Source organism: Rattus norvegicus, chromosome 7, assembly GCF_021556685.1.
Source record: "Rattus norvegicus strain SHRSP/BbbUtx chromosome 7, alternate assembly SHRSP_T2T, whole genome shotgun sequence".
Classification (NCBI taxonomy): Eukaryota; Metazoa; Chordata; class Mammalia; order Rodentia; family Muridae; genus Rattus; species Rattus norvegicus.
In genome coordinates, this window is record NC_141540.1 from 5,190,196 (window position 1) to 5,334,374 (window position 144,179).

The window sequence follows — 144,179 nt, forward strand, 5'->3', positions numbered from 1 at the left end:
ACCATCAGTATTAACTGCTGAGGGTGTCTAGCCAAGAGTATGACTTTCAAACATTTCTTCTTGACTGGCCATGGTAGCTTGCTCCTGTAAATCCTATACACAGGCACACACAGATGAACCAATTTAATGAGCATGATGTTTCTTTGCCACCTAAAACACACTTTTAAAGCCGTCAGAAACTTCTGTCATTTCTAAAAGCCTACACTGAATAGAAAATATCAACTCCATTCCCTGTCCTGACTTGAGCCCTGGTTCCATGCACCATCCCACTGCCGCTCTCTGTGACCCATCACCGTGCAGGTCTTTCTATGGGCACCAGTGCACCATCCCACTGCCGCTCTCCATCTGATCTCTCCCTAGTGATTCTCATGGGTGTCTCTACCTTGTCCTACACTTCCTACTTCATGCATTGCCATCCTAGTGTGAGGGAAAAGGGAAACAGTACTTATCTGAGGAAACGTGACCTTTCACCCTAACTTCCTCCTCCTTCTGTCCCATGACCTCTCTGCTTCACCATCTCACTGAGGAAAAGGTCACATTTCCTACTTAATATGGCCGCCGAAACAGATGGGCTAGTGCAGACTGGAGTCCCAGCAGCCCTCACTGAAACCTAGAGAACTGGGGATGCCAGGACATCCTCACCCATGTAGTCAGTTGGAGCAACACAAGGCCTTGTCTCTAAATGGCTGTTGGGCTAAGTTAAATTGTTGTTGACTCAAATTAATGTGACACGTTAGACATGACAGCTGAAACTGACCTTTGATTTGATGGGTCCTATGTGGAGCTTATGGTTATGGAAGTTCCTAAGATTAAGAAACCTCACAGCACCCGGAACATAACAGGGGATATGGGCAGCTTGACCCTGGGTTGAATCAAGCCAATTTTTTTCAGGGTGAGCAACAATATAAAATGATTGGAAGGCACGGAACAAAATGGCTGCAGCTGGGCTAGGGAAGTGGCCTTCACTGCTCCTCTAGACTCCATCCGACTCTGCACTCATGTGCACAGGCCACACAGATTCACACACATATACACAGTGAAAAGTATTTTTATTATAAAGTTCAAATACACAGAGAATAAAACCAAGGGCACAACATATACCAGTAGTTTTATAAATGTGTGAGTATATGTGTACATCACAGAAACATGCATATCCAGCAATCCAGGCTTCTGGGGGCATCAGGTCCTCTTGATGCTAAACAAGGAAATAAATTACAAAAGACATCTTTAGGCCACTTCAGGCAGTGATGACCCTCAGAAAACTGCAATTATACCATGCTCGACTGGAAAGAGATAACACACATCCAACCCAGCCTCACATACCGGCTTCTCCCTTTGATGGGCACAGCTCCCCTACAGAGAGGGGCTGTCTCTGTGGAATAGATGGCGGGTTGGGAAGATCACACAGCTAGAGAGGATGATCTGAGCCAACCTGAAATTTAAATTCAGCTGCAGTTGACCCTTAATGGGAAAACAGCACTGTAGAGTTGGAAGGGATCACAGATAAGTGAACAGAGCCACACAGATCCAGTTAGGAACATGGCGTTCAGATGAAGCCTCGTGTACCCACATTACAGAAGTGGGTCCCTGCTCCCTGGAAATGACATGAAGGTCAAGGGTCATTCAGACTGAGGAGACTCTGGGTACTGGGCAGAGCCTTTCATGAGCATTGATTCCAAATTGCTTTACATTTTTTTTTTTCTTCTTCTCACCCCTCCCATTCCCCACCCACCCCACACCCTGAGGTGATGAGGGAACCCAGGGCTTCCTGCTCACTAGACAAGTGCTCCAGCACTGAGGCAAATCCACATCCCCTCCTTCCTAACATTGTATCCTCTGGGATATTACTTACTATATATAAGTAAATCTTTTTCTTCATGTAGGTTTTGTAGTGGATCCTGTGCAATTTAATATTTATGCTAATGCTAAGCATTTGGCAAGATTGTCTCTCATAGGAAATTAAACAGACATTATTTTTGCATTAAAATCAAAAAGCATGTTGACAGTGGTACAGGACTTAAACATGCAGAATCTCTAATGGATGTATAAATTAAAACATTGTTTCTAAATGATCTTATCAAAAATAATAATTTCATGTGCATGAATCCTCTATGACTTAAAGACCATAGGAAGAACGGCAATATTGTGGGATTCTTACAGAGGCTGAATAAAGAGTCTGTGGTATATATAGTACCTAAGTATTTGTGTGTGTGTGTCTGTTTGTGTGTATACATATAAATTATATATACATATATATTGGTTTGTATATACATATGCATAAATTTAAGTATAATTTAATTAAAGTGTTGGTTAAAAAGTTTTTCCATACTCTAATATCATTTTGTGCCCAAAACTGCTCTCATATTTACAAATTTATGAAATAAGTGAATGATGTCATCCTTCCATTCATTTGATGACTAAATCTTGGCTCAACTGTAGGACCTTCCTCCTGCAGAGCAATGGATGAAATTTTTAATTTTTCACCATTATCGCATGTCTTCTTGTTGTGGCCAGCTAGGAATTCTTTCATAATAGGTGATTTGCCAGAAGAGTTTATTGAATCTGCACAAGTCTTTAAATCCTCAGATCTTCTGTCAATACGTTTATAAAATATATTATAATTTCCAAATATTTGATGATAGTTGTCGATCATGATTTGTATAATGGACATCTGTAACAACACAAGGCAAAACAAGATTGTCATTTCACATGGTTTACAAAATTGAAATTTAAAATGAAATCCAAAACTATGAGGAAAATAACAGTTGCCACAGACAGGAATGCATGATATGAAGTTTCTGAAATGGAGACTCTAAGTTCTCTGCATTTTACCAAAACTTGTCAAAATTTAAGGCATACTGCAAAGAATAGAAGAACTACTAAACCAAAGCAACTTTTCAAACCTGATGTGCTGCCAAACACTGTGAGTTAATTTAATTAATGACTGTCGTTCATTGACATTTTTAGGGGGTAGGGGGGTTGGGGGTTTCTGTTGGGAAGTTTTGAATGGGATGCCATTCTAGTTCCAGGCATGGCAATACCCTCTTTGTGACGACTTTCTGGTGGCTTAAGTCCCTTGGCCCTCCTGATAGAAGTATACCATTGCCTATAATTTGGAATTACAAAATACAGGTGCCCATTTTCAATGTACTTTCTCTGCTACATTTTTGCTTCCCAAGATAAGAGACATCAGGTTTCAGCTTGCTGTTTGTTTTTTTTCCCTTTCTGCAGACATGCTCCTCTGTCATGACATTGAAGTGCTATACTCTATCAGCATTTCTAAGTCCCAAAGAACCACTTACTTGAATGAGTTTCCCTGGTCATATTGTTTTCTTTTTTATTATTTTATTTATTTATATTTCAAACGTTATCCCCCTTCATAGTTCACCTCCACAAACCCTGTATCTCCCCTCCCTGCCTCTATTACACTGCTCCCTCCCTCACCTATACACTCTGACCTCAACAGCCTAGCATTCCCTAACCCTGGGTCATCAAGCTTCCTTAAGACTAAGCAGCTTCCCTCCTAGTGATGCCAAATAAGGTCATCCTCTGCTACATATTCAGCTGGAGCCACAGGTTCCCCCATGTGCAATCTTTGTTTAGTGTTTTAGATCCTGGTGTTTTATTAAAGCAAAACAAATGTGCCTGAGAAAAGAAGTTGGTGAGAAAAGGGAGTTTAATGGAGAAAATGCCTCCATCAGATTGACCTAATGTACAGAGAAGTCTAAAGGATATTGTCCTGATTAACCTTGGAATTTGTAGGTCCCACATCTCCAGGATGGTGCCACCCTTGAGCTATTAGTCAGAAAATGAAAGGGATGAGGTACAAGGCAAGAGGCAGAACTCCTACTCAGCTTGTACTTCAGTTCTTGAATCCAGGTTCCTGCCCTGCTTCAGTTTAGGCCCTGATATTTCTCAGGAGTTAACTGGTAACTCCAAGTATATCATGGAGTGCAACCTGTCTTCCATAAGTTGCTTTTTATCAGTGTTTTGTCATAGCAATCATAGAAAATTATAACACTTCCTAAATTGAGCAACACTGATAAGTTACTTTTCTTCTGAGATTATGGCTTAGGTTAAGTCAACTCTACTCATCACATATTTCTTACCAGCATGCAGCTAAGTTTATGTTTGAGCAGTCCTGCACAAGATAGTCATATTTTATATGCAGATTGCAGAATAGTTTTGCTTGTTTGTTTTCTTGCTTGACCATACTAAAGAATATATTTGAAAAGAACTGCCCTCCTGAGAGACACAGCCAGAATACAGCAAATACAGAGGCGAATGCCAGCAGCAAACCACTGAACTGAGAACAGGACCCTCGTTGAAGGAATCAGAGAAAGAACTGGAAAGCTTGAAGGGGCTCAAGACCCCATATGAACAACAATGCCAAGCAACCAGAGCTTCCAGGGACTAAGCCACGACCTAAAGACTATACATGGACTGACCCTGGACTCTGAACTCATAGGTAGCATTGAATATCCTAGTAAGATCACCAGTGGAAGGGGAAGCCCTGGGTCCTGCTAAGACTGAACCCCCAGTGAACATGATTGTTGGGGGGAGGGTGGCAATGGGGGGAGGATGGAGAGGGGAACACCCATAAAGAAGGGAAGGGAGAGGGGTTAGGGGGATGTTGGCCCGTAAACCGGGAAAGGGAATAACACTTGAAATGTAAATAAGAAATACTCAAGTTAATAAAAAAAAAAAAAAAGAACTGCCCATAAGAGAAGAATCATTAATAGTTATTAAGAGTGAAAAATGAATTTTGTTGCTTCATTTGGACATGCGCTTTGATTCAGGCTTGAATTTTAGGTTTCCGGGAGCTTGGTAATAAGAAATTACCTATAAAAGGTAAAAGTCCTATAAAAGGCCAAGCCAAGTTGAGTCCTGGGTGAGAATACTATTCATGTGTGTGACATCACTAATTCGTCCTTCCTGTGGACTTAATCCCTGGAAACTACTAGTTAAAATGTACCCTGCTTTCTTTCATTTTTTACTTTTTTGTTGCCTTTTATCCTTTTCAAAATATATGTGTTTTTGAATCTCTTTAAATTTATCATCATGCTCACAAGTAACTCTCATTTTATTTTTCAACCCTTCCAACTATCTCTTGATAACAATCCCCCCTCGCAAAACTTCAAAAATTAAAATTAAATAAAGTTTTAAAGTTAAATTAAAAATCAAACAAAAATTTAAAATCCTTTTAAAAAATGCAGTCTGTGAGATGTGGTGTGCTATACTATGTCACAAATTATACCCTTTTGTCCAAAAAGGTTTACTTGCAAATGTACATTGAAATAAGTCACTGGCCTGATTCAAGCCCTCTGGATTTTGCTACACCATCAATACCGGAGCCTCCCATATCCTTCTATATCCTGGTATCTTGCTGTAGCCTTTAAATCATTGTGATCCTTCACCCTTGAATCTGCAGGACCTCCCCCTTCACATGCTCCAGCAGCAGGATGTAGGCCCCCTACATATATGTAGCAGATGTGCAGCTTGATCTTAGGTATGTACCCTAAGTATTAGTGTGCGGTCTAGCTCTGACTCTGTTGTCTACCACTTGATTGCTTTCTTTTAGCTGGGCTGCTTTGTCTAGCTTCAGTGGGAGGAGATGCACTTATTCCTGTTGTGAATTGATGTATGAGAGTGAGTTGTTTATGGAGATTCTACACTACTAAGATGAAGGAAAATGGAGTGGAGAAGGGGTCGTGAAGATGAGACTTGGAGGAAGGGACTGTAATCAGGATATAGAGTAAATAAATTAGTGAATAAATATTTTTTTCTTTATTAACCTGAGTATTTCTTATTTACGTTTTGATAGTTATTCCCTTTCCCGGTTTCTGGGCCAACATCCCCCTATCCCCTCCCCCTCCCCTTCTATATAGGTGTTCCCCTCCCCACCCTCCCTCCATTACGGTCCTACCCCCAACAGTCACAATCACTGGGAGTTCAGTCTTAGCAGGACCAAGGGCTTCCCCTACCACTGGTGCCCTTACTAGGCTATTCATTGCTACCTATGAGGTTGGAGCCCATGGTCAGTCCATCTATAGTCTTTAGGTAGTGGCTTAGTCCTGGGAAGCTCTGGTTGGTTGGCATTGTTGTTCATAAGGGGTCTCGAGCCCTTTCAAGCTCTTCCAGTCCTTTCTCTGATTCCTTCAATGGGAGTCCCCTTCTCAGTTCAGTGATTTGCTGCTAGCATTCGAATATGTATTTGCTGTATTCTGGCTGTGTCTCTCAGTAGAGAGCTACATCCAGTTCCTGCTTGACTGCACTTCTTTGCTCCATCCATCTTGTGTAATTGGGTGGCTGTATACGTATGGGCCACATGTGGGGCAGGCTCTGAATGGGTGTTCCTTCTGCCTCTTTTAAAATTTGCCTCCCTATGCCCTGCCAAGGATATTCTTGCTCCCCTTTTAAAGAAGGAGTGAAGCATTCACATTTTGATCATCCGTCTTGAGTTTCATGTGTTCTGTGTATCTAGGGTAATTCAAGCATTTGGGCTAATAGCCACTTATCAATGAGTGCATACCATGTGTGTTTTTCTGTGATTGGGTTATCTCACACAGGATGATATTTTCCAGTTCCCTCCATTTGCCTATGAATTTCATAAAGTCATTGTTTTTGATAGGTGAGTAATATTCCATTGTGTAGATGTACCACATTTTCTGTATCCATTCCTCTGTTGAAGGGCATCTGGGTTCTTTCCAGCTTCTGGCTATTATAAATAAGGCTGCTATGAACATAGTGGAGCATGTGTTGGGGCATCTTTTGGGTATATGCCCAAGAGAGATATAGCTGGGTCCTCAGGTAGTTCAATGTCCAATTTTCTGAGCAACCTCCAGACTGATTTCCAGAATAGTTGTACCAGTCTGCAATCCCACCAACAATGGAGGAGTGTTCCTCTTTCTCCACATCCTCACCCACCATTTGCTGTCACCTGAGTTTTTGATCTTAGCCGTTCTCACTGGTGTGAGGTGAAATCTCAGGGTTGTTTTGATTTGCATTTCCCTTAGGAGTAAAAATGTTGAACATTTCTTTAGGTGTTTCTCAGCCATTTGGCATTCCTCAGCTGTGAATTCTTTGTTTAGTTCTGAACCCCATTTTTTAATAGGGTTATTTGTCTCCCTGCGGTCTAACTTCTTGAGTTCTTTGTATATTTTGGATATAAGCCCTCTATCTGTTGTAGGATTGGCAAAGTTCTTTTCCCAATCTGTTGTTGCCATTTTGTCCTAACCACAGTGTCCTTTGCCTTACAGAAGCTTTGCAGTTTTATGAGATCCCATTTGTCGATTCTGGATCTTAGAGCATAAGTCATTGGTGTTTTGTTCAGGAAATTTTCTCCAGTGCCCATGTGTTCGAGATGCTTCCCCACTTTTTCTTCTATTAGTTTGTGTGTATCTGGTTTGATGTGGAGGTCCTTGAGACCTGAGGAACTTAAAACTGCACTTGAATACATCAGTGGTAAAGTAATTGAAAGTATACAAAATAATATACACGAATTTGTCACCTACATACACACACACACACACACACACATATGAAATACATATATATATATGAAATGTACTTTTATATGACCATTAATTCACTTGATGTGAATATTTAATAATATAATAGTCTAATTACTGTGAAATACAACTATTATATACTCCAAAAAGAGGGCTGGAATGAAAAAAAAAAAAACAAGCAAATCCTGGGTAATCAGGATTTTATTAAACTTCACTCTAGTCTTCTTTGACTATCATTATATGTGAAGCATACTTTTGGTCAAAATCAATATCTATTCAGAAAGAACAAGAGAAAGACGAAATGATTCACTTATTTTAAACTACATTAACCATCTTTCTTTCCAAATCTTCCTGAAACAGATCGATATATATTCCACTCCACTCCAGAAGAATGGAATCCTAGGGTTTCCTTTTACAGAAATGATCTTTCCAAAGTGTTCCTACTTCCTGCATTACAATAAGAATTTTGTTCCAAAAGGCAAAAGTCAGATCTCCTTACCTTTCTTGATACATCACTCCCAAACCATGCATCCTTTGTAGTCTGATCCCACAAAACATAAGGAGCTATCCGGATAGATAACCTGTTAGTGTCTAAATTATTCGTGGATGAGTCTCTTATTATTACTAATACCAAATGAGATGCTTTAGAAGGATAAAGTTTGCCTGAGGAATCTTCAGTAGAAGTCTAAACGAAGAAAAGGGATAATTTTATTTTAGACCATCTGAAAACTAATGTTAGTTACAAAACTATGAAGAAAACAGGGCAAATGTTTTGTAGACCAACTCATAGTATAACCAGAATTCAAAAGACGTATAATATACAGGTAGAGTACTACAAAAAATATTTTCTGCATTTTACTGTATAAAATCATGGGAACATTTTAAAAGTATGAATGAATTTCTATGTAATAGATATTTGACTGCTACCTACAGAAGCCAGAGGAAGGTGTCCGGATATTGGTATTAGAATGAATGGGATTGTTGCAGACCATGTGTGTTCTGTGTATGAAAACATCTAGTGTTATTAAACATCAATCCATCTTCCCAAGCACCATGGAGTGGAGACACATTTAATATCTAATGTAGTATAAATCCATGTAACATTCTTGTGACACTCTAGAACGTAAGGAGCAGAAAGCACTCTAGTGACCCTACACAATGCGATTATAAAAGGTTCAGTACAGCAAGACAGAGATGCATGGCGCCTGGGTAGCAAGTGGAGCTCAATGCTCCTGTTACACACAAAATCATTCTCTGGAGTATTGCACAGAAAAAAGATTCAAAGAAGTCAAAGCTATACCTGACCTAGACTGTTCGAGGTAGTTATATTTGAGAAAGAAGTATTCAGTAATAGCTTCATGTTCTAATCAATGACATATATTTAGCATGTGGTATATTCACAGTAACATGGTAATAATACTAGGATGCAAACAATCCACAGGTATTATACACACCTCTTTCTTTTAATTTGTTTCACACAGGAACTAAACCAATACTCTAGGCTGACCTGCACACAAGGTGTTGCATAGGCTGTCTTCTAAACTGTGACAGTTATAAAGGAGAAGACACCCAGGTGGGATTACAGACATGGTTCAACACTCTAGTTTGAGAAATAAACATGTTTAAAAAGTGACAATACATGTCTGTGCTAAGGAAACCTCTTGTTTTTTCCAACCAGAGTTCCTTCATCTGGGACGCTAAGCCAATTCTCATATAAGTCAGAAGTAAGTAACTTCCTTCAATGTTTGCAATGAAGTCCTTTTTTTAAATGAAAATAAAAAAGTAATGGTCAATGTACATTTTAGAAAGAACATGAAAAGCATTTTTGTTTAAAATTAGCAGTTTAGACCAGTGATTTTCAATTTGGGAGTCATAATCCATTAGGGGTTCACATATCATATATCTTCCATGTCAGATATTCTCTCCATTTTTCTTTATAATTCTTACCAATAGCAAAATTTTAATTGTGAGAAAGCAGCAAAATGATGTAATGGTTAGTAATCACCAAACCATAAGGAAATATATTAGTGTTACAGTATTAGGATGGCTGAGAATCATTGGTTGAAAGCATATTACATAAAAGACTCCCAAACTTCTATCTCCCCAGAATCTTGGATCAAATGTGGAACCTATATGCAGGATCTTGTGTTTTCTTCCCTAAGACTAGAATTAATGAAGCAGTGTCCTAGTTGCTATAGCAATGAAATAAACCTATGGTCTGTTCAAATTGCCTCTCCTGACTTCTAGTCCACACCATGACTTGCAATCATAGATCTGCACTCCACTTCCCAGCCCAAAGCTCTCTCTGCCTTGAAAAACGCCAGATGGTATGTGGAATATCCAGACAGGAACCTATCATAACTGCCCTCTGAGAGGCTCCACCCAGCAGCTGAATGAAATAGGCTATGTAGAGTCACAGCCAATCATTGGATCTCATGGATCAATCAAGGACTTGTATGGAAGAAATGGGGGAGAGATTCCATGACCTGGAGGAGATAGGAAATCCACAGGAAGAGCTACAGAATCAACTAAGCAGCACCACTGGGAGCTATCAAAGGCCGAATTAACATCTAAAAATCCTGCAGAAGCTGCAGCATGACCTACAGCACAATTTCTAGCAAATGTAAAGCTTAGTCTCCTTGTGGGTCCCCCAACATGTGGAGCAGGGGCTATCTGTAAGCTGTTGACTGCGAAAACCTGTCCCCACCTGGTCTTAGGGGGAGAAGATGTGCTAAACCTGAAGAGAGTTGATGTGTCTGGGTAGGAGGACAACCCAAGGGTCCCAATTCAGCTCAGGGAAGGAGACAGAGTCTGTGAGGGGAGAATAGGTAGGGGGCAGCATACAAGACATAAAATGAACAAACAAAAAATATAAAATGATGACGATGACGATGACGATGATGATGGTTTAAAAATCCACCAAAACAATCAAACCAAAACCAAAGTCCTCTTCTTGGAATAGGCAACAATCAAAAAATGACAGCACCCAAAATTAACTCATCCTGACTGTATAATTGTTGAATCTGTACTTTAGGCTCACACAGCGTAAAGCTGTTGTATACACGTACACCTTGCTTACAGACCCAGCAGCAATAGTGGTGAAGCTTACTTATTTTCCATGTGAGAAGATCTCATAGTTTCATGTCTTTTTCTTAAAATTTGTAAATATTCAACTATTTAAATTTAGTTGTAAGCATCAGATTGTTTGAAGAACAGAAACTGTCTTTTGCATGAAATACAACAATGAACTTTCATGTTGTACTAAGGATAGCAAGCCATAAAAATGGAAGAATCATAGGTGCCCTTATACCTGTAAATTGCTTTGAATACACACGGCTAACTTCAGTAAGGTTTTAAGTTTCTGGCAATGAGAATCAGACACACTTGGCAAGCTCAAAGGCCAAGGAAGTGTCATTCAGTACCTTTGCCTAATGTTAGTAAGCATAGTTAATCCCAGAGCATTATTTTTACTATTTATGTCTGGGCCATAGCTCCACACACTTCTGAAAGGTGAAATCAGATCATGGCCCAAGTAAAAATAAAACAATGATATTTGCTCTAGAGTCACTGCAGCTCCCTGGCAAGTTAGGAGTGTTAGTGTGTTAGACAAGTTAAAAGTAGGTTAGGCTAATACTTGAATATTTGACATGGAATTAGAATGGCAATATCTGGCAAAAGTGAAAGTGCTGAATTATTTTTTGTTTGAGAAGGTAAACGATTTCTTGTATATACAAGACAGAGGGTAATGTTCAACATCGATAGCCTATTGTAGGTGAGTGTTGGACTTGTCAATTTGAACTGTTATTTGTGAAGGATATTTTTGGTAAGTATTATTTAATACATGCATTTGATAAAGCACATTTTTACCACCATTATAACTTGTTCAGCTATTAATTCACAGGGTATGTTCAGAGGTGAAATCAGTGGGAATGTTTGTAATGCCAAACTAAAGCCCATCTCATATATGAGGATGTTAACTTCCAACAGAATTTGTTCACCTGTGTCTTTATGATGAATCTTTGGGTTTGTCAGACTTTTACCTGCCATGCCTCTTATCAAGAGGTCACGTGTCCATAGTTCTAGGAAACAGTCATCATCATGTAATCTTAAGGACAGAAAGCACATATGCATCTCTAGAGGGATGCTTAATGTTGGTGACGTGAAAACCTTCCTTACCTTCAAGACAGATGCTATTACAAGCGCGCATTCTTCATTCCATTCAATGAGTTGTTCACTGTCAATCCTCTCTCTGAGGCACCAGTGTGAATTTTCAGGTAGAATTTTGAATATGTGATCTGATTCTTGTCCTTTCTCTGCAATTATGGAAAACATATCCTGTGTGGGATAAGGATAAGCTTGTAGTATTAGAGATCCACACCTGAAGCACAAATATGTCTTTTATTGTGATCCTGAGCAAGGACAGTTTTGGCTGCACAGCTATAACTGAGAGGAATAAAGTAGTCATTGAACTTTTTTCTGTTTTAGCTTCCAAATACATTTTCTTCCCTAATCCATTTTTTTTTCCCCAATTTGTCACATCATGGTTTTGTTGGACTTCTGTTCCCCAAAGCATTTTGGTGAATGGTCCTCTATTACTTTGTGTTTCCTTCTATCAATATCTTTCTCAAGCCTGGCATCTTAAGTAAATATTGGCATATTTCCCTTCCAGAGATCAACTCACTATTTTACTTACTGTTCATCCTGGCCTCTATTATGAATCCTAACTTTTGTGTTTTGAAGAAATATTTTTTCACCATATTTCTGAGACTTTTATATCCTTATTCTGTGACTTCTTATTTTCAACTATGTCTACAGATGCTTTCACATTTAAAAGCCCAAGCATATTTCTATCATTCTTCCATAATTTACTCTGTAAACACGACTACCATGCATAGGTTTACTCCATTTTAAATTGATTACACGAATACAAACAAGGTTACCAGAAAATTCTGCTCTAAAATACCTAAGAAATTGGCAGTAATGCTCATGTGTCTAACAGGATAAATTTGTTCACAAACACCATAAATTCCTATCACAGCTATAGTGCTAAAATAGATGTTGGATACTAAAGATATATTTCCAAAGAAGTTTAATAACTCATTTAAAATGGATTAAGCCATATTAGATGGCATTTAAATATAGTCCACTAGGATAAATGATGTTAATATATATATAAAAAAGTGTGTTCATCTAATTCATTGATAATTTAAAGGAAAAGCCTACAGATATTTTTAAGTATTGAGTAATTTCAGAGGAAATGATATTAAGGGAGATTCCAGAGAAATGTGGAGTCATAAAGACGCTGCAAGACTTTACAGTTGGGTAATTAGTGGGGCACTTCCATAGAATTATTTCCTCCAACATGCTGGTGGGTTTGAATCTTTGATGCAGTCAGTGTAAAACATGGCAATGGCATTTCTTCTCTTTTTCTTTCAATTACATTATTCAAATTACAGTGGAAATTATTTCTGTTTTAAAATGATCTTACTCTCATAGATCAGTTATCTAAACATTCTTCAGTTTGATTAAATAGCTTACTGAGAACAAAGGTGCTACAGAAAGCCAGAATGATACTCACAAGTATTAGAGCAGGCAGCTTTCTGTCGACATAAATGCTTGTAAGATTTTTGCCAAATAAGCATTTCTTTCTTGGTGGTGCTGGATCAGAATATACTGGTGGCTTGGTATATAAATATATATAGCCTTTCTGTTTCTCTGCATATAAGAAAGAAGGGAAATCATTTTTGAAACTGAACTCTCTTTAACCTTGTATATCCTTTGCATTTGTCACACCAAATCAAAAAGAGATATGTGTTAAAGTACTAGAAGCGTAGAAAACATCAAGTAGACACATAATAGTCAAAGGCTAACTGAACATAGAAATAAAAATACAAAAAGCTATGAATGAAAAAGACAAAGTCATACATAACATTAACTACATTAGACTAATACCTGAATTTTCAATGGATATTCTAAAACATAGTGGGCCCGCATCAACGTTCTCCATGTTTTCAAAGAATACAGATACTAGCCTAGACTTTATTACTGAGCAAAAGCATCATTCATATCAACAAAAGAGGAGAAACATTACATAGTTTAAGCACCACTAAGTCATTTCTCATCATCAATACTGGTCTACAAAAGGCAAACAGCAGGCTGAAGATAACGTACATATACACAAGAGGACAGAAATGATAAATAACTCTGTAGTCATTCAAAAAAGAGGGGGAAAAGTATGTGTCAACAAAAAAATAACAAGGACCCATAAATACTGCTCATTAATAACTCTAAGCATTAACTGTCTCATACCAATAATATACAGACTATCAGTTTGGGTCAGAAAACAGGTTTCATCTTTCTCCTGCATTCAAAAAATACAGTTGTTTTAGATAAAATCGCATACTCGTGTTTGCCATGCAATTGCCTATATTTCTTTGTCTAGGTTTCAGGTCCCATTTAGTTTTCCATGTTCATTGGTGTTGCCTTCTTCAGTTAATGTTTAGGAAGTGACGTTGGTGGGGCTTTATGGGTGAGGTCAAGGGAACATGGCAGAAGACTGCGAAGAAAGAAATTTAAAAAAATCACTACAGGATGGTCTAGAATTTTTACTGTTTAAATCTCACTGATTCATGAACATGTGGGAATCTTTCCATATATCTGATATCTGTTCAATTTATAAGACATTATGATTTGTTTTGGGTTGAATATTTTTTTTTCATTTTTTTCTTTTGTTTTTGGTTTTGTTTTTTTAATCATAAAAGCCTTTTATTTCTCGGTTAGAATTTTCCCAAGAAACTTAATACTTTTAAAAGTTACTGTTAGGAGAGAGACCTCACCGCCTGATCAGGTGGGCACTCCTGAGGCTACAGAGCGGAGGAGACCACCAACACTGCCCACCCCTGCCCACATCCCTGGCCCAAGAGGCAACTGTATAAGGCCTCTGGGTCCCCGTAGGGGAGGGCCCAGGAGCGGCAGGACCCCTGCGCCTGAGACACCGCAGGAACCTGAAGGAAACAGACTGGATAAACAGTTCTCTGCACCCAAATCCCGTGGGAGGGAGAGCTAAGCCTTCGGAGAGGCGGACACGCCTGGGAAACCAGAGGAGACTGCACTCTGTGCACATCCGGACGCCAGAGGAAAACACCAAGCGCCATCTGGAACCCTGGTGCACGGAGGCTCCCGGAAAGAGCGGCGCAGATCTTCCTGGTTGCTGCCGCCACGGAGAGGACTTAGGCAGTACCCCACGAGCAAACTTGAGCCTTGGAACCACAGGTAGGACCAACTTTTCCCCTGCAAGAAACCTGCCTGGTGAACTCAAGACACAGGCCCACAGGAACAGCTGAAGACCTGTAGAGAGGAAAAACTACACGCCCGAAAGCAGAACACTCTGTCCCCATAACTGGCTGAAAGAAAACAGGAAAACAGGTCTACAGCACTCCTGACACACAGGCTTATAGGACAGTCTAGCCACGGTCAGAAATAGCAGAACAAAGTAACACTAGAGATAATCTGATGGCGAGAGGCAAGCGCAGGAACCCAAGCAACAGAAACCAAGACTACATGGCATCATCGGAGCCCAATTCTCCCACCAAAGCAAACACGGAATATCCAAACACACCAGAAAAGCAAGATCTAGTTTCAAAATCATATTTGATCATGATGCTGGAGGACTTCAAGAAAGACATAAAGAACTCCCTTAGAGAACAAGTAGAAGCCTACAGAGTGGAATCGCAAAAATGCCTGAAAGAATTCCAGGAAAACACAATCAAACAGTTGAAGGAATTAAAAATGGAAATAGAAGCAATCAAGAAAGAACACATGGAAACAACCCTGGATATAGAAAACCAAAAGAAGAGACAAGGAGCTGTAGATACAAGCTTCACCAACAGAATACAAGAGATGGAAGAGAGAATCTCGGGAGCAGAAGATTCCATAGAAATCATTGACTCAACTGTCAAAGATAATGTAAAGCAGAAAAAGCTACTGGTCCAAAACATACAGGAAATTCAGGACTCAATGAGAAGATCAAACCTAAGGATAATAGGTATAGAAGAGAGTGAAGACTCCCAGCTCAAAGGACCAGTAAATATCTTCAACAAAATCATAGAAGAAAACTTCCCTAACCTAAAAAAAGAGATACCCATAGGCATACAAGAAGCCTACAGAACTCCAAATAGATTGGACCAGAAAAGAAACACCTCCCGTCACATAATTGTCAAAACACCAAACGCACAAAATAAAGAAAGAATATTAAAAGCAGTAAGGGAAAAAGGTCAAGTAACACATAAAGGCAGACCTATCAGAATCACACCAGACTTTTCGCCAGAAACTATGAAGGCCAGAAGATCCTGGACAGATGTCATACAGACCCTAAGAGAACACAAATGCCAGCCCAGGTTACTGTATCCTGCAAAACTCTCAATTAACATAGATGGAGAAACCAAGATATTCCATGACAAAACCAAATTTACACAATATCTTTCTACAAATCCAGCACTACAAAGGATAATAAAGGGTAAAGCCCAACATAAGGAGGCAAGCTATACCCTAGAAGAAGCAAGAAACTAATCGTCTTGGCAACAAAACAAAGAGAAGAAAAGCACACAAACATAACCTCACATCCAAATATGAATATAACAGGAAGCAATAATCACTATTCCTTAATATCCCTCAACATCAATGGCCTCAACTCCCCAATAAAAAGACATAGATTAACAAACTGGATACGCAATGAGGACCCTGCATTCTGCTGCCTACAGGAAACACACCTCAGAGACAAAGACAGACACTACCTCAGAGTAAAAGGCTGGAAAACAACTTTCCAAGCAAATGGTCAGAAGAAGCAAGCTGGAGTAGCCATTCTAATATCAAATAAAATCAATTTTCAATTAAAAGTCATCAAAAAAGATAAGGAAGGACACTTCATATTCATCAAAGGAAAAATCCATCAAGATGAACTCTCAATCCTCATCTTCGGTTGGTTTATATACAAGTGTGCAATTTCTAGGCTTGAAAGTAAAATGATGCTATCTGGTGCTGGATAGAGGAGCCTTATTTTTTATTATGGCAGCTCGCTATTTTTGTGACATGGTGATTTGGTTGAACACAATAAAGTACAGTAGTAACTGATCTCCCCTTCTTCCTGGATGAGTGAGGAGATGATTAAATGTTGATGTCAGCATCCTTGAGCATATTCAGATGAGCTTCTGCTTCTGTTGAAAAGGATGCTGTGTTTGATTGTGTTCCAAAGCTTTGAAGCACTACTTGGCATCTCCTTCCTTGGAGGTCTCACTGTTTAAACATAACAGATTTGATAGCTTGTTGGTAAGGTGAGGTCCAGCTTGTCTCCACTAGGTCATCTTCATGTGAATCCGGTGGTTATACGGTTTTGTTCTAGGCATATTTCATTTTTTTAATAACGGTTTTAGCTGACATTCATGGAGGGAATGAATCCTTAGAACTGTGCCACTAGTGAAAGGACATCCTGTCTAGATTATGTTTCTTTACAAAGCTGTGTCACACCATCCTTTGGGCCCTCTGCTGGAAAAGTAGAATCAAGTCTCAAATAATGCCTTTTAAATTGTATCCTCTAGTATTATAGATGTAGGACAGTATTGTATCATACCTCTGTGGATGTAAAATAGCTTGTACCTGCTTTATGATACGTAGTAGGGACCGTGCTTTATCAGAGCTGTTTTTAATGATGTTGCTCAGAATGTTTTCTTTCCAGATGATGATTGAGAAGCTAATTTAAAAAAAAAATGGTGCCAGGTTAAAAAAAAAATGTGATGGCACTCCACTTAAAAATTCATGAAATATAGGATAATCACTCTGAAATTTTGTCTTTTCTGAACAAATGTTTTTTGTTATAGGAAGAATTGTAGATAGAAGCATAAATGTAATATGTGTGATATATGTTTTTGTTATATTTAAACATATATATATATATATATATATGTGTGTGTGTGTGTGTGTGTGTGTGTGTGTATTCCAGTAAAGGTTTGTATGCAAAAAAAAAAGAAGGTATATTGATAGAATTTTGTGATTTAAAAATACATTGGAGTTTGTACTTCATGTGAGCCAAGGATTGTTGTTCCATCCATGTTAATCCATGGTCTTAAATATTGTTTTACAGTAATTTAAAATAAATATTTGGTATTTAAAAAAAAAGTTACTGTTAATGACAGGTTTTCATTGATTTACTTTTCAGTAAGTTTGTGATTTTTACAAAGAAGGAGTACTCACTTTGTGTGTTAATTTTGTATGTTGCTACTTTTGAAAGAATTTACAAGATATCTGATTATTCTTATGGAATATTTAGGCTCACTTATGTTTACTATCATACAATTTTCAAAAAGACATACTTTGAATTCTTCATTTCTAATATATGGCCCCTTGGTCACATGCAGTTTTAATATTATCTTAATTGTTTACATAGGCTGTATGAAACAAGAGTAGATTGAGTATGACCAAAAATCAGCAAAGGAAGCCATTGGTACCATAATATTTCATAAATAACTTGATGAGGGGCAGCACACACTATAAGGATATTCTAGGTGATAGAATCATTATCATCCTTGCAGACATAAGGCGCTCACTGCTAAATATTCTTCAATTAACTCAATATGGTAAGCATTCTTATTGCTAGAAATTTCAACTTTTAATGTTTTAGACTATTGTCAATTAAGGCTAATTGCAGATGTGGAAAGAAGAAAACTAAAGTAACCAAAAAGAAGGAATTGTATATTTATATAACATTTATATCATATTATTTTAGGAAAATGAATTTATCTTGTCAGAGAGGAGTGAAAATGTGTGACTTGGACAAGTCAAAGGACCTGCACGGATGATCCTAAAGAGAAATAACAAGATACTAAATGTTGAACTTTAAAAGCATACTTAGGAATAACATTTTTTTCTGAGAAACCAAATGAAAGACCCAGAACCATGTTCAATTCTATGGTAAAGAAAATACATTTAAGTCTAATCAAAGAACAGTTGTTTTGAACTGAGCTGTTACTTATTGAACCTATTCTGCTATCTTGCCACAGTGGTTATCATCGTACTTTATAGGTATTACAGGTGGGTACAACTATCAATTGCTTCCGTAACGTGTCAACTTGCCTACTGTTTTATCTACCTTAGAACTTTGACTTAAACCTAGGGGCTTCTAAGACATATCCAGGTAGATTGCTGAGATTCCTTGTAAGATTTATTTGGCAACTGGCACTCAAGCCCCCAACCTTGAGAGAAATCCGAGTGCTACCTGATGCATCCATATTTTGGGGGAAAGCCACAGAAAATACTTTAACAACTGGTAGAATTTCTCTCACCAGGATTGAAATCATGGCCTGAACGCCACAGAAAATACTTTAACAATTGGTAGAATTTCTCTCACCAGGATTGAAATCATGGCCAGAACACCGCAGAAAATACTTTAACAATTGGTAGAATTTCTCTCACCAAGATTGAAATCATGGCCAGAGCTAGAAATCTAGTCCGATTTATGTAGCTAGTTTGGTCATAAACTTTAAAGTTGATGACACTAATTTAATAAATTAGTGACGTTCCTTACAGCATTTAAATATTAGTCTTATATGTATCAACAACTGGGGACATCATCCTACGTCAAAGAAGCCTCTTTGTATAGAAAATGGAGACCATTACAGAAAACAAAAACTTGGACACAATGAAGAGATAATTGCATTACAAAAAATCCATCACCAGTGAGTACATGTACATTAGAGCTAAATGCTCTGTAGCTCAGGGACCATTGTAGAAGAAGGGTTACAAATACTGTAAGACCCAGCATACTTGAAAGTCTGTTTTGAAATTGCCTCTCATAAAAATTGGTGCAAAATCACAATAATAGCAATGTCAATGCAGTGTTAAGGCAGTGATCAAAATTTCACTTGTCAAAAGTTATAGGCAGCTAATTATGACTGATAGAATATTAATTTTTCCAGAAATGAACTGCATATGGATTGTCTAATACACACTGTATATCATGGAAACCATATTCACAAACAGAATAAAATGAACTCAAGTAATATTCACATTTTTAAAGATATAAATATATATATGTATATATATATAAACATGTACAAAACAATATTGAAATGAGTATGAAAGTGCAGTGACTGTGATAGACCTAAGGGAGAAAAGTCAGGTTACAGTGCTATAATTCAACTTTTGATAAAAATTTAAAATAATACTAGTAATAAATGAAAACATTGTGAACTTACAGTAATGGGAGTTCAGGAAGGACTAAGAACAGTAAATATGGAAATTATCAATTTCTTTACTGGAGGTTTTCTCTAAGATTTCCATTTCTCAGATTTGTATTACAGACACTTTTGAGATAGACAAACCATGAATAAAGAATATTTCATGTTGAGGCCTCAGGTGATGAAGAGATATATAAAAAAAATGCTGTATGCTTCTGTGCATTTCTCAGTGTATGTAATGCATGCATGCATGCATGCGTGTGTGTGTGTGTGTGTGTGTGTGTGTGTGTGTGTAAAACACGTGCAGATCACATCACTGGTGATATATATTTAGAGCTTAATTAGAACTTTGAGCTTATTAAGATATGAGGAGCCTCCAGTATTGGTCTTTCTGTCTCTTTTAATTTTTGGGGGGGAGTCTCTTTTGATCATTACTGAACAATATGTCAGGAATATCTGTCCAATAAGCTTCTGTTAATTACTGTCTCTGACTGCCACCTCCATTCAGGTAGAAACTTCTCGTTTAGAGATGATTGTGCTCCAATACCTAGTTTTGTTTGTTTTTTTGTTTTTTAAAGATTTATTCATTTATTATATATAAGTACACTGTAGCTGTCTTCAGATACACCAGAAGAGGGCATCAGATCTTTTTACAGATAGTTGTGAGCCACCTGTGCTTGCTGGGAATTGAACTCAGGACCTCTGAAAGAGCAGTCGGGGCTCTTAACCACTGAGCCATCTCTCCAGCCCTTGTTTGTTTTTTAATGTATGTTTTGATGACCCAAATTCATGTTGCAAAGTCTAAATCTCAATTGCTTTAGACACTGGATTATCTTTTCAGGTCATTTTGTATATTCTAAAACCATGATACACCTCTAAGTTCATCATGTGTGATGATTAATTTTGATTGTTAATGGAATTTTATTTATAACTTTCTATGGCACGGGATTCTATGCAGAATTCTCAGGTATTATTCAGTGTCATTAGCTTCTGGCCACACATTGGTAACTGAGATGGGAAAACTAATACTATAACTGGGCTGTAGAGGCAGAGACTGAAAAATTTTCCAAAGACTGTGTAGGACCATGAACAAGGCACATTGGAGTGTAAACAATAACCCAATATAATAACATTTGTTACAATAGCAAACAATATGAAATATGCAGCATAAAGTAAGTACAATGAGTGAAAACTATTTGTAACTAATACGGTGAAATATAAAGCTAACATAGTATCTTGGAATAATTCTTCTGATATGATTAAATGGGAGGTAAAAGGGAACATTAAAATACAATGACCTTAGACTTTCTTAAATCATCCACTACCACTTATATGTGGTAGTTGTCCTGTTTTGTCCTGCTAAACGAAACATAAAATGTCATCATCAGACAAATATTCTCAGATGATAGATTCACATCACTTAAGATAAGGGTAATATTTGGGTATATTTTCTTAATTACTTCAGTTAAAAGTGTATTTGAATTTGTGTGCTACTACCTGATAATCAGGTGTGTTTAACCTCTTTATCATACTTCTCATAGGTTTTGTAGTGAATCCTGTGCAAATTAATATTTTTACCAATGATAAAATTTTGAAAAATATTGTTTCTCATAGGAAATTAAACAAACATTAGTATTTTCGTGCTAGGAAACCAAAGCATGTTTCACAGTGGTGCAGGGCTTAATCTTGCAGAATGTCTAATCAATTTTTAAATCAAATAATTGTTTCTAAATGATCTTATCAAAAATAATAAATTCATATGCAAGAAATTCTCTAACTTAAGGACCATGGGAAGAAAGGGGGGAAAATATAGCAGACAATATTGGTGGATTCCCTAAATAATGTGTCATACATACCTGAATGTATCCAGATGTATTTCAGTATATGAGTATATATATATATATGTGAATGTATGTGTACATATATATGAATATATGTATAGATGCATATATTTAAGTATAATTTAATTAAAGTGATGTTTAAAAACTTTTCCCATACTCTAATAATCATTTTGTGTCCCAAAGCTTCTCTCATATACACAAATTTATGACATCATGGAATGATTTGATCAAATGATTCCATTCATTTGATGAATAAATAAATCTTGTCTTACCTGTAGGACCTTCTTCCTGCAGTGCAGCATATGAAATATTAAATTTTTCATCAATATCATTGGTTTTCCAGTTGTGGCCAAGCTATGGCTTTTGTCACAATAGGAGATTTTCCAGAATAATTTATTGATTCTTTGTATGTCTTTAAGTCTTCAGACCTTTTGTCAATGTGTTTACTAAATATATCATCATTTCCAAATATTCGATGATAGTTGTCAATCATGATTTGTATAAGAGACATCTGTAACACCACAAGGCAAAAACAAGATTGTCATTTCACACAGTTTACAAAATAAATTTAAAAATGAAAAGAAATACTAGGAGGAAAATTACAGATAGGAACCCATGAAATGAAATCTCTGAAATGAAGACTGTAAGTCTTTTGCATCTTTACACAACTTGTTAAAATTTCATGCCTATTGCAAAGAACAGAAGAACTACTTAACCAAAGCAACATTTCAGAACTGATATGCTGCAAAAAACTGTGAGTGAACCAAATTAATGACTGGTGTGTTAATTTTTTTTGTGTGTGTGGGGGTAGCTGTTTATTGTGATGTTTTGAATGGGATGCCTCTCTAGTTCCAGGCATCGTAATACCCTCTCGTTGACAATTTTCTGGTGCCTTGGTCTGCCTGGTGAAGTATGCCACTGCTTAGAATTTGTAGTTACAAAAGGTAGGTGCCCATTTTCAATGCACTTTCTGTGCTACATTTTTGCTTCCCAAGATAAGAACCATCAGGTCTCAGCTTCCTGTGTTTTTTCTTCTTTTCTACAGTTGTGCTCCTCTGTCATCACACTGAAGTGCTATACTCGCTCAGCATTTGTAGGTCCCAAATAACCATCTACTTCAATAAGTTTCCCTGGTCATGTTGTTTGATTTTTTATTGTTTATTTCATTCATTTACATTTCAAACGCTATCCCCCTTCACAGATCCCTTCCACAAATCCTATATCTCCTCCCCTGCCTCTATTGCAGTTTTCTCTCACTTGACCACACACTCCTGCCTCAACAACTTAGCATTCCCCTACCCTAGGCTATCAAGCCCCTCAGAACTAAGCAGCTCCCCTCCTAGTGATGCCAAATAAGACAATCCTCTGCTACATATCCAGCTGGAGCCATGGTTCCCCCATGTGCACTCTTCAGTTGGTCTTTTAAATCCTGATGTTTTATTAAGGCAGTAGAAATGTGACTGAGAGAAGAAGTTGGTGAGAAGAGGGAGTCTTAATTGAGAAAATGCCTCCATCAGATGGACTTATTGTGTAGTGAAGTCTAAGGGATATTGTCCTGATTAACCTTGGAATTTGTAGGGCCCAGATCTCCAAGATGGTGCCACCCTTGAGTTACTAGTCAGAAAAAGAAAGATATGAGAGGCAGGAGGCAGTGCTCCTACTAGGCTTCTGCTTCAATTCTTGCCTCTCTGTTTTATTTTTAGCTCTGACATTTCTCAGTATTTAACTGGTAACTGCAAGTATATTGTGGAGTGTAACCTGTCTTCCTTTAGTTGCTTTTCATCAGTGTTTTGTCACAGCAACTGTAGAAAATTATGACACTTCCTAAATTGAACAACACTGGTAAGTTACTTTTCTTCTGAGATGATGACTTAGGTTAAGCAAACTCTATTCATCACATATGTTTCTTCTCAGCATGCACCTAAGTTTATTTTTGAGCAGTCCTGCACAGGATAGTCTTATTTTATATGCGGATTGTACAGGATAGTTTTGCTTCTTTGTTTTCATACCTGACCATACAAAAGAATATATTTGAAAAGAACTGTCCATAAAGGAAGAATCTTTAATAGTTATTAAGAGTGAAAAATACATTTTATTGTTTCATTTGGACTAAACATGCAGTTTGATATAGTCTTGGATTTTAGGTTTCCAGTACCTTGGTAATTAGAAATTAACTAAAAAAGCTACGTTTCTAGTCCAAGTCAAGTACAGTCCTGAGCAAGAATCTTATTCAAGCTATCCCTTGGGCTATCATCCTCCATTGTGAGTAACATCATGATATCTTCTTTCCTGTGGACCTAATACCTGGGAGCTACTAGTTAACATGTACCTTGCTTTCTGTCATATTTACATTTTCTTTATCTTTTATCCTTTTCAAAATATGTGTCCTTTATTGATTCTCTGAAATTTCTAATCATGCTACCAAGTAACTCTCATTTCATTTTTCAATCCTTCCATATATCCCTTGGAAACAACCCCCCCCACACTAAATTTCAAAAATTAAAATTAAATAAAATTTAATTTAAAAAAAATCAAACTAAAATTTAAAAAATAAATTAAAAATACAGTGTGTGAGATGTGTTGTGCCATAAGTGGTCACACATTATACCCTCTTGTCCAAACAGATTTTCTTGCAAATGTATAATGAAATAAGTCTGGTTTAAGCTCTCTGTATTTTACTATATTCTCAATACTGGAACCTCCTGCAGATGCCTCTCCTTCTATATCCTGGTATCTTGCTGTAGCCATTAGTCATTGTGATCCTTCAGCTTTGAATCTGCAGGACCTCCCCCATCATATGCTCCAGCAGCAGGATCTAGGGCCCCTATATATATGTAGCAGATACGCAGCTTGATCTTCAGGTATGTCCCCTACCAGTTCATATGCAGGCTAGCTCTGACTCTGTTGTCTACAACTGGATTGCTTTCTTTTATCTGGGCTGCTTTGTATGGCTTCAGTGGAAGGTGATTCACTTATTCCTGTTGTGAATTGATGTATGAGAGTGGGTTGGTGTCAATGGAAGGTCTACACTACTGAGGTAAAGAAGAATGGAGGGAAAAACAGGTTGTAAAGATGGGACTTGGAGGAAGGGACTGCAATCAGGATATAAAGTAAATAACTTAGTGAAGAATATTGATGTATATGTGTTTATAATAAAATTAACAGCTACAGTATACCTGAGGATCATAAAACTGTACCTGAAATAGGTTAGTGTTAAAATAATGGAAAGCATACAAAATAATATACACCAATTATTCATCATTACATATGTATATACATATACAAATACATGCACATGTACAAGTACACTTAAACGTATATGTACAAACTCACACTCATACACACACTCACACACACATATATATGTACACAAACACACACGCACGCACACACACACATATATGCAATGTGCTTTAATATGACCAGCAATTCACATGATGTGAATATTTAGTAATATCATGGTCTCACCACTGTGAAACACAACTATTCTATACTCCAAAAATAGGGCTACAATGGAAAAAAACAAACAAAACATAGGTAATCCGGATCTTTTAAAATTTCACTCTCGTCTTCTTGGATTACCATTACATGTACAGATTATTGTTGGCTAAAACATCAATATCTAAATCAATATCTAAGAAGAAAGAAGAATAGTAGAAAGAAATGATTAACTTACTTTAAACTACATTAAAAATTTCCCTTCCCAAATCTTCCTGAAATAGATCAATACATATTCTACTCCACTCCATAAGAATGCAATCCTAAGGTTTCCTGTTAGAGAAATCGTCTTTGTAAAGTATTCCCAATTACTGAATAATAATTAGACTTTTGTTCCCAAAGGCAAATTTCAGATCCCCTTACCTTTCTTAAGACATCACTCCCAAATAATGAATCTCTCGAAGTCTGACCCCACAGTACATGTGGAGCTATGCGCAGAGATAACCTGTAACTGTCTAAATTATTCATGGAAGAATCTTTTATTATTACTAATACACATATGAGATGTTTTAATAGTATAAAGTTTGGTTCTGGGATCTGTTGCAAAAGGCTAAACACAGAAAAAGGAGAATTTTAGGTTAGACCATCTTGAAAATAATGTAAGTTAAAAATCTAACTACAAAGAACAAATAGGGTAAATGTTTTGTAGACCAACTCATAGTATAATCAGAATTCAAAAGAAGTAAGAATATATAGCTAGAGTATTACATAAAATATTTTCTGTAAATCACTTTTCTGTACAGAATCATGGAAAAAACATTTTTCAAATTATTTACGAATTTCAGTGTACTAGATGTATGATTGCTATCTACAGAAGCCAGAGGAACATGTCAGGATCCCTGGTAACAGAATGAATGAATATTGTTGCAAACCATGTATGTTCTGTGTGTGAAAACATCCAGTGTTATCAAACAGCAAACCATCCTTCTTGCCACCATGGGGACACATTTAATATCTAATGTATTATGAATCGACGACACACCCTTATAACAATCTAGAACATAAGGAGCAAAATCAGACTCATGACTCTACTCAATGCCCTGGTATTAGAATGAATGAAGATTTTTGAAGACCATGTGTGTTCTGTGTATGAAAACATTCAGTGTTATTAAACAGCAAACCATCTTTCCAACCATCATGGAGTGGAGACACATTTAATATCTAATGTAGTATGAATCCATGTAACACTTTTGTGACACTCCAGAACATAAGGAGCAGAAAGCACACTAGTGACCCTGCAAAATGCAATTATAAAAGCTTCGCTACAGCAAGACAGAGATGCAGGGCTCCTGGGTTGCAATGGGAGCTCAAAGCTCTGGTTAAGTATGAAATCATTCTATGGAGTATCACACAGAAAAATGATTCAAAAAAGTCAAAGCTATACCTGATCTAGACTTCTCTAGGTAGTTATAGTTGAGAAAGAAGAATTCAGTAAGAGATTCCTGTTCTAATCAATAACATATATTAACCATGTGAAATATTCACAATACCATGGTAACAATTCTAGGATGCAAGTAACCCACAGGTATTATACACACCTACTTCTTTTAATTTGTCTCACACAGGAACTAAACCAATACTCTAAACTGACCTGAACACGAGGTGTTACATAGACTGTCTTCTAAATCATGACATTTTTAAGGAGAAGGCTCCCAGGTAAGATTATAGACATGGTTCAACACGCTAGCTTGAGAAATGGGAATGTTTAAAAAGTGACAATACATGTCTGAGCTAAGGAAACCTCTTGGCATAGAACATCATTCCAGCTTATAATCCTGTAAACACAAGCCTATGTACCTTACAAAAGCATTGCTTATATATTGGTGTAGTCCCCCCAAGTGTTTACTGTATCATTACCTTTGAATGGAATTAATTTTTCCAGCCAGAGTTCCTTCATCTGGGATGCTAAGCCAATTTTCATAAAAATCCAAGGTTAGTAAGCTTCCATCAATGTTAACAATAAAATCATTTTTTTATTGAAAATAAAACAAAAAAAGTAATGGTCAATGTACATTGTAGAAAGTACTTGAAAAACATTTTTGTTTAAAATTAGCAATTTAGACCAGTGATTCTCAACTTGTGGGTCATAATCATTACAGGGTCAAATATATTTTCCATATCAGATATTCTATCCATTTTTCTTTATAATCACATCAGGAGCAAAATTTGAAGTATGAAGAGAAGCAAAATGAAGTAATGGTTAAGATTCACAAAGCCATGAGAAAAATATTAGTGTTACAGGATTAGGGAGGCTGAGAATCATTGGTTGAGAGTGCACTTCCCTAAAAGATTCCCCAACTGCCATGGCTCCAGAATCTTGGCTCAAAAGTGGAACCTATATGCAGGATCTTATTTTTTTCTTCCCTAAGACTAGAATCAATGAAGCAGAGTCCTAGTTGCTATAGCAGTGAAGTAAACCTACCGTCTGTTCAAATTGCCTCTCCTGGCTTCTAGACTACACCACTCCTTGCAATCATAGATCTCCACTCCACTTCCCAGCTCAAAGCTCTCTTTGCCTAAAGGAAACCAGCTCCTACATGGAATATCCAGACAGGAGCCTATCATAAGTGCTCTCTGAGAGGCTCCATCCAGCAGCTGACTGGAATAGGATTGAAGAGCCATAGCCAATCATTGGATTTTATGGATCAATCAGGGACTTGTACGGAAGAAATGGGGGAAGGATTCCACACCCTAAAGGAGATAGGAACTCCATAGGAAGAGCTACAGAATCAACTACACAGGACCACTAGGAGCTACCAAAAGCTGAATTACCATCTAAAAAGCCTACAGAAGCTGTACCATGACCTACTGCACATTTATAGCAAACGTAAAGCTTGGTCTCCATGTGCGTCCCCCAACATGTGGAGCAGAGCTATCTGCAAGCTCTTGACTTGAAACCCCTCCCCAACTGGCCTTAGGGGAGAAGATGGTCTAACCCTGAACAGAGTGAGGTGCCAGGGTAGTAGGATAAACCAGGGGCCCGTAACTGGCTCAGAGAAGGAAAAAGGCTTTGTGAAGAGAGAATGGGGGTGTGTGTCAGCATAGGAGACATAAAATTAACAAATAAATAAATGTAAAATAATAATAATGATTATAATAATGATGATGATGATAGTAACTAATAAAATAAATGAACAAAACAAAGAAACAAAGACCATAGTCCTCTTCTTGGAAATAGGCAACTGTCAAAAAATGGCAGCACCAGAAATTACTTGATCCTAATTGTATAATTTGGTGAATGTGTAGAGTACACACAGAGTAAAGTTGTAATATACATGTAGACCTCTGCTTACAGACCACCTGGAATAGTGATGAAGTTTCTTATATGTTTTCCACATGAGAACGTCTCAGTTTCATACCTTTTTCTTAAAATTGGTAAATATTCAACAATATAAATTAAGTTGTAAGCATCAGTTTGTTTAAAGAACAGAAACTGTCTTTGTTCGTAAAATACCACAAATAACTTTCATGTTGTACTAAAGGTAGCAAGTCATAAAATTGGAAGAATCCCAGGTGCTCTTATACCTGTAAATTGCTTTGAATGCACATGGCTACCTTCAGTCACTGATCTTAACTTTCTCCCCATGATGTGGTCCCAAGTTTCTGGCAATTTGAACCAGACACACTTGGCAAGCTCAAGAGCCAAGGAGGAATCATTGGGTATCTTTGCCCAATGTTACTAAACATAGTTAATCGCAGAACACTATCTTTTCTCTTGATGTCTGGGCCATAGGTCCATAGTCTTCTGAGAGGTGAATTCAGATCAAGGCCCAAACAGAAATAAAACAATGATATTTGCTCTAGACTCACTGCAGCTCCCTGGCAAATTAAGAGTGGTAGACAGGTTAAATGTAGCTTAGGTTAATTTTTGACTACTTGACATGGAATTAGAATGTCAATATCCAGCAAAAGTTAAAGTGCTGGATTGTTTTTTGATTAAGAAGGAAAAACAATTTTGTTTATCTACTGGACAGAGGGCAATATCAAACATTGACAGCCTATTGTGGGTCAGTGGTGGACTAGCCATTTTGAACTGTTATTTGTGAGGGGTAAGTTTTGGTAAGTATTATTTAAGACATGAATTTTGTAAAACACACTTTTATCACTATTACTACTTGTCCTGCTATTGCTTTACAATATACGGCCCGAGGTGAATCAGTGGGAATATATATAACACCAAACTAAAGCCGATCTGTTATATGATTATTTTACCTTCCAACAGAAGCTGCTCACCTGTGTCTTTGGGATGAATCTTGTGACATTCTAATCTTTGTCAGACTTTTACCTGCCATGTGTCTTATCAAGAGATCATGAGTCCATGGTTCCAGAAAACAGGGATGGTATAACAAGCACGCGTTCTTCATTCCAATTAATATATCGTTCGGTGTCTATCTTATCCCTCAGGGACCAGTGTGAATATTCAGAAAAGGGAAATTGCTGGTTAGTGTTTTTGATTGGGAATGAAAACAATTCCATGTATCTACTGTAGGGAGGGCAATATCCAACATGGAACACCAATTTTTTTTTTTTCTCAAAGGCCGCTGAATTTATTTCCTTAATCAATAATGGTCCTGGCAAAAATTAGTTAACCAACATTGAGACATTTGTAATGAAATTTTAAAAACCCATGATACCTTGATAGAAATTAGAGTTTACACAAACAAAAAGAATTCTTCGATATTGCCAGCAAATATAGAATGAGTGTCGCACATCTGACGAGTGCAGCAAGGCATTTGTACATTTTCATTTGACACCTGACCACCTTTCCAGTCTCCATAACATCTTCTCTCCAGATTTAAAAAAAAAATATGCTGATTTCTATAACAAAGCTTTTTTTTCTGTACAAAAATCAAATAATGGCCAACAAGTCACAACAGTGCAATAGGTAGAGGCTAATGAAAAATCGCACAAAACAGGTGCTGAAATAAATACTAACTGGGGAGTAGACAGAGCCCTCCTGTGGTTTTGTTGCTCACTTTAGAGTGTGGCATTTGTCTTCAGAGCCACAGGGGACCTCCCTGGGGGCCACTCATCTGACAGTGAAATCCTGTTGCCTCAGAGTCCGGCCTCCCAGACCGCTGGGAGCAGTTGTCTTGGGTTAGAGGCAAACACCAGGTGCGGTCAATTACAGTTATGCTTTCCTTCCTTCCGCTCAGTTCTGTCAGAGTCCTTAAGCAGCCCCTTGAGATGACATGGACAGGTGAAAGTTGTGCATGAGAGCATCTACATGGCTTATCCTGGCAGAGGTGTGGGTATCCCAGCCCAAGCTAGCAACTGAAGTCACTGTGGAAGGTGACTTTCCTGGAAGGTCAGTGTGGAAAAGGACTCTGGTGTGAGAAGTGTCCTGTGCAACCTCAGGGTCAAGGTGGTCATCTCTGACCACCTCTGAGAAAAGGCCCTTGCTGCTCCCTGGCAGTGAGTGGGTGGCCTGCCCTGCCCAGGCTGGTGGCAGGCTGCATGGTAACCTCCCTCTGCAACCAAACTGGGCCGTCCTGACTCACATTGACAGACTCGGAGCTGGAAAAGAAAAGTGGTACACACAGGGCAGGAACAAGGAACCCCAGCGTGAGCCTTTTTGGCCAGTCAGAGAATATGAGGCAGATCCCCACTGAACAATCTGCACCAAAAGGTGTGGAAGGCACAAGCAAGAGTGGCCAGGGACCCTGCAGGGCTGGTAAGACCACGAGCGTCCACAAGGCAGGCGCAGAAGTGACCTGGTTTGGTTCCCACCCTTTGATAAGAAAGAGATCCTGATTCTACTGTGATTTAAAGAACAACAACAACAACAACAAGTTTTTTGGTTTAAAAATAAGCCACTCAAGGGTTAAAATAGTTATTTTTATCAAAGAAAATTAATTTTCAAATAAGCTGACACTATCTGGAAATGCCTGTGTTCCCTGCAAGCCCCCCACCACCGAGTGTCCACCCCTTCACTCTCCCAGGACCTGAGCCTGACGCGGAGTCAGACGTGTGCAAGAGTGAGCATCTCTGAGAGCCTTTACGGAACGCTGCCAGGCAGGACAGGCAGTGGACTCTTGCTTACAGTATGATGCACAAGGCCGGGGCAGTTCAGATGCGTCTCCTTCGGGTCTTTGCTGGGCGAGGGCTTCACCTGCTCCTTGGCTGCTATCACCTCAAGGACACCTTCACAAGGCAGTGGGCCTGTGTCCCCTTGCCTCTCGGGCTCCTCCTCCTGGAGCTGCTGCTCAGACTTGGCTCGCTGCATCTGGAGCAACCGGAGCTGCACTCGGAGCTCAACGATGGCCTCCCGCTCTTCACCGACCGCTTGGTTCAAGTGATTGTTCTTTATTTCTAACTCTTCATTCTGCCTCTGTAAGTCTTCTTCTAGAATGATCTGCAGCTCCTCCTCATCCTTGCTCTCGCATTCGCTGTCAGAAGAGTGCTCCTCTGTCTCGCTGCGGCCATGCTGGTGACTCTGGATCTCCGCAATCTCAGCTCGGAGGCGGTGGACCTCTTCTTTCTCCGAGGCGATCTGACTACGCAGAAACTGCTCCATGACCAGGAGCTCCTCCTGCTCAGTCAGGATCTCATTCTCCTGGGCAAGGAGGATATTTATGACCTCCTCAATTTCCTTCGTTTCTTCTTTGGAAACATCCTCTTTCAATAGGCTGGCTATCTCCTGGGAAATCTTGGTCTCACACTCTTGTCTTTTAGCTTCCCTCAGCTTTCTCTTGAGGGCAGTCAGAATCCTCTGTACTTCCCATAATCTTTCTTCTTTAGATGAGTCCTATATCCCGCGCTGCAGATCTCGATGTAAACAGTTCAAAAGGAACTCCTGTCTCCTGATCTCTTCCTTGATGCCTGCTTGGGTCTCTGGCAGTGTAGGCATTGTGGCCGTGTTGGACCAACGCAGAGGTCTTGTTACTTGCTTCAGGACCACGGTGCTAAAGAGCTCTTGCACGTGTGTGAAAAGCACATACAGGACCCGGTTGCTGATCTGGACAGTTGGGCTCAGCACTAGAGAGATGTTCTGGATGTTCATCTTGGTTTCTATCTCCTTCGCAATGATGTGGTCCATGTGCACAATGAGCCAGGAAAGCAGAAGATGGTTATACTCCGGCAGTTCCCTGAGCAAGCGCTGGAACTCCTGCACTTTCTCCATCTCTGTGGTCCTCTGCTGACAAGCCTCTTCAAATCGGGGCATAAGCTCTCTGGTAAGCAAATTCTCTGGAAGGTCTCGCAAATACTGCTTCAGCAAGCTGGCTACAGTGTTAGGTTCATATTCTTCCAGGTTTGGAGACTCCTCTCGATCACAGGCTGCTCATCTACCTTTGATTTGACTCCTGACCCTCGGTACATGCCTTCACACTTCATGCCGTGCTGCTCCATGTAGTCCACGCACTCTCGGAAGACAGCTGGCAGCCGGATGCCGTCGTACATCATGGTCCTCTCTACTGCGTCAGCCAAGGGAGCGCCGAAAATGGGTCCGAGACTCGGGGCGTCCGTCTGAGGCACCTCTGACTCCTGAGTTGGCTTCTTCTTTTTCTTCTTCTCCTTCCACTGTTTAACAACATCGGCGGCCGTCAAGTCTTTACATTTCTTTTCTTTATGCTTTTCCTATTTGTGCTTTTCCTCTTTGTGCTTTTCCTCTTTGGGCTTTTCTTTGATTTTAAAATCCTTTTCCTTCTTTTTAGAGAAGCTGGGCTTTTTGAACACATGGATTCCCTTGGACCTCTTCATCTTGGAAGGACTTTCAGCTTCATCTCCAGAGCTGTCTTCCTGGAAGGCAGCGTAGCCTTCAGTCCTTTTCTCCTTTTTCTTAAATTTTCCCTTTTTCTTTCCATGGTCTTTCTCATCATCTGACACGATATCAGGAGGCTCGTGGAGGATGTCATGGGGAGGCAAAGGCTCATCCATTCGGTACAATCCAGGAAATTTTGTAGGGCTGATCTCCTCGGAGCTGGGAGTCCGGGTCAGCCCGCTGCCAGGCTCGGCCCGGCGGTGTTCACTAGGGCTGCTGGTGGGGGGCAGGAAGGACTCGGTTATGCTGAAGCCCTGAGGAGGAAGGGAAGTGGTCTTCTGTTACCTATCCGTTCCACCAGTGCCTGCAGCCCAGCGACAGTCTGCTCTGCTGCAGCCGCTGCCTCCTGCGCTGTCCCCCTGGCCGGCCGCAGGAACCCCATTCCCACCCCGCCCAGCCTTCGCCTGTTTACACCAATTCTTGATCAGTGGTGGACTAGAAAACTAGTTTTCTAGTTAACTAGTGGTTACCAGAAAACTCTGCCATTCTGAGCTGTTATTTCTGAAGGACATTTTTTGGTAAGTGTTATTGAAACATGTGTTTTGTGAAACACACTTTTACCACTATTGTAACTTGTTCCACTATTACTTCACATGGTATGGTCAGAGGTGAAATCAGTAGGAACTTTTGTAACGCCAGACTAAAGCCCATCTGATCTATGAGGATGTTAACTTCCAACAGAGGTTGTTCACCAGTGTCTTTGTGATGGATCTTTGAGGTTGTCAGACTTTTAAATGCTATGCCTCTTATCAAGACGTCATGTGTCCATAGCTCCAGGAAACAGACATCCTCATGTAATCTCAAGGACAGAAAGGACATATGCATCTCTAGAGGGATGTTAATGTTGATGATGTAAAAACCTTCCTCATCTTTAAGAAAGATGCTGTTATAAGCACGTATTCTTCATTCCATTCAATGTGTTGTCACTGTCAAGCCTACACCTCAGGGACCACTGTGATTCTTTAGGTAGAATTTCGAATATGTGATCTGATTCTTGTCCTTTCTCTGCAATTATGGATAACATATCCTGTGTGGGATAAGGATAAGCTTGTAGCATTAGAAATCCACACCTGAAGCACAAATATGTCTTTTATTGTGAACCTGAGCAAGGACAGTTTTGGCTGCACAGCTATAACTGAGAGGAATAAAGTAGTCATTGAACTTTTTTCTGTTTTAGCTTCCAAATACATTTTCTTCCCTAATCCATTTTCCCCCCATTTGTAACATCATGGTTTTGTTTGAACTTCTGTTCCCCAAAGCATTTTGGTGAATGGTCCTTTATTACTTTCTGATTCCTTCTATGAATATCTTTCTCAAGCATGGCACTCTAAGTAAATATTGGGATATTTCCCTTCTAGAGATCAAATCAGTATTTTACTTCCTGTCTGTCCTGGCCTCTATTATGTATCCTGTTTTTATTTTAATAAATATTATTTCACTATACTTCTAAGACTTTAATTTCCTTTTCTGTGACTTCTTTTTTTTTTTTTTTCTTTTTCTTTTTTCTTTTTTTTGGAGCTGGGGACCGAACCCAGGGCCTTGCACTTCCTAGGCAAGTGCTCTACCACTGAGCTAAATCCCCAACCCTTTCTGTAACTTCTTATTTTTAACTATGTCTAAAGATGCTGTCACATTTAAGAACCGAAGTATTTGTCAATTATTCTTCCATAATTTTATTCTGTAAAAATGACTACCATACACAGATTTATTCGATATTTTCTCTATTTTCAATTGATTACATGATTAAAAACATGGTTACCCAGGATAGCTAAAGCTATCCTCAACAATAAAAGGACTTCAGGGGGAATCACTATCCCTGAACTCAAGCAGTATTACAGAGCAATAGTGATAACAACTGCATGGTATTGGTACAGAGACAGACAGATAGACCAATGGAATAGAATTGAAGACCCAGAAATGAACCCACACACCTATGGTCACTTGATTTTTGACAAAGGAGCCAAAACCATCCAATGGAAAAAAGATAGCATTTTCAGCAAATGGTGCTGGTTCAACTGGAGGGCAACATGTAGAAGAATGCAGATCGATCCATCCTTATCACCCTGTACAAAGCTTAAGTCCAAGTGGATCAAGGACCTCCACATCAAACCAGACACACTCAAACTAATAGAAGAAAAACTAGGGAAGCATCTGGAACACATGGGCACTGGAAAAAATTTCCTGAACAAAACACCAATGGCTTATGCTCTAAGATCAAGAATCGACAAATGGGATCTCATAAAACTGCAAAGCTTCTGTAAGGCAAAGGACACTGTGGTTAGGACAAAACGGCAACCAACAGATTGGGAAAAGATCTTTATCAATCCTACAACAGATAGAGGCCTTATATCCAAAATATACAAAGAACTCAAGAAGTTAGACCGCAGGGAGACAAATAACCCTATTAAAAAATGGGGCTCAGAGCTAAACAAACAATTCACAGCTGAGGAATGCTGAATGGCTGAGAAACACCTAAAGAAATGTTCAACATCTTTAGTCATAAGGGAAATGCAAATCAAAACAACCCTGAGATTTCACCTCACACCAGTGAGAATGGCTAAGATCAAAAACTCAGGTGACAGCAGATGCTGGCGAGGATGCAGAGAAAGAGGAACACTCCTCCATTGTTGGTGGGGTTGCAGACTGGTAAAACCATTCTGGAAATCAGTCTGGAGGTTCCTCAGAAAATTGGACATTGAACTGCCTGAGGATCCAGCTATACCTCTCTTGGGCATATACCCAAAAGATTCCTCAACATACAAAAGAGACACGTGCTCCACTATGTTCATCGCAGCCTTATTTATAATAGCCAGAAACTGGAAAGAACCCAGATGCCCTTCAACAGAGGAATGGATACAGAAAATGTGGTACATCTACACAATGGAATATTACTCAGCTATCAAAAACAACGAGTTTATGAAATTCGTAGGCAAATGGTTGGAACTGGAAAATATCATCCTGAGTGAGCTAACCCATTCACAGAAAGACATACATGGTATGCACTCATTGATAAGTGGCTATTAGCCCAAATGCTTGAATTACCCTAGATCCCTAGAACAAACGAAACTCAAGACAGATGATCAAAATGTGAATGCTTCACTCCTTCTTTAAATGAGGAAAAAGAATACCCTTGGCAGGGAAGGGAGAGGCAAAGATTAAAACAGAGACTGAAGGAACACCCATTCAGAGCCTGCCCCACATGTGGCCCATACATATACAGCCACCTAATTAGACAAGAGGGATGAAGCAAAGAAGTGCAGACCGACAGGAGCCGGATGTAGATCACTCCTGAGAGACACAGCCAGAATACAGCAAATACAGAGGCGAATGCCAGCAGCAAATCACTGAACTGAGAATAGGTCTCCCGTTGAAGGAATCAGAGAAAGAACTGGAAGAGCTTGAAGGGGCTCGAGACCCCAAAAGTACAACAATGTCAAGCAACCAGAGCTTCCAGGGACTAAGCCACTACCTAAAGACTATACATTGACTGACCCTGGACTCTGACCCCATAGGTAGCAATGAATATCCTAGTAAGAGCACCAGTGGAAGGGGAAGCCCTGGGTCCTGCTAAGACTGAACCCCCAGTGAACTAGACTATGGGGGGAGGGCGGCAATGGGGGGAGGGTTGGGAGGGGAACACCCATAAGGAAGGGGAGGGGGGAGGGGGATGTTTGCCCAGAAACCGGGAAAGGGAATAACACTTGAAATGTATATAAGAAATACTCAAGTTAATAAAAAAAAAAAACAAAAAAACAAAAAAAAAAAAAAAAAAAAAACATGGTTACCAGAAAACTCTGCTCTAAAATACCTAAGAAATGTGCAGTAATGCTCATGTGTCTGACAAGATAAATTTGATCACACATAGCATAAATTCCTAGCTCAGCTATAGTGCTAAAATAGATGTGGACAGTAAATATATATTTCCAAAGAAGTTTAGAAACTAGTTTAAAATAGATTAAGCCATATTAGGCAGCATTTAAATCTAGTCCACTATGATAAAAGATGTTACTATATAGCAAAAAAATAATGTATACATCTAATTCATTGATAATGTACAGTAAAAGTCTATAGATATCATTAATTATAAAAGATTGAGTAATCTCAGAGGCAATGATATTAAGGGATTGACTCCAGAATAATATGGAGTCATAAAGAAGCTGGAAGACTTTACAGTCAGGTTATCAGCGGTGTACTTCCCTACACCCATTTCCTCCAAGAAGCTGGTGGGTTAGGATCTTTGATGCAATCAAGGTAAAACATGGGAATATTATTTCTTTTTATTCTGTATTTTTGATTTCTTTCAGTTACATGACTCAAACTTCACTGCAAATTATTTCTATTTTAAAATGATCTTACCTTCATGTATAGGTTATCTAAACATTAATCTGTTTGATTAAATAATTCCTTAGAATGAAGGTGCTGTAGAAACCCAAACTGATACTCACAAGTTTTGGATTAAGCAACGTTTTGTCTTCTAAAAGACCCGAAAGAGATTTCCCAAACAAACATTTCTGTTTTGCTTGTGGTGGATTAATAGATATTACCGTTGGGTTAGTATATACAATGCCTTCGTGTTTTTGTGAATCTAAGAAAGAAAGGAAATCATTGCTGTAATTGCTGAACTCATTTAGTCCTCATTTAGCCCTAGCATGCGTATCTTTTTCCCTTTACCACCTGCATGCCTTATGCAATATCACAAACACACAGAAAATAACTAATTAATATTATAACATTTATAATGATCTTGCTTCATAAGGCACTCGATATATAGTTGTATATGGCCCATTCTTCATGTATAAAGAGTAAGTTATTGTGTTTGCCTTGAAATCTATGCTTAAAGGTATTAGAATCAAACAGTCATATAGTACCAATCTTTTCATCCCCTTGTGTGACTTTCTGACTGCCGTGGACAAGAGTAAAGTACCAGCAGTATCTGTACTTCACAACACAATTTGCCTAATTGCACATCTGTTACATTCCTTGGCTTTCTCCACTGATCTTTGAGCTCAAATCTGAGATCGTAGTGTCTATGTCAACCATATGGGTTCATTATGCTATATTTTCAGATTTTCATAAGAGACTAGGATGCTGGCACATGCCTTTATTTCTAGATCTCAGGAAGCAGAGCCAAGGGGATCTATGTAAATTTGATTTCAGTTTGGTTCACTGATCAAGCTCCATGACGGCCAGAGCTGTTACATAGAGAAAATCCAATTTGCTATTGAGTTGCTATTTTCTTTAAGAATCTATGAGATTCGACCTCACACTAGTCAGAATGGCTAAGAACAAAAACTCAGGTGACAGCAAATGCTGGTGAGGATGTGGAGAAAGAAGAACACTCCTCCACTGTTGGTGGGATTGCATACTAGTACAACCATTCTGGAAATCAGTCTGGAGGTTTCTCAGAAAATTGGACATTGAACTACCTGAGGACCCAGCTATACCTCTCTTGGGCATATACCCAAAAGATGCCCCTACATATAACAAAGACATGTGTTCCACTATGTTCATAGCAGCCTTATTTACAATAGGCAGAAGCTGGAAAGAACCCAGATGCCTTTCAGCAGAAGAATGGATACAGAAAATGTGGTACATCTACACAATGGAATATTACTCAGCTATCAAAAACAATGACTTTATGAAATTCATAGGCAAATGGATAGAACTGGAAAATATCATCCTATGTGAGGTAACCCAATCACAGAAAAACACACATGGTATGCACTCCTTGATAAGTGGATATTAGCTCAAATGCTTGAATTACCCTAGATGCACAGAACACATGAAAATCAAGAAGGATGACCAAAATGTAAATGCTTCACTCCTTCTTTAAAAGAGGAACAGGAATACCCTTAGGAGGGAATAGGGAGGCAAAGTGTAGAAGAGAGGCAGAAGGAACATCCATTCAGAGCCTGTCCCACATGTGGCCCATTCATATGCAGCCACCCAATTAGATAAGATGGATGAAGAAAAGAAGTGCAGGCTAAAAGGAACTGGATGTAGATCTCTCCTGAGAGACACAGCCAGAATACGGCAAATACATAGGTGAATGCCAGCAGCAAACCAATGAACTGAGAACGAGACCCCCATCGTTGAAGGATCAGAGGAAGGACTGAAAGAGCTTGAAGGGGGCCCCATAGGAACAACAATGCCAACCAAACAGAGCTTCCAGGGACTAAGCCACTACACAAAGACTATACATGGACTGACCCTGGGCTCCAACTGCACAGGTAGCAATGAATAGCCTAGTAAGAGCACCAGTGGAAGGGGAAGCCCTTGTTCCTGCCAAGAATGAATCCCAGTAAACTTGATTGTTGGGGGGAGGGTGGTAATGGGGGGAGGATGAGGAGGGAGCACCCATAGAGAAGGTAAGGCAGAGGGGTTAGGGGAATGCTGGCCTGGAAACCAGGAAAGGGAATAAAGATCGAAATGTAAATAAGAAATAACCAGGTTAATATAATGGAGAAAAATAAAAGAGTCTATGTTGAGAATGTTAAGAATCAGCACTCGAGCAGCAGGATCCCTGCACTCCAGACACAGCCCGGACCTGAAGAGACCAGATCAACAATTCTCTGCACCAAAATCCCATGGGAGGGAGAGCTAAACCTTCAGAGGGGCAGACATGCCTGGGAAACCAGAAGACACTACACTCTGCCCACATTTTTGACTCCAGAGGAAAACACCTAACACCATCTGGGATCCTGGTGCAAGGGGGGCCAGGAAAAGGCAGCGCAGGCCCTGCTGGTTGCCGCCCTCACAACAGCAGCCCCCAGCCAACAACTTGAGCCGCTGGACCACAGGTAAAACCAACTTCTCTGCTCCAAGCGACCTGCCAGGTGGACTCAGGATACAGACCCACAGGAACAGCTGAACACCAGTAGACAGGAAAGACTATACACCTGAAAGCAGAACACTCTGTTCCTATAACTGGCTGAAAGAAAACAGGAAAACAGGTATACAGCACCCCTGATACACAGTCCTATAGGACAGTATAGCCATTGTCAGAAATAGCAGAACAAGGTAACACCAGAGACAACCTGATAGCGAGAGGCAAGCGCAGGAACCCAAGCCAACAGAAACTAAGATTACATGGCATCATCGGAGACCAATTCTCCCACCAAAGCAAACACTGAATATCCAAACACACCAGAAAAGCAAGATCTAGTTTCAAAATCATATTTGATCATGATGCTGGAGGACTTCAAGAAAGACATGAAGAACTCCCTTAGAGAAACGCAGGAAAACAAATAAACAAGTGGAAGCCTATAGAGAGGAATCACAAAAATCCCTGAAAGAATTCCAGGAAAACACAATCAAACAGGTGAAGGAATTGAAAATGAAAAGAGAAGCAATAAAGAAAGCACAAAGACGGATGATCAAAATGTGAATGCTTCACTCCTTCTTTAAATGAGGAAAAAGAATACCCTTGGCAGGGAAGGGAGAGGCAAAGATTAAAACAGAGACTGAAGGAACACCCATTCAGAGCCTGCCCCACATGTGGCCCATACATATACAGCCACCCAATTAGACAAGATGGATGAAGCAAAGAAGTGCAGACTGACAGGAGCCGGATGTAGATCGCTCCTGAGAGACACAGCCAGAATACAGCAAATACAGAGGCGAATGCCAGCAGCAAACCACTGAACTGAGAATAGGAACCCCGTTGAAGGAATCAGAGAAAGAACTGGAAGAGCTTGAAGGGGCTCGAGGCCCCATATGTACAACAATGCCAAGCAACCAGAGCTTCCAGGGACTAAGCCACGACCTAAAGACTATACATGGACTGACCCTGGACTCTGACCTCATAGGTAGCAATGAATATCCTAGTAAGAGCACCAGTGGAAGGGGAAGCCCTGGGTCCTGCTAAGACTGAACCCCCAGTGAACTAGTCTATGGGGGGAGGGCGGCAATGGGGGGAGGGTTGGGAAGGGAACACCCATAAGGAAGGGGAGGCGGGAGGGGGATGTTTGCCCGGAAACCGGGAAAGGGAATAACACTCGAAATGTATATAAGAAATACTCAAGTTAATTAAAAAAAAAAAAAAAAAAAAAAAAAAAAGAAAGCACAAAGGGAAACAACCCTGGATATAGAAAACCAAAGGAAGAGACAAAGAGCTGCAGATACAAGCATCACCAACAGAATACAAGAGTTAGAAGAGAGAACCTCAGGAGCATAAGATTCCATAGAAATCATCGACACAATGGTCAAAGATAATGTAAAATGGAAAAAGCTACTGGTTCAAACATACAGGAAAACCAGGACTCAATGAGAAGATCAAACCTAAGGATAATAGGTATAGAGGAGAGTGAAGACTCCCAGCTCAAAGGATCAGTAAATATCTTCAAAAAAATCATAGAAAAAAACTTCCCTAACCTAAAGAAAGAGATGCCCATAAACATACAAGAAGACTACAGAACTCCAAATAGATTGGACCAGAAAAGAAACTCCTCCCGTCACATAATAGTAAAACACCAAATGCACAAAACAAAGAAAGAATATTAAAAGCATTAAGGGAAAAAGGCCAAGTAACATATAAAGGCAGACCTATCAGAATCACACCAGACTTCTCACCAGACACTATGAAAGCCAGAAGATCCTGGACTGATGTCATACAGACCTAACAGAACACAAATGCCAGCCCAGGGTACTGTATCCAGCAAAACTCTCAATTAACATAGATGGAGAAACCAAGATATTCCATGACAAAACCAAACTTACCCAATATCTTTCTACAAATCCAGCACTACAAAGGATAATAAATGGTAAAGCCCAACATAAGGAGGCAAGCTAAACCCTAGAAAAAGCAAGAAACTAATCATCTTGGCAACAAAACAAAGAAAAGAAAAGGACACAAAAATAATCTCACATCCAAATATGAAAATAACTGGAAGCAATAATCACTATTCGTTCATATCTCTCGATATCAATGGTCTCAACTCCCAATAAAAAGGCATAGATTAACAAACTGAATACTCAATGAGGACCCTGCATTCTGCTGCCTACAGGAAACACACCTCAGAGACAAAGACAGACACTACCTCAGAGTGAAAGGCTTGAAAACTACTTTCCAAGCAAATGGTCTGAAGAAGCAAGCTGGAGTAGCCATTCTAATATCGAACAAAATCGATTTTCAACTAAATGTCATCAAAAAAGATAAGGAAGGACACTTCATATTCATCAAAGGAAAAATCCACCAAGATGAACTCTCAATCCTAAATATTTATGCTCCAAATACAAGGGTACCTACATACATAAAAGAAACCTTACTAAAGCTCAAAGCACACATTGCACCTCACACAATAATAGTGGGAGATTTCAACACCCAACTCTCACTGGACAGATCATGGAAAGAGAAATTTAACAGAGACATAGACAGACTAAGAGAAGTCACGAACCAAATTGACTTAAAAGATATTTATATTACTTTCTATCCTAAAACAAAAAGATAAACCTTCTTCTCACCACCTCATGGTACTTTTTCCAAAATTGACCACATAATTGGTCATAAAAAAGGCGTCAACAGATACAGAAAGTTAGAAATAATCCTATACGTCCTATCAGACCACCACGGGCTAAAGCTGGTCTTCAATAACAATAAGGGAAGAATGCCCACATATACATGGAAGTTGAACAATGCTCTACGCAATGATGACCTTGTCAAGGAAGAAATAAAGAAAGAAACTAAAGACTTCTTAGAATTCAATGAAAATGAAGGTACAACATACACAAACTTATGGGACACAATGAAAGCTGTGCTAAGAGGAAAACTCATAGCTCTGAATGTCTGCAGAAAGAAACAGGAGAGAGCATATATCAGCAACTTGACAGCACACCTAAAAGCTCTAGAACAAAAAGAAGCAAATACACCCAGGAGGAATAGAAGGCAGGAAATAATCAAACTCAGTGCTGAAATCAACCAAGTAGAAACAAAAAGGACCATAGAAAGAATCAACAGAACCAAAAGTTGGTCCTTTGAGAAAATCAACAAGATAGATAAACCCTTAGAAGAGTAACGAGAGGAAACAGAGAGTGTGTCCAAATTAACAAAATCAGAAATGAAAAGGGAGACATAACTATCGAATCAAAGGAAATTAAAAAAATCATCAGATCCTACTACAAAAGCCTATATTCAATAAAACTTCAAAATCTTCAGGAAATGGATAATTTCCTAGACAAATACCCAGTACCGAAGTTAAATCAGGAACAGACAAACCATTTAAACAACCCCATAACTCCCAAAGAAATAAAAGCAGTCATTAAAGGTCTCCCAACCAAAAAGAGCCCAGGTCCAGGCAGGTTCTGTGTAGAATTCTATCAGACCTCCATAGAAGACCTCAAACCAATACTATCCAAACTATTCCACAAAATTGAAAGAAACAAGATTGCTACCGAATTCCTTCTATGAAGCCACAATTACTCTTATACTTAAACTACACAAAGACCCAACAAAGAAAGAGAACTTCGGACGAATTTCCCTTAAGAGGATCGAAGCAAAAATACTCAATAAAATTCTGACAAACCGAATCCAAGAGCACATCAAAACAATCATCCACCATGATCAAGTAGGCTTCATTCCAGGCATGCAGGGATGGTTTAATATTCGGAAAACCATCAACGTAATCCATTATATAAACAAACTGAAAGAACAAAACCACATGACCATTTCATTAGATGTTAAGAAAGCATTTGACAATATTCAACACCCCTTCATCAAAATAGTCCTGGAAAGATTAGGAATTCAAGGCCCATACCTAAACATACTAAAAGCCATATACAGCAAACCGGTAGCTAACATTAAACTAAATGGACAGAAATTTGAAGCAATCCCACTAAAATCAGGGACTAGACAAGGCTGCCCACTCTCTCCCTACTTATTCAATATAGTTCTCGAAATCCTAGCCAGAGCAATCAGACAACAAAAGAAGATCAAAGGTATACGGATTGGAAAGGAAGAAGTCAAAATATCACGATTTGCAGACAATATGTTTGTATACTTAAGTGATTCCAAAAGTTCCACCAGAGAACTGCTAAAGCTGATAAACAACTAAATGGACAGAAATTTGAAGCAATCCCACTAAAATAGGGACTAGACAAGGCTGTCCACTCTCTCCCTACTTATTCAATATAGTTCTTGAAGTTCTATCCAGAACAATGAGACAAAAAATGGAGACAAAAGGGATATAGGTTGGAAAAGAAGTCAAAATATCACCATTTGCAGATGATAGGCAGTATTTTTCAGTGATCCCAAAAGTTCCACCAGAGAACTACTAAACCTGATAAACAACTTCAGCAAAGTGTCTGGGTATAAAATTAACTCAAATTAATCAGTAGCCTTCCTCTACACAAAAGAGAAACAAGCCGAGAAAGAAATTAGGGAAACGACACCCTTCATAATAGTCCCGAATAATATAATACACCTTGGTGTGACTTTAACCAAGCAAGTAAAAATCTGTATGATAAGAAGTTCAAGCCTCTGAAGAAAGAAATTGAAGAAGACCTCAGAAGATGGAAAGATCTCCCATGCTCATGCATTGGCAGGATTAATATAGTAAAAATGGCAATTTTACCAAAAGTGATCTACAGATTCAATGCAATCCCCATCAAAATACCAATCCAATTCTTCAGAGAGTTAGACAGAACAATTTGCAAATTCATCTGGAATAACAAAAAACCCAGGATAGCTAAAACTATCCTCAAAAATAATAGGACTTCTGGGGGGGATCAATATTCCTGAACTCAAGCAGTATTACAGAACAATGGTGATAAAAACTGTATGGTATTGGTACAGAGTCAGACAGATAGATCAGTGGAATAGAATTGAAGACTCAGAAATGAACCCACACACCGATGGTCACTTGATTTTTGAAAAAGGAGCCAAAACCATCAAATGGAAAAAAGATAGCATTTTCAGCAAATGGTGGTGGTTCAACTTGAGGTCAGGCATGTAGAAGAATGCAGATCGATCCATGCTTATCACCCTGTACAAAGCTTAAGTCCAAGTGGATCAAGGACCTCTACATCAAACCAGATACTCTCAAACTAATAGAAGAAAAAGTGGGGAAGCATCTCAATCACATGGGCACTGGAGAAAATTTCCTGAACAAAACACCAATGGCTTATGCTCTAAGATCCAGAATCGACAAATGGGATCTCATAAAACTGCAAAGCTTCTGTTAGGCAAAGGATACTGTTGTTAGGACAAACCGACAACCAACAGATTGGGAAAAGATCTTTACCAATCCTACAACAGATAGAGGCCTTATATCCAAAATATACAAAGAACTCAAAAAGGTAGACTGCAGGGAGACAAATAACCCTATAAAAAAAGGGATTCAGAGCTAAACAAAGAATTCTGAGCTGAGGAATGCCGAATGGCTGAGAAACACCTAAAGAAATGTTTAACAACTTTAGTCATAAGGGAAATGCAAATCAAAATAACAGTGAGATTTCACCTCACACCAGTGAGAATGGCTAAGATCAAAAACTCAGGTGACAGCACATGCTGTCGAAGATGTGGAGAAAGAGGAACACTCCTCAATTATTGGTGGGATTGCAGACTAGTACAATTGTAGGATGATGTCACAGGTGAGGCAGGTACAGGATAGAAGGAGGCCTGTCATTGGAGGAGAAGGAAGGATGGGCGGGAGAGAAGTTTGAAGGAAGAGGAGGAGACAAGGGGAGAGAGGAGGAGACAGGGTGGAGGAGAGGGGCTGAGAAGCAGTGGCAGGACAAGATGGCAGGTGATGTTAAGATTCTGCTCTGTGTATATACAGGTTGTTATTAATGTTCTCAAGGGATGGATAGTACCGGGCTTTGTATGTTTAAGTGGGCAATTATATCTTACCAACTGGATCTAAGATTATTGTATTGTGTGTTCTTTTATGTGAGGGTTTGAGTGTAGGGAAGTGTGCGGCTGGGCTGTGTTTCCGCCAAGATAATCTAGCAGATATCTTGGGGCACTGTGGTGAGGACCTAGCGGGGTAAAAGACACCGTTAATCTTTTTTATATTCATATTTTTACAACAACAGATGGAGAGCCAAAGTGATGGGCAAGAATCCACTAGTAACCCTGAGAGTTGAGAGAAAGTTTTTATTTTCTAAGTAAGAGGAGGCCAGTGCCATGTTAAGTCATGTGATATCTTAAGGGCAGGAATTCAAACAAAGAAATGGGGAAGCCACCTGGGCAGGCAGACTGTAGGTCTCCTGCTGTGTGATAAGTAATGGCAGCTCAGAGAGTTAGAGATTAAAAGCTGCTTTTTAAAGAAAGTTGTTTAGGATACTCATATTCTTTTTAACGTGGGCTCCATGGGAATTTTGGGTTGAAATCCTAGTTAGACAAGCTACTTCTTAATTACAGGTATTATTAAAAGGTGATTGAGTTTGTTTTTAGAAAGAAGAGAGTAAAGAGATTACCTGAATCAGGTGGGGATTTTCATCCATGGTTCAGAACTTAGATAGGGGAAAATTAGTCACTAACTCCAAGTAGAGAGTTGTGATGAAATGTCTATAACACCAAGGAGAGTGAATGCAGGCATATATTTTAGAAGTTATTAAGGTTAAAGAAAAATCTGTGGCTCTGGGTAGAGAGCTTAACAGATTGAGATATTTTGGGCTAAAGTCCTGGTTTGATGTGTTGCTTATTGATACTGGAATTGATAAAAGGTATTTGGTTTGTTTTATGAATTACACCGCTAAAGGCCATATGGCTCGTTGATGCCGGCTAGCGAGGGTTTGTGGTTACTTTTGATATATACCACAACATGAAGCTCGAATTCTCTTAACGTGGGCTCCACGAGAATTTTGGGATAATTTCCCGATATCAGAGTACAAAAGCCTATCAGGTTCATTGTTTAGCTTACTTCCTTTTTTAAAAAATTGCTTAATATTCATGATGGGTGTGACTTTTGAGTTTTATGATTATATTATTACTCTGGGAGAGAGTGTAAGATACAAGCTTTTCTGGTTTCAGACTAAGGAACACAGTGTTTTGGGAGAAAGATTTTGTCTTTGTGTTTTTAAAACCTGTGATTAGGCTCTGGGAACCTCACAGAGTCATACTGATCAGATTTGATAGAGGTAGACCACCTGAAAAATTTATTCAGGAGAATCAAACAAAAAGATATCTCAATTCTAAACTTTTGTCTTCAGAGTTGTATTTTACAGAGTGTGCCTACTTGGAATCCTGGTCTCAAGGACTTTCAGCTGGGTCCAGTCAGGACACATCCTGTTACAGCATTTGCTTCATTCTTCCTACTCCCTACCCCTAAGGATATCTCAATGCCCATGTACAGCTTGAAGAAGTTATGGAGAAGTCGTCGCCCCAATTCCCTGGACTTTGGGGGGCTGGAAGTGGTTATTCTAAAGTTATTTTTATGAGAAATTTAGAAATGACTGTATTTTAACAGGGAGGAATTGGGTAGTTTGAGTTATAGAGTCGTAATCTTATTTGTTAACTAAGCTAAAATCATATCTTTGTTTTGATATAGAATTTATTTGTTAAAAGAGATTAAAAGTACAAGGTTTAGAGCCAGTCCTTCTATTGATGTCATTACAAACTTATGAGTTGATTAAACATGTGAGTTAAGAGCCAAATAGCAAACATATTACTGACTTTGTGAGAGAACGTTCAAGATATTATTAAGATATAAAGACAACAGTCCAGATTGTCCTATATAGATAGATGGTTTTCAAAAACGTCAGAAATCCGCAAAATTTGAGATTTAAAGTTATTTATCTTTTGTTGAGACATATCTGCTCCTAACAGTTAACCTTTGGTGGATTTAACGAAGAATGTGAACATCTCTACCTCCAGGTAAGGCAATACTTTGTGGCTAGGCAGCCACTGGACAAAACTGCCTGTTTCATCTGCAGACTAATACTGTCCAGAAAAGGACAAATTATGCAGAATAGTTGACTGATAAACCCTGCCAAGACAGGGTGATCAGCCCTTCAAAATCTGCATTTCTAGAGTCTGTCAGTTGATTTTGGGCCAAAAGGCTGAAGATTTGAGCTCACATGTTGCTAACAGGGGACTCTGCTAGCGGAGATTTGTCTCTACAACCTCTCAGTTCTGGAAGCCCTGATAGGCTTCCTATGTGTATAGATATTTGGTCATTCCCAGATTTCTGATGGGGTTGAAGACTGATTATAGTCTCATAGCCTATCAGGCTGTTTAACTCTAAATATACATATTTTATTGGATAGTTATCAGGTACTATGCAAGCTAGCCAAGATATAATACAGATTTTAAGCCTTTCTTAAGCTGGAATGGATAACTAAATGTTCTGTTTAACTGATATAGTGTTGGACTGGGTGTTAGATATATTTTATGCTCTTAATTACAAAATGATAGTAGTTGTGCTCAGCTTATATTTGAGAGAAACTTTTTTTTTAATTAGACAAAAAGGGTGAAATGTAGGATGATGTCACAGGTGAGGCAGGTACAGGATAGAAGGAGGCCTGTCATTGGAGGAGAAGGAAGGATGGGTGGAAGAGAAGTTTGAAGGAAGAGGAGGAGACAAGGGGAGAGAGGAGGAGACAGGGTGGAGGAGAGGGGCTGAGAAGCAGTGGCAGGACAAGATGGCAGGTGATGTTAAGATTCTGCTCTGTGTATATACAGGTTGTTATTAATGTTCTCAAGGGATGGATAGTACCGGGCTTTGTATGTTTAAGTGGGCAATTATATCTTACCAACTGGATCTAAGATTATTGTATTGTGTGTTCTTTTATGTGAGGGTTTGAGTGTAGGGAAGTGTGCGGCTGGGCTGTGTTTCCGCCAAGATAATCTAGCAGATATCTGGGCACCGCGGTGTGGGCCCAGCGGGGTAAAAGACCAACAATACTTTTTATTATTTTTATATTTTTACAACAACAGATGGCGACAACCATTCTGGAAATCAGTCTGGAGGTTCCTCAGGAAATTGGACATTGAACTACCTGAGGACCCAACTATATCTCTCTTGGGCATATACCCAAAAGATGCCCCTACATATAACAAAGACACGTGCCCCACTATGTTCATAACAGCCTTATATATAATAGCCAGAAGCTGGAAAGAACCCAGATGCCTTTCAGCAGAGGAATGGATACAGAAAATGTGGTACATCTACACAATGGAATATTACTCAGCTATCAAAAACAATGACTTTATGAAATTCATAGGCAAATGGATGGAATTGGAAAATATCATCCTGTGTGAGGTAACCCAATTGCAGAAAAACACACATGATGTGCACTCATTGATAAGTGGCTATTAGCCCAAATGCTTGAATTACCCTAGATGCACAGAACACATGAAACTCAAGAAGGATGACCAAAATGTGACCGCTTCACTCCTTCTTTAAAAGGGGAACAAGAATACCCTTGGGAGGGAATCGGGAGGCAAAGTTTAGAACAGAGGCAGAAGGAACACCCATTCAGAGCCTGCCCCACATGTGGCCCATTCATATGCAGCCACCCAATTAGATAAGATGGATGAAGAAAAGGAGTGCAGGCTGACAAGAACTGGAAGTAGGTCTCTCCTGAGAGACACAGCCAGAATACAGCAAATACATAGGCGAATGCCAGCAGCAAACCACTGAACTGAGAATGGGACCCCCGTTGAAGGAATCAGAGAAAGGACTGAAACAGCTTGAAGGGGCTCGAGACCCCATATGTACAACAATGCCAAGCAGCCAGAGCTTCCAGGGAGTAAGCCACTACCCAAAGATTATACATGGACTGACCCTGGGCTCCGACCTCGTAGGTAGCAATGAATAGCCTAGTAAGAGCACCAGTGGAAGGGAAAGCCCTTGGTCCTGCCAAAACTGAATCCCCAGTAAACGTGTTTGTTAGGGGGGAGGGTGGTAATGGGTGGAGGATAGAGAGGGGAACACCCTTACAGAAGGGAAGTGGGAGGGGTGGGGGGGAATAACAATCGAAATGTAAACAAGAAATACTCAAGTTAATAAAGATGGAAAAAATGTTAAGAATCAATATATCACTGTAAGTATCATTTCTTTACATAATCTTAATTTCTTAATCTCATTTCTGTGTTTAACCTCTAGCATAAACTCAGGACCAGTGGAAAGAGGTACTAAAGTTTGGAAGCAAATTCTAACACTAGTATAATATCTATAATGCACAGGTGAAATTTTCCCTCACATGGTAAATCCTTCATTGGTGTTTGTTATAAATCATATTTTCAGTGCTCAATGATTTAACTTTAAGTTCTGGGAGTAGAACAACTATGTACCTAGAAGGCCCTCATAGGGAAGAGCAGCTGGACTTCTCGGCCGTGTGTTATAGCCAGGAGTACATATCCTCCCAATGGGGCAGCTGCTGAGTCCATGTTCGGTTTCCTTAATGTTTCCAATATTTGTTGCATTATTCTGGGAACATGAGGACTTTCCTCCAGGAGGATGATATAGTGATGTTCCAAGCCACACTGCAGCCAAGTCCTCTCCAAAAACTTTTGGAGAATTTTTGATCATAAATTCTACTAGAGAAATCTATGAAAAAACAGGGCAAACACAGAGGGTCTCTGTCATTTTACATGGTTGCAAAATCACATTTTACTTCTTAGTCTTGGAGGCTAAAAATATGCCGTTCAAAGTTCTGAGAAAAATTTAGCTGTTAGAAATAGGGGCAGGCTTTTGTCAGAAATTTAAAAGATCGTGAGATCAGATGTTCAAGTGTGATCATCACAGTGCACTGTTACATAAGAGAATGATTTCCAGTTTTTACATTGTGATGGTCAGTATCTGATACATACTGTACACTGAAATAGCTTTGGTTACATTTTATAATATATGTGTGAGCATGATTATAAGGATGCTTATAGAAAGGCAGAGCTAAGGAGGGAAGATGGCCTCTGAATGTGGGTACCATCCTATTGAAAGTTCCCATGGGCTGTCTAAAAAGTAAGAGATAGGCAAACCCATCTGAGCAGTGAAATTCATGTGTCTCAGTGCAGTGCAATGGTAACAGTTGCATCAATATATCACGGTAGGTGCCATTTCTTCACATATCTTTAGTTAATTACTTAACCTTAATACAGTGATGACTCAGTGCAGATGCAATGCTAACATCTTGATTTTATGATTCATTATATTGGGAGGTATTTGAAATAAGATCTACTGGGAGGAAATGGGATAATTATGTATCTTCAATGGCAGGTACTTTGGAACCCTGTCTTCTCCTGATCTTTGATTCTACACAATATGAGGAATATTATTGTTTCTCAGTTGAGTTGTTTTACAGTATGCTCCTTACAGGTCCAAGGACAATTGGTCAATTAATAATGGATCAGAAACTCAAATACTTAGAGTCAAAATAACCATTTGATCACTGTACTGCGTAAGTTTTGGTAGTTTATTATAGTACTTGAAAGATGGCTAACATAGAAAAGTATACACAATAATTTCTCTAAACCAATCATAACCAGCATCCTGAAGCCAATGGTATTTTACTCACATTAATCAGGAATTCTTAAGGACCATATCTGATAAAAAAAATCCAAATTGCATTGCCTTTTTTTGTTGGGGAAACCACCTTGAAAACAAGTAGAATTTCACACATTCTACACTGAATATGTCAGAATTAAGTCTTGATTGCTGAACCCAGTACCTAGGATTTTTTTTTTTTTTTTTTTTGTATCATTTCACAGCATTTGTTCTCACTGGCTTAGTCTAAGGATATTCTAAATGACAAAGACAAATGACTGAGTCACTGAGCTCAAATACCCATTTATATTTTACTGAAAATGCACCAATGATTCCTTCCCTCCAAAAGAACACCTTTCAAAGCTGTACTTACTTTACAAAATGAAACAAAACAAAAACCAAAACAATCAACAACAACAACAACAACAAAATAACCAAGATTCTCAGGGTAATCCTGTTTTCCTGTCTCATTGTAAAGGCTTATTAATGTTAGGCATAAAGTTCTTATCTAATTACCTTTTTGCCAATATCATGTCACTCCATTATTGCAGGAGCTGGGCATGAATAAGAGACATGGGGCTAACCCAACAGATAGGTGGTAAGAAGACATTTCATTAGAAGGAGAGTTATTTTTAATTTCATATAATATAAAAAAAAGTTGCCTCAGAAGAGCCGCATTTTCAGGTGGCATTTTATCTAAAAGACTGAACACAGAGACAGTTATTTTAAAACAAGTATACTCAATTTGTAAATATGAAGAAAGGGAACAGAGTAATCGTATCGTATGCAGGATGCACTGTAAATAAAATGAAAGAATTTGTACTCAAATTATTGCTTGAAATATTTACCCAATTCAGAAAAGAGACAAATCTAATTGGAATATGAAGTAAGATTATAAGCCTGGGCTACTGTGATTCCCACTGTAACTCATACTCTTTTGAAAGTGTCTTCCATGTTTGTGAACAATTGAATCCTTTTGCTGTCTGTCAGTGTTCTTAGTAAATGTTTCTGTGATATATAATCTCTAATGTGTGTAAGCAAATGTTACTTCTATTTTGTTGCTGTTGTTCACAGTTTGCCAACAATTACCTGTGCACTGCGGCTAATTTCTCTTCATCATTCACCTTGTCGGGTACACCAATCCACTCATCATATAGTTTTGAAGTCATTAGACTTCCCTGGATGTTTTGGAGGAAGTCCTTATAAAGAGAGGAAAATATTTTTGTGGAAAAAAATTAAACATGGACATTATTCAAAGTACATTCGCCTGTAAATTTCAGTTTAGTTCCAACTTTCTTCACAGTTCCCCAAATTTCCCCTAGTTAGAATGTTCCATGATATTTGGGCCCAGTAAGTTTCATCTATTTTCAGATGAAAATTTTCTAAATTTTCAGATTTACTTGGACTATAGAAAAATCTTTCCTTAGCTCAGCATGCCTCTAGTAGACAGCTGAGCAAACTAGCACATATAAGCAATCAATACTCCAGTTCGAATACTATTTTTAAATGATAGAAACATACAATTATGATAACCACAATAAAGACAACCATAGGAAGTTATTATCGGATTTCTCAGGAGCAGAAAGCCACGTCTGGTACTGGAAGCATGGAGGCACACGTGGTCATGGTTCTTAGAGAATGCCCTGCCCCTATTTCACTAAACAAGTGTAACTCCGAACTCTTTTATAAATATTTAACTTAATGTTCACAGATAATATACCCTTACCCATCAAAAAAGGTTCTCTTTGAAATGGATGGAGACTATTACTGAAAACCACAGGTACAAAGAACAAACTATCCTGTGACTCTGAGCCCCAGTTTATATATATACATAATAACTCCTGAACTGTTGGCTCTGAGCATAGGTTGAGACAGTCAGAAAAATTGTACACCAGAGGATAGGGACATTTGGTTTGAGATTTGGTCTCCTAGAAATGAGGGGACGGTTCACTTTTGATAGTTCAACAATCACATTGCTTTAAACAATTTCTGAAACATCATCCACTAACAGAGGAGACTTTGAGCATATAAGATTTCTCTCATACATATCTACTGTCACTCAAGGGAATACAAAATGAAGACAACTATTCCCATAGACTCTGAGGAGTCCTGAGGTGGATGATGGAAGGACATTCCCTTCCTTAAAGATCCACGCCACTACATTAACTGATTGCTTGTTTATACACACCTCCTCTTCCGAATCCAATTTGTCCTTTACTGTTTGGCACAAAGTTATACTCGGAGGTTCTAAAAAGACACCCGTGGTTGTGGGCCCTTTCTTTTTTAGTAGGTACAGCATGTCCTGAGAAGAAGATAGAGAAATACCTGTCAGGCTTCACACACCACAGTCTACTATTTGCTCCTTGAGAACCAGACCAATGGTGTGCACAGGTGCAGTGCACATGCTGGCATGGACACAGATGACCTCAAGCTGGTTTTGTGCCTCAATCTTTTGTTGTACACATCCCACCCTAATATTATCCCTTAAAGATCAGGCAACATTTCTTCATATCAGATTTTCCAAAATAGTTAAGGGATTAAATCCAACTTTTCCAATAGATGGTTTCTGAATAGCCCTCTCTCATCTTCCTACTGGAAAGCCAATGATTTGAGACACAATTCTTGCTCCACATGGTGATAGAAGTGAAGGGGCCAGGTATTTAAGAAGCAGGATTTTGTCTTAGGATAGCCAGAGAAACACCATATGACACATACCAGAATTGCTCCAGGCAGGATGCCATCCTGACAAATGGAACTGAGTTCTCTTCCAAACAGTTTTCTTCCCTTTTTAACTGGTGGGGTGGTGCATACTTGGTCCTAGTGGGGCACAGAGCCCCTGTCCAACTGCGACGTCATAGAAGTTCTCTGTTTCTTAAAAGTTTTTTCCTTCATATCTGAGCAGGAGTTGAGATCATTACATGGGATAGTATAATTTATAAAGATCTTTTACAAAACCAGATTTCAATTATAAAATGCCCCTATTATAATGGGTTATTCATCCTGTTGTGCTTATGTAACCTTCTTCTCATATGCCCTACACTGTTATTAATCTTAGTGATGTCTCTAAGACATGGTCTTGTGTCCTGTAGTGGGAATTCTCACAACATGATGATGTCTAACTCCATACTGTATCATGAAATACTAGATACATTGGTTGAACGAGCTCCCTGAACTATGTATAGGCTGTTGCTTCAATAATTACATCCATTTTAATAGCCACCCTCACTTTTATTCTCATTTAAAAATTTTCTATTTTTTCAAATGTCATAGTGGAGCTCTTTTCATCCTTTTCTTGTTCAGCATTTTGAAGAACCATTGTTAAGTTTATTTCAGCAGCAGCATATCCCCCTCATGAGAAAATATACATGACTATACACTACAGTGTCAGTTCAGAGCTGAAATTAAGTTTCTTTTTCGCTTCTGAGTTTTCTTTTAGAATATTGGACTATAATACAATTTTAAATATGTTACTTAAAACAAATAAATTAAAAGTAAACAAATGAATCATATAACACAATATAAAATAGTCTTCTTCACTGTAAAACATAGTCTGCCTGGCTATCTAATGCAAAATTATGAGGGCTGAAATCACAAGTAATATTAGATAGATGAACAAAGATGTCTGAGTGTGTGTGTGTGTGTGTGTGTGTGTGTGTGTGTGTGTGTTTATATATATGTATACCAAAACACATATCAAAATTTTTGATTTGGAATTGTTTCTATCTAAAGAAAATGCATGGACAAAAATTCAAGCAGAGACTGAAGGAAGGGACATCCAGAGATTGCCTCAACATCTGATCTATCCCATCCATAGACACCAAACCATGACAGTGTTGATGATGAAATGATATGCTTGCAGACAGGAACCTGACAGGGTTGTCCTCTGAGAGGGTCTACCAGCTTCTGACTGAAACCGATGCAGATACTCTCTGCCAACCACATGACTGAGTACTAGGACCCCAATGAAAAAGTTAGGGGAAGGAATGAAGGAGGAGAGAGGGATAGCAATCCCATAGGAAGAACAAGAATATTAATTAACTTGACCCCTCAGAGCTCCCAGGGTCTTAGCCAACAACCCAAGAGTATACATTGCCAGTCTGCAGTCCCTGCTACATATGTAAGAGATGGCTGTCTTGTCTAGCCTCAGTGGGAGGGTATGTTCTTGTTCCTGTGGAGGCTTGATGCCCCCAAAGAAGCAGGATGCTAGAGGGTAAGGTGGGAGTAGGTAGGTTGGTGGAGGAGCACCCTCTTAGAGGCAAAGGGGAAGAGGGATGTGGTGGGGTATTCTTGGTGGGGGGACCAGGAACGGGACATTTCAAATGTAAATAAAATTAATGAATAAAAAAGCAAAATTTAAAAGAAATCAAGGGAATAAGTGGGAGGTTTTCAAGAAAGGAGAATAAGGAGAAATAATAATAGTATTCTATCATTTGAAAAAATAATTAAAAAGCCCCAGTCTATCAATGTTAGAGCCATTAGGAATCTGGATATAGGTCTAAAAGATATTTGTTATATGATTTGAAATGAGATTAGAGACTGGGCTACAAGTCTAAGGTGATTTCTAGTCAAGCCTGCAACAGATTATCTTCAACACCATACATCTTGTTTTTCTATGTAGATTTCATTGCAATAGATTGTCAAAATATAGTTCATAAGTAATTTTGTGCTCTAATCACGAAACCACTTGATGGGAACATATCACGATCCATGTCTCAGACCTGCTTATTCTAATGGGACAAAAATGTGTGTACACAGTGTCTAGGCATACCAGTTTATGGCAAATATCTGCCTGGGAAAAATGAAATGTACTCCCTATAACCAAGATTAGTCTTCACATTGGAATTTAGAGTTTTCTTAATATGGACCTGAAACATACTGCTTTAGTGTGGTTTTGTTTTGTTTTGTTTTGTTTTTTTCTTTTTTCTTTTTTTTTTTTTTTAACAGTGGCCCTTTCCTAAGCAAGAAAATGATAGTATGCTGTGATATTTTATGACAAATTAAAATGGGAACTAAGAAAAGCCACCTGAAGGAAGATGGCAGACTCACTTTTTTGCTGCTGGCTTCTTGCTGAGTTTCTGGGCTTCAAGATGAATTCTTTGAGAAAATCAACAAGACACATAAACCTAAACTAACTAAAAGTCTCAGAAATAGTATGCAAATTAACAAAATCAGAAATGAAAAGAGAGACATAATGGAAATTGAAGAAATTAAAAAAAATCATCAGGTTTTACTACAAAAGACTAACTTGACGAAGCTTGAAAATCTATATGAAATGAATGATTTTCTAGACAGATACCACATACCAAAGTTAAATCAAGATCAGATAAACTAATCAGTCCCATAACCCCTAAGGAACTAGAAGAATTCATTAAAAACAACCAACAACAATAACAGTAACAAAAAGACTAGGGCACGATGCATAATTCAGTGCATAATTCTACCAGACTTTCAAATAAGAGCTAATACCAAAACTTCTTAAACTATTCTCAAAAGAGAAACAGAACTACAGAACTTGCTGGTGAGATTGTAGAGAAACGGGAATGCTCCTCCATTGCTGGTGGGATGGCAAACTACCACCACTCTGGAAATCAATCTAGCTGTTCCTCAGCAAACAGGAAATAGTTGTACCTGAAGACGCTGATATACTGGTCCTGGGCATACAGCCAAAAGATGCTCCACAGTACCGCAAAGACGCAAGCGCCACTATGTTAATAGCAGCCTTATTTGTAATAAGCAACCCTGATGTTCTTCAACCAAAGAATGGATACAGAAAATATGGTTTATTTATACAACGGAATACTATTCAGCTACTAAAACAAAGGACATCGTGAAATTTGCAGGCAATTGCATGGATCTAGAAAATATTCTGAGTGAGCTAACCCAGACTCCAAAGGACATAGTATACATTCATTAATCAGTGACACTACACAAAATATACAGAATATCCATGACACTAAAAGTTAAACCATAAGGAAAGGTTTAAGCCTAAGTAAGGATGCTTCAATCCCACTTAGCAAAGGGAAATAAATAACCATGGAAGGCAGAGGGAAGGAGAGATATGTGTGAGAGTGGAATGGGAAGAGAACAGGTCAGGATCAGGTATGGGAGAGACATGAGAGGACAAGGGACCCAAGAGAATGAATGGAAATATACAGCAATATCCCAGAGACATGGGATAGGTGTGCTCCCAAGAGTCAAGGTAGGAAATTTTGCCAAAACGCAAAATCATGCAGATGTAAAATTTGAAGAGACCACCTTCTTAAATCAGACAGGACACCTGTGGATGGATAGGGACACTAACACACCTACAAAACTTTCAACCTCAAATTGCTCCTGTCTAAAAGAAATGAAGGACAAAAGTGGAATAGAGTCTGAAGCAGTGACCAGTCAGTGACAGGCTCAACTTGGGATCCATCCCATTATTAGGCACCAATCCCAAATATTATTACTGTTGTGCTTGCAGCCAGTAGCCTAGCATGGCTGTCCTCTGAGAGGCCCTGCAAGCAGCTGACTAAAACAGATATATATATATATATATATATATATATATTCCATCTAACCATTGGACTGAGGTCAACAACCCCTATGGAAAAGTTGGGAGAATTGAAAGAACTGAAAGGACTGGAAACATCATAGAAAGACCAGCAATATCAACCTGGACCCCTGGGAACTATCAGAGACTGAGCCACCAACTAAAGAGCATACATGGGCTGTTCAGAGGCCACAGGCACCTATGTACGAGAATGTTTTCTTATCTGGCATCAGTGGGAGAGCGTGCTCTTAAGTCTGCAGAGACTTATGTCACTGGTATGAAGGTCAACTTTATCGATTAGAGCTTCAAATTTTCAGTAGCTCTTAAAAGATCAGCTTTGCAAGAATACTTGGTGATCTCAAATTTTTAATTCTTATTCAAACTTTTCTGATAATTTTATTACTATTATTTATTTATTTATTTGGCAATAATCTAGTGAGAAAGAAAAGAAGGCAACAAACAGAATAGCTGTAATTAAGTCAGGTTGTCTCCAGACATCAGAATATGATTTCATATTCAGTTGCAGAATTATTGGTCATAGGAGATGTGAACTGAATATTTTACATGGATTCAGAGAAAGGGCTATATTTCTAATATTCATTACAAAACAATCTACCTAATTTGGAATAAATAAAAAAGTAAAGATTTTACATTTTAGATTTAAACTTGTTTCTCTGTATAAGTCATTCACTCACATATATACCTGATCTCCATGTTAGACTTGGTGTCTGTGCAGGTCAGATGTGGGAATTAGATCCCCTGAAACTGGAGTTATAGATGGTTGTGAGCTACCATGTGAGTGATGGAAACCCTTGAGATATATAGCTAAGAAGAGTTTCTGTAATGATCACCAAATGACTTTTTTAAATTGTTTTCTCCAGAAACAATATGTCTAGAGTTTTGTTTTGTTTGCCTTATCAGGAAAATTGTTTCTGAAACAGAAAGCACAGAAAAATTCCTGTCATTCTAAGGCTGTTGCTTATGAGTTATTAAATTGTATCTGAATGTTATATTAGTAATTAATTATGATTTAAATGAATGAAATTATATTTAAGTCATTCTGCTTTAGTGTTTATTCAAGTTTAAGACTAAATAATGAAAATAGTGAGGATTCACCAAACTCAGCTAGTCCCTCCTTAGATTTCCCTGTTATTACCTTGGAGTACTCTTGGAGCTTTCCCAGGGCCAGGATAGAACCACAGTTGGTAATCTTCAATGTTCTGGGAGGCAAAAAGAACCAACCATCACAAATAAACTGACATCAGAGTCTTGAAGAGTCTAGCAATTTCCTTTACTTACCATTTCTAGCTCTCTAGCAGGGAAATTATTTAAACCAGTATTAATGATATTTCCTCTGACCACAGGTTTGAGTAAACGGGACTGATTTCAGGAGAAAATCTTTGGCTACTTGCCTTTCCTCTTGGAGGGAGCCTTGATCTACTGATCCACAATAAAATAAGAAGTTGCATTCAGCCATTACCACTAACCAAGACAAATAGTATTATGAAATTTCTTACATCTGTGCAGACTGTGTGTGGTATATTAAATTTCGACTTAACATGAGCACAGAACCTAGTGTCCACAGAGGCATATACTCATGGTGGCTATGATGAGTTTAGCAAAGTTAACATTCAAAAGATATGATAACTTCGACAACAGTGAACACAAGAGTCAAAAACAGAGAGTCTTTGAGAGTGCCTAGAAGTGAAAATAGCCTTTGGCCTTCATTGAGAGATGTCCAGTCTGTGGAGATGAAGGACATGTGTCTATCCTGGAAAATAGGCCTGATGCTGAAAAGAAGTTCTAGAACATAATTACTGCACACAGTGTTATGGATCCATTTGAAATAATCATCTAAATAGAACATTCTGTTGAAATATTGAGCACCCTCTAGGAGTGGCTCTAACTGGAATTATTATTAATTTTATTTTCTTGTAGACTCCTATTTAAAACCAATGACATTGTCCCATAGAGTTTTTAAGTGTTAAACTAGCAGACAAAAAGCACTCAAGCAGACACACCACCAAATACCCATTTACACCCCAACATACATGGAGAGGTGATAATGAAACAGAAAGAGAAAGAGAGTGAGAGAGAGGCAGACAGAGGTAGAGGGGCATAAAGTTAGAGAGGCAGACTGACTTGTGGATTCTCACTGTACAAACTCACAGAAAGCGATAGACAGGGATGCATAAACACAGAGAAACACACACACACACACACACACACACACAGTTACAAAGAGATACACATGCACATTTAAAAATAGAAAGACAATATATACACAGATATGTATGCAGAAAAGACATAGAAATGTAGACTCATTCATTAAAGATTTATTAAAAGTTAAAAATAAATACACTAGAACATGTACACTTACACATCCACACAAGAGAAATAAAAACAAGAAAAAATGGGAAAGACTACAGAATTACATACCAAATAGGCAGTATAGTCTAATTTAAAAAAAAAAAGAAGAAAGAAAAATATTCCCTCTAACATTGGCATCCTTTAAATTAGGTGTGAGCATATGACAAATTAATCACAATTTATTACAGTAGATATGTATTATCTAGTGAAACTACACATACAGCTCAAACCATTGGGCTATGAGTTTCATTTCACATAAAACTAGACACAAATTCAAGAAAAAAATGTCACTCAAAGGACTATTATTATGTCTTCAATAACTTCTGATTAAAAAAGAGGCATTTGTAAAATATGATTTGTAAATGTATCATGATCAAATTTCATCTGTATTTACACATTTCCACATATGTGAATCTCAAAAGCAAAATTCAATTTTAACTCAAAATAGATTGAAAGTAACTTACATGCTTTCTTATCATTGGTAGTAACTTGCTGATTATGTCATTTACCATATTGAAGTTTGTTGCTTTTACATATAGAGGCTATAGAATGCACAGAGAGAAAAATGCTATAAAATAACCTGAAAGCTCATGAATACAAAATTAATATGATCTAATCATTATTTACAATTTATAATCTGTAACCACTCCTCTAATGTATAACTTATTTTCTTCCCATAGACTAAGTCTGGAAGACACTCAGTCTACCATATTTATTTTAGAATTTAGTTCTTGGGTACTGAAAAATCAAACATAACTGTAACAGGTTGTATATGATAAAGGGTGACTGAGAAGCCATGGGTGCTAGAGCTCAGTATCCTGATTTCTCCTTCATTATGGCAGAACGTAGTCAGGGAGAGCACTTAAAGAGAGAGCGGAGACGTTTGCTTCCTCTCCAACTGGACTTCCATCATTACAGCCTTACTTCCATGTGCTTCACATGCACAGTTCTAGAAAAACGAGGTTGGGAAGCAGCGCAATTATTTTTATAAAAATTAAAATTAGTGAGCACTCTTATCATATCAGGGTTTGTAAATACTTAGATGGCATACAGATATAGAGTGTTGAATTCTTTTATGGTCATAGATCTAGGGATCCAAAATGAATATTTTAGAAACAAGACCCCATTTCTTAACACTCCCAGGAAAAAACAAGGTACTTGTACTATTAGCTCTCTACTGCCTCTCACATTTAGAATCTGCTCCAGAGACCAAGGAAGACAGCAGCAAGAATATAGCATGAAATCAAAGCATAGTAATTGGACAAGAAACCACTGATGTACTGGAAATCTAATAAATAACCAGACAGTGAGTACATAAGTATATTTTTATGAAGTTAGTATCTTTATTATCAGTTATCTTTGATGAGGATTGTAAGAATCTAAGAAACAGTCCCTTAAATAAGAAACACAGCACATGTGCTCTCTCCCTATCCATAACAACCTTGAACCCAAACCTAAGAAAACCACTTTACAAGCCATCTCTTTTACAGAGGTTTCATTCATTATTTTTTAATTTTTACTTTTTATTAATCAACTGCTATGCATAATGTATTACTTTGAAAATAATATGAGTGTCTGTGTCTGTGTGTGCATGTGCCTGTGTGTTATGTGTGTGTGCCTGTGTGTATGTGTGTGTGTGTGTGTGTGTGTGTGTGTGTGTGTGTATGTTTGAGTGCTTCTGATGATTCATCCAAGACCCCAATGTTACATGTCAGATTAGTAGAATTTTATGAAAAGGACAACTTACACTAACTGACTTTGTATTTTTTTATGCAGAGGCTAACAATTATGCAAAAGCATCTTAGAATATGAAAAAAACCAGCTCTGATCTTGTGGTTGGAATGTAACAAGAAAGGAACAAATTTAAGGTTTTATTCAGAATGTAAAATTAATCACCTATGGGTGAAAATATAGATCAGGGCTCAGAAATCATACATCCCAGAAGGAAATAATCACCTGCAAGTTTCCTTCTTACATCAATATGGCACATTGAAATATGTACATATATTCATAAACAACATACTCATAGGAACACACACACACACACACACACACACAGAGAGACACACACAGAGACAGACACACACATACATAAGCATAGAACATTTAAAGAAAAGTAAAGCTTCTGATATTTTGATGAATATCTGAAAACATTGCTATAATTTTAAGACAACAAAGTTTTATTATAAAGAGTTCTGCACATGAGATAGAGTAATAATTCACATGGGACTTTATTTCACATTATTGAAAAATATTTTGTTTTCAGAGCATTAGAAACATATTAATGTCTAATTAATGATTGCAAAGATGTATACATCTCTTTCTGATGGTGATTTTCTTTGTAAAACAGATTTCAAGACAAAGAGACTTTTTAAATAAAATATTTCTACAAATAACGTTTTTAAAGCATGAAAGTTAAAATAGAACTGGTAGTTTTATTATATATACTAAAATATTTCTTGACCCATGATGAACCACAGAAATGTAAACAATTCTTAAGAGAGATCAACCTTAGAATAGTTCACATGCTCCTTCTATGAGGAATAAAATGTTTTAATTGTTCAAAGAAATAAAACATTTAATGTAAATATATTTGCCTATATCTTCAGATAGAAATAATAACTGTAAATATTGAAATTACATATTAATAGACTAAATGTGAAACAGTGAGGTGATACTATCACTAGCAAGGTATGAATTTTAAAACAGATTACTAAAATCATGGAGGAATGTAGTAAAATGCTGTCCCCCAGCCATGGCATAAGCATTGACTCATGAGGACAGTGCAGTTGTTTTCTGTACAATGCTAAGACCAAAAGTCGATATTTTATACATTGGTAATTATTAAAGTCAAGAAAGGGAAAGAACATGAATATAGGGAAAGGTTTGGGGATATCTTGTGATTGTGCATTTCTATACTTACATGAAATTATCGAGTAAAGATAATTCTAAAATCATCTGCATCTATCTATTTTAAAATATAAGCAGTGTCTGAGGGATCTACATTCAATCTTAAGAGTAAAGAAAAAACAAAAATTAGGTGGAAAAATCCTAATATAAAAATAGGATTAAAACGTTTTCCTAATTTATCCATAGAAAAACTTTATAGGTTTATCTTAAGTGTAATGAAATACGTTGATGATTCAAAGAATTTTCAAACTATAAAAGAAAAGGCTAAAGTAGAAACAAAAAAAATCAAAGAAAACTAATAAGAAATTGATATATATATAAAATATATATATGAAGAATTATTTCTGAATACTGACTAGAGAATATGGAGAAAGAAAATAAGGGAAGATATTTAAGAAAGGTAGAAGAATGTTTTGATGATCTGATAATATCTCTTCAAAGACAAAAAGGAAATAAACATATAACATGAATAAAAGTTAAAAATTATCTATTACCAATCTTCTGAACTACACGAAAGGTTTTTAATAATTATGGTAGGATAAAATATTAAAGCACTAGAGTCGTGGGAGAGAATTAGTAAAAATGTTCATGTTAAAGCAAAGGGATCTAAGTCACAAAAGTGTACAACGCTGAGCATTTGCCACAGCTGAAGTCAAACAGCAGAGGCAAGAGAACATTTCCCTATGGGACGTTCTGCTCTTCTGCTCTTCTCTGTCCTGAGGACACATATGGTTCAGCCAAGCTAATGAGTTTTCCCTGATTTATGTCACTGACTCAAAATCTATTTTATACTATATTTAAATACTGTTTTGTGTAACGTGGACCTGGTATGAGTAAGAAATTGCGTGGTGATCTAAAATATCTTCATTATAGTCCCTTTTGTAAGTCTAGTGTAGTGTCCACAGTGACATGTTAGAACACTGACTCTAGGTCCATTTTGTACCCATTAGCATTTATGAAAGGCAGAGAGGTGGTGATCCCTGAGTCACAGTCTATTCTGCTTTACAGTAGGAAATGTCTTCAATGCTCTACATGTTACATAGTAGTTAAATTTTTGATCTGCGCTAAACCCAATACTGGAAAGTGGACAATAATATGAGCCTGAGAAAAACAGACAATTATTCAATAGATATTTATGTTTATCTCAATGATAGAACTACTGTATAGTATTGTGAGGTTGTGAGTTTTATCCTAAACACCATACACAAAGATGAACACACACACACACACACACACACACACACACACACACACACCCCACTGTTAAATTTATAAAGGTAATTTCTGAACAGAAGTCACATGCAAAGATACCCTCATGACTAGATTATTCAAATAAACATGAGGATGAAAGCCATGACTTTGTAGCTGGTATTCAGAGGAAGGTATAAGGATGCATAGTAAGAGACTTAGAGAAAGAGCACAGAATGGAGATAAAGAGCTAATATATCACTGAACACTTAGGTATGGAGAGAAAATGTAATGCTTTATGATAATATTATATAATAAAAATTATTTACTAGTCATAAATATTTTAAAATGATTAAGGAATAGTGGAAACAACACACAAGTCTATATATAAGCAATAAGGACTCAGGAGGGGGCAGTTTAATTGTAGTAATAATACTTCACCTGGAAATATATGCTGTTGGAAATATTTGGTTCAATTTTCAGTGATATAACAAACAGTATTTCCTCTTTTTTGGATCTCTAGTACATGGATCAGTCTTGTTTCATGTTGCTCTCTACACATTACATATGAGAGTCCTATGTCTGCATTGACTACAGATATAATTTCCACATAATACTGTCTAAATTCTCTCCCTCGGTTTCTCTGTCCCTCTGTCCCTCCCCCCCTTTGTCCCGCTCTCCCCATCCATGCTCTTCTTATGTCTCCATCTTCCATTACTTTACAAACTGTCTCTCTCCTAGTCATGAACATGGAATATTAGTTTTGGTTTTGTATTCACATACAGTGTCACAGCATGCAATGTCCTCAGTGAATATCTGCATGGGAAGTCCCATTATGTTGTGTTTTTTGGCTTCACAAATGGATCTGTGAAATGCAACAAAAATATACAATACAACAAGATTAATTAGGAGCTTATTTCAAGCTAATCCCTGTTAATATTTTTTTCAGAATCATCTTAGATTTCAATATAAGAAAATAAGATCAGCAATATTCACTATTCGACTGGTGAATACTCAAAAATGTTTCAGAAACAGATATAGTCAGGTAATAACACATTGACCTAAGTAGTATAGCCAGTCCTCAAAATGATGTGCCTGAAACAAACAGAAGGATAGAAATTTGCTTGACCTCAAAGGAGGAAGCAGCAGATGGTTTGAATGTGCATGCCAGAGTGATATCTACTTAGTGAAATTTAAAATAAGACTTGAGAGTACTGTTTACTCTAATACAAAGAGGAAATAATAAATGCAGAACTTCCGAAGAAAAAATAAATAAAAAATAAATGCAGAACTTCCACAAAATTAAATATGGAATGGACAGGAGAATGCAAAGCATTTTCCATTGACCATCTAATTAACAACTGATTTCGAGACAGAATATCAAATATATATATGATATATATTTTATATATATGTGTGTATATATATATGTATATATATATATATATCATTCCTATATCACCAAGGAATTAAAATATTAACACAAGAAAAATACCTTTGTAGAAAGAAATACCACCAAATGGTCTGTTCCATGGAACTGTGAAATTGAAAAAAATTAGAGTCATGGCTGCCGCTGCAGAGAGCCCGTGGGCAGCACCCCACGAGCGAACCTGAGCCTCGGGACCACAGGTAAGACCAAATTTTCTGCTGCAAGAAAGCTGCCTGGTGAGCTTGGGACACACGGAAGCAGAATTTCTCTAGGACCAGGCACGTTCTGTGTTTACCGGAAGTCCCACACCCGCGGATCCCGGCCCGCAGCAGCTCTCTGCTCCCAGACCCGGTGAGAGAGAGACCCAACCGCCTGGTCAGGTGGGCACTCCTGAGGCTGCAGAGCGGAAGAGACCACCAACACTGCTCACCCCTGCCCACATCCCTGGCCCAAGAGGAAACTGTATAAGGCCTCTGGGCTCCCGTGGGGGAGGGCCCAGGAGCGGCAGGACACCTGCCTGAGACACCACCGGAACCTGAAAGAAACAGACCGGATAAACAGTTCTCTGCACCCAAATCCCGTGGGAGGGAGAGCTAAACCTTCAGAGAGGCAGACAAGACTGGGAAACCAGAAGAGACTGCTCCCTGCACACACATCTCGGACGCCAGAGGAAAAAGCCAAAGACCATCTGGAACCCTGGTGCACTGAAGCTCCCGGAAGGGGCGGCACAGGTCTTCCTGGTTGCTGCCGCTGCAGAGAGCCCCTGGGCAGCACCCCACGAGCGAACTTGAGCCTCGAGACCACAGGTAAGACCAAATTTTCTGCTGCAAGAAAGCTGCCTGGTGAACTCAAGACACAGGCCCACAGGAACAGCTGAAGACCTGTAGAGAGGAAAAACTACACGCCCGAAAGCAGAACACTCTGTCCCCATAACTGACTGAAAGAGAGGAAAACAGGTCTACAGCACTCCTGACACACAGGCTTATAGGACAGTCTAGCCACTGTCAGAAATAGCAGAACAAAGTAACACTAGAGATAATCTGATGGCGAGAGGCAAGCGCAGGAACCCAAGCAACAGAAACCAAGACTACATGCCATCATCGGAGCCCAATTCTCCCACCAAAACAAACATGGAATATCCAAACACACCACAAAAGCAAGATCTAGTTTCAAAATCATATTTGATCATGATGCTGGAGGACTTCAAGAAAGACATGAACACACTTAGGGAAACACAGGAAAACATTAATAAACAAGTAGAAGCCTACAGAGAGGAATCGCAAAAATGCCTGAAAGAATTCCAGGAAAACACAATCAAACAGTTGAAGGAATTAAAAATGGAAATAGAAGCAATCAAGAAAGAACACATGGAAACAACCCTGGATATAGAAAACCAAAAGAAGAGACAAGGAGCTGTAGATACAAGCTTCACCAACAGAATACAAGAGATGGAAGAGAGAATCTCAGGAGCAGAAGATTCTATAGAAATCATTGACTCAACTGTCAAAGATAATGTAAAGCGGAAAAAGCTACTGGTCCAAAACATACAGGAAATCCAGGACTCAAATGAGAAGATCAAACCTAAGGATAATAGGTATAGAAGAGAGTGAAGACTCCCAGCTCAAAGGACCAGTAAATATCTTCAACAAAATCATAGAAGAAAACTTCCCTAACCTAAAAAAAGAGATACCCATAGACATACAAGAAGCCTACAGAACTCCAAATAGATTGGACCAGAAAAGAAACACCTCCCGTCACATAATTGTCAAAACACCAAACGCACAAAATAAAGAAAGAATATTAAAAGCAGTAAGGGAAAAAGGTCAAGTAACATATAAAGGGAGACCTATCAGAATCACACCAGACTTCTGGCCAGAAACTATGAAGGCCAGAAGATCCTGGACTGATGTCATACAGACCCTAAGAGAACACAAATGCCAGCCCAGGTTACTGTATCCAGCAAAACTCTCAATTAACATTGATGGAGAAACCAAGATATTCCATGACAAAACCAAATTTACACAATATCTTTCTACAAATCCAGCACTACAAAGGATAATAAAGGGTAAAGCCCAACATAAGGAGGCAAGCTATACCCTAGAAGAAGCAAGAAACTAATCGTCTTGGCAACAAAACAAAGAGAATGTAAGCACACAAACATAACCTCACATCCAAATATGAATATAACAGGAAGCAATAATCACTATTCCTTAATATCTCTCAACATCAATGGCCTCAACTCCCCAATAAAAAGACATAGATTAACAAACTGGATACGCAACGAGGACCCTGCATTCTGCTGCCTACAGGAAACACACCTCAGAGACAAACAGACACTACCTCAGAGTGAAAGGCTGGAAAACAACTTTCCAAGCAAATGGTCAGAAGAAGCAAGCTGGAGTAGCCATTCTAATATCAAATAAAATCAATTTCCAACTAAAAGTCATCAAAAAAGATAAGGAAGGACACTTCATATTCATCAAAGGAAAAATCCACCAAGATGAACTCTCAATCCTAAATATCTATGCCCCAAATACAAGGGCACCTACATACGTAAAAGAAACCTTACTAAAGCTCAAAACACACATTGCACCTCACACAATAATAGTGGGAGATTTCAACACCCCACTCTCATCAATGGACAGATCATGGAAACAGAAATTAAACAGTGATGTCGACAGACTAAGAGAAGTCATGAGCCAAATGGACTTAACGGATATTTATAGAACATTCTATCCTAAAGCAAAAGGATATACCTTCTTCTCAGCTCCTCATGGTACTTTCTCCAAAATTGACCATATAATTGGTCAAAAAACGGGCCTCAACAGGTACAGGAAGATAGAAATAATCCCATGCGTGCTATCGGACCACCACGGCCTAAAACTGGTCTTCAATAACAATAAGGGAAGAATGCCCACATATACGTGGAAATTGAACAATGCTCTACTCAATGATAACCTGGTCAAGGAAGAAATAAAGAAAGAAATTAAAAGCTTTTTAGAATTTAATGAAAATGAAGATACAACATACTCAAACTTATGGGACACAATGAAAGCTGTGCTAAGAGGAAAACTCATAGCGCTGAGTGCCTGCAGAAAGAAACAGGAAAGAGCATATGTCAGCAGCTTGACAGCACACCTAAAAGCTCTAGAACAAAAAGAAGCAAATACACCCAGGAGGAGCAGAAGGCAGGAAATAATCAAACTCAGAGCTGAAATCAACCAAGTAGAAACAAAAAGGACCATAGAAAGAATCAACAGAACCAAAAGTTGGTTCTTTGAGAAAATCAACAAGATAGATAAACCCTTAGCCAGACTAACGAGAGGACACAGAGAGTGCGTCCAAATTAACAAAATCAGAAATGAAAAGGGAGACATAACTACAGATTCAGAGGAAATTCAAAAAATCATCAGATCTTACTATAAAAACCTATATTCAACAAAATTTGAAAATCTTCAGGAAATGGACAATTTCCTAGACAGATACCAAGTATCGAAGTTAAATCAGGAACAGATAAACCAGTTAAACAACCCCATAACTCCTAAGGAAATAGAAGCAGTCATTAAAGTTCTCCCAACCAAAAAGAGCCCAGGTCCAGACAGGTTTAGTGCAGAATTCTATCAAACGTTCATAGAAGACCTCATACCAATATTATCCAAACTATTCCACGAAATTGAAACAGATGGAGCCCTACCGAATTCCTTCTACGAAGCCACAATTACTCTTATACCTAAACCACACAAAGACACAACAAAGAAAGAGAACTTCAGACCAATTTCCCTTATGAATATCGACGCAAAAATACTCAATAAAATTCTGGCAAACCGAATTCAAGAGCACATCAAAACAATCATCCACCATGATCAAGTAGGCTTCATCCCAGGCATGCAGGGATGGTTTAATATATGGAAAACCATCAACGTGATCCATTATATAAACAAACTGAAAGAACAGAACCACATGATCATTTCATTAGATGCTGAGAAAGCATTTGACAAAATTCAACACCCCTTCATGATAAAAGTCCTGGAAAGAATAGGAATTCAAGGCCCATACCTAAACATAGTTAAAGTCATATACAGCAAACCAGTTGCTAACATTAAACTAAATGGAGAGAAACTTGAAGCAATCCCACTAAAATCAGGGACTAGACAAGGCTGCCCACTCTCTCCCTACTTATTCAATATAGTTCTTGAAGTTCTAGCCAGAGCAATCAGAAAACAAAAGGAGATCAAAGGGATACAGATCGGAAAAGAAGAGGTCAAAATATCACTAGTTGCAGATGACATGATAGTATATTTAAGTGATCCCAAAAGTTCCACCAGAGAACTACTAAAGCTGATAAACAACTTCAGCAAAGTGGCTGGGTATAAAATTAACTCAAATAAATCAGTTGCCTTCCTCTATACAAAAGAGAAACAAGCCGAGAAAGAAATTAGGGAAACGACACCCTTCATAATAGACCCGAATAATATAAAGTACCTCGGTGTGACTTTAACCAAGCAAGTAAAAGATCTGTACAATAAGAACTTCAAGACACTGAGGAAAGAAATTGAAGAAGACCTCAGAAGACGGAAAGATCTCCCATGCTCATGGATTGGCAGGATTAATATAGTAAAAATGGCCATTTTACCAAAAGCGATCTACAGATTCAATGCAATCCCCATCAAAATACCAATCCAATTCTTCAAAGAGTTAGACAGAACAATTTGCAAATTCATCTGGAATAACAAAAAACCCAGGATAGCTAAAGCTATCCTCAACAATAAAAGGACTTCAGGGGGAATCACTATCCCTGAACTCAAGCAGTATTACAGAGCAATAGTGATAAAAACTGCATGGTATTGGTACAGAGACAGAAAGATAGACCAATGGAATAGAATTGAAGACCCAGAAATGAACCCACACACCTATGGTCACTTGATTTTTGACAAAGGACCCAAAACCATCCAATGGAAAAAAGATAGCATTTTCAGCAAATGGTGCTGGTTCAACTGGAGAGCAACATGTAGAAGAATGCAGATCGATCCATGCTTATCACCCTGTACAAAGCTTAAGTCCAAGTGGATCAAGGACCTCCACATCAAACCAGACACACTCAAACTAATAGAAGAAAAACTAGGGAAACATCTGGAACACATGGGCACTGGAAAAAATTTCCTGAACAAAACACCAATGGCTTATGCTCTAAGATCAAGAATCGACAAATGGGATCTCATAAAACTGCAAAGCTTCTGTAAGGCAAAGGACACTGTGGTTAGGACAAAACGGCAACCAACAGATTGGGAAAAGATCTTTACCAATCCTACAACAGATAGAGGCCTTATATCCAAAATATACAAAGAACTCAAGAAGTTAGACCGCAGGGAAACAAATAATCCTATTAAAAAATGGGGTTCAGAGCTAAACAAAGAATTCACAGCTGAGGAATGCCGAATGGCTGAGAAACACCTAAAGAAATGTTCAACATCTTTAGTCATAAGGGATATGCAAATCAAAACAACCCTGAGATTTCACCTCACACCAGTATGATTGGCTAAGATCAAAAACTCAGGTGACAGCAGATGCTGGCGAGGATGTGGAGAAAAGGAACACTCCTCCATTGTTGGTGGGGTTGCAGACTGGTAAAACCATTCTGGAAATCAGTCTGGAGGTTCCTCAGAAAATTGGACATTGAACTGCCTGAGGATCCAGCTATACCTCTCTTGGGCATATACCCAAAAGATTCCTCAACATACAAAAGAGACACGTGCTCCACTATGTTCATCGCAGCCTTATTTATAATAGCCAGAAACTGGAAAGAACCCAGATGCCCTTCAACAGAGGAATGGATACAGAAAATGTGGTACATCTACACAATGGAATATTACTCAGCTATCAAAAACAACGAGTTTATGAAATTCGTAGGCAAATGGTTGGAACTGGAAAATATCATCCTGAGTGAGCTAACCCATTCACAGAAAGACATACATGGTATGCACTCATTGATAAGTGGCTATTAGCCCAAATGCTTGAATTACCCTAGATCCCTAGAACAAACGAAACTCAAGACAGATGATCAAAATGTGAATGCTTCACTCCTTCTTTAAATGAGGAAAAAGAATACCCTTGGCAGGGAAGGGAGAGGCAAAGATTAAAACAGAGACTGAAGGAACACCCATTCAGAGCCTGCCCCACATGTGGCCCATACATATACAGCCACCTAATTAGACAAGAGGGATGAAGCAAAGAAGTGCAGACCGACAGGAGCCGGATGTAGATCGCTCCTGAGAGACACAGCCAGAATACAGCAAATACAGAGGCGAATGCCAGCAGCAAACCACTGAACTGAGAATAGGTCCTCTATTGAAGGAATCAGAGAATGAACTGGAAGAGCTTGAAGGGGCTCGAGACCCCAAAAGGACAACAATACCAAGCAACCAGAGCTTCCAGGGACTAAGCCACTACCTAAAGACTATGCATGGACTGACCCTGGACTCTGACCCCATAGGTAGCAATGAATATCCTAGTAAGAGCACCAGTGGAAGGGGAAGCCCTGGGTCCTGCTAAGACTGAACCCCCAGTGAACTAGTCTATGGGGGGAGGGCGGCAATGGGGGGAGGGTTGGGAGGGGAACACCCATAAGGAAGGGGAGGGGGAGGGGGATGTTTGCCCGGAAACCGGGAAAGGGAATAACACTTGAAATGTATATAAGAAATACTCAAGTTAATAAAAAAAAAAGAGATTTCATCTTAAAAAAAAAATAAAAAAAAAATTAGAGTCATGATAAATGGTAGGATTTTTAAGGTTATTATGCATAAAAATATCTTACGTCTGTGGCCATCAATTATGGTATAGGTATATTTGGCAGTCTCTACATGATTCCACCTCTAAATGACCTAATTTTTGTACTGTCGTGCTGTCATGTGACACTTTACCATCCCTAAATATAATATTTGATAAGAGAGAAACCCCAAGCATTAAAGAACAATCTTTTGAGATTTTACTAGAGGAATAGAAAACATTCAGAGAACAAAAGGTGATCTTCTCTTTTGTCAGTCTATGACAAATGCTTTTTCATGTAAAGAGCAAAGTCACAGAGCCTAGAATGCTCATAAAACTAGTGTTTGTGTTATTTGAGTCAACTGTGTGATGACACTAAGAATTTGGATAGAAGAATGAAGAGCTCAAATTTGGAGTATGCATGACTTTTCACGTGGAAAAAAACTTGAATTTTGGTGTATGTTTGATTAGAGCAGAAGGCACATGCTACACAATCTCTGTGATTCCATCAACTACTCTCAATATAATATCAATATGCCATGAGCACATCTTCTCATGAAAGATTAGAATACAAATTTGAAATTTTCCTGAACTCAGAAAATTATACCTGACTCTGATGGTCTTGTGACACCAGTCCTTTTTAATTGACTATAAAAACCAGTGATATTCTGCTACAGAGACATTCAAATACTTGAGTATTGCATGAGTAACTTTTCATCATTCAATTAAATACTAATTTTTAAGAATATGTGGGAGTATATAAAGTATTTTTCAAATTTAATTATACTACACAATATTACTGGGAAGAGATAAATCTGTGTACTTTTAAAACACAGATAAAATCATATCATCTTGGGAAGAAGAATGTCTAGGATAAATAAGATCTTGTCCTGTCCACATTCTTTTTTTTTTTTTTTGGTTCTTTTTTTTTCGGAGCTGGGGACCGACCTGTCCACATTCTTATAAGAAGACATGCACCTCTGTCCTGCCCCATGGACCTTGTGGAGTCTCGAACATCGCAGATCAAAACATAAAGTGCGCTGGTGCTGGATGGAGGGCCCATTGGTCCGGCCCTGTGGGCTCACACGAGGTTAGAGGTAGCTCGCAAGGTCCTGCTGCGCAAGCGCGTCCAAGATGTCCATGCTTCTGCATCTACACAATGGCTGGCAGGTAGACCAGGCAATCCATTCAGAGGAGGACTGTGTGGTCGTCATTCACTTCGGACACGACTGGGACCCCACTTGCATGAAGATATACAAAGTTCTGTACAGAATCGCCGAAACGAAATGGAAGATAGTGAGAGATCTTCCTCATCCTGTATGAGTTCCGTTTGGATAGCCCAGGTGTCTTAAAGCAAATGGTGCTGGTGTCGCTTGTGCTCTGTGGCATCCTCTCTGATTCTCCCGAGTCTGATAGGCTTTTCTGCCGCCAATATGAACATCTGCTGGGCTCGGCCAAATGACCTGATGAACATACAACACTGCAACCTGCTCTGCCTGCCCGAGAACTACCAGATGAAGCACTACTATCATGGCCTCTCGTGGCCCAGCTCTCCTACATTGCTGAGGATGAGGTTGGGAAGATTGTGGGTTATGTTCTTGCCAAAATGGAAGAGGATCCTGATAACGTCCCTCATGGACACATCACCCCACTGGCTGTGAAGCGCTGCCACCTAAGCTTTGGCCTGGCCAGGAAGCTAATGGACCAGGCCTCCCAGGCCATGATAGAGAACTTCAGTGCAAAGTATGTCTCCCTGCATGCCAGGAAGAGCAACCGAGCAGCCTTGCACCTCTGTTCCAGCACCCTGAACTTGCAGGTTAGTGAGGTGGAGCCCAAGTACTATGCAGATGGCGAAGATGCATATGCTCTGAAGCGAGATCTCTCACAGATGGCAGATGAGCTGAGAAGGCAACTGGAGCTGAAGAAAGGCAGGTATGTGGTTTTCGGTTCCAAGGAGAATCAGGGTAGCACACTTCCTGGTTCCGAAGAGGCCTATTAGCAGGAGAACCTGGCTGGAGGTGACAGTGGCAGTGATGGCAAAGATAGCACTGGTGTCCAAGACAGCTTGCAGACCTTGGGGTCTGCCTCTTAGGACCTGCTTGAGCACTACGGGTCCTTGTATTTTAGTCATATTGTTCTTGGGAACCTTGTTCTGCACTCCTGTGACCCGAATGGCTCTCCTTTCGATGCTTAGCAACCTTCTGCATAACCTGTGTTATCATGGAGGCACACCTGGACACAGAACCTGTTGTGTGGGAGTCAAGGAGGCCTGAGGACTGCCATGCAGCACCTTTCTTGGCTTCTTCATGCTGCCATCAGATTCTGTTCAGTGCTGTACTGTTTCTGTATATCCTGCAGGTTTCCAAACCCTGGAATGCTAAACAGGAAGTGGGGACAACTTGAGAATACCCCAGCATCCTGCCTTTGCCAGTGATTATCTGGGTTTTCCTTGGAGTAGAACCATCAAGCTAGTCCTCATGCCCTCTCCCTTGTGGGGAGTTACCCGTTCTTGCTTTCTGGGAAACTGCCTGGCCTTGCCCTCCCTCCTTTTGAAGAAGAATGCTCTCTTTCCTAGTGGGAGACGATGATAGGTTCTGGACTAATACGGGAGCAGAATTTGTAGATCTTAAGGAAAGGACAAGCAGAAATTAAACTGCAATCTCTAACCTGAACAAATAAAAATATAAGGAGAAGAAAAAAAACCCAAACAAACAACAAAACAAAAAACAAAAACAAAACAAAAAAACATAAAGCACCTACCTACATGTGGAAATGGATATAATGAAGAGTAGAGAAAATCTAGGATCGTCATAGAAGGGGAAAGTTGAGTTGGCATCCTGTACACAATCAGACTAAGATTGACTCTAATTTTGCAAACATTTTGGGATGATGAAAGCATTTGGTGAAAGGAGTTACTAGATACACACTCTTCAATGGTCACCAATAGCCATAGCCTGATTATTGTTTTCTAATTGGAGAATATTAGAATGAGTATACTCATTCACTGGGAAGTGAATTACACTCCATTAATTTGACCCACAATTTCTGAAGTTATCATCCTGTGATCACAGGTCTGAACTCTAGGTCTTACCGAAAGGTGTAGTTGGTGTTGTGGTAAAACCAAGTTCTTCCTGCCCCAGAGCAAAAGACGACACATCCATTGCTAAATCTAAGCACAGCGGCACTTACAGAAAGCCACCTGTATCAATATTTCTTACCTGGATTTAGTTAAGGAGTAACTATATTGCTTTGTTTTTTTCCCATAATACACAAAGGAAATTATTTCAAGATTTTTTTAATTAATTACATGGAAAAATCTTTCCAGAATAAGAACAAAAATATTGTTTGACTTAATAAAATCAATTCTGTTGTCTGTCTCCCTGAAATAGTCAGTAACCTCATTCCAGTACCTCCTGCAGAAAACCCGCACAGCACATACCACACAAGTAACCAAAAAGGCGGTCCTTTTTCCAACAATTTAGCCAAACAGTTAGAATAATGTCTTCCTATCAAGCACTCTGATATTATTAGAAGTGTTTTTAAGAAACAATAATCTTTGAAGCATAAATTTTCTCCTTTTGTCATTCTTTTTCTGAGTAATTTGCTCTCCGAGAATTGTACATTAAAATACAATGCATTTGATGATTTTTTTTTGTCACTTTTTCCTTCCATTCTATCTCCTGACAGATCTCCTCCCCACACTCATGATTCTTTTTTTGTATTTTTTTAAAGATGGACCTAATATTATCTGGTGCATTTGCTGTGTAAACCTAGGTATTGAACTTTCCTTCAGATACTCGTGAGCTAATATGTGGCTACATAACTGAAGATAATGACTCCCTCTCAAATTCAGGGGACAGAATATCACAAGAATAAATCATGGTTCAAAAATCCTGTATCTAAACCTTTAATATTCAAAACATGGGAAGACTAATTGCACTACAGAGAAAGATTCCTCATATAATCTAATGTAACATACTATAGTTAAAATACAAGCCATCGGGCTGGAGAGATGGCTCAGTGGTTAAGAGCACCGACTGCTCTTCCAGAGGTCCTGAGTTCAAATCCCAGCAACCACATGGTGGCTCACAACCATCTGTAATGGGATCCGATGCCCTCTTCTGGTATGTCTGAAGACAGCTACAGTGTACTCATATATAAAATAAATAAATACATCTTTAAAAAAAAAAAATACAAGCCATCATGCAACATGTACTTCAAGATATACATACACACATGTCTCAATAATGAGATGTTTATATTTACACTTTATATTCACCATTTAAACATCTAAATATATATATATGCATATATAAAAATCAAAATTCCCAAGAAATGCTTGAACCTGAAACCTCTAATTCCAATGTCTGATAAGACATAATCTTCCTTGAAAATGGAAATAACGATAATCACTCCTTATAAACTTGATAAACTTCTTTCCATAATGTGAATGAGAATCTAAAAACAGTTTTAATTACAATTGCAACATGACAGAAGGGACCATATGTACTGCCTTTAAGAAAACAACCATTTCCGTTTCCTTTATTCTCAACACAAAGTTAAGTTCACTTCCTTCCATCAACTATACTTATATGGCAAATGATCAGTTTATTTCTTTTTACATTTCCGATGAGTTGATTACTATCTTTTAAAATAAAATGTGAAGATTTCCCACTGTAGAAAGAAAGGGAGTTGTGTACAAAAAAAAAGAAAGATGGACAGATTGACAGACACCCAGTCCATTCTTTTATTTTCAGCCTGCCTCAGACACTAATTACAATTTTCTGTGAAGGAGCTTACACGACTGATCAGGGTTGCCAGAAAAACGTACCCAGTTGGTGTATTTATAAAGTATAGAAGAACTCTCACCTGAATATTTTATTTTTCTCACAATCTGTGAAATGGATCTTCTGGAAAATGATTCACTGATGATCAGAAAATTTAACCCCTGCCCCCCCAAAAATGGAATAGACTATTTTATTGATGTCTGTCTGATAAATTTATGTACTTATGAGAAAACCACTTAAGATATTTACTTGATAGTATCAATACCAGCATCACATCTTCTAGAATAATATGAAGGCTATGATCATAAGCAGTGGAGATTATACATGATGTGGTCCCAGAAAACATCTCTATGGTCATAATTTCTAATATAACCAAGTACACAGTTTCATTCAATCACAACAGTTTTCTCTAGTGTCTGTAGAATCACCAAGCAAGACTTAGTGCCAGCAATTTCCCTTGTTAGTGGAGAGATAGAAGCTGCTTCCTGTCTCTTCATGCTAATCTGGAAGCTATGAGGTCAGGAGGCTTACATGTTTAGCCCCTTATGACCAACAATCTTGCTTCTGTAATCTATTTGTAAACACCAAGCAAGAAGGCTCCTGCTTATCATGAATTTAATATTTTATTTAGAGAAATGTGTCACTATATAATTCACAGGGCTCTCATTACGAGGTATAATACTCCTAAGTTAGTTTTAAAAAAATGCTAGAAATGTGGGCACATGCCTGCATAATTGTCTCCTTGGTAGCTTGTTGCTAATCTTTCACCAGATTCAAACAGCAGAGTAGTACCTTAATTAATTAATTTTTTAAATGTGCCCAAAGAATGTGTCAAAATAAATTGAGAAATATATAGGAGTAGTCCAGTAAACATCAACCCTACTCAAAGAAGTATATGCCACTAAGGAAACTTGAAAATAAGAGAAATCTCCCCTAGGATTGTCAATTAGATTGCTTATCTAATACCAAATACACATTCCTGAAAACACAAATACAAGCAATATTATACTGACTGAGTAGGTTATATTTAAGTACTTAGAAACTGTACATATATATGTATCCATGCATATCTATTATATATGTGTATCTTATGTTAGCTTACATAGAAATAATGTGTAAGAACGAGTAATAAAAAAAACCAGAAAGCCATGATTTCAAAAGAGAACAAGGAGGAGTATATGTAAGGATGTGAAAGGACATGGAAGAGGAAAAGGAAGGAGAATGTGAAGTAATTATAATCTCAAAAATAAAGGAAGTTATAAACAGTTTTGTACCTTAAGGCCTTTCCACTGAGTAGCCTCTTATAGTAAGGAAAGCATGGTGCGTATACTTACAGTTTACTGGATACCACCAAAATGTCATTGAACAAGGTCAGATATCGTTTCTTTCTTTTCCACCCTCTTCGGATAACCGCAGCACCTTGGCAAACCACGGTTCGATTTTCTTCTCCTACATCTTCCTCCTTAGTTGTATCCATATTGAAAAAAAACCAATTCTCCTGATGCAGAGCTCCACCTAGAGAACAAGTATTCAGTGGATAAGTTAAAAACCAATATTCATACTGTATTTCAAAGGGTGAACGGTGTTAAAATGCAGACTAAGTTTTCCAAGCATGATTCTGTTGAGCTATAGACAGCTTTAAAATGTAACAGAAAATATGTCGTGTATGAAGGGAACTATTGGGAACGTATTGAAGAAGTAGGATCTTTTCAGAAGTGTCATGGGAATAGTTTGAAGAAGTATAGTTGGTAGGATATAGAGCAATGGTTCTCAAACTCTAAATGCTACAACACTTTAATGCAGTTCCTAAACTTGTGGTGATACCCTCCAATAAAATTATTGCATTGCAACTTTATAACTGATTTTTTGAAAGTTTTATAAATCCTAATGTAGATATATATTATGTCAGATATCAGATATGATAGTCTGAGAAAATGCTACAACTAAACCTTTGTGAGATAACATTGTAAATGTGCTGAAAATAATCAGGTTATCTTGATTTAAACCAGTTAGGTCTCTGGCAGAGTCTCAGAATTGCCAGGCTTGGTCCAGCTCAAGATACAGGAAAGAAAGATTCCTGATAGTTACGAACAAAAAAAAAAAAAAAAAAAAAAAAACAAACAAACAAAAAAAAAAAACAAGAACAACAGGAAAAATGAAAACAATACAAGCATTCATCAAAAAATTTGTGAAATTGGTCTTGTCTAGCAAAGGTAGACATTTCCCCTGACTCTGGCAAAAGGGACATAATGCTCTCCATTGACTTGTTCATATTAGGATATCAATTTTGATTGCAACCTTCTTTATTCTTGAAGGGGGTAATCATACTTGGTATAAATTTAAAATCCCACATCTAGGTTACAGACATTTTCCAACATCTTCATCCCCTTCTTCATTATACTAACTCCTAACATGTGCTAGAATCCCCTTCCTCTCTTTGTGAGCCCTTTTCTGTGACCAAACTATCTCCATTTTCTCTTCTGATAGTCTTCCTTGTCTTTTCCCAGACTTGGTCAAGCCTGTTTCTGTTTTCTATATTCTGAAATTTTCCATGTGCCTCTGAACATTTTTCTCTCTTATCCATAATAAAATTGTTCCCTATAATAAGGGAGTGGCTTCTGTTTTGGTGGTTTCTTTATTGTGCCCTGCTCTTTCAGTTTGGATATTTAAAACATATAGTTACTCAAGTGACTATAATTCATCCCACAATATATGTTACATCTTTCAAAGAATATGTACAGAAATGTCATAGCTTTCACTTAGAAAGGACTTAAGACTCACATGAATCAAAAAGAGAACAGACAATAGTTGCCATCACACACATCAAGCAATATTATAAAAATATGTTTAAAAAATAGTACTACCTCAGCTTCATGAACAAAATTTTAAGTTAATGACCATGTCATGAAAGTTGTGCATGTCTCATCTGAGTCAGTGTTAAATTCTGAGCATTAGATTCCAAAGGGCACAATGTGTGTTGGAAACAATAACAATTTCTTAAAAACCAGAGAATTCTTAGATTGTGGGTTAGATTTACCAGTTTCTTAAAATAAAAATCTACAGCCATGGGGGGTAAAGTAATTGGATTGAGCATAAAATAATCCTCACTTCTAACTTGTACAGTTTTTAAAACTTTACAGAAATTATTCTCCTGTGTAGCACAAAATATACCCCTCTCCATGTGATAACTTTGTTTCTGTAGAACATTGGTACTAAATATTGCTACAATGATTGCCCTATCAAAAAACCACTGCTGAGTTGTTATTTCATATGATCTTGAATAATCAAGACAGAACATTTCATGATACCATAAGTCTATCATGAGAATCAAATTATATATATCTATATCTATATCTGTATATAGATATAGATATACCTTTTTAGTAAAGCCTGCGATGAAGAACTTATCAAACAATGTGAAATTTTCGTTTGCCTTCCTGCCTCTAGACACCAAACTAGTGACTACAGTGGCTAGAAAACTACTGAAGTCTGAGGATTCTGTAGTTGTCAGGCTGAAGGACCATTGTGATGTCAATATTCTAAGGCACATGTCATCTGGCAAAGTGACACGTGCATTTCATTTACTCTCCCTGTGGCTTTTAAACATAATTTTTGTACACAGGTGGAACCACAAGTGTTTGTAATGAATAACATTTTCACAACTATAAATATATATATATAGATGTAGATATACCTATATGATATAGATGAGATAGAAGACAGATACATGGATGGATGGATGGATGGATGGATGGATAGATAGATAGATAGATAGATAGATAGATAGATAGAGAGGGATGGATGGATGGACAGATGGACAGGCAGATAAATGGATAGACAGACATGTGTATAAGAAGATATTGGTTTAAAATATTGTGAAATGCATATGAATCTTCAAAAATTGTCAATTTTTATTTTTTCAACATAAGGTTCCTTATGGAAAAGGTAGCATGGAGACTTCTTTAACAATGAGAACCTTAGAACTGAATAGACACAAAATCACAAGGAACTTTAAATTGTAATGTGATTTCCTGACATAGAATCAGAAACCTTCACACACTTCTGTGAAGCCAGACATCTTTGAAGGATACAGAGGACACACAGCTATCAATATATAGTAAGTATATATTTATATTTTCTCTATATTTATAGAGTAAAGCCTAAATTAATCTAATTTGTAAATTAAAATTATTACCTATTAAATTAGTTAAATTATTATTACTAAATAACTCAAAGTATTTGAACTTATACCCAATTTGTTTGGTCTTAGTCAGTCAAGTTTTTTTTAAAACAAAACACAGTAAAAAAAAAAAAAAAAAAACAGAAGAAATACAAGACCAGCATACACTTTTGAAATTCTCAGGAAACTTTTTCCTAGTTTGTGTCCAAAGATTAACATCCACAGGTTATCTTCTCTAGGCATTTTTCTGCCTGTCCAAAGGACTTAGATTTGGTTCCTATTGTTGACTTTTGGTGGCTCACACATCTTACAACTCTATCTTCAACTCACCCTGCATCCTCTTTTGGTCTTCATAGAGAGCTCCATGTGTGCCATACTTTTATATAAAAATTTAAATAACTTATAAAAATATTGGCACTCCCTTAGTCATAGAATATGGTAACACATCTTAAAAGTAATTGAAATGAATTGTAATTTTGTACTTTGTAATTAACTGAAGCTTCACTTAATAAAATACTATAAAGTTTCATAAATTCAATAATCCTGACATACCTGCACATCAGGCATATAGAAGGACATTCTGGAGTATGGTGTTGATAATGATTATATCAAGAGAAAAAACAGTTAAGTAATGATATAGTCAGCTTATATTAATCTGATTTTGTATGAGAAGATCAATGGAACATGTCTTCCATGATATGCTGCTTCTGGTTAAATGTAAGAACCTATGTTTAATTCTATATTTTCTTTCCTAGCAAGCCTTGGATTACCTCTTAGAGATCAATCCCTTTCAAAACAACATTATTTAAAGTCCAGATTTAACCTAATTTTTCAGTAAGTAGGAAAATCTCTGCCTTGCAAAAGATAAATCATATTTTCCCATATAGAAATTATCTCCATGTTTTAAAAGTCTAATTGTATCTATTCTAGAAAATACATATGATACATTCAGTGAAGCTTGGTTATTATTTGCTTAACAGCTAATATCCATGTGTAGGTGATATAGGACATACTTGTCTTTCTGGGTCGAGGATACCTCACTTGGGATGTTTATTTTCCAGTTCCATCATTTGCCTGCAAATTACATGATGCCATTTTCTTTAACAACTGTGTAATATTGGAATATGTAAAGTATCAAATTTTATTTATCCATTCTTCTTTAGAGAGGCATCTAGCTCATTTCCACTTTCTGGTAATTGGGAATAGAGCAGCATTAAATATGGTTAGAGAAAGTCTCTCTCTGATATGATGAAATATGCTTTGGGTTTATGTTGAAGAGTGGTATAGCTAGATCTTGAGATAAATTGATTCCCAACTTTCTGAGGAACCTCCATACTGATTTTCATAGAGAATGAAAAAGTTGGGGCTGGAGAGATGGCTCAGTGGTTAAGAGCACCGATTGCTTTTCCTGAGGTCCTGAGTTCAAATCCCAGCAACCACATGGTGGCTCACAACCATCTGTAATGAGATCTGATGCCCTCTTCTGGTGTGTCTGAAGGCAGCTACAGTGTACTCATATACAATAAAATAAAATCTTTAAAAGAAAAAGTTTGGGGTTGGGGATTTAGCTTAGTGGTAGAGCACTTGCCTAGCAAGCTCAAGGCCCTGGGTTCAGTCCCCAGCTCCAGGAAAAAAAAAAAAAAAAAAAGAAAAAAGAAAAAGTTTGCATATTTTTATTGAACACCAATTTTTTTTTTATTTTTCTGTACTTTGTACATTTGTCCTCTATAGAATGTATTGTTGGTTAAATATCTTTTCCCATTCTGTAGGCTCTTGATTTGCCTAATGACAGTGTCTTTTGGCATGTATAGCTTCTTGGTTTAAGGAGGTCCCACTTTTATTAAATTTTGGTGATAGCACTTTCACTAATAGAGTCTTGTTCAGAAAGTTTTCCCTTCTGTCAGTGAGTTCAAGGTTATTCATTACATACTCTCCTATCATATTGAGTATATCTGGCTTATTGTTGTAGTTTTGTTGCATTTGTAGTTGAGTTTTGTACAGGGTGATAAGTATAAACCTATTTTAATTCTCCTGCATGCAGACATTTGATGAAATCTACCATAGGTATGTAAATTTATGTCTGGCTTATCAGGTCAATTCTTTTTATCACTGTGTCTGTTTTGTACCAATACCACACTTTCATTATATCACATTGTTATAGATATCCAGTTCGTTCTCATCCTCTCTCTCTCTCTCTCTCTCTCTCTCTCTCTCTCTCTCTCTCTCTCTGTGTGTGTGTGTGTGTGTGTGTGTGTGTGTGTGTGTGTGTGTGTGTGTATGTGTTTACTTCCATTTGAAGTTGAGATTAGTCCATTCAAGATCTGTGAACTGTACTGGAATTTTGATGGGGATCACACTGAATCTAATGAATACTTTTGGTTAGAATGACCATTTCTTTTTTTTTTTTTTCTTGGACATTCTCTTTATCTACATTTCAAATATTATCCCCTTTCCTGGTTTCTCCTCCAAAAAACCCCTATTCCATCCCCACACCCCTGCCTCCCTGAGGGTGCTCCAGCAACCTACCTACCCACTCCCTCCAGCCTCCCCAAACTGGCATTCTCCTATACTGAAGCATCAAGCCTTCATAGGAGCAAGGACCTCTCCTCTTATTACTGCCCAACAAGGACGTCCTCTGCTACATATGCGACTGAAGACATGGGTCACTCCATGTGTATTCTTTGGTTGGTGGTTTAGTCCCTGGGAGTTTTGGGGTGTCTAGTTGGTTGATCCTATTCTTCCTATGAGGTTGCAAATCCCCTCACATACCTCAGTCCTTTCTCTAACTCCTCCAATGGGGACCCCATTCTCAGTCCAGTGTTTGGCTGCAAGGACTTGCCTCTGAATTTCTCAGGCTCTGACAGAGCCTATCTGGAGACAGCTTCTGTCAGCAAGCAACTCTTGGCATTCCCAATAGTGATTAGGTTTGATGACTGCATGTAGGATGGATCACCATGTGTGGCAGGCTCTGGATGGCCTTCCCTTCAGTCTCTGCTCCACACTTTGTGTCCGTATTTTCTTCTGTGATTATTTTTCCCCTTCTAAGAAGAACTGAAACATCCACACTTTGGTCTTTCTTCTTGAGCTTCATGTGGTCTATACATTGTATCTTGGGTATGCCAAGTTTTAAGATTAATATCCACTTCTCAGTGAGTACATATCGTGTGTGTTCTTTTCTGATTGGGTTACCTCATTCAGGATGATATTTTTTACTTCCATTCATTTTCCTAAAACTTTCATGAAGTCATTGTTTTTAATAGCTGAGTAATTATCCATTGTCCAAATACACCACAGTTTCTGTATCCATTCCTCTGTTGAGTGACATGTAGGTTTTTTTCCAGCTTCTGGATATTATAAAAAAGGCTAATATGAACATAGTGGAGCATGTTTCCTTGTTATATGTTGGAGCATCTTTTGGGTATATGTCAAGGAGTTGTATAGCTGGGTCCTCAGACAGAATTGTACCTAATTTTCTGAGGAAATGACAGATTAATTTCAAGATCATTTCTTAAGACTGTTCTAAGATCAAGAGACGACAAATGGGATGTCATAAAATTGCAAAGATTCTGTACGGCAATGGACACTGTCCTTAAGACAAAATGTCCAACAACAGATTGGGAGAAGATATTTACCAATCCTACATCTGATAGAAGACTAATGTCCAATACATACAAATAACTCAAGAAGTTAGACGCCATAAAATCAAATAACCCTATTAAAAATGGGATACAGAGCTAAACAAAGAATTCTCAACTGAGGAATTTTGAATGGCAAAGAATTACCTAAAGAAGTGGTCAACATCCTGAGTTATCAGGGAAATGCAAATCAAAACAATCCTGAGATTCCACCTAACACCAGTTAGACTGACTAAGATAAAATTTTCAGGTAAAGGCAGATGCTGGCGACGATGTAGAGATAGTAGAACACTCTTCCATTGTTTGTGGGACTGTAAGATGGTGCACCCACTCTGGAAATCAGTCTGGAGGTTCCTTAGAAAATCTCTGGTGGACAGGGGTATGTAAGCCTTCTTTTGGAGACAGAGTAGGAGGAATTGGATGAGGAGCCATGGGAAAGTGGACCAGAAGGAGGATAATTACTGGACTGTATATAAAACAAGCCTAAATCAACAACAACAATAGTAAATAATAATAATAATGAAAAGGAGGAGGAAGAGGAAGAAGAGAAGGAGGAGAAAGATAGAAAATCTTCATGGAAAGGGAATGGTAACCGCAGGGCAAGACCCCACCTAGTTAATCTTCCAACTTTTGAAAAAGAATTTTTAAAAACTTTAAAATAGCTGTATTGTTACATGCATTTTACACCAGCCCTTGAGGTGAGGAGATAGCAGAGTGATGTTAAAGCCTGCCTGGTCTACAGAAATTAAACAGAGACATAGACAGACTAAGAGAAATCATGAACCAAATGGACTTAACAGATATTTATAGAACATCCTATCCTAAAACAACAGGATATACCTTCTTCTCACAACCTCATGGTACTTTCTCAAAAATTGACCATATTAGTCATAAAACAGGCCTCAACAGATACAGAAAGATAGAAATAATCCATGCGTCCTATCAGACCACCACAGGCTAAAACTGGTCTTCAATAACAATAATTGAAGGGAAGAACGCCCACATATACATGGAAGGTGAACAATGCTCCACTCAATTATAACCTGGTCAAGGAAGAAATAAAGAAAGAAATTAAAGACTTCTTAGAATTCAATGAAAATGAAGGTACAACATACACAACCTTATGGGACACAATGAAAGCTGTGCTAAGAGGAAAACTCATAGCTCTGAGTGTCTGCAGAAAGACACAAGAGAGAGCATATATCAGCAACTTGACAGCACACCTAAAAGCTCTAGAACAAAAAGAAGCAAATACACCCAGGAGGAGTAGAAGACAGGAAATAATCAATCTCGGAGCTGAAATCAACCAAGTAGAAACAAAAAGGACCATAGAAAGAATCAACAGAACCAAAAGTTGGTCCTTTGAGAAAATCAACAAGATAGATAAACCCTTAGCCAGACTAATGAGAGGAAATAGAGTGTCCAAATTAAGAAAATCAGAAATGAAAAGGGAGACATAACTACAGAATCAGAGGAAATTAAAAATATTATCAGATCCTACTACAGAAGCCTGTATTCAACAAAACTTGAAAATCTGCAGGAAATGGACAATTTCCTAAACAGATACCAGGTACTGAAGTTAAATCAGGAACAGATAAACCATTTAAACTACCCTATAACTCCTAAAGAAATAGAAGCAGTCATTAAAGGTCTCCCAACCAAAAAGAGCCCAGGTCCAGACGGGTTCAGTGCAGAATTCTATCAGACCTTCATAGAAGACCTCAAACCAATACTATCCAAACTATTCCACAAAATTGAAAAAGATGGAGCACTACCGAATTCCTTCTATGAAGCCACAATTACTCTATACCTAAACCTCACAAAGACCCAACAAAGAAAGAGAACTTCAGACCAATTTCCCTTATGAATATCGACTCAAAAATACTCAATAAAATTCTGGCAAATCAAATCCAAGAACACATCAAAACAATCATCCACCATAATTACGTAAGCTTCATCCCAGACATACAGGGATGGTTTAATATTCAGAAAACCATCAACATACTCCATTATATAAACAAACTGAAAGAACAAAACCACATGATCATTTCATTAGATGCTGAGAACGCATTTGGACAAAATTCAACACCCCTTCATGATAAAAGTTGTGGAAAGAATAGGAATTAAAGGCCCATACCTAAACATAGTAAAAGCCATATACAGCAAACCAGTAGCTAACATTAAACTAAATGGAGAGAAACTTGAAGCAATCCCACTTAAATCAGGGACTTGACAAGGCTGCCCACTCTTTCCCTACTTATTCAATATAGTTCTTGAAGTTCTAGCCAGAGCAATCAGACAACAAAAGGAGATCAAAGAGATACAGATTGGAAAAGAAGAAGTCAAAATATCACTATTTGCAGATGATATGATAGTATATTTAAGTGATCCCAAAAGTTCCACCAGAGAACTACTAAACCTGACAAACACCTTCAGCAAAGGGGCTGGGTTTAAAATTAACTCAAATAAATCAGTAGCCTTCCTCTACACAAAAGAGAAACAAGCCGAGAAAGAAATTAGGGAAACGACACCCTTCATAATAGTCCCGAATAATATAATACACCTTGGAGTGACTTTAACCAAGCAAGTAAAAATCTGTATGATAAGAAGTTCAAGCCTCTGAAGAAAGAAATTGAAGAAGACCTCAGAAGATGGAAAGATCTCCCATGCTCATGGATTGGCAGGATTAATATAGTAAAAATGGCCATTTTACCAAAAGTGATCTACAGATTCAATGCAATTCTCATCAAAATACTAATACGATTCTTCAGAGAGTTAGACAGAACAATTTGCAAATTCATCTGGAATAACCAAAAACCCAGGATAGCTAAAGCTATCCTCAACAATAAAAGGACTTCAGGGGGAATCACTATCCCTGAACTCAAGCAGTATTACAGAGCAATAGTGATAAAAACTGCATGGTATTGGTACAGAGACAGTCAGATAGAGCAATGAAATAGAATTGAAGACCCAGAAATGAACCCACACACCTATGGTCACTTGATTTTTGACAAAGGACCCAAAACCATCCAATGGAGAAAAGATAGCATTTTCAGCAAATGGTGCTGGTTCAACTGAAGGTCAGCATGTAGAAGAATGCAGATCGACCCATGCTTATCACCCTGTACAAAGCTTAAGTCTAAGTGGATCACGGACCTCCACATCAAACCAGATACACTCAAACTAATACAAGGAAAAGTGGGGAAGCATCTCGAACACATGGGCACTGGAGAAAATTTCCTCAACAAAACACCAGTGGCCTATCCTCTAAGACCAAGAATTGAAAAATGGGATCTCAGAAAACTGCAGAGCTTCTGTAAGGCAAAGGACACTGTTGTTAGGACAAAGGGACAACCAAGAGATTGGGAAAAGATCTTTACCAATCCTACAACTGATAGAGGGCTTATATCCAAAATATACAAAGAACTCAAGAAGTTAGGCCGCAGGGAGACAAATAATCGTATTAAAAAATGGGGTTGAGAGCTAAACAAAGAATTCACAGCTGAGGAATGCCAAATGGCTGAGAAACACCTAAAGAAATGTTCAACATCTTTAGTCATGATGAAATGCAAATCAAAACAACCCTGAGATTTCACCTCACACCAGTGAGAATGGCTAAGATCAAAAACTCAGGTGACAGCAAATGCTGGCGAGGATGCAGAGAAAGAGGAACACTCCTCCATTGTTGGTGGGATTGCAGACTGCTACAACCATTCTGGAAATCAGTCTGGAGGTTCCTCAGAAAATTGGACATTGAACTGCCTGAGGATCCAGCTATACCTCTCTTGGGCATATACCCAAAAGATACTTCTACATATAACAAAGACACGTGCTCCACTATGTTCATACCAGCCTTGTTTATAATAGCCAGAAGCTGTAAAGATGCCCTTCAACAGAGGAATGGATACAGAAAATGTGGTACATCTATACAATTGAATACTACTCAGCTATCAAAAACAATGACTTCATGAAATTCATAGGCAAATGGATGAAACTGGAAAATATCATCCTGAGTGAGGTAACCCAATCACAGAAAAACATACATGTTATGGACTCACTGATAAGTAGATATTAGCCCAAATGCTTGAATTACCCTAAATGCACAGAACACATGAAACTCAAGAAGGATGACCAAACTTCAAATGCTTCACTCCTTCTTTAAAAGGGGAACAAGAATACCCTTGGGAGGGACTAGGGAGGCAAAGTTTAGAACTGAGGCAGAAGGAACACCCATTCAGAGCCTGCCCCACATGTGGCCCATACATATACAGCCAGCAAACTAGATAGGATGGATGAAGCAAAGAAGTTCCAGCTGACAGGAACCAGATGTAGATCTCTCCTGAGCAACACAGCCAGAATACAGCAAATACATAGGCGAATGCCAGCAGCCAACCACTGAACTGAGAATGGGACCCCCGTTCAAGGAATCAGAAAAAAGGACTGGAAGAGCTTGAAGAGGCTCGAAACCCCATAGGAACAACAATGCCAACCAACCAGAGCTTCCAAGGACTTAGCCACTACCCAAAGGATATACATGAACTGAACCTGGGCTCCCACCTTATAGGTAGCAATGAATATCCTAGTAAGTGCACCAGTGGAAGGGGAAGCCCTTGGTCCTGCCTAGACTGAACCCCCAGTGAATGTGATTTTTGTGGGTAGAGTGGTAATGGTGAGAGGATGGGGAAGGGAAGCCCATATAGAAGGGAAGAGTGAGGTGTTAGGGGGATGTTGTCCTGAAACTGGGAAAGGAAATAACAATTGAAATGTAAATAAGAAATACCCAATTTAATAAAGATGGAGAAACAAAGAAATATATCTAATAAAAAAATTGTAAAAAATGTAATTTTCAAAAGGGGGTTAAGCAACTTGTCATCAATCATGAGGATCCAAGTTCTATCCCATGTGGTAGGAGGACAAACTCCCCACTCATTGTCCTCTGACCTCCATATACTCACACTGACACATATAGACATTTGCACACAGAATATACTAATTAATTAATTAATTAATTAATTAAAGGTGTTTCAAACCATCTGTTCTTGGCCTTAGCTCACTTCTGTCTCTGGATTACACAGCTCTCTTCCCCACATCTGCCTTTCTTTCTCTCATGCCTGTCATGCTTGCATGTGCATTTATCCTCCCGTAGTGTCCATGTTTAAATCTGTATTCACTACAGCTCTGGTGACTAGATAGATGGTTCCCAGGTTAAAAGAACTTGCGGTGCGATCATGAGGCCTACAGTCCAAATCCCAGCATCCTGCAAACACCAGACACTACAGCTGCCAGGAATCAGACAACATCCTCTTGGGCAGAAATAACACAATACTGTCAGTAATTTGGAGTAAAACACACTTACAAATATATGGCAAAAATGCAAAACTTTGTCCTTTTAAAATGTAGCTCACAAAAGAATTAGCACCTGGGTCATGAATCAAAAGAAAGTAAAAATCATGGTTCCTTTTATACCATGTGAGCCAACCAAGTATTGTTATCTCTGTAAACCTGTTCCTTTCTCAGTACGCTGAATTTAAATAGACCTTTGGAATATTAAATGGGAAACCACTTAGCAAAAAGTCTTGTAGCATAGGGCATACATAGGAATTTACCAATTATTATTAAATTTTGGAATAAATGTTAAAAAACAAGTAGTCTTTCATGTTCGTTTTTAAGTATCAGTCACAAGACTTACAATCCTATGACTTAAGGTTGAGACTGATATATAAAAGGAATTACAAAACACCATTTGCAAGGACAAATGCTAAGTAAAAATACACTCCAACTTGAGAACCAGAATACAACATGTAGGAAAGCTCCTTGTACAAAATGGTAGAAAGCATCACATTAAAGATAATAAGACACCTCTCCTTCCTGAACACTACAAGAAACAGAATTCCCTAAGATCTTCTAGGCTTTTCCTGTCAGGAAAAAGGAAGCCCCAGTTAGTTCTCTTGTCACCACAATCGTATTTCCAGTAGAACATCAAAGCAAAACGTAGGAAAGGCATCTGTACCTTTCTCATTCTCAGGAAATCACTTTTATCTTATTCTAGGCTTACTGATAGACTACTTAGAAAGTCAAACAAATTTTGGTAGGCAACAAAATTTCATTCAAAAAAATATATAAAAATGAATTCTATAAAAAATTCAATAGAAAATGTTGTAAGAACACAAACAACGGTAACACACCTTTAATCCCAGCACTCTGGAGACAGAGGTAGGTAGGCAGATCACTTGACTTTGAAACCAGGCTAATTTATAGACTACTCAGGAAATGCCAAAAAACCCAGCCTCCAATAAGAGAGAGGGGTTGGGGGGAAGAAAGGGAGGGAGAGAGAAAGAAGAAACAATTTTATTTAAAAAGTTTGGATTATTTGTTTATATGTTTCTTTGTTCATTTTTAAGGTTGAGGAAGATGCTCAATAAGTAAAGTGCCTGCTCTGCAAACAGGAGGACCTAAGTTCAGATCCTTATCTACATCCACTCTGGCGCAGTGCTGCACATTTCTTTCTAAGTCCAACACATTGTATGATAAGAAACAGATGCTAGGAGGCAGCCAGTCCAGCCAAAATGGGAAGCTCCAGGTTCAGGGAGAAATTTTGACTCAAAAATTAAGGTAGAGAGCAACTGGAAGACACTGAACATAGACCCTGGCCTCTTCACAAAGCATAGAAAACTCAGACCTGTGATCTTTAACATGTATTGACTCAAGTGCTCACTGTAATGCTGTGGAGTAAGTAATACTGTAGTCGTCTTACATAGCTGAATAAAATGAAGCACCAGAAGTCATTATCCTATCCAGGGTCATGCAGTCAGCAAATGGTAGCAGGCAGGATCTAGATTCAAGATGTCAAAAGGTCAAATCAACTACAGCATTCCCTTAGAAATTTTTACAAAGAGCCTATTAGGTACTAGGCACAGTTCTAAGTACCAAGGATAAATTTATGAACAAATCAAAAGCGATTCTACTCTGTTGTTAGGAAGAGAGAGAGTCAAAGAGTGTAATGGGAATAATTAACAAGTGGAAAGTGTATCTGATAATAAATACAAAAGAGTAAAAGAAAAAATATTTAATTTAGGAAGGAGGAGAAGCTCCCTCAAGTAAAGAACAGCAATAGAAGACAAGAACAACTGTCACCAGCCAGAAGAGGTGTCCAGTCTATCTGCCTGGGTAGCATCCTGAAGTCCAATAGCGAGAGTCATGGGGTAAGGCTAAGTTAAGTTGGCAGCTGCCCTGATGGCAGGGAGGAGCTTAGATTCAATTCTGTATGTAACCCAGAGGTATTTGAGAATTTTGAGCACAAACGGTTCAATCCAAGTTCTTTATCAAAAGATCATTCTGATTGTAATCTGAGGAACAGCAAGCAAAATAAGGACACCAGGGAGGGCACTAATCCAACAATCTAAGGAAGATAACACTAGAACTTAAAACTTGCATCTGTGCATGGTTTACAAGGAGAGGAGATACTAAAAGAACCTGCCACTTACCACTTTTCTCATACTCTCAAGTTGTGTTCAAAGAAAATTACATTTTTAAAATATCGATTAATATCCACACTAATGTTTCTGTTGACACTGGTTGTCTGTGATTCAAAATTCTGTTTAACTTACCCTACGATTTATTTTGGTCTTTATTTATGATGGTGTCTAATTATGCAGGCCGTAATTGATTTGATTCTCACTATGTAGATCAGACTGGCTTCAAACTACCAGAGACCCCCCCCTGCCTCTGCCTACCTAGTGCTGAGAGTAACCAAGCCCAGTTTATACTACGATTTACAATCCCTTACATTCTAATGAAAAAAAGAATCACAATAACCTTCAGTGTCTGCTCACTTGTAGACAGTAGGTACTACCTAAGGTCTCCTGTGATTAGTTTTCTTCTCATGGCATTCTCTGTAGAATATCTGGCCCTATTTAGTACATTGCTATAAGAGCATTCCATGGAAAACACTTACCTAATACCTGTAGATTCATAGTCCTAGTAAATGCCTTTTTAAGAACTAATAGAAAATGATGTATTCAAACTATGAAGGAAAAGCTTGTCCAAGGTCATACAGCCAGATTCAAAGCCATATCTAAAGCTTCTATCTTCCTACCTCAAAAGCCATGGAAGACTGTATGTTTGACTTTATAGGTATATATAGTCATTAGCACTTATTAACAGCGGTTGGGGGCCTGGAAGCAGGGCAGTCGGCTGAGGCTCCTCTCCTCTGGGAAGGACTTGGGGACGGGGGTCATAGGGGTCGGGTGTGGTCAGCGGGCCTCATTCACCAGTCCCTGATCCCCCCACAGGAACATCACTCCCACCCTGCCATGCTCCCCGGAGACATTACTCACTGCTCCGTGTCTGTTCATTTTCCGTGAGGCTGAAAACTTAGTAATGGCGGTGAAAGTGACAAAGGCGGGGGGGGGGGGGTTCGGGGGCCACCACGGGGTCGCGGATCGAGTGGTCACAATGAGCCAGAAATCTAGGAATGGAGGCGGTGACCACGGTATTGGCGGGCGGAGCAATTTTGGCTGGAGCAGCAATGGCTTTGGAGGCGTGATCGAGGGTTGCAGCGGGGTTGTGGGTCACCATGTGGTCGGAGGTCACGGCAGGTCTGTGGATGCACCGCAGCCCCACTCGCAGCGTGCTTTGTGTGCCAGGATCCCTGAGGCAGCGCAGGAAGTGCTCATCAACCTTCCTCTGTAAACAGGATTGGAGCGGGGACGGAGGCGGCTTCTGGGGCGCCATGGTGAACGCGGGATCCCCACCTGGACAATGTACCAACATTTCCACCGCTTCAAATTGCCCGCGGCTGAAACAGAGCCCGGGACTTCTGTCGAGGAGTGATAGCGTCACCAGCGTTAACGCAAGATCCAGGAACACAGAAGGATAAGACGCGGCGTGATGGCGTCACAGAGCGCGACGGGAAAACAGGAAGACAGTAGTGAAACGTCTTCAATGACGGAGGCGTTGGCTTCCGGAGTCCCATTGAGGACCTTGGGTCCAGGTCGGCACCGGGACGTATGTACGTACTCAGGAATCTGCGATGGACACACCCGGTGCTCCCCCTGTTTCAAAACCCCCGCAAAGGACGCTTAGCCTGGCACTTCCGGCCAGGAGTGATGGCGTCACGGGAATCAGGAAGAGAGGAGGGCTGTGGAAATAAAGGCAGAGCAGAGATATCTGGGCGTGGTCCAATGTCCTGGTGTGACCACAGCAAACAGTAAGAGCGTGAGGAGGTGGGCGCCGCCTGAGGTCATCACTGACCCGACCACAGGAAACAGGCCAAGTCACAGAACTGAACTAGGTAACTGGAGCCATCCCGGCTTGAAAACGTCACAGGAGCCACAAAGTTACGGGAGAACCGGGTGAGATGGTCCGATGTGGCGCGGCATGAAGTCGTCATGAAGTGTGACAGTGACACCGCGACCAGGATACAATTAAAGAGTGACATGCTCCAGGCACCGGCGCCCCGCGGCGCGACAGAATAGCGACGGTCCTGAGGGACTCAGGCCGCGGCATTCAAAGTGCTGACCCGGAATCTTGATGACTTTACTTGATGGTGACAGCGGGGACTGGATGCACACGCGCAGTCACGTCTTCTGAGGCTCTTCCCACAGCTTGGCACAAGTGTATGTTACTGATGTGCAGTGAGCTGTGCTTTGGGATCCAGTGAATGTCCGTCATGGTGACAGGGGGCGGGGTAGATGCTGTGAGTCTAGCCCTTTTCTTGCCCATTCTGATTCAAACATTCCTAAATGGTGAAAGAATTGGGCGGGTCTGCGTGCATGACTGTGGGGCAATCCTGAAGTCAAACGCACACTGGGGCTCGGCCTCCGCTGCTGGTGATGTCATATGCGCCCCCCCACACACACACTTCTTGACTATGTGAGGTCCCAGCCCTGCCAGTGATGGCTACAGGTGTCACCATTACCCTCCACGCACCCAGAGACTCCGCCCATGGGAACCGTCCATCAAGTGTATCACAGCCCCCACTGTCAGTCATTGAAGGATCAGTGCTGGCCATGGCTCCCCTGTCAATCACTCGCTGCCCAGGCCGGCCTCAGACATCATAGTTACTGTTGATACCCTGTGCCTAGTGAACTCATTGCTTCCACCTCAAGCCCTGCCCTCATTACAGCCCTGTTTCTCCCCTCATTAGTTTGTCATGAATACTCATGAGGCTCATTTGCATGGTCCCATCCATGTAAGCTTTTGTCAAGTGTGGCTCTGCCCCACCACTGTCAGTCATTAAAGGATCCCTGTCAGACGTCAAAAAACAAACAAACAAACAAAAAACAGTGATTGGTTGTCAAGAAGAGGTTGTTTTCCTATGTAGTTTATTAGTTGTCAATTGGGGTTAAGGGAATGGAGGTATATATTTAAATACATTATCTTTGACAATTAGTATTTTTCTACCTGAGACAACATAGCAATTAACTCAAACTGAATCCCAACTTTTAAAAGATGAACAGCTACTCATCATAAAAAGAAGTAAAGTTTCACATAGTGAACTACAAATTTGTACATAGTGACACAAACAAGACGCAAACGAGAAAACAGAGTAATTCAGGAAAAATGGCCAATAACTAGGCTAATTAGTAAGCCGAGTGCACTCAGGTAAACTGAACTTCTGGACGGAGAGCTTCAGATAAGTTTCCAAGTGTCCGAACTGCAGACTGGAAGGGCACAAAGGGTATTGTAGAAGGATTTCCCAGGGCAAAGCTCAGTCGGTGTGAGAAAGCAGACTCATAGAATGGTAATTCTAGGTTACAACTTGCCCAGGAAAAACAGCAAAGTCCTAGACCTGCATCAACTGTACAGTTTTGTAAACAACTAAGGAACTTCCTACAGGATGTCAGCTTTCCAAACCAGACACACAGAAGAATGTGCTTCCAGACAGCTACAACTTCTGCTCTTAGTCTCCCCAGACTGACAGCTATTTTAACAGTACACACAAGTGTGAATGGAGCATCTGTAGCATCACAGGGGAGAGGTGACCTGCATAGGAAACAGGACAGATAAGTAAGAAGGAAAAGGGAGTTTGTTAAACATTGTCTCCAGAAACTGACTCCAGGATGCTTAAGAGCAAGATGGAGGGAGAAGCGGGTACATGGGGGATGAGCAGAGAGAGGAAGCTGGAGAACCTTGGTGTGGGCCATGGGTGCCCCTGCCATGATCTGCAAAAGGTGGAAGAGTGGATGCACCAATCAGCTCAGCTTAGCACCATTCCCCACCCTTCAGCCTACCTGTGACCTGGCAAACTGGATGAATATTACAAACTATTACAATAGTCCTTATTGTCAAAATACTCAAGCATGAAGCCAAACAACTCTCCTGAAGTTCAACACTTTCGTTCCCCCACCTTACACATTTGAAAAGAGTTTGCAAACACAAGAAACAATCAGTACTCTTTTTAAAACTGACTTTGCAAAACTGTGTTTCCCCCCAGATATTCAAATAAAAATTGCCCTCTCTCTCCCTCTTTCTCGCTCTCCTTTATAAATTCAACTTCAGCATTCCATTCCTACCCCTAGAAAGTTGCATGTTTCTCTGGACACACATCTGAAAAGATGAAAAGATAGATTCAGCTTTATTTCAGGAGCTACAGACAGAGCTCCTCACTAGCTGCATCCCCAGCAGGCCCTGTCCTGAAATGCCACAGTGGGGGAAAAAAGGAACTGAAGTTTGGGGAAATGTTTTATTTTTTAAAAAAATTCTATTTGCACAGCAGTTATTTTCACTAAGACAAATGACAAAACATTATTTGTGAGACAGAAAAATACACACGGTACAACACAGTTCACAAAATCATTTTAACCCAATAGTTAATCATAGAATGCATTCTGTCCACCACTCACTATACCACATCTTTTGTGCCAATGGACAAATACATTGATTTCCCGTCCTCAACCATTTAAACTTTTAAGTGGAGTATATGAATATTGAAGCAGATTTCAGTCTCTCTCTCTCTCTCTCTCTCTCTCTCTCTCTCTCTCTCTCTCTCTCTCTCCATCACCCCCTCTGGTTTTGGTTTTTGCTTGGAATCATTTCTGTATTCGTTTTTTTTTAATTCTTTCATAACCCTATTCCATGTTTCTTTAAAAAACTACATTCATGTGGCTTGAATGAAACGCCTTGCTCCTGTAGAAGTCACATACAAGAACATGAGATTTCTTATTACACACAATCCAACCAATGCGACCTTAAACAACTGTATAGAGGAAGTTAAGAGTTATGGCATCACCCTAATAGGAAGAGTATGTGAAGCCAATGGACCTACAACACTGCTCTTGTGGAGAAAGAAGGCGTTCAGGAGAAGTTCCATCCTAAAAATGTGGCTCCCCTTTAAGGATTCAAACAGTCATAGAAACAATGGTTGTAATCAATAAATCTGGGGTACCTGGTGCCATTGCCAAGGAAGTGGAACTTAAGGGAGCTGATTTGTCATATGTATTTACCCAATGTGTCAGCTTACTGAGTAAGTCTACTGAAGCTTCACAAGAATATTGAAAAAGAGTTTTACCAGGCCACAAGCTCGACAGAATTCCAACCTCTATATTTGGGCTATGATCAACATGTTTGGATACTTAGCAAAAGATTTTTGCTGGTCAGTCTTTAAAATGTGCTCATTATTTGTACCAATTGAGTAATGTCATTAAATGTACTCCTGTGCCAGAATATTATTAGTCTGTAAGGAATTTAGAAGGATTAGGTGCCAAAATACCCAGCACAATACGTGTATATTTTTTTAGTATCATACAGAACGAATACTCTAAGAACTAAGAACTCTGTAGACCTTCCATGGTGTATTCCTTCAGTCATCTCAAACACCGTGGGCTTCTCTTGCTCTCTGCCTGCTCAGTCTATGTTTACATCTCCCACATTACACCAGAACCCATCAGGTTTGCTTTGCCATCATTCTATTTTTTAAACTAAGTATTGCGGTGATTATTTAATGTCTCTGTCTTATTTTGTGCTGTTTGGGAACCCCCCGTTTGAAAATCAACTTTGTTACAGAGGCACAAATCTTCAATAATGTCTCCAGACAATATGCCTTATAGTTAATTTAATGTTTGCACTCAGAGGTGCAAACTAACAAGAAGGGCCTGAAAAAGAGAGGAGAGGAGGCTATTAAATATTTTTTAGTAATATGTTGCCTCTGTCTTGTGCAGAACATGTAGAGTTGAAGCAACACCAGTATAAAATCCATCTGAGCATTCAGAGGGCCTTGAGACTTGATGCTCACACATGTCCTGCCTAAGTGGTTTCCACCAGGATTGTGTCACTGGGAAGTATGACATGTTTTAGAAGCATCCTCAACAAACCCTGCTAAAATTCGCCTACCTGTTAATCTCATACTATTGCCAATTGATTTCTGCTATTATATGTAATATCAACAGAAGCATTTTCACTAAATTCCATACCCAACATTTAGGCATTACCTATCAATTATTTGCAAAAGTGCAAAATATTTGTCTCCAATAAACATTTCCATTTGCTTCTTATTTTATTCCAGATCAAAAGTTAAGAATGAGAGTTAAGAATGCCTTCTTTGAATTATTTTTTTCTGTATTGTTGTAGGGACACTTACTTGTCTTGGTTAATATGACTCTTTTTGACCTGTGTCAGCTCTTTGAAAGTCTGTCCAAAGTGAGCAGTGGGGTGAACAATGGCGGGTAAGCAATGGGAAAGCACATGGCCTCACACCTATACCTGAACCCCACCCACTGTGGCCCCTCCCTCCTATTTCCCTCCCAGGCTGCTGCAGAGCTCCCAGCACTCAAATGTATTTTCCCTATGTTTTATTTTGTCCTTTAACTCCAAACTCTGGTAAAATTAAGGAAATTTTCATTATGAAGTTTTGGATCCACTTTACATTTAAACCTATCAGTTTTTCTAAGGTGTTTTTGCAGTAGCTAAGCAGGTCCTGAGTAACTTCCAAAAGAATGTTACATTGTATTCTTTTAGAAAAGGCCTTGCCCTTTCCCAGGGCACAGGAGCAGCCTTCCTGCCAAGAATAAACAAGTTCTAACTCTGCAGACTCCTACAGCGTTAGGTAGGAATCTATTACTGAACTGCACTTTCAGCTTCACTAAAAAAAATTGAAAGAACAGGAAATAGTGTAGAGTGAATGGAGGGGAAAGACGTGTTCCCTCAGAAGCCAGGATCCCTAGCGAGCTTCCTCAGGCAAGGGTGGGGAAGATGGAGCAGGCTGCAGTCTATGGGCACTAGCTATCCATTCATGTGCATAGCCAGTCAGCAGTTCCTTATACATAAGCACAGACCCCTCCACACACAAGATGAAAAAATTCATCTTCACAACGAATAAGCACTAGTTTCCACTATGTGCAGAAGAGCAGCTACAATTGAAGTGGGACATCCCAGTGATGACACAGACTGAGGGTAAATCTGAGGAGAGAGAGAGAGCCCTTAAGAGTTTAGTCCAAAAGCTTGGATTACCCAACATTGAATCCACAGAACACATGAAGCTCGAGAAGAAGAACGACTAAAGTGTGGATGCTTCAGTCCTTCTTAGAAGGAGGAACAAAAATACTCACAGCAGGAAATACAGAGGCAAAGTTTAGAGAAAAGACTGAAGGAAAGACCATCCAGAGACTGCCCCACTTGGGGATTCAGCGCATATACAGCTACCAAACCCGGACAATATTGCTGATGCCAAGAAGTGCAAGCTGATAGGAGCCTGATATAGCTGTCTCTTGAAAGGCTCTTCCAGAGCATGACAAATAACAGAGGCTGGCAACTTAAACAGAGAATGTGGTCCCCATTGGAGTATTTAGAGAAAGGATTCAAGGAGCTCAAGGGGTTTGCAACCCCATGAGAACAACAATACCAACCAACCAGATCTCCCAGGAACTAAACACCATCCAAAAAGTATACATGGACAGACCCATGGCTTCAGCCGCATATGTAGCAGAGGATAGCCTTTTTGAGCACCAATGGAAGGAAAAGCCCTTGGTCCTGCCAAGGATGGGCCCCTGCAGTGCAGGGGAATATCAGGGCAGGGAGGGAGAAAGTGGTGAGTGGATGGTTGGGGGACACCCTCAAAGAGGCAGGGGGAGGGGAGATGGGATAGGGGGTGTATGGAGGGGAAACCAGGAAAGGGGATAGCATTTGAAATGTAAATTAAAAAAAAGAAATTTAAGAAAAAAAAGAGCTACCTGGCTAGGTCACTTGGACATTGGCAACCCCTCTGACAAGCTGAAAAGGGGAAGGGCACAAAGACTGGGTAGGACAGGTCCTTGCAGGCCTCTGCATGTGCACCAGGCTCTCCTTCCTACCCTTCCTGTATGAGGTAGGAAAGTTCCCTGGTTGTTCTTTTTTAGTTTCCTGTTACTTTTGGGCTGAGGCCAAAGTCCCTGGACCCTGTTATCAGCACCCAAGGAGAGATGTCACAGGGTGATCTTTCAGGAATTGAGATAGCTGTTCTCAAGTACCTGTCCACTTGGTTTCGCAGTCATTATCATGTGAGTCAGGAGACGAGCTAAGGCTCTAGGGTGGTGGTAAGCTCCAAGAGCCACTCTAAACCTAGAATAGAGAACTCTCTGAAGTTAGCTCCAATCCCCATCCTTGGTTTCACTGGACTCAGAGAGCATTCAGACCAAAAGCCCAAGAAGAAGGAAGACCAAAATGTGGATGTGTCATTTCTTCTCAGAAGGGAGAACAAAATACTTATGGGAGGAAATACAGGGACAAAGAATGGAGCATAGACTGAAGAAACAGTCATCCAGAGACTGGCCCATCTCGGGATCTATCCCATAAACAGCAACCAAACCCAGTCACTATTGCTGATGCCAAGAAGTGCTTGCTGACAGGAGCCAGATAAAGGGTGTCTCCTGAGAGGCTCTGCCAGAGCCCTACTATACAGATTAGGATGGTTGCAGGTAACCATTGGACTGAACAAGGGGACCCCAATGGAGAGGATAGAGAAAAGACTGAAAGAGCAGAAAAGGTTTGCAAAACCATAGGTAGAACAACAATATAAACCAATCGAACCCCACTAGACCTCCCAGGCACTAAACCCCCAACCAATGAGTACACAAGGAGGGACCCATGACTCTAGTCACATATGTGGCAGAGGATGGCACTGTCCAGCATCAATAGGAGGAAAAGCCTTTGGACCTGTGAAGAACTTAGATTGTCAGCAATGACCTCCACCCTTACAAAATATTGGGAATAAAAGTTGTTAGTGAAGCTAGGCTGAGATGTTTTCTACTATTGGCTATGATGTAGAAAATCTTAGGAAATAATTTGAAGTTCAGTAAGGCACACTCGTATGGGTTAAGCTAGGATCTTTATGATCAGGAAATAAGTACAATGGCACTAATAGCTGACATGACTCTCACTCAGGCTGGACTGGTGATAACTGATTTCTTACACCCATTTTCCCCTCAGCATCCTGATAAGACTTACTACGAATTTCTGGTAAGTCAATATGCATTCTGAGGACTTAAGGAAGATATGACTGATTTTTATATAAAAGTTTAGATGTGTGATCCTTTTAAGATTCTTACAAGATTACTTTTAAGATGAATAAGAAAATAATTACTCATTTCTTTGTAATTGCTAATTGCTGCCTGCCAGTAACAGAAACTGGCTGAGAAAACTATCTTGCTTGCTTACGCCTTGTTAATCCATGATAAGTTGCTTTGTTATGAATGTTCATGGGTTTGTGGTACTAATTTTTGTTCTTTACCTGTACTTGTAATGTTATTTCTTATAAGGTATTGAAAACCACATCATTCACTAACCATTCACTACAATAAAACTAAAACACAAACACATTGTAATTTAATACTGCATGAAAGATTTTGCTGGGATATATATTGGATGAAATGAAGAATAAATTTTGGGGATTGGAGCATCCACCAACTATGTGTCTCTGTTGAGGCTTATGTGTGGTGGACTGCAGCATTATTTCTTCTAACATAAACTATGGGGTATGTGTGAATATGTGTAAGGGTTGTGTGTGTGATGGTTAGAGCATTGTTCTTTTATCTATCAATTGTGTGTGCTTGTATGCATGCATGTATGCATGTATGTATGTATGCATGTACACATGTATTATGTATATATGTATATGTGCAGAGTTTGCATGGATGAGGGTTGGAGCTTTCACCCTCATTCACCACATATGTGTATGTGTAACGTTTGTGTCTATGGTAGTTTGGAACATTGTTCCTTTCACCCATCAACAATGTGTATGTATGTAGGTATATGTGTAAAGCTTGTTGCCTGTCTGGGTGTGTGTTGCTTTCTCAGGCCACCTATTGTGTGTACTTATGCATCCAGGTATGAAATGTTTGAAGCCTGCTTGCTAGAGGTCTGCATTAACTAATCTATGTGTGAATGTACATATGTCTGTCTATAGGTCTCTATGCATATACGTCTGTGTGTTTGTATGCATATATTTGTGTATATGAAGTTACTGGACTTTGTCTTTTGTTTCATCCACTCAGTGCATGTGTTCATTCCTCTGTGTGTTTGTGTGTGTATTTGTGTGTGTGTGCGTGTGTGTGTGTGTGTGTGTGTGTGTGTGTGTGTGTGTGTAAAGAGAAAGAAAGAGAGAGAGAGAGAGAGAATTTTCTCTCTTTCCTTCTCTTTCTTGCTGGCCCCAAGAAGTTAGAAAAAGTTCATAGTTTTTCCAGTACCCTCAGGGAGTTCCAGCCCCAGTAATTTAAGTATTGTTCCTTCAGGTCTGCTGAGTAACTTCTCTGATTTCTGGTTTCCTTTGGCAGCAGCATCTTTAGGTATCTGGATCCAACCATCAGGAGCTCTAAGCACTGACCCGCAATGGCTGCCTGCCTCAGTTTGCACACCAGATGGATGCCAATGCTGGTCTCTGTCAGGAAAGTACACAGATTTCCTAATGGTGCTTTCAACATTAGTTCCTATTAGAGTATGTAACTGAAGAGGTATCAGAGATAACTCTTATGTTTCTTTAACGTGATAGATGTTCCTCATATTTTTCTAAATTTAGAAATATCTTGAACATTGTGCCATGTAAAGTATTGATTATCGTTCATGTGCATGTTTTAACTTCTGCGATTTATTTATTGACTTTTAAAGCTTCTAATTTCAACACTAACTTCCAAACGGCAACAGAAGAAAAGTAAAACAACATTCGGGGCAGAAGAATAATTTGGATCATGTGCGTTGGAATAGAGGTACTGAACAGAACCACTCGAGTGGGAAGGTAAGAGTGTCATTATCTCTTAGTGACTCATGTGGTAGAAACAGATTCAGCACCATGTCATGTGTGAGTGAAGCTCTTCAAGAGCTGTTGACCGGATGGGGTGGTGGTACATGCCTTTAATCCCAGCACTCAGGAGGCAAAGACAGACATATCTCTGTAAGTTTTAAGCCACCCTGGTCTACACACCAAGTTTTAGAAGAGCCAGGGATGTTTCTCGGGTACTAAAAAGCAGGAGTATAACTGCAACTTTTTAAAACCTATTTTTAATGATGGTTCTTAAGTATTTTAACTTTCTTTTTAGCCATTTTTACCAGAGGTAGTGGGAAAGAAAGAATATGGGGGAGTGGACTTGTTTAAAAATGGTTCTTTGGAGCAACTCCCATTTGTTTTGTCAGATGGGAAATCGGCAGTCAGTTCACAGGTCAGCAGCAGCAGCTTGATCTACTCACAAACCCTTCACAGATACATCAGCGATCCAGTTCGGTAGACTCTGGATAGTAAACATGAATCAGCAGCTTTGGCACTACCTGGCAGAGGCAGGCAGGCATCAGCAGGCATGAGTCAGCAAGACCACACTGATTTCATGACTCCCTGAAAAGTCTGCACAGCATGCATATCAAAATCTTTCTTAGCAGGGAGAGACTACTCAGTTCTTGCAATTATTCAGGGCACTAACATGGAATGCTGGCACACGCCTCTAATCCCAGCATTCGGGAGACAGAGGCAGGCAGATCTCTGAGTTTAAGACCATCCTGATCAATAAAGTAAATTAGAGAATATCCAGAGGTACCTATATAAACCCTGGGGCTGAAGGGTAACAGGGCCCTTCAGAAGTTTTAGTAGAATTTCTTGATTACCATACACAAGATTTAAGGAAACGGGTGGTCCTTTCTCTGACCCCAGATATCTTAATCAAACAATTGGCTTTTGAAAATACTAATAGAGAAACACTGTCTCAAAAACCAACCAACCAAACAAACAAAGCCAAATGAAAAACAACAACAACAAAAGAAAGAAAACACTAATCCATACTCTTAAGTGACCTTGCCCAGAAGTTATTTCTGAATTGTAAATAAAAATGCCTACACTCAAAAGCTGTGCAGAATTGAGATCGGTGTTCCCTGGTGTTCCCAGGTTCGGGGTGGGAGGAGACCATGACAGGGGTAGATAGAAGAAGGTAAACAGAGCAGAGGAGAAGCCACCATGAGGTAAGAATCTTTAGATAATGGCCATGGGAATTGGCTAATTGGGATTAAAAGCAGTCCAGACAAAACCATGGCAAATTATGTAATGGAATTATTGGCTGAGAAATATGCATAATAGTGTACAGGATAGCTATCTGCCCAGTTCCTGTGCTAATTAAGGATTGTCATAAATATAAAGCTTGTATGCATCTTTTATCCAGAAACTAAATGGACAAAGGATGGGTAGAAATTCATGGTTGAGATCAAATACTTTCTATCACACAAAACCAGACACCAGCACCTTGAATTACCATCTTCCCAATCCCAGATACCTACAGACTAGTATAAAAACACAACCAGTAACAGCCAGGGCATTCAAATCTCTATTAGAGCCCATCAACACTATTACAGAAGGCCCTGAATATGTCAGCATGACTGAAGAACGAGAATAAAAAAGACTGTAAAACAGCATTTGCACATATGATAGAGGTCTTTAAAGAGAAAAATAAAGAAATCTGTGAAAACCCTAACTGTGAAAGGAAATGAATAAAGAAAACCTAAACAGGGAGATGTGGATGAGTAAAATGTAGGAACTCAAATAGTCTCTCAGAGGCAGATTTTAATAACAGACTACAACAGATGGAATAGAGAGTCTCAGGCATTGAAGAGATGATAGGAGGAATGGATGCATAGATAGAGGAATATGTTAAATCCAAAAGGAGGAAAAAGAGTGGAGGGGGAATAAGAAGAAAGGAAATGGAAAGAAAGGAAGGAAGGAAGAAGAAAGAGGGGGTTGGGGATTTAGCTCAGTGGTAGAGCCTTTGCCTAGCAAACGCAAGGCACTGGGTTTGGTTCCCAGCTCCGAAAAAAAGAAAAAAAAAGAAAGAAAGAAGAAAGGAAGGAAGAAAGGAAGGAAGGAAGGAAGGAAGGAAGGAAGGAAGGAAGGAAAAATAAAGAAAGAAAGGCAATCCTGTAAGAAAACATCCAAGAAATAGATAGGGCTTTTCTACAAAATAACAAATATAATAATAAAATGATAAAGACAATAAAGTATATAAGAAGGAGGAAAAGAAACTCGGGTCAAAAGCAAAAAACCCAAAAAACAAAACAAAGAAAAAAACATTGTCAACAAAAATACAGAAGAAAATGTCCTTAACTTAAATAAGAGACTTATCAAAGTGAAAGGAGTAAACAGTGTATGAAATGGCCTGGAGTTGAAAAAGAATACCCCCGGGCATATATTACCTAAGCCAGTAAGCATGGAGAACAAATAAAGTGTAGTAAAAGCTGCAAGGGGAAAAGGACTAATAACATATAAATGCAGTCCTCCTATAATAATTACACACTACTTCTCCCTAGAGACTCTAAGAGTCATAAGAGCCTAGATAGATGTGCTGCAGACTAAGAGACCAGACTAAGAAAATTGTATTTTAGTTGACCCTACGGCTAGGGCACGGGCTCTGGCTCGGACTCGGGCTCAGGCTCGGTCTCAGGCTCAGGCTCGGGCTCGGGCTCGGGCTCGGGCTCGGGCTCGGGCTCGGGCTCGGGCTCGGGCTCGGGCTAGGGCTAGGGCTAGGGCTAGGGCTCGGGCTAGGGCTAGGGCTAGGGCTCGGGCTCGGGCTCGGGCTCGGGCTCGGGCTCGGGCTCGGGCTTAGGCTTGGGCTAGGTCTTGGGCCAGGGATAGGGCTAGGGTTTGTGCTCTGGCTCAGGATAGGGCTTGGTCTCCGACTCGGACCAGTTCCGGAGCTTGGGCTCGTGCTCAGACTAGGGTTAGTTCTACGGCCAAGTCAAGGGCTAGGTCTTGGGCTAGGGCTCAAGCTGGGGCTTGGGTTCTTGCTTGGGTCACAGCTAGGGCTCGGGCTAAGGCTAAGGCATGGGCTCAGTCTCAGGCTAGGGCTAGGGCATGGGCTCCGTCTCAGAGTAGGACTCGGGCTCAGGCTAGGGATAGGATGGAGTTGGGGGCTCACCCAGGGATGTGGACTCTGACCGGGGAGGGCAGGGGCACCAGGGAGCATGAGAGTATGTGTCACACCTGATACAGTGCTGCAGTCTTTGTACTGGACAAGGTAAGGAAGCAATGAATCTGTAAAGAGCCTGGCCCTGTTTTTTCATGCTATGAAACCAACCGAATCAGAGGGAGGGGTATTTTATGATTTATGTACTTGAAAGGGGACATAGAGACTCTATGTGCAGGGGCAGAGAAGCCTAGTCGAAAGACTCCCCTCAAAGATAAAAAGGAGTCAAAGGTTCTGTCCTCTAAATGTGAACAAAAACTAGTGTTAGGCACAGAAGAATTGAAACCACTAAGGTTAATGATTGAATTCAACTATGTGGCTATAGGATATCACCAGGAGTAAATCCATCACAGCATGGTGTTTTTTGAACAGGCACCATGGCCATCAGAATACAAAGGGAAAAGCACAGAATCATGGGATATCAAAGTGGTAATAGCATGACACATGGCAGAAAGATTCAGGCAAGATGGTAGCAGGGAAAAAGGAGATAAGTACACGGTGGCTTAGGAAGCAGAGCTAATGGGATCGATCTACCCTCTGACTCATGGGATCCACCATGTGACTCATGGGATCCACCATGTGATTGGGGTCTGTGTCCTTTCAGTTCCATTGCAGTTGACCACTTTCTGTCTCTTGAGTGTCTGTGTTCCCATAAAATGCTTGTGAATGGAGAAGCACTGTGAAAGAGTGTCTCTTCCCCCTAAATTTCCAGTTTTCCTGGACAATAGGTTATGACTCCTGGCTGAGATTCCTGTGGATTTTCAGGAGCTTAAGTGACAGTTGATTGGCTTTGTCACTTCTCTGTTGCTCTGATTAAATATGTGTAAAAAAGCAACAGTTAAGGGAGAGAAGTTTACTTTGTTTTATAGTTGCAAGATGCACCATAGTGGAAAGTCAAGACAGCAGGAGCTTGAGAGCTGTTGTACTGACTGCAGGCAGAGAGCAGAGGAAGATGCTGGTATTCAAATCACTTCATCGACCATATCCAGTCCACTATCCCAGTCAACCATACAGGGTGGGTCTTCCCACTTCAATTAGTCTAATCAAATAGTTCTGCACAGGCATGTCCAGAGGGTAACCTAAATCTAGCAATGCTTTATATAGTAGAGCTAATAATCAAATGATCTTCCACTTGGGTGCCTAGAGGTGTGTCTCCAGTGAGATTCCAGATGCTGTCAAGTTGATGATCAACAAACATTACCCACCATACAAGCTATGAAGACAACTTATTCATTCAGACTCAAGCCTACTTGCCATGTATTCCTAGAAGTTCTGGAAAGTAGAAATTCCATAAATATCAAAACCTGAACAACCTCCTCACTTACCAGTCAGGCATGCGAGACCAACACTTCTGAAACTGTGACCTGGACAAGCACCAGTAGCTTCGTTACCTGGGAATTATCAGAAATGCAAATTTTAACTCTACTCAACCTATTCTCTGGATGAAGCCAATCACTTCCTCTCATTGGACTGCCTGGAATGGATGGCTTTCTCTTCCCAGAATGGCCTCCATGTGCAGCAAAGCTAAGTTCACAGCTAATTGCAGTTGGGTGTTTGGAGCTTCCTTTTCCTGCCCTTCACTATTACCTGGCTTAGTAAAAAGAATCAGCAGGTCCCATCTGTTAATGACAAGGGAACCATTCCAGGCTTTGAGAAAACCAAGATTTAGAAATCAGTATAGTCTTGAAAATCATCACAATGAAGGTAGGTAGATCTTACCATGCCCTGGCAAAGAATCTACAAAATCAGAAAGCTTGATTTTTGTTGTCATTTCAATCAACAGAATGCTAGAACTAAGAAGAACTAAACAGGTGACCCAGGCGACATATAGAACAACATATTTAATTGGGGACTTGCAATTTCAGAGTTTTAGAGCAAGAACATGTGGCATGAACAGCTGAGAGCTCCGAAGTTGATGAAGTAGAAGAAAACAAATGCTACCTGGGAATGGTGGGGGCCTTTGCAACCTCAAAATCCACTCCCAGTAACACACCTCCATCTCGGGTCCAGACCTTGAAACACTGGTGGACTTGGAGTTCCCTGGAGCTGGAAAGAATGTAATGGTCAAGAACTCTAAGAGTTGTACAACCTAAGATGTTCCTCATGAAATCTCTTTGACGGCCAATGCTTTAAAAGAATCTGACACCTCCAGCCCAAAAATGGATCAAAATTGAAAGTTGCCTGGTTTGTCACCTCTATAGTTAAGTCTGGTTAAAGCACCTTCTGTTTAGGATGCCAATGAGATGCAGGTGGTGAGGATCTATGACTGGGGTCCATATGGTCTCTTCAGGTGCATGAATGTATGGTTGGGACCCTGATAATTTTCTCTGTGTGTTTATCTCTCTGTATATTTCTGTCACTTCTATTGATTGGAGTCAAAGATCTAAAAAATAAGGGAAGTGAGCCCTCCTGGGACAACAGCTACTGCTGCCCCTGGGATGATACACAACTTCCCATAGGCTCATAGGTCATGCTGGCCCATCCATGCTGCACCCCTCTTCTGGCAGCAACTGTGGATGCAAGTCGGTGCTACTGTTGCTATGGTGATGCTAGCAGTAGGGGCTCCTGAGTAGTATTGTGGGTGGTGGACACATGCCCAGAAGGAATTTTGTGGAGTAAGGATGGCTATGATGGATGTCTCAGGCACTGTGACCCTGGAGGAGGCTAGTGGCCTATCTATCCAAAAGACTTGACCTTGTTTGGCCTGCTTTTTTGTGATCAGTTGCTGCTACAACTGTACTAATAAATACGTTGACTTTGTGCCAGGAACTGTCATTAACTTACATCTCCATCATTGTAATGGACCTCCTGAGGGGAACCGCAGTAAGTGGATGCATAACATTGAAATAACCCATTATGAGGCACGTCTTCTGGGCCAGACCCATATCTGACTTAATAAAACAATAGCCATCAGCCCACCCAGCCCACGACCAGATGATATACCAAAGGAGCCACTCCAAGACAGCAGCCAAGTTCTGGTCATCAGACTCCCCCAAACAGAGGAGGGACATAGCCGTGGATGTGGAGAGGCCCCATAACAACCCTCATAAGGGGAAATGTACTCCAGGAACTGCCCAGTCTTTGGCTCCTCCAGTTCTGATCAACAGGAGCTCAAAGCTCAGATCCTGCAGGCAGGGTCTGACAATACAGAAACACCCATAGCTGTGGTAGAAGGTGGATGTGATCAGCTTCATCTCCCATCTTAAGCAAGAACCCAGGCCTGATTGCTGCTACCTCTGCAGTTGTGGCTGCGGCATCCTGCTCTGCTCTGGGGCTGGTGGAAGCCTCTGGCTTCCACTCTGGGCTCCACTGCAGCTGCACTCTGCACTTCCTACAGACATGAAGAGGTTTTATATGGAGCAGCTTTGTTCAACACGGAATCAGGTATACTAGGTTGCAGTGGTCACCACCCAGGATGATATAGGCCCAGTCCCTCAGCCAATGGACTTCAACACAAATGGCTGACCTTCTGGCTTTATCCCATTCATTTTGCTGGGAGAAGGGCAAAGACATGCATACTACGAACAGTTGGCATGCATTTGCCAATGCCAGTGTCCATAGGCCCTCTTTAGAGAGAAGGGACTCCTCACCTTGACAGAAAGAACACAGGAAGAAACCAGGTGACAAAAAGAAACAGGAGGCAAATGGATGGCAGTTCTTGTTGAACAAGAGACCCATACTCTCTGCTGTTATCAGAAGACAAAAAATTCTGTATATGGGTTGCCTCTACCTCTGAGATTTGACAATGCCCTCATCTTCATGATCAAACTTTCCCCTAAATCTGGCAAAGGCCCTATATGTTCATCTAAAATTACATTGTGCATAAAATCAGGAAGGGTAAAATAAATCTGTCGATGAAAATTGGGCTAACCTCCTACCTTTTGCTCTAAGGGTCAGATGCCCCCCATATTGAGATGTTCACTAGGTAAAAGTTACTAACCATTCCCCTGTCACATTCTTAAAGATCCTGCAACAGACCCAGAGGACTATTCACAAGGCTGAGCCCTTGCTCTTGTCTGAGCTTGACCAAAAGTTCCAGACTGGAAACCTTATGTGGACAGAGAGGATCCTGACACAGAGCTTGGGAACAATGGTGAAAACCCATACATTGTGGTCCTCAGCACCCAGTGTCACCACACCCTGCTAAACGGGGATACAGAATATAGGTCATCACCAGAGTCTCTAACCCACTAAAGATAAAACAGACACACTTCTTATAATGATAGCTTTCTCATTTTCTTTAGATTTATATGTTTCATTAATCGTTTAATTAAGCCATACATGTTTGAACACATAAAACATTTTAAAATAATATTTATATGATTATAACAACTTTCCAAGCTTAAAACTTTAAAATCGTATGTTCTTAAGTTACCAAATATTTTCTATTACTTCATCTCTCTTGTCTTGATCACGGAGCAAACTTGTTTTTGGTACAAATTACCACATGAATGCTAGAGCCCAGTTTCATATGCTATTCACAGAATGATGTCATGGTAATGATGCCAGCCACAGTGGGCTTCCAACCTCAATAAATTGTACTTTTCTTATGTTGTCTTTTTTTGTAGGAAAGACATTAAACCCTGATAATCCAAAAGATCAGAAGCAGGGAGCTCATAGCCAATCTTAGTGCTACCTCCAATTCTATCAGCTAGAAATGGGACCAATCTGAGGTCACTCCGGGGCATCTCCAGGGAAAGGGTACATGTTTAATGTTACCAAGCTACCAGCTAGTAGTTCCTGGGTGCAGATTCCTTTAATCATGCACAGTAGATTAATTCCAAGAATGACAGTCAAATGTTTTTCAGGCCCCAGAGACTGCATACCCTGCTCTCACTCACAACTTAACCAAGTGTTGAGGAGCCAAATCTGGACCATTAGTAGCTGGTTCCCTCAAGAATTGCAGGATTGAGGGGGGTCCACAGCACTCACGGACTCACCCTGCAGACTCACCCAGCAGTCAGTGTGGCTCTGCTTCCTGCATCTTGAAATGGAGGATTTGGATCTGAGAAGGCAGATCCTCTAATGCAGTGTACACAGGCATCTGCCTTCATGGCCACAGGGTATGTGCACACCTAGTTTTATTGGCATAAAAATGTTTGCCAACTTACACCACATCCCGGGATTTTGGGTGCCCCCTATCATTCTGCGTCCTCAGTAACACTTCTATTGTTGGACGTTTCTGTTTATCTATTCTGGACTTGTTATCTCACTGAAAAAAATTCTTTTTAGACAAACTATAAGGTGGCTTTGAACTGACTATGTAGTCCTGGCTGACCCAACCTCACAGAGATCCTCCTGCTTCATCTTCCCAGTGCCGGGATTACACACATGTGCCACCATGCCTAGAATTTCTCTTCTTGAAATTTGACTATGTTTTACATGTTAATGTTGGTGTTGTACATACAGCATACTTAAAGACTGCAATTTGGAGATTTTCCTACCACATGAGTTCCTTCCCCATTACTAAAACACATGCCCGAGAATCAGCTTAATGAAGGGGTGTACGTTGGCCAACAATTGGAGGCCACAGTCCACCATGGCAGGTTGAGCAGCTATCTATATGGTATCTACCCTGAGAACGCAGAGAGCAATGAATACTTATGCTCCACCCCCTTTCTCTTTATATACAGTCAAGGCCTATTGATTAATCAGTGCTCTTCAATGTTAAGATTTATTGTCCAACTACCCTGACCCCAGTAATCTCTCAGGGTATCCAGAAGGCTTTGTAATCAAGGTGTGGTACATTTCTTCAGGCTCTTGTTTTTTTGTTTTTCTTTGTGGGTTTTGTTTTTTTTTTTGAGACAGGGTCTCACTCTGGACTGAAGTTGGTCTTCACCATGACTGATTCTCTGTCTCCAGGTTGTTAGAATTACAGGGCCTAACCACCACATTTGCCTGGAAATTTCCACAGATCTATTTGTTTCTTGGTGATCAAAAAGAGAATCTAACAATGGTCAAGCTAGGCCCAATGTCTTTGCTCCCTTCCTGCTGCCTGCTGATTGGAATGTACAAGTCTCAGCTACCTCTCTAGTACCATGGCTTCCTGTGTTCCCACCCCCCATGACAATAATAGACTAGACCTCTGAAAATGTTAAACCAGTCCCAATTAAAAGTTTTCCTCTGTAAGAGTTGTCATGGTCATGGTGTCTCTTCATAGCAATAGAACATTGACTGTGACACTGGTACTATGTCTGATCTTAAACAACTGTAAACTCAACCAGGCATGATGTTAGTAGAACATCCAGGTGAGAGGATGTTGGGGCTACAAGCTCATAGAGAACCCCAGCCAACAGATACCTGTAAGGTCTCATGGGAAGGTCTCTGTTTTCTTTAGTGTCCTCTTTCCATCTATCTTACTGATTTTTATTCTCCCCATGAACAGAGTGTAAAAATACATTGCCTTTACTTCTAAGTCATCCTTAGCCTTCTCTTTAAGGCCCGAGTTTATGGGACAAGGTTTCTTACTGGAATCTTCACCTTTGGTATATTTCTAATCTCTGGACTCTTGAGCCCTGAAGAATAAAATAAGAATCAGGTTCTCAGAGACTCTCAAAGAGAAGAAATGAAGTCCATAAACTCAGTGAAAATTTTTACCAACCCAAAGTCAAACTGATTCAAATCAACGCTGGCCCACTAAATTATCAGAGCATCTTCAAGGGAGAACGCTCCCAGTACTGGGGACAAAAGTTGAAACTTGAGCTTTTTTTTTTTTTTTAAGTACTTTCTTCTTTAATCCAAAACAAACCACAATTATCATAGTCAATGTTGTCATAAAGTAAATTTACCTTGCTTGCATTTCATATATGTAGGATTTTGGAGGTCATCCATTAATACACACATAAAGTACTGTATTAGGCAATTTTGTCATCATTATTAAAAATGGCATATTTCTTAAATAATTCAGTATATTTTAGGGATACTTTTCTTTTTTTCCTTTTTTTTTTATTAACTTGAGTATTTCTTATATACATTTCGAGTGTTATTCCCTTTCTCGGTTTCCGGGCAAACATCCCCCTAATCCCTCCCCAGTCCCATTCCTTATGGGTGTTCCCCTCCCCATCCTCCCCCATTGCCGCCCTCCCCCCAACAGTCTAGTTCACTGGGGGTTCAGTCTTAGCAGGACCCAGGGCTTCCCCTTCCACTGGTGCTCTTACTAGGATATTCATTGCTACCTATGAGGTCAGAGTCCAGGGTCAGTCCATGTATAGTCTTAAGGTAGTGGCTTAGTCCCTGGAAGCTCTGGTTGCTTAGCATTGAGCTTTTAATCTCATTGCAGATGAAAGCGATGTAGACTGGGAGTCAGAGGCAAGAGGGTCTCTAGGTTGTGTTAAGCCTGGGCTGTGCATTGAGAGCCTTTCTCAAAAGAACAGCCATAAGGAAGTGACATGGAAACAAGCTGTCATCTCAGGGGATATCACTTTATATGATTTGGTGATTTAATCCTATGAAAAGAAACTCAGATATTGGGTGACAGTCTAATAGCAGAACCTTGTCTAGCACAGACAAATAGAAGGACAGGAAGGAGGGAGGAAGAAGGGCCAAAGATGAGCGATGCTACAGGCATTCAAATGTTAAAAATGCTATCCCTAAGAACTGGAGGAAAGCTAGCTGTCCCACACTGTAGCAGTGCTTACAGTTTACTGCAGTTCAGAAACTGGAGATGATTGTCCCTGTGTTGCTGTACAGAAAGGACTGGAACAGTAGCAGAGAGAGTGGCTGCGCCCATTTCATGGGTGCTTTAGAGCAAGACACCTTCCGGAGAAGTTTTTAAATAAAAAAGTTCAAGTGGTAACTCTGAGCTTAAAATTTTATAGCTTAGGTAAAATCAGATTTTTCTTCTTATTTCCAAATGAAGTTTTGAAGGTATACTAATTCATATTGTTTTTTTTTTTTTTTTATTAACTTGAGTATTTCTTATATACATTTCGAGTGTTATTCCCTTTCCCGGTTTCCGGGCAAACATCCCCCTCCCCCCTCCCCTTCCTTATGGGTGTTCCCCTCCCAACCCTCCCCCCATTGCCGCCCTCCCCCCATAGACTAGTTCACTGGGGGTTCAGTCTTAGCAGGACCCAGGGCTTCCCCTTCCACTGGTGCTCTTACTAGGATATTCATTGCTACCTATGGGGTCAGAGTCCAGGGTCAGTCCATGTATAGTCTTTAGGTAGTGGCTTAGTCCCTGGAAGCTCTGGTTGCTTGACTAATTCATATTGTTTACCTAGCTGTAGTGCTATATGAACACTACTTAAAAGGCAAAATAAACTTGGTTTATATTTTAAAAAAAAAGGTTTCAGTTGGGGATTTAGCTCAGTGGTAGAGCGCTTGCCTAGGAAGCGCAAGGCCCTGGGTTCGGTCCCCAGCTCCGAAAAAAAAAAAAAAAAAAAAAAAAAGGTTTCAGAGCTACAGAGGAACAGCCTTGGAAGATGCTACTGACATGGAGACTCCAGGCTCAGCCTCAGCCCATGAAGAGATAACAGAACACAGAAATCTTCCTGTTCCTGCTAGCACTGTAGCAGCCCACACCTGCCCTCCTGATGCTTGGGGAACTGAGACAGGAGAGCCTGGAGTTTGAGGCTACAAAGGGAGGCACTGTGCTTTCTCATTACCAAGCCTGGTATAGGACAAATCAGCACAACTCAGAAATCGGTCTCTCCCGCCCTTGCAGTTGCAAAGGGAAATGGGATGTAGCTTTGCACAGTTCTCAAGCTCCATCTGAGTCTCCCTTCTCCAGCTCTGAGCCCAGTCTCGCCAGTTTGTTGGATGTGAATTCTATGATCCCAAATTAATGTGCAAATCTTTTTTCCTATAATTCAGCTTTTCATCAAAGCCACTAAGAACCAGAAGCTAAACAAAAAGCAACGGCTTCTTAAGAACTTTTTACTTCTTTTGTTTTCAAGGGCCCAGGTCACCATCAAGGAGACTAAAGCTGGGGTAGGAAGAGCATGAGACGGTCTCAGAGGTATTGGGCCTGTACTGGGAAGATCTTTTCAGATACCCCTGGAATGCTCTGAACTCACAGGCAGGGGATTTAGAGGTGGGACTCATTATCCTAGTAGCTAAATGTGGAAATGGCACTTCCAAGTCCTATTTGGGGATGGCTTGCCCAGGGAGCTTGGCTCAGTGGAGTGTAGAATGAATGCCAACATTAACAATAATTCTGGTGCAAGTGCAAATGTCTGCATCAAGTTCTCAAAAAATCCTTTTATGGTCCATCTGTTTGGACACACCCTGGTTCCAAACCTTGTTTTGCCTCAGGACCCACATTCTTAGAAACTTGCTAGCTTGCTGAAGACTTGGCCTGCTTCTGCCTTCTGTTCTGAAACACTGACTGGATGCTAAGATTCATTCTTTGGCACTGTGACATTTGAGCCTTTGCAAAATATATTATGTGTATTCACGCCCCCCCCCTCTGTGTGTGTGTGTGTGTGTGTGTGTGTGTGTGTGTGTGTGTGTGTGTGTGTGTGCGCGCGCGCGCACGCGCGCGCGCGCACTTGTGCACATGAATTCCACTGTGCACTGTGTGGCATCAGTGGATAACTTTTGGGAGGAGTTCTGTCCTTTGGACCTGATTCCAGAGATCACACTCAAGTCACCAGGCTTGGTGGCAAGTTCCTTTACCTGATGAGCTTGTTGGTCCAGTCTGAGCTTTCACTGAACCCTTAGCCCCTCTTTCCCAATCAGCCACAAGAAAGCAATCTCTGCAGGGTTACTTTTGGTCCTATGTGACTTTCTTAGGTCCCAACAGCTAAACATTTTAATTAGAATTCAACATATTAACTAAATTGCTAAATTTAATAGGAATTACAGAATGTGGGCTTTTCTGACTCTGTCTTGCTTTCCATATTCTTAATTAACAGTCTTCTATACAGTAAAACAGTCATCATTTGGACCTATTTGGTTTCCTTAAGATACATTTTTAGGAAGATTTTACGAAGTTTGGATGTTTAATTTGCTCCTCAAATACCAATTTTCAAACTAGGAAGTGAGTGTTCTATGAACTTCAAATGAGAACTCAATAGATTTTTTTTAAAAAACGCTTTTGAGTCATTCGAAAGCTGTTTCCACCTCCTTCTTTGCAGGCCTCAGAATTCCTGGGAGGCCTTTTGTTTTCCTAATGAGATAGACTGTGAAGGAGCAGTGGATGCACTGACACTGTCTCTCCTCTTGCTGTGCCTTCCATGCAGATGCCTGAAGCCTTGGAGGAGCTGAATGGTAGAGTTTCTTTGTATCTTCCAGAGGAGAAGAAAACATCATCCAGAATCCTTGTGACAAGGACTCGCTTGCGATTGAGCAAGTGTCATGTTGCCTGTCATCTGAAAGGCAGCAGAGAAGCATTATCATGGTGTCCCCACGCTAAAAACAAAATGCAAGTCTCTGGGCATGCTGGTAGCATCCCACACTCCCCCTGACCTGCTGGCTCATTCTGCTGCACAGGACATCATTTGCAATTGGAACTCCTCGGTCTCCACCAGTGGTTCTTCAAGTCTCAAGTCATGTACATTTTCAGATCATTGAGCTCCTCTGCAGGATACTGGTGCTACTAAGGCTGGAGACGGTAAGATATGTGCACATCCAGTGTGTCCTCAAAGGCTTCAGTCCTTCATGAGTTCTCATCTTTCTCTCACGAGGCCTGCAGTTAGCATTACCTTCATGGTTCTCATCTTTCTTGCTATCCTCTATGACCAGAGATCTACTCAGACTGCCGTTCTAGCAGGTCCTTAATGAGGTTCAGGCTCAAAACGAGAACCAAGGATAGTGACTGATGGTGCTGGAGGATAGAAAACATAAAATAGCCAGCAACATAGAAACTTCACAGGACTCTGTGGACTGTGTGGATGACAGTGCACATCCTTTAAATCTAGTCTCCAGGTTTCAGTGACTTCTGTTTGCTACAGTGAATGGTGTGAGCCTTGTCTAGTTTACTACCAGGCACAGATGGAGGTCTTAGAACTCCCTTTGAAAACATTTAGACATGTGTAGAAATCAGGAAGTAAAGATTGAGTGTTTTGAAAGACACGAGTCCTGCCAATGGAACTATCCAAGCCCAGTGTTAACTTCCTCCACGACATTCTCCTTTCCTTCATGTTTATCTTTGCCTTCCTTTGAAGAATGACTTACAGCAAGTAACTTGCCTTCCAAAGCCTCTGACTTACAGATCCATAAAGAAAACTATGAATTTTAGATTTCAAGTACTAAGTATTAGTCAGAGTGCTTCAAAAAAAATAAAAGAAATAGAACCAATTGTATATGTCTCTCTATGTATGTGTGTTCTGTATACACAGTCATATGATGCACAATGTTTTTGTCAATACTGTATTTCACACTCAAGCTACAAAACTGCCTAGGAACAGTTTTCTCAGTCTGTATTCCAGCCCTTGACTTACATGTGGCTCTCTATGTATATCTACTTGTAAAGTCAGTGTTATGTTTGAAAGAAATCTCAAAACTGAAGAGCTCACAGTTGAGATCTGAGAATCAAAAATGTCACTGACAGATCAATCCCCCAAATCAAGCTAGAAATCAACCTTCACCTATATTCCTCTTTCTATTCAGCTAGCAACTGGCCAGATGTCACACATACACACACACACACACACACACACACACACACACACATACACACACACATACACACATACATACACACACACACACATACACACATACATACACACACATACACACACACACACACACACACACACACACACACACACACACACAGAGGAGCAGTTATGTCCTTTAGTCCACCAGTGTGGATGCTAAGCTCTTTAGAACACACTTCCAGATATAGTAAGACATACTATTTAGTCAGCTCCTGGGCATCTCATGCCTGACCAAGTTGATGTGCAATTACTAATCACATGATGTTCCCCAAATACAATGGCCTCAAGAACAGGAACTGAAAATTAGCAAAGGTTTATGTCTCAGTTCTAAAGCTGAGGGTATCAATATGTTTTCTGTTAAGAAAGCCTAGACTATGTATAAACTAAACTTGTACTGAGATGCTGATGCTACAATTAGAAGTGGGAAGAAGTCACTTTTGAACTACAAAATGAGGATTCCAATTTACTAAGCCAGCCTGATGGTCTAACTGCAGAAGTAGAGACAGAAAGGCAACCATCCAGTCATATGTCTGAAACACAGAACACAGTAGAACTGCTACCTCTCTCTGTCCAATACTGGAAACAAACAAACAAATAAACAAACAAAACTGGTGACTTGAATATGTGGTGACTGAAAGCACAGAGCCCAGAAGTGTAATTGATAAGATATGAAGTTCTAAGAATGTAAGACTCAGCTCTGGTCTCTTTCTTGTGACAAGTCCACCTTTTTTTTTTTTTTTAATTGAGTATTTCTTATATACATTTCAAGTGTTATTCCCTTTCCCGGTTTCCGGGCAAACATCCCCCTCCCCCCTCCCCTTCCTTATGGGTGTTCCCCTCCCCACCCTCCCCCCATTGCCGCCCTCCCCGCAACAGTCTAGTTCACTGGGGGTTCAGTCTTAGCAGGACCCAGGGCTTCCCCTTCCACTGGTGCTCTTACTAGGATATTCATTGCTACCTATGGGGTCAGAGTCCAGGGTCAGTCCATGTATAGTCTTTAGGTAGTGGCTTAGTCCCTGGAAGCTCTGGTTGCTTGGCATTGTTGTTCATATGGGGTCTCGATCCCCTTCAAGCTCTTCCAGTTCTTTCTCTGATTCCTTCAACGGGGGGCCTATTCTCAGTTCAGTGGTTTGCTGCTGTCATTCGCCTCTGTATTTGCTGTATTCTGGCTGTGTCTCTCAGGAGCGATCTACATCCGGCTCCTGTCGGTCTGCACTTCTTTGCTTCATCCATCTTGTCTAATTGGGTGGCTGTATATGTATGGGCCACATGTGAGGCAGGCTCTGAAGGTGTTCCTTCAGTCTCTGTTTTAATCTTTGCCTCTCTATTCCCTGCCAAGGGTATTCTTGTTCCCCTTTTAAAGAAGGAGTGAAGCATTCACATTTTGATCATCCGTCTTGAGTTTCATTTGTTCTAGGCATCTAGGGTAATTCAAGCATTTGGGCTAATAGCCACTTATCAATGAGTGCATACCATGTGTGTCTTTCTGTGATTGGGTTACCTCACTCAGGATGATATTTTCCAGTTCCAACCATTTGCCTACGAATTTCATAAAGTCATTGTTTTTGATACCTGAGTAATATTCCATTGTGTAGATGTACCACATTTTCTGTATCCATTCCTCTGTTGAAGGGCATCTGGGTTCTTTCCAGCTTCTGGCTATTATAAATAAGGCTGCTATGAACATAGTGGAGCACGTGTCTTTTTTATATGTTGGGGCATCTTTTGGGTATATGCCCAAGAGAGGTATAGCTGGATCCTCAGGCAGTTCAATGTCCAATTTTCTGAAGAACCTCCAGACTGATTTCCAGAATGCAACCCCACCAACAATGGAGGAGTGTTCCTCTTTCTCTGCATCCTCACCAGCATCTGCTGTCACCTGAGTTTTTGATCTTAGCCATTCTCACTGGTGTGAGGTGAAATCTCAGGGTTGTTTTGATTTGCATTTCCCTTATGACTAAAGATGCTGAACATTTCTTTAGGTGTTTCTCAGCCATTCGGCATTCCTCAGCTGTGAATTCTTTGTTTAGCTCTGAGCCCCATTTTTTAATAGGGTTATTTGTCTCCCTGCGGTCTAACTTCTTGAGTTCTTTATATATTTTGGATATAAGGCCTCTATCTGTTGTAGGATTGGTAAAGATCTTTTCCCAATCTGTTGGTTGCCGTTTTGTCCTAACCACAGTGTCCTTTGCCTTACAGAAGCTTTGCAGTTTTATGAGATCCCATTTGTCGATTCTTGATCTTAGAGCGTAAGCCATTGGTGTTTTGTTCAGGAAATTTTTTCCAGTGCCCATGTGTTCCAGATGCTTCCCTAGTTTTTCTTCTATTAGTTTGAGTGTGTCTGGTTTGATGTGGAGGTCCTTGATCCACTTGGACTTAAGCTTTGTACAGGGTGATAAGCATGGATCGATCTGCATTCTTCTACATTCTGACCTCTAGTTGAACCAGCACCATTTGTTGAAAATGCTCTTTTTTCCATTGGATGGTTTTGGCTCCTTTGCCAAAAATCAAGTGACCGTAGGTGTGTGGGTTCATTTCTGGGTCTTCAATTTATTCCATTGGTCTATCTGTCTGTCTCTGTACCAATACCATGCAGTTTTTATCACTATTGCTCTGTAATACTGCTTAAGTCCACCTTTAAGTAGGGATTTCTCACTGAGACCCAAAGCCACCTGTCAGTCAGACAAACTTCCCTGCACCTAAGATCAGGGTATGCCCTGCTTAAATGTTTGCCCTAAGCAAAAGTCAGGGGCTTCATACTGGCTGCCTCACATTACTAGGATGCATATCCTAGGGTTTGAGGGGTTGTCATTGAGGAAGTGATGTAGACAGAGCTTGTTCATCAGAAACTAGACTGTCCACACACCTCTCTGAGAATCCTCTCACGATGCACTACTGAGTTGGGGTGGAAACTAGCAAGATAAAGGCAGAGGGGTCTGGGGTGTGGATCTCGAATTTTCTCTGGTATCTATTAAAGTCAGCAGAGTCTGGACACCATGTACTCATGTAGTGACAAGCTAGAGACAATTACATAGAAATAGTGCCACAGAGGCTTTTGTTATAAGGGGAACATGAAAACAGAAAGGATATAAAAGCATTTGGAAAGTAAACACAGTGGAAACAGCATCAGAGCCTGCATATCCTTCTCATTCCCCCAACCACATGGGATGAGATGGTATAAGATGGAGATGCCACTTTGGGAGGCAGCGTTGAGGATGCGACTGGCCTGCAGTTTACAGCTTGAAGGAAAACTGGAGGAGTTTCACACCCACTCCATCGATGCTCTGCAGAGTTTAGCAGTGGGGTGGATAGTACTGCTGTAGGAAATGAGCCTGCAGGCTTCGTAAGTAAATTCTGCTTGCTTTATTTTGCTAGAAAACCCTCCGCACTCCAGTCCCCAAGCAAAGAAACATATAAACAGATAATCCAAACTTTTTAATAAAATCGGTTCTTCCTCTCTCTCTCTCTCTCTCTCTCTCTCTCTCTCTCTCTCTCTCTCTCTCGTTTCGTTGGAGGCTGGATTTTTTTCAGTGATGCACAAACTTTTCCTGAGTAGCCTATAGATCAGCCTGGTTTCAAAGTCAAGTGATCTGCCTACCTACCTCTGTCTCCAGAGTGCTGGGATTAAAGGTGTGTTACCGTTTCTTGTTCTCTGACACTTTTCATTGTTGTCAAAAGATAAAATAGAATTCATTTTTATTTATTTTTTGAGTGAAATTTTGCTGCCTACCAAAATGTGTTTGACTTTCTAAGTAGTTTATCGGTAAGTCTAGAATGAAATAAAAATGAATTGCTGAGAATGGGAAAGCTACAGATGCCTTTCCTAGGTTTTGCTTTGATGTTCTACTGGAAATACGATTGTGGTGACGAGAGAACTTACTGGGGCTTCCTTTATCCCGACAGGAAAACCCTAGAAGATCTCAGCGAATTCTGTTTCTTGTAGTGTTCAGGAAGGAGAGGTGTCTTATTATCTTTAGTGTGATGTTTTCTATCATTTTGTACAAGGAGCTTTCCTACATGTTGTATTCTGGTTCTCAAGCTGGAGTGTATTTTTACTTAGCATTTGTCCTTGGCAAATGGTGTTTTGTAATTCCTTTTATATATCAGTCTCAACCTTATGTCATAGGATTTTAAGTCTTATGCCTGACACTTAAAAATGAACATGAAAGACTACTTGTTTTTTAACATTTGTTCCAAAACTTAATAATAATTGGTGAATTCCATAGTGTGGACTATGCTCCAGGACTCTTTGCTAAGTGGTTTCCCATTTAATATCCCAAAGCACTATTTAAATTTGGTGTATGGACAAAGGAACAGGTTTGTAGAGATAACAGTACTTGGTTGGCTCACATGGTATAAAAGGAACCACGATTTTTACTTCCCTTTGATTCATAACCCAGGTCCTAACACTTTTGTGAGCTACATTTTAAAAGGACAAATTTTGCATTTTTGCCATATATTTGTGTGTGTTCCTCCAAATTACTGGCAGTATTTCATTATTTCTGCCCAAGAGGATGTTGTCTGATTCCTGGCAGATGTAGTGGCTGGTGTTTGCAGGATGATGGGATTTGGACTCCAAGCCTTATGATCACACAGCAAGTTCTTTTAACCAGGAAACCATGTGTCTAGCCACCAGTTCTGTAGTTAATAAACAAGTGAATATAGATTTAAACATGGACACTAAGAGAGGAGAAACACACATGCAAGCATGAAAGGCATGTGAGAAGGAGAGGCAGATGTAGGGAAGCGAGCTGTGTAAACCAAACACAGAAGTGAGTGGGGGCCAAGAACAGATGATTTGAAAAACCTTTAATTAATTTATTAATCCGCTAATAGATACATTATCATATTCTGTGTGCATATGCCTATATGTGTTAGTGTGCATATATGGAGGTCAGAGGACAATGAGTGAGGAGGTAATTCTCCTACCACATGGGTTTTAGTGATAGAACTTGGATCCCCGTGGTTGATGACAAGTTCCTTATCCCCGTTTTTAAAATTACATTTATTTTTTCGTGTGTGTGTGTAGAGGGGCAGGAGTTGTGAGTGTAGATGTTGTAGAAATTATTTAATCCCAACCAAGGTTTTCTCCCCTCCCTCTGACCACTTAGTTCCCAGATAAAAGACACCCACAAGCTTTATATTTACATTAAGCCTTAATCAGCACAGGAGCTGGGCAGATATGGATCCTCTGGCTGTTATGTCTGTTTCCCTGCTAATGATCCCACTATATAATTTGCTGTGTTTCATCTGGGCTGCTCTTAACTCCAATTAGCCAACCCACCTGACCCATGGCGGCGTCCTCCTCCCTTCACCTTCTTTATTACTCATGGTTCTTCTTGGATGCCTGAAGTCCTGGGATGCTAAACCCTGCCTGTGCCCAGCTGTTGACTGTTGGAATCCTTATTCACTTATCAGAAATAATTTGGGGACACAAGTTTACATAGTATCACTTGGGTCTACATGTGGACTCTCTTGTCTCTGGGACAATCAGGCCGTGGAGGCCTGCAGTTAGCATTACATTAAAGAGCAACAGACCAAACCTCAAAGCATGGAGGTCAGGGCCATCTGGTAGGAGTCAGGTTTCTGGGTAGGTCCCAGGTAGTGAACTGATTATGTCAGGCTTGGCCACACAAGAACCTTTATCCATTGAGCTATCTTCCTGGCTCATGAAAAACCTTTTACAGGCTAGTTTGGTCCTGTGGCTCTGCATATGTGAGCTTGCATGTGTGCAGGCCAGAGGACAACCTTGGGGTTTACTCTTCTGGTGCCATCCACCAGTTTTTATAAAATGGGAGTTTTCATTTGACTAGGAATATTAATCTGTCTTAATACCCAGCCCGGCTAGCTGGGTAGGGAGGATATGGAGTCTCTGTCCCCCCAGCAAAATGTGTGCCATCAAACCAGGTTTCTCTATTGTTGTTGTTATTTTAATTGGCTTCTTGTGTTTGGACTGAAGTTTATCATCTGAGTTTCTGGCTCCATTGCTTTCCATATAAGCAGGAGAGGACAGAAGAAAATGTCTGTGATTGATGTGTGTATGTATTATGTGTATGTGATTGATGTGTGTATGTATATGATTGTCCTTGAGTCTAGTATAAAAGTGAACCAGAATGTTGCTTTCTGGCTCAGTCTTGCTTGGTCACACTCAAGGCTTAGGCGGAACTTCTTGAAGGTTTAGTTATACAACAAAGTATAATTCTCTAAAGTCCCTGATTCTTACATCTGAGATTACTAAGAATTTACTTCCTTTCATTTTTCCCATTTTAGGCACAGTCTGAATTATGTAGCTGAAATATGGAATAAAATATTAATACTAAAATTATTAAGTGTTTTAAGTTAATTAGGGCACAGGCCAAACTATTGGAAAAGACTGGATCTGGTGCAAATATTGAGAGTTTTCCCTTGCCTGTGATAGCCCAAAGGTAGGCAGCCAATCCACAGAGGGCAGCATTTCTCTGGCTATTCAGGGCCACAGGTCCCTCTGTCTGCTTAGCCATTCTCTAGGGATTAGGGTTGACACTATTTTTCTTTAATTTAGAGAAATGTCATGAGGTGACTGCTCCTAGCTTGCCAGCTGCAGGGCACCCTAGGGTGGTTCGGTCACTCTCAGCACACTGAGATGCAGAGGAGGCAACTTCCTCAAGCAGAGGATCCTGGTGCTCTGTCTCCCAAATAAGCTGAGAACCTGAGGACGTGGACTTCAATGGTCATTTTCTCATGAGAAAGTAACTTTGTTTATAGCTTAATTAGACAGCAGCACCTCTAACACGTCTAAGAGTTGGGCTGCTGACAGATTTCTCAGTCTGCAAGGAGGTTTGGGTCACTTTGATCCAAGATGTGCTATTGCTAGACAAATAGCAGCTGGTGAGAACTAGAAACGGTGGGAAACTTTTATCCTGCTTTGCCTTTAAAAGAAGTTGAAACTGAATAAACTGTGCATTGGCTGACTGGGCTGTGTAACCCGTGTCCAGGTTAATGCGACCCTCACTTGGGACTTCAATGTACCAGACTGTAGCAGTGAATTAATTAAACAACTTTGGCTCTTTAGTACAGTCATGGCACCTGCCCAAGAGTTCTCTGGTTTCGAGAATGAAAGACACATTTCTAATCCTCCTGACAGCTACCGTACATCTCCCTTCCACCCAGCATCCCAGGTTTAACACCTTTTAAATCTATGTTTTATCTTTGCTGCTCTGTTACCTTCTGGGACACACCCCACTCCCCCAATAGGGTCCTATTCCCTTCTACCTACATCATAGGCTGCTTTCTCTCCTGTAGCTCTTAAATCTGATCCTTCTAACTCTGGATCATGGTGACTCTCTTCATCCTCTCCTCTCTCCCAATCCCTTGACCTGTCTTTTTGTCTTTCTGCTCAGCCATTGGCTATGGCAACTCTTTATTATCAGTTGAAACCCTCAGGACACTCAGGTCTAGAAGTGAGGCTTTTTGGGGGACAAAATAAGACAATTCCCAACACCAGATGTTGACACTTTACACATACATTCTTGATATTGAATAAAGCAACTATCTTTAAGAACTATCTTTGGGGATTTAGCTCAGCGGTAGAGCGCTTGCCTAGCGAGCACAAGGCCCTGGGGTCCCCAGCTCCGAAAAAGAAAAAAAAAAAAAAACAAAAAAGGATATAGGAATTTGACCCTCAGTACTAGGGAGGGTAAACATAAAGAAGAAAATGGCAGACATTTTGCCTATGGACTCTGTTCATATGTTTCTGGCTAGAACTTAGTCACATGCAAACTCTTGGTTTGAGAGACACCTAGGAAATATAATTCATAGTTGCCAACTCTGTACTCCATTAAAGATGTAGGAAATGTGAAGGGAAGATAGAAAATAATAGTACAGACTCTCTCAAAATTCTCTGAGGCCTGTGGGTTTGTACTCCAGGGACCCTGGAGGCCTGCTCTAACCAGAGACACAGGAGGCCCACCCTAAACAGAGACAGTACTACCTGACTCCCAGGAGACCAGCTGTAACCCAGCTCACAGAGCTCTCCAGGGAGGCTGGATTCAGTCAGAGACATGAATGACAGATAAACATAGGGGAGAGGCAAACTCCAGGTCATAAACAACAGAACCCAATGCAAAATCTGCTGCTCACTCAGAGGACCTAGCGTGTGCTTAACCATCATCTGTAACAGGGTATCTAGTGCCATCTGCTGGCCACTGAGGGAACTGCATGCAGAGGGACCACAGACAAAAGTCAGCCAAATAAATTCATCAAAACAAATAAAAATGAATACATTTTTCTTTCAAAAAGGCACACAAATGTATGGTCAAGGCAAACAACACCAAAGAAAACACAAGAAATGAAATATTTCATAACAACCCCAGAGTGCAAAGAAACAGCCTAAAAACAATCTCTTAAACCTATAATAATTCTATATGTATTTCTTGAAATAGCAGTTGGAGTAAGCAACCAGGCTGTAATGCCCTTATAAGTTCCATAGCCTCATTAACCCTTCGTAACAATCTCCACCTATTTGATTTTTCCTTAATTACAAATATGTGTGAGTTAGAATCCTGCGTCTCTCTGTGATCGAACTGTAAACTGTAGTCAATGTAACACTGACAATCATTAACCACAATCTTTAAGTTTCCCTTGTAACACAAGAGCACAGCCATAACTTTGGAAAGCAAAACTCACCCTCCAGCAAACAATCTATTCTCTAAAATCCAGTCTCTCCAAAACTCCAAGTCCATTCCTCCTGCTATAAAGTATGACTGCCAAGCCTTGCATATGAACGAACTATGGTGCAGGCTCTAATACCTCACCAAAGAGACATTGCCCTAAATTCTTTTATAAGTCTGGTTTCCATTATAAGAGTTATATTAAAATATTATCCCAATCTAGACCTGTTTCCCTGCGTTGGCTCATGCCACGTGTTGTCTAGAATGACTCCAGTTTTAAGCCAACTTTCTGTTACCACTGTTACAAATTTTTAACCATACCCAATAACTTAAAAGCCAGTCACCCTATAGCCAAGACATGTAGAGCGCATTATACATTTAAAACCAAACAGAAAAAAATGAAGTGACAACACATATCTTTAGTATTTAGATCAAACACCATTTTTACTTTTTCTAGCTGTCATTTTAAAAGAAGCACTTTGTTACCTGTTGAATCCAATAATCACAGTCAAAGATTTCTCCAAGAGAAACAGCAAACAGCTCCATTACCATAGAAGCTTTGAAGCTGCTGGCACCTTTAAGATCAGCTAGTGTAAACACTTAGCCAGCCCCCTGGGGAGCTTCCCCAGTGGACAGACCTAGGCTCCTAGCTACATTTCTCCATTGATGCCAGATCCAGTCAGTCAGAGACATGCATGACTGTTGACACCAGAGATAACCAGTTATCTATGATGCAAATCTCTAAAGGTCAATTGAAACTGCTTTTTATTTATTTGTTCCTTTCTTGAAAGGACTTAAAACTAAATCAAGGGAGGAATCAACCAGCATTTAGTTTTAACCATTTTTTCTTTTAAACATGAAAGACAAAACATTCAAGCAACTAGAAGCAAACCCCAGCCATAAACTAACATACATGGACAGCTTGGAGCACGAAGGACAGACAATAGACATAGAGGGAAGGAGCTAGATGGTGTCCCACCAAAAGTTCCCAGATATCGTACTTAAAGGACCAAGAGCCAGAAATAAGCACTTCTCCAATAGGAGAAAGCAAGGAGGCAAGAGGTTTCCCACCTCCTTCTGTCCCCAGGAGAGCTCCAAAAAAGCTTAAGCTCATTTTCCTTCTTTCACCAAAGCATCTGTGGAGAGTCCAGAAGGACTGTTTTTCTCAAACTCATTTTCTCTCTTGTCTAGTGTGTAAACTATCTCTAATCAGGGTCCAAAGACTAAAAGCATTTATGAGCACAAGGGTGGGAGCCAGGGTTCTCATCCGAGAGATGAGCAAAAGGTGGTTCAAGGTCACCGCAAATCTTCTCCACATCTATCCCAAACACGAGCCTGAGCACAGACAAACGCAAACACGTGAGACCACATCTGACATTTTCACACTTAACAAGTTCTTAAACGTCAGAGAGATGCAAAACAGGGGAATGTGGACAGAGGACGTCAGCCCCTTTCATAAGGGTCACAGGACAGAGGTCATTGTGACAGAACGTTTCGTCTGATTATGGTGATACACTATCACCACATGGCAAAAGTGTAGGACTAACACACACAGACACACACACATATGCACACACACAGACACACACATGCTCACACACACACATGCACACACACATATACACACAGATGTGCACACATGCACACACGAGCGCACGCACACATACACACACAGACATGCACACACAGACACACACAGATGCACACAGACATTCACACACACATGCACAGACACATAGACACACAGACACACACACATGCACACACATATACACAGATGTGCACACATGCACACATGAGCGCACGCACACATACACACACAGATGCACACAGACATTCACACACACATGCACACACAGACACACACACACAGACACATAGACACACACATGCACACACACATATACACACAGATGTGCACACATGCACACACGAGCACACGCACACACACACACACACACACACACACACACACACACACATGAGTGCTACTCAGCTTTAATTCTCTTACCCATCTGTACTGTATGACAAATAGGAACCTGAATTAAACTGAGCTATGTGGCTCTAGCATCGCAATGGCTCAGATGTCGCAACCTTCACCCCCCTTTGGCTTCTGAGCTCCACTCATTTTCTCTCCTTATTGGCTGAACCCAACCACTTTAATGGTTTGTTTGTGCTCATCCCAGGGAGTGGCACTATTAGAGGGTGTGGCCCTGCTGGAGTGGGTGTGGCACTGCTGGAGTGGGTGTGGTTGTGGCCTTGCTGGAGTAGGTGTGACCCTGGCTGGAGTGGGTGTGACCCTGGCTGGAGTGGATTTGGCCCGGCTGGAGTGGATTTGGCCCTGCTGGAGAGGGTGTGGCCCTGCTGGAGTGGGCGTGGCCCTGTGGGTGTGGGTTGTAAGTCTCTCAGTGCTCTGCTATCAGCCTTCAGATGAGGATGGAGAACTCTCACCTCCTCCTGCACCATCCTGCCTGGACGCTGCCCTGCTCCTGCCATGATGATGACAGACTGAACCTCTGACCCTGTAAGCCAGCCCCAGTCATATGTCCCTGTGAGAGCTGCCTCGGTCACGCTGTCTGTCCGCAGCAGTAAAACCCTAAGTAAGTCAGAAGTTGATACCAAGGCCTGGGTATTACTGATAGGCCTGACCATACTTTTATTTGGAAGAACGTGAATTTTGGGACTTTGGATTTGGAAAGCCACGAATGGTTTGAGTGGGGCCCAATGAGCCATCCTGGCAGGAAGACTTTGTGGCTGTGAGTGATTTTAACTGCATAGACCTGGCCCAGGAGGCTTCAGGGAGAAGAATTTCAGTGTGTGGCCCGGAGATTGTTTTTGTGGTGTTTTGGTGAAGAATGTGGCCTGAGATTGTTTTTGTGGTGTTTTGGTGAAGAATGTGGCCTGGAGATTGTTTTTGTGGTGTTTTGGTGAAGAATGTGGCTGCTTTTTGCCCCTGTCTGAAGAGTCTGCCTGAGGCTAAGGTGAAGACTCAGATTCATTGCAGCGACAAAGGACGTCTCAGAAAAGCCCAGCAGAGACTCTGTTCTCTGGTTAAGTCTCAGGAGGAGAATTTTGGGCAAGTTCAGCGAGATTAGTAAAGAGACAATATATAATATATTGTTCGGGTATTAAAGGGGCACCCACAAGTGAAACGGAGCCATGTCTGGACCCAGCCCAGAGGCCCTAGCAGATGCTGAGCGGATGCCAATGCCCACAAGTACTCAAGACAGTGAAAAACTATGCCTGTGTGAAATCTTCTATACGCCCATAGACAGATGTTCACAGCAGCACAGTTCTCTCATGACGGCCTTCGGTCTGGCAGTCCATCCACTGACAAATAGCAAAATAAAATGTTTGGTAATATATGGAAAAGGGCTCGGTGATATAAATTATTATAAAACGACGAGGAGAAACTGGGTCAAGGGCATGAACATGAGATCACGATGTATACCGACTTTCTAAAAACACACATATTCAAAGACATGAAACTGTGACCAGGACAAATGCCCTGTTCTGATTGAATGCAAAGATTACAAAACTGTGATGCTTGCCCAATTGAGGTTAGAGGGACGTTGTCGCTATAGCAACTACCTTTACTTGGATGGACTCCATAGTATAAGAGGAATTACTTCAGTGAGGAAGTTGTGCTCAGTGGTTTGAATAAATCTTGTCCTCACGGAAACTTGCGGTAAAAACCATGATGCTTCTGTTTGGTGCCACAACAGCAGGCTGTGTTGCCTCATGGGTCTGTGCCCATTTGCCCTTTTGTCTTTCTGCCATGTTAGGGTGCAACGTGAGTCCTTCACCAGATATAGCCACCCATCTTGGTCACCTGGCTCCCAGAACTTGGAGGTAAATAAATGTCTTTCCTTTATTAATATTACTATTAATTATTAATTATTTATTATTCTTATAGGGAAAGACAGTGGGTTAAGAAATTATGAATAAGCTCTGCTGTTAACAGAGGTGTCAGACTTTCAGCAGCTCAGAAACAAAGACGACAATGCACACACACACACACACACACACACACACACACACACACACACGTCAGCCTCAAGTCCTGTGGAGCCACTAGCTTGTGGCTCCCAGTGAGTGCCTGACACATCTGGTTGTCAAGGACACAGAGAATCATGGGATGGTGATGTGATTATGTCGACAACTTCTGGGGACGCTGTGAGTGTCCCAGGCTTCCAGCAAGAAACAGCAAGGGCTTTTAAATATTTTTAAAATGTGCTTTTATTGTCTCAAAAAATAGCAAGAGAGGTATGATGTTTTTAAAGTCAATAAATAAAGCTACGCCAGGTGGCGCCACCCTTGAACCTAGAGAGCTAAGTCAGAAAGCTCGTGACATCCAGGCAAGCTGGGGCTGTAAAACAAAACCCTGCTGAGAAAAAAAGTAATAAGAACAGAAAAAAGTAATAAAAACGGGGAAAATATTGCTGTAAAAAACTTATAATTACTAAAAAAAGTAATAAAAAGAGAAAAATATTGCTACAAAAAAACTTATAATTGCTAAAGAGGATCAAACAGAAAAATTACTCCAAAATGTACTTACTATCTGGGTTAACGACCAGGGAATATAGTATTCCTGCAGTTGCAAAATCTTCACAGTCATGTTCATCCATTTCCTACCACAAAACTGAGACTACTCTGTAGGTAACGTGCTGTTATCTACATCAAAGCACCCAATGTTATACATGAAAAGCAGCTCAACAACTTCCCTATGTTCATGCTGCACTCCCTGATCTGTTGGAGTGACTGTGGGTGTCCGATGTGTCTCCTCACCATAGAACAGTATTTCCCCACATTAAAGCCAGAAATATTGTGGAAACGACTCCAAAGAAACCTCTTTGGACCTTCTCTCATCCACACTACGAAAAGAACAAGACCATTTGCAAAAAATGGCAACAGTGTGAGTCCTAAAAGTTCAAAGGAGGAGGAAGAACAGAGGGTTTGCAAGCCACTCACTTCAAGAAATGCTGGAGGACTCAGGAACACACTCACAGTGTGTCAAAAATGTTGTCCTGCAGAAAAAATACACAACGGATAACATATTACTTGACAAATCCATGCCAGAACGACTGAAGCTACGTCGTAAAGACTCAAGTCGAGGAAGTTTGCTAATTGAGTTTATAATGTATGGAAATTATGTGATGCTTCTCCTTTGCTCCCCATCATAAGCTTGTTTTATGGTGGAAGGGACAGTGTCTGTGAATGTCACCCGTGTTCCCGTATCGCCCTTTGATCTTTTCCGACACCTACAGTGATGGGTGACGGAGGGAGTAACTGTAGCCAACAATTAATTATTCTTTACAAGATGAGTTCCAACGTGAGCCCAATTAAAGAATTTCCAGACACCTCTTCCTTGCTAAAACAAGTACATTTAATGAATTGAAGCCCCTGGCCTGTCACTCAGGCTTTCGTTCCCGTGCACGCTTGCTTACAGAGGTAACCCCTGCCCTTCTCTCCCCGTCTGGAAATACCAATTGTCACCCTTTAAATGCTCCATGTCCTCCTGACCCCTCGAAGTTTAACTTAGAGGCTTTTACGGCTTTTTCCTCGAGATGACACCATCTGGAAAGGTGTTTCTGGGGACAAACATGGCTGCGGGGCATTTTAAGCAACAGAACACCGTTCCCATATGCAAGGTACAGCACTTGCAAGAATGATGCAAATGGTCAACTTTAGCCTGGACTCGGAAAGAGGGGTCTTGATGGACTCAAAGCTTGAATTCTTCCGACCCTGCTACAATTTCTCCATCATAACATGGAATAATAAACAAAGGGTTTCAAACACCACAACATTCCAACATCTTGTCAAAAGTGATTATGTGAAAGGTCACAACTGTGATGTATGACACCTATGGGTTCCAACAGGAACGTACTTCACCACACAAGACTCAGACACCTCACCCCATCCAAGCTTAAGATCCCATCTGACAGATGTGTGAAGAAAGGTTTCAGTCATGAACAGCTGTGGAAACTGCAAACATGAGGCTTGGGAAGGACATGACTGTTCAAGGGGCAGCATGCAGAAGAGATTTTATGATAATCTCTCCCTGGTTGTGTTAAGGGCTATTGAAATCTAACATGTGATAAAATTTCACACACACACACACACACACACACACACAAAGACACACATACACACACAGGCACACATACACATAAATACACACAGGCACACACACACACAGACACACAGACATACACATACACACATAGGCACACACACAGACATAGACACACACAGACACACAGACATATACACACACGCATACACACACACATGCACACACACACACATACACACAAAATGAGATCTAACATAATTTCCAAAATGTCAATAGGTGACTTTATTGCACAGATAACCACTTCTGATTTAGAACAACCAACTCTATGGTTCTACAATGGAGGCTCCTTGGGCGAGGCTGGATGAAGATTCCGTAGGAGTTTTCCTGAACTGTTTTAAAACTCTGACTGGTGCTACATTATTTTTTTAATATTAAGGGCTTTTTTTTTTCAGTTGGTTGTTTTTGTTTTGTGTTTTGTTTTGTGTGTCAGACTGGATTGAAACTTCTAGACAGTCTGATCCTGTGGTTTAATTTTCCTACACATTTAAACACAGTTAAACCTCAGGGATGGCTACCTTGAAATTCTGTTGCAAAGTAGCAAGGCTCCCATGATCTTTAAGGTAAGAATGGATTCTATCAGCTGATAAACAGTACTTGGGGCTCGGACACAGCAAGGAACGATGTGGGACTTTTTGTCTTTCTTTTTTTTTTTAATTTTTCATTAGATAATTTTTTCATAAATTGCTTTTTGTTTAAATTTTTCTTTTTTTGATTTTTATTAGATATATCTCTTTACTTACATTTCAGATGTTATTCCCCTTCCCGCCTTCCTGTCCATCAGCCCCCATTCCCTCCCCTTCCCCTCCCCCAAGTTTTTGTCTTTTTAATTGAAAATGGTTTCTTCGCTCACACTATACACCCCAAGGAGAGTTTCCACTTCCTGGGATCCAATAGGAGGGAAGTGTGAATCTTCCTGGGAAGGGGAAATGGAATCCAAAGGAATTGTGTAAACATCTGATTTGCTAGAGGCTTCTTTAAAATGTGTGCCATGTTAAGTTTGAACCCTCGTACTGCATGGAAAACTGGCTTACGAGGTGTACCTAGGTAGTGGGGACACCAGCTCAGGCTTAAAGAGCAACAGAGCAAATGGGTAGCATCTCAGGATGGCTCACAAATGAGCCCCCACCCGCAAGAATGAGAGCCCACTGCACATGACAGGTGCACATGTCAAAGCCTGATTTGCCAGAGGCTGAGAGTGACATGTTTACCTGGCGGCCGGATGGTTAGCATTTTAAGGAGAATCCATGTGTTGCCAGACAAAGCAACATTCCTACCTTTATCCTTCTCAGGTTTGTATCCCCCGCCTCCCAAGATATCTTCGAGATCCTTCTCTGACCAACCTACAGAAAAAACACACATTTCAGTGGCCAAAAGAAACAAATCTCAGCAGCAAACATTTGGATTAGTCAAAGTTGTCCATGACACGTGAGTGTTCTTCATGGAACTGAGAGTGTGGTTCAGTGGTGCAGCAGATGTAAGGTCTCAGAACCACACCTTGTGCTCATACTAAGGATCGATGGGGAGGGGGAGAAGGAGGGGGAAGGGAAGGAGGTTGAGGGAAATGAACAAGGAAGAAAGGGGGTAGGCAAAATTTCAACCGGCCCTTCAGACAGCTCACTGCGATGTATATGTTCTGTAGAACGGCCAATCATCTTGAGTGTTTGTGTGACCACAGAGAGAAGAAATACAATCCTATAATTAAGTTCAGATGAGACACCATCCCCCTGCCTCGATGGCAGCTCTCTGAGGCTCTGACTCTATAGAAGACTCTGCTTCTTAACTGAACCAAGGAGATTAATGCCTTTCTGCAAAAATAAGTCTCAACTTTCTCACGATCTGCAACACAATCACAGATGACTAATACAAGAAGCAGAATCATTATTAACCATAGTTCAGTGATTAAGTACACATCTTCCTGAATGTCCTATGCTCTGTGTGCAAAGTGTGCTTAAAGCCGTCCCGCTGTATTCCAGAGGACAGAGGGGTGATTTGCTAAGCCCTTGGCATCACTGTTCCTTCTCTTACTTGGCTTTGTCTGCTTTGTGTCATGAGACCACTTTTGCCAGGCAGAATGAACGTCATACTAATTGGATGATTGGGAAGCATTTCTTACAAAAGCCCTGGCAAGATGTACTCATGGGTGCGCCATAAATGGCAGGAATGTTATGAGGATCACCAATCATTTTCTGGGTGGATTTAAGGACTGCACTACAAGAGGAAACTTTTGCCTGGCATTGTAAATCTGGCGGAGAGGCTCATAAGCCCTGGGAGTGAACCATAACTACTATTTTCTTAAATGGATACATAGTATCAAACTATACCAGTTACAAGCTCATAGATTAACACAGCTCTCGGTGGTCATTGGGGGAGCATCTTCATACAGTGGATGAATATGTATACATTCATAACTAGTCCGAGTATTGAGAATGAACTCTCTGTGGAGAGCTCAGCCACAGATGCTCCCACTGTATCAAGTTCCCTCAGGGCTCAGGGAATATTGGAAAGAAAAGAGGTGGAAAGAGTTTAAGAGCCAAAGGTTGGAAGGAATTGGATCAAAACAATGACATGTGCTCATGATATGGTCATTGAACTCACAAACTCAGTGCAGTTGGTGTTAAGCAGAAGAGCAAACCACTCAACATTCTAGCACGGATGTGCTAGGGCACTGAAGCCCCTGCCTGCAGCTAAGAAGATTCTGACAGTTGAGAACTGCTAGGAGAGGGTTTTCTTTAGGGGTGTGGTCTCTAGTGAGTGGACCATGCTGCAGTGGTGGCCCCTCACCCGAGTAGTCTTCGCTGTATTCAAGGGATTATTAGAAAAAATACAGGGCGTGAAGTGGATATACTGAAATATACTGTATCAATGTATGAAATTCTCAACAAATAACATTAAAACAGTGTATTTAAAAGTGTTAAGGTTGTAAGCTTCTCCAGTCCAAACTCTTTTGAGAGTTCTGGACAAGGAACAAAATTGACTTGCTCATTCCTATACCCTCAGTTTTTATTTTGTGTCTGAACGGCTTTCACATCCATATATCATCATATTAGCATCCATGCATGTGAAAGAGCATACCCCTAAACGGGGGACGTGTCTCTCGCTCCAATCGTGGGATGGGGTGCCCCCAGGAATCACGAGTAGCCATTTTTGATGTAACAGCAGGAGGTAGCTTTATTAACAAGATCCCGGGTCTTAGCGGGATCCCGGGTCGACACGTATCTCACACAGGAGACAGAGGAATCGACCCCGAGCCTCTTCAGGCAGGGGTTTATATAGGAGAAGTTAGGGGGTTTCGCGTGGTTATCAGCAAGGGAAATGGGTACAAGGTCTCATCTGCAAGCAGTACATGCGGGCTGGGGTGTTCTCAATATAGGAGAATGTCTTATCTTTATCTGTAGAGCAGGGAGTCATCCGTCCGTCCGGATGGCCCCTGACTCAGAGGAGATGGTGGCTGCCAGTCCCTGGAACAATCCCTCGACCTTGCTTTTAGGCTTGGCCGGGCACATCTCAGGCCAGCTCTGTCCTGCCCCCTTATCTGCTGTTCTTTTGTAGTTTTTATGAAGTTTTTATTTTAACTCTTCAGCTCCAAATGGTCCGGCAAGCCCTATAGTCTCCCTTAGGTAGTCCGGACCTTGTTTATGACTAACTTTTTGAAATTTAACTCTTCATTTCCCTCTACTTTTTGTGAATAGTTCTAATCTTAGAACTACATGATGAGTTCAGCATCTAGAGGCTCTTCACCCCGTACAGCCTGATACTGTTGTCTTAACCTGAGGACATGTACAGCACTAATCCGTTCCCTGACAAAAGCTAAAAGGCAGGCGATTAATGATGCAGGGCCCAAAAGTGAGCAAAAGGAGGAGGATGATCGAGGGACCGGCTAAGGCTGACAACAGGGTGGTAAGCCATGGGGACCTATTGAACCAGCATTGAAACCAGCTATCAGTGGCTTCTCATTCTCGTTGTCTCTTGTCTAGCCTCTCTCTAAGTTTAGCCATAGAATCTTTAATGGTCCCTGAGTGATCAAGGTAAAAACAACATTTTTTCTTCAAAGCAGCACATAGCCTTAAATAATTTTTAACTCTCTTTTGTGTCATATTAAGTCTTTAGCATCAGGATTCTAATCTGGACACTATCTAAATCTATACACCAAGGTCATGACCAGCTTTTAGAACTTTTAAACTTATATAGATTGTAATTCCTGAGGCACAGTCTCAAGGAGTGTTAGGAGTACTAACATATGTAATGTTAAATCAAGCCTATCTCCTCACCTATCCCGATGGAACCCAGGGCAAACATGCAATTTTTGTTTCCAAAGCACACTCAAGTGAGCATTATAGCAACCTCCCAGTCACTTAAGTCTAGGAAGCTTTTTGAAGATCTGAGTGTCCCTCTAGGTCCTAGATCTCAGCCCCAACAGCTAGTATGCTGTTGGTGAGGGCTGAGACTTGATGGCTGTCAGGGTGGTCAGCAGTACCAGGTATGGTCCTTTCTAGTGAGGCTCAAGTGTCTGGGCTCAGTGTAGCTGCAGTCTCCGACCTGGAACTGATGAAATGTCTCAGGGGTCCCGGGGGCATAGGCTGCTGTCAGCTGTGAGCAGATTTCTTTCTGTATCACCTGTAGGTCTTTTAGCCTGGCATACAAATCACTATTACTATGACATGTTGGTTCAGTAACAACATCTAATACAGTCAGAGGAGCTGAGGCCCCATATAAGATCTCAAAGGGGGTAAAGCTGAGTCTGGAAGGGGTATTTCTTGCTCTGAAGAGAGCAAGAGGGAAGGAGTGTCACCCAGTCTGTGCCAGTCTCCATGGTCAATTTGAACAGGGTCTCTTTTAGTCTTATTTTTTTATTCTACCTGTCCTGAACTTTGAGGTCTGTAAATATAATGTAATTTCTAATCGACCTCTAAATACATGGCCACACCCTGGCTTACCTTGGCAACGAAAGTAGGGCCGTTGTCTGACCAGATTATCTTGGGCATTCCAGACCTGGGGAAGATTTCTTCCAGTATCTTCTTGATGATTGTAGAGGCCGTCTCTCGTTTGGTGAGGAAAGCTTCTATCTATTTCTGAAAAAGTATCTACAAGCACCAGGAGACACTTGTGATCATATTTTTCTGGTTTTGTCTCAGTGAAGTTCACTTCGACTTTTTACTAAACTCTCTAGGTCTCTTTGTCCTGTTTGTTTGTTAAGTATTCACTTATTGACATACCTTATACTTTTTACTGTCTCTCTGGCTAAAATCTTAAAGTCTATTATATACACTTAACTATTTGGACAAACTTTTTATCTCTTAAATGAGTCCATTTCTGTATTTGGCAAAGTGAGTCTTTTCTTTGTTCTCTGAGGAGTATAGCTTTCTCAAGTGTGCCATTGTCTCTCTTTTTTTTTTTTTTAAGCAATTTGGGCCTTTTCTTCTGTTGTACATTTTAAGTGAGGCCATCCCTTAGTCCAATCCCAGTTCCCAGTGGCTGTCTCTTGTAGGCCTGTAACCAGGATAGGCTCCTGTATAGCCATTTCCCGAGCCACTTTATCTGCTTTGTTACTGTCCCATGTCACTGAATCTCTTCCTTCCTGATGTCCTGGGCAATGAATAGTACTCACAGTTGCTGGCTTCACCAGGGCATCCAAGAGATGGCAAAGGCATCTGCAGCACTGATGTGCTAGGGGGGTTGAGGTTTAGCCATCCCAGATGACATTGTGTTGTCCACCATGGCAGCACCCACTTATCTCTGACCTTCATGAAGGGAACTGTTCCCATCTATAGACAAGGTAGCCTCGGCTTTCAGCAGGGGTCAATCAGCCAGTCGCAGAGGTCTTTTCTCCACCCATGGGCTTCTGCCAGTGCTTGACACTCATGTTGCAGTGGCTCCAGGTCAGGATTGGGCAGCAAGGTGACCAGATTGTCTCCATGGCAGCTGACCAGTGGTCCCATCTTCTGGGACATTTCATTTAAAGGCAAAACATCAGCCACTCTACCACAGTTTAAGTCCTGGATTGGGTGATAATTGTTAGTGCCCGGCTGGCAGGAGTGATATGTTCCAGGCAGAACAGGACTAAGCCACACATCTCTCAGCATCAGGTACTGGTGCACTGAGACAGGTCTTAAGCTCTACATACACAGTCTGTAGATATGCATATACATGGCCTCACCCAGCCATTTCAGTCCACACAAGCCATTTTGGAGAGCAAATTTCTCAGAAGCAAGGGATAGGGGCAGTCAGGGATGACCATGAACAAGTGGGTTACCCAGCCCACGCCAAGGTCCACTGTTCTTCGGGCAGTCCATAAGTATTGTTTGTTGTCAGTAGCCCCTTGTACTCAAGGTCTTTGGATATTGGCCCACTGGGGGCGCATAGGAGCACAGAGCATTGGGTCCCTGTATCCACACTTCTCTTCTATCTCTGTACATAGCCAGCACTCTAGGACCAAGAAGCTCTCCAGTGGCCCCTCTTGTTCTTTCTTGGACAGTCCCTGACCCAGTGTCCTTTTTCTTTGTATTAGGCACATTGATCTTTAGCCAGGTATTCTCTTCTGTTACCAGGTACTATCTTCCTAGGTTCTCTAACTACTGTGGCCAGCATATGTTTCTCTCTTGTCTCTTATCTCTCTTTAGCTCTTTAACCTCCTCTTTTCTCTTCTACAGTCTCTCTCATATCTTCTGTATCTTCTTTTACAGCTATTAGATGTTGTCTACTTAACCACACTTTAACTTTACTTTTTCTGTAACTTATACTAACTCTCAGCAACTTAGCTTAACCCTTTAAATTTCTGTAATTTTTTCTTTATATCTTTTCCTTATCTCAGCCAGATTGGTGGGGCATTTTCTAGCCCCTCAGAGACCCACCCTTGGAGCCTGGGGGCAGACCTGGCACTCCCTACCTTTAGGCGTATTGAAGTTAACAGGCAGAAGTGAGGGCCTTCCATCCATGTCTGGAACATTCTTTCTGGCCTCCAGTAGGATTCCGTCTTTCCTCAGTGGTAAAGAAGACCTGTAACAGTTACTAACAAGCATCTCAAATGGGATGGTGAGAAAACAAGAGAATCTTGAGAACCGAGGTCTACTGAAGAGAGCAAACAGCATTTAGTCACACAGCTAAACCAGGAGGCCTTCTTGAACAAAAAAGGCCATTGTACAAATAAGCACAAGCTTTGTCTATGAACCAGAAAGGCGAGCAGAGAGGCAGCCGATCTGTTATTGACTATCTCTCTAGACTTAGATTTTCTCTCAAGGAGTGTCTCTCTTCAGTGTCAGCTCCATGGCTTTGCCTTTCAAGAGAACCAACCTCCAAATGACACTAGGCTTCTAGTAACAACTAATAACAAAAGGATGGAGAGATGGTTAGAACCTGGGTGCTAGATGCCAGGTGGCTGACAAAAGAATTGTAACCAGTTTACCTGGGGCTATCAGGACCTCAGTAGCAGCCCTTTACCAAACTGTCTCGTCTCACTGGGTTAAAGGCCCATGGAAAAGAAAACATTAATCCTGACCTTGGCCACCGCCAAAGCCTGAATTCTAAATCTTGACTGGCAAAACAAAACAAAATTCTTTACAGTTTGTTGTAGATTCTTTGAAACTATTTTAGGGGCTCTTTTTGCCCCCCAACCTGGGGCATTTTGACCACAGGGGCAGGAACTGGCTGCTGTGGGAATAGGATCAAAGGCACTCTCCATGTTAATGATGACTAACGGGAAAAGTAATTTAATGCTGGAGACTGACTCCTCTCTTGGAATAGGGCCAGCAGATAAGGCAGGGTCCCTTAAAGAACTTCTCTTGAAGAGCGTTCTCCTTCTGTGAGCAAATGTCAGAAATTCCTTTCTTGTTCTTGTTTTTTTTTTTTTTAGAGTCCTCTCCCACCTCGCTCTCAGCCTTTTCAGATAGTTCCTCCTGTAGCATTTCTAATGTAGCCTGTCCCTTTAAAGTTCTTTGCTCCCAAGCAAATTTAAATCTTTCCCAGCTTATCACAGCTGTCTACCGTGAGATTTCCAGAGACAGCGAACCAAGATGTAGCAATTCACTAAGAAATCTCTCTATAGTGTTTCTTTTTACCTTAAGCCTTTTTCTTTTAAACAGCTCTTGAAGAGCCAGAAAAATTGGGTGAGACTTGGGAAGTCTCCATGCTCGCTGCAGCAGCTCCACAGCCAGTTTCCCTTTCCCCTATTGTGTGGGCTGCGAACACAAGCACAGATAAAATACTATGTTTTAAAAAAATTAACGTTGGCTATCAACCAACACACCGCCACTAGAGCGGGGTCCACAAAATTAAATTCCTTACTCACTAAGCATTAAGGGGACCAAGTAAAACTCTTCGACGAGCAAAGCAAACAGTTCAAACACAATTGTCAGTCCAAGATTTCAAACACAGTCAGATCTTTTTGACTGCCAGTTGCCAGGTCCTCCCGACAAAGGCTGACTCGCGGAACGTCTCTCACACGTCCCAGAACCTGCGCAATTGGGGCATCCCCCTGTGCGCTTTCAAAAAAAAAATTAAGAAGGGTGGTTGTTTGGAGCAGGAATCCTGCATCTGCTCTCCGAGTAGGAATGCTGCATCTACTCCCTGAGTAGGAATCCTACATCTACTCTCCGAGCAGGAATCCTGCATCTGCTCTCAGAGTAGGAATCCTACATCTACTCTCAGGCGCCTATACAGGGTGGGAATCCTTCATCCACCCGAGTGCACTCAAACTTAAAACCGGTACTGAAAAAGACACAATTTACAGCACAAAAACCATGTACACTCACACACACACACACACACACACACACACACACACACACACACACACACACAGTGGCCACTTTCCAGCACTCACACTAACGTACCTCCAAGTGGCATTCGGGGTTCTGGGGGGGTCACACTCCGATCCCAGACGAGCCCCCATATGAAAGAGCATACCCCTAAACGGGGGACGTGTCTCTCGCTCCAATCGTGGGATGGGGTGCCCCCAGGAATCACGAGTAGCCATTTTTGATGTAACAGCAGGAGGTAGCTTTATTAACAAGATCCCGGGTCTTAGCGGGATCCCGGGTCGACACGTATCTCACACAGGAGACAGAGGAATCGACCCCGAGCCTCTTCAGGCAGGGGTTTATATAGGAGAAGTTAGGGGGTTTCGCGTGGTTATCAGCAAGGGAAATGGGTACAAGGTCTCATCTGCAAGCAGTACATGCGGGCTGGGGTGTTCTCAATATAGGAGAATGTCTTATCTTTATCTGTAGAGCAGGGAGTCATCCGTCCGTCCGGATGGCCCCTGACTCAGAGGAGATGGTGGCTGCCAGTCCCTGGAACAATCCCTCGACCTTGCTTTTAGGCTTGGCCGGGCACATCTCAGGCCAGCTCTGTCCTGCCCCCTTATCTGCTGTTCTTTTGTAGTTTTTATGAAGTTTTCATTTTAACTCTTCAGCTCCAAATGGTCCGGCAAGCCCTATAGTCTCCCTTAGGTAGTCCGGACCTTGTTTATGACTAACTTTTTGAAATTTAACTCTTCACATGCACCCACCCATGCATCCATCCATCTATGCATCCATCCATCCATGCATCCAACCATCCATGCATCCAGCAAGTCATGCATCCATCCATCTATGCATCCATCTATCCATCCATGTATCCAAAATCCATGCATCCATCCATCTATGCATCCATTTATCCATCCATCTATGCATCTATCCAGCATGCATCCAGCAAGCCATGCATCCATCCATCCATGCATCCAACATCCATGCATCCAGCAAGACATGCATCCATCTGTAGTGAGCCATATTGGATTTGGGCCTGGCCGCTTTGTGACTGCATAGCTCAAGGTGGCTATGTGACTCTGGGCTGCATGGCCACAGAGGTTCAACCTTGAAATGACTGCCATACAGACATGAGATTGTTGAACTAAAGCCTCTCCCAGGAAGACCCTGGGAGCAATGACAGGATGTTTCAGCCTGAGCAAAACACCGGATGTCCCTGAGCAGATTCCTGAGAAGGGTTCGACCTTTTCAAAGAACATGTCCCCGGAAGACTGTTGCCTCTTTGTTATAGGAAGATATCTTGCAGTGTAGTGATTCACCTTATATCCTTGGGCACTTCCCAAACTCCCCCACCCTAAGCTTCAGTTCCCGCTTCTATTCCTGCCTCAGAGCTTTAAATGCTGTACATTTCTCTCAATAAACGAGACCTTGGCAACAGATTCTTGCTTGGTCTCCTTCTTTTCTTCACCCTCATTTGGCCCACAGGTAGAAAGCCTCTTCGGGACCCTGAATAACTGGGTCCCCGCTGGCGGGGACATCCATCCATCTATGCATCCACCCATTGCCTACTGCAGGCAACACTCAGTCAGGAAGCAGCTGATCAAAAGGCATCCTTACTGATCTCACAGCCAAACTCCCTTTCCTCTTCAATCTCTTTACAACTCGAGTTATCTTGTCACATTGCAGATGAAGAAAGAGACCCAGGGGCTTGCTTAAGGTCGGGCAATGATTAATGGTGGAAGCCAGCCAGACCCAACAGCTCAAACCCTGCAATAGACAGTCATCTGTACTCTACCAAACAAGCCATTCCAGGACACCTGCTCTGACCCAATCTCCCTTCCCTGCCTCAGCTCCACTAAGCCCTCCACACAGTGTTTAAGGGTCCCCACTCCTACTAAGTGCTTTGATGCTGTGTCCATATTTCCCTGCACCAAGAAAATCCTAACCAGCAAGCACTGCCTCCTGGGGGTCGAGGACTGTGATTCCCTGCGGAACCCCTTCCATCCTTCGGCACCCACTATGTTGGTTTTCCAGTATGTATTTGGCTCCTGTTGGTTGTCTGGTTTGGCTTTGGCCTCCACTCACTAACCCATCTGAATATTAATTCATCAGGGTTGGGTACCCACTAAACCACATTATGTTTGATGCTGCAGTCAGGACAGAGCCAAAAAACTATGCCCAAAGAGCCTGAATTATACGAGAGAGAAACAGCCAGGACTGGAATTTTAGGAGAGTGACTGGGGACAGGCATGGTGGCAGAGGCCACAGAAAAAGGAGAGTGTCCAGGTCATCAGAGTGGGGTAGGGTAGCATCACAGTGGCAGCCAATGAATGAAGATAAACACTGTGGGAGCCAAAGCAGACCTAGATGAGAGTTGGAGTCTGAATTAACACCAGGGTGACTGTGGAATTATTCCCTGATATTGCATTTACTGAGTTTCAAAGGGACCTTTTCTGCCATTACCACCTTCTTCCAACAAAGGATTAGTTAAGGGATGCTCCACTGTCTTAGACTCTGTAGTTGGCTTCTCTCACTAGATCATATATGCTTTACAATTTAATAGGAAACTGGGGAGACATTTCTCTTACAAATACTC

At 40.3% G+C, this 144,179-nt stretch overlaps 1 protein-coding gene, 1 long non-coding RNA gene and 3 pseudogenes across 4 annotated transcripts; 3 read left to right on the forward strand and 2 right to left on the reverse strand.

The window, feature by feature from the left end:
- Nucleotides 1–1,032: 1,032 nt before the first annotated feature.
- On the reverse strand, nucleotides 1,033–27,047 carry LOC134479636 (uncharacterized; annotated as a pseudogene). The gene is made up of 8 exons (XR_015626098.1): nucleotides 26,935–27,047; nucleotides 25,441–25,627; nucleotides 21,852–22,090; nucleotides 13,090–13,226; nucleotides 11,688–11,846; nucleotides 8,011–8,196; nucleotides 2,485–2,671; nucleotides 1,033–1,594 (listed from the first exon to the last, which is right to left on the reverse strand). The product of XR_015626098.1 is annotated as an uncharacterized LOC134479636 (transcript).
- A 3,854-nt stretch (nucleotides 27,048–30,901) lies between these two features.
- On the reverse strand, nucleotides 30,902–93,884 carry Ralbp1l4 (ralA binding protein 1 like 4). The gene is given in 15 exon segments (XM_087559566.1): nucleotides 30,902–32,358; nucleotides 32,361–33,093; nucleotides 37,285–37,424; nucleotides 50,073–50,328; nucleotides 51,778–51,793; nucleotides 51,795–51,965; nucleotides 52,351–52,460; nucleotides 53,450–53,563; nucleotides 53,977–54,155; nucleotides 56,308–56,355; nucleotides 58,950–59,013; nucleotides 60,628–60,705; nucleotides 65,045–65,126; nucleotides 78,574–78,754; nucleotides 93,391–93,884. Coding segments are annotated over 14 exon segments (3,417 nt in total). The 5' UTR covers nucleotides 78,717–78,754; nucleotides 93,391–93,884; the 3' UTR covers nucleotides 30,902–31,075.
- Naa11-ps13 (N(alpha)-acetyltransferase 11, NatA catalytic subunit, pseudogene 13) lies at nucleotides 73,370–74,544 on the forward strand (annotated as a pseudogene). The gene has a single exon (XR_015624998.1). The product of XR_015624998.1 is annotated as a N(alpha)-acetyltransferase 11, NatA catalytic subunit, pseudogene 13 (transcript).
- On the forward strand, nucleotides 73,587–73,775 carry LOC102556486 (thioredoxin-like protein 4A-like; annotated as a pseudogene).
- Nucleotides 80,792–118,103, forward strand: LOC102546625 (uncharacterized). Its single transcript, NR_203094.1, is given in 5 exon segments — nucleotides 80,792–80,879; nucleotides 81,169–81,356; nucleotides 102,796–103,256; nucleotides 115,353–115,489; nucleotides 116,640–118,103. It is a non-coding gene; the product is annotated as an uncharacterized LOC102546625 (long non-coding RNA).
- The last annotated feature ends 26,076 nt before the right edge of the window (nucleotides 118,104–144,179 follow it).